The 120,415-nt window shown below is 50.0% G+C and overlaps 3 protein-coding genes, 1 long non-coding RNA gene and 2 pseudogenes across 6 annotated transcripts; 4 read left to right on the top strand and 2 right to left on the bottom strand.

Annotated features, from left to right (window-relative positions):
• The first annotated feature begins 460 nt into the window (after nucleotides 1-460).
• On the top strand, nucleotides 461-2,384 carry BMP15 (bone morphogenetic protein 15). The gene is made up of 2 exons (XM_005143580.3): nucleotides 461-1,060; nucleotides 1,486-2,384. The coding sequence occupies exons 1-2, from the start codon at nucleotides 745-747 to the stop codon at nucleotides 2,259-2,261; spliced, it is 1,092 nt and encodes a 363-aa protein (XP_005143637.2). The 5' UTR covers nucleotides 461-744; the 3' UTR covers nucleotides 2,262-2,384.
• A 3,866-nt stretch (nucleotides 2,385-6,250) lies between these two features.
• Nucleotides 6,251-26,756, top strand: PHKA1 (phosphorylase kinase regulatory subunit alpha 1). Its single transcript, XM_034064116.1, has 33 exons — nucleotides 6,251-6,538; nucleotides 6,707-6,865; nucleotides 7,407-7,454; nucleotides 7,994-8,162; nucleotides 8,540-8,622; nucleotides 9,108-9,188; nucleotides 9,623-9,721; nucleotides 9,837-9,983; nucleotides 10,297-10,350; nucleotides 11,971-12,093; nucleotides 12,194-12,289; nucleotides 12,926-13,033; nucleotides 13,234-13,312; nucleotides 13,734-13,868; nucleotides 14,886-14,995; nucleotides 15,622-15,766; nucleotides 15,968-16,046; nucleotides 16,460-16,539; nucleotides 18,490-18,666; nucleotides 19,007-19,101; nucleotides 19,306-19,445; nucleotides 19,579-19,735; nucleotides 19,902-19,981; nucleotides 20,172-20,250; nucleotides 20,338-20,467; nucleotides 20,828-20,929; nucleotides 21,147-21,262; nucleotides 21,597-21,635; nucleotides 22,740-22,784; nucleotides 22,997-23,167; nucleotides 23,690-23,743; nucleotides 23,923-24,123; nucleotides 24,349-26,756. Exons 1-33 carry the CDS (start codon nucleotides 6,461-6,463, stop codon nucleotides 24,520-24,522), a joined length of 3,633 nt encoding a protein of 1,210 aa, XP_033920007.1. The 5' UTR covers nucleotides 6,251-6,460; the 3' UTR covers nucleotides 24,523-26,756.
• A 2,031-nt stretch (nucleotides 26,757-28,787) lies between these two features.
• Nucleotides 28,788-44,239, top strand: HDAC8 (histone deacetylase 8). 3 transcript variants are annotated; one of them, XM_034064113.1, is made up of 11 exons: nucleotides 28,788-28,923; nucleotides 29,364-29,416; nucleotides 30,449-30,579; nucleotides 32,537-32,678; nucleotides 35,456-35,568; nucleotides 36,619-36,696; nucleotides 37,152-37,260; nucleotides 38,953-39,125; nucleotides 40,181-40,275; nucleotides 41,938-42,043; nucleotides 43,298-44,239. In XM_034064113.1, the coding sequence occupies exons 1-11, from the start codon at nucleotides 28,846-28,848 to the stop codon at nucleotides 43,318-43,320; spliced, it is 1,101 nt and encodes a 366-aa protein (XP_033920004.1). In that variant the 5' UTR covers nucleotides 28,788-28,845; the 3' UTR covers nucleotides 43,321-44,239. The 3 variants fall into 3 exon arrangements, with proteins under 3 accessions (XP_033920004.1, XP_033920005.1, XP_033920006.1); XM_034064114.1 differs by having other exon boundaries at nucleotides 28,802-28,880; XM_034064115.1 differs by having other exon boundaries at nucleotides 28,820-28,862.
• A 1,357-nt stretch (nucleotides 44,240-45,596) lies between these two features.
• On the top strand, nucleotides 45,597-52,253 carry LOC115945577 (uncharacterized). Its single transcript, XR_004549734.1, has 4 exons — nucleotides 45,597-45,723; nucleotides 49,392-49,517; nucleotides 49,823-49,966; nucleotides 51,170-52,253. It is a non-coding gene; the product is annotated as an uncharacterized lncRNA (long non-coding RNA).
• Nucleotides 52,254-80,343: 28,090 nt separating this feature from the next.
• Nucleotides 80,344-80,462, bottom strand: LOC115945578 (uncharacterized; annotated as a pseudogene).
• A 12,560-nt stretch (nucleotides 80,463-93,022) lies between these two features.
• On the bottom strand, nucleotides 93,023-95,326 carry LOC117436267 (G-protein coupled receptor 35-like; annotated as a pseudogene).
• Between the last annotated feature and the right edge of the window lie 25,089 nt (nucleotides 95,327-120,415).

The raw sequence follows: 120,415 nt of genomic DNA, 5'->3' as shown, positions 1-120,415 counted from the left end.
CCTGGCTGCACTCATCACTGCTGGGCCCTGGGTCACTCTGCCCACCTATGTGGGAGATAGGCTCGATGTCCATCTCTCAGCTGTGGAAAGTGAGGCACTGGGCATCCTGGCTGTGCCATGGGGCCTGCCTAAGCACAGGTACCCAGGCTCTGTGCCTGCTCTGGGCAGTGTCTCCCAGCTTGCAGCAACTGGCACAAAGATGCTGAGCCCACTGCCAGAGTTGGCATGGGTCAGGAGGAAGCCGAGGGGGCTCTCACCTTAGCATATTATCCCACCAGGCTTCAGCCCCACTCCCCTGGGAATTTGGATGCTCCTGGCCCTTTAAACCTTGATTGGGACTGTGCCTTTAAAATGGGCCCCTGGGGCAAGAGTTCTCACCCTGCAGGAGGAGGCTGGCCAGAATCAGGTGGGCTGAGCAAGCTGGTCTTCCCCACTCCACCCCACCCCCTGCCCCAGCACCTTTACAGCCCTAAGGCCAGGTGCTTGTCCGGTTGGTTTTGCCCTGGTCGGGGTTTTAGTCTGGAATTTGCACCCTTTTTTGCATCCGTGTGTTGTCCCTGTCTCTCCCTCCCTCTTCTGTTTCTGAACAACAGAAGCAGCTGGTAGCACCCTGGGGTCCTTTTTCTGGTGCCAGCGACCAGCTCTGCGTCTCTACATGGGAGAAGCATAACTGCAGTCTCTCCCTAATCCTGTTGCCGGCCAGCCTCACCTTGCCCTGCTCACCCACCTCCCCCTACACCGATCATGGCTTTGCTCCATCACATCAGCCTCCTCCTTCTTTTCACTGTGCCCCTTTCCCGGGCTGCAAGCCAGTCCCCACTGTCCCCCAGCGCCCCGCCTGCCGTCCCTGCTCTGCCCCTCCTGCAGGCCCTGCAAACGCGGGCACCGGGCAGCCGGGGCTGGCGAATGGGGCCAGTGGGGGGGCAACACCTGCACTACATGCTGAGCCTGTACCGGCGCGCTGCTGACCGCGAAGGACGACCCCGCCACAGCCGCAGCCTGGGCACCAACACCATCCGCCTGGTCCGGACCAGTCCCCATGGGGGCCAGCCCTGGGCAGGTAAGGAGCAGGCAGGCACCAAGGGCAGTGTGGGAGCTTAGCAGAGGTGGTGAAGTGGATTTGAGCCCTGGGGTGTCTCTGCCTGCCTCCTTCCCCCTCTTCACAGTGTTCCAGGCAGGGCTGGCACGTCCACTATGGGGTCCCCCTTGGCAGGGTCCGCAGCCTGTCCCTGCCCTAGGGGTGAGATGGGCAAGGGCACTACCAGCCCTGCATGTTCCTCTCACCTTCCCATCCTGGGCAGTGGTGATGGTGCAGAGGGTGGGAATTGCCCGGGGCGCTCTCTGCCCTTCACCCAGCAGGGGAGCTGTGGCACACAGCTGGTGTTCGCTGCGGTCTCCGTGCAGCCCCGTGGCAGCAGCCCCCCTCCTGGCTGCAGCACCTCCTCCTGGGGGGGGGACACGACTCTGACTGCTGCTTCTCCGCAGGTCGCTGGTACGTCCAGCCCCTCACTTACCGCCTGGAGGGCCAGTCTGAGGCCGAGCACCTCCTCCGAGCCACTGTAGTCTACCTGCCGAGCCTACCGCTAGCCCGTGGTCGCCTCCTCTGTGCCCTAGAGCTGTCAGACACCAGCAACGGACCCGGGGCGCTGCTCAGCCCTGTCGCCCGCCCGCGCCGCGGCTGGGCAGAAGCGGATGTCACCCCTTACCTGGTGCCAGGGAACGGCAGCGCAGAGAGCCTGGCACTGCGGCACGTCTGTGTACGTGCCGGCCGGGCCAGTGGCCGTGATGCCCCAGTAATACCCAGCCACCCCTTCCTCCTCCTTTACCTCAATGACACCCAGGCTGGACTTGCATCTCTGGCGGCAGAGCCCCATCGGCACCGGCGTGACACGGGGATACTGGCCCACGACCTGCCGAGCTACTTACAGGAGCAGGAAGGGGAGAAGAGTGACTGCTCCCTGCGCCCCTTCCCCGTCAGCTTTGCTCAGCTGGGCTGGGACCACTGGATCATCGCTCCCCATCGCTACAACCCGCGCTACTGCAAGGGTGCCTGTCCCCGCCTGCTCCGCCACGACTACCACTCACCCAACCACGCTGTGGTGCAAAGCTTTGTCCATCAGCTGGTGGATGCCAATGTGCCCTGGCCCTCCTGCGTCCCCTACCGCTACAGCCCCATCAGCGTTCTCATGATTGAGCGTGATGGCAGCATCCTCTACAAGGAGTATGAGAACATGATAGCAGAGTCCTGCACCTGCCGGTAATGCTGCCTGGGCACATTGCCCCAGGCTCTGCTCGACCCTGCCACATCGAACTCCAGGGACTGTCTTGCTCTGCCTGGGGTGATTCATCTCCCTTCCCTGCGTGGCCGCTCTTCTACAGGAAGGTTTTACCATGGCAGTTTTATGTAAATTGTAATTTTTTAAAGGCAGGCACCTGTGAGGGGGTGGTTGCCCTGTGGCATCTGTCCTTCCTGCAGCCCCAAGGCTGCTGCCCGCTCTTGGGGGGCGGGAGGGCTTGGCTTGATGCTCCCAGAAGAGAACTGTGTCCCTGAACTGGAGCATGAAGCTCCTAAGATGTGGCTGGGGATCTTCTGGTGGAGCCAGGGCAGGGAGGGTGAGCAGTCCAGATGTCGCTGTGCTTGGCACCAAGCTGGTGTTGTCAGTATCTGATGCAGTCTTGGCTGTGGGATTCCTTCCCACCTCGTGTGGACTTAATCGTGTCTAGTCCTAGCTGCAGCTGCATCTCACTGGGCTGGGAATTGGGCTTGGTGGGGAGGGGGACCTATCTCCTGCCCAGTGGCTCTGCTCTGGGAGGCTGTAGAAACTGGAAGGACCCAAGCTGCCTGCTCTGTTCCCAGTGCTGGGGTCAGGCAGCTGCCTGTGCAGGCTCTGCCTGTGGCTTCCTCTGTCACCCCTATCCTGTCCTTCACCTCTTTGGCTTGCCCTCTAGCAGGGCTCAAGTCTCACCCTATCCCAGGGGTTGTGCTCCCAGTTGTAGTGTTCCTCTGCCTTCTTGCACTTTTGTTTCATGGGGCTTGGCCTCCCAGCCCATGCCTGTTCCTGGAGGGATTGGTTGCACTTCCAGCACTCCAGCCACCTGACTTTCCTCTATTTATTGCTGACCATGTAAATAAATAAGCTGATGGATTTTGCTAAAGACCATCTTGGCCTGTTCTTGCTCTGTCTTGGGGGTGCAGTGGGTTGCCCCCCGGCTGGGCTGGTGCAGACTGTGTTGCTGTGCAGCCACCCTTGAGCTTGCATCGGAGAGGGTGGGTGCTGATCACTGCTGTGTGCGAGACTTAAAGCCCAGCTGGTTCAAGCAGAAGAAGGGGCTGCTTTGGACCATAGTCCTGTTCTGGGTCAGGGAGGACCAGATCTGGCTGCAGGCAGCTGCACTGGTGCAGGTGGAGATAAGAGATCTTCTCGTACCTCTACATGGGGCAGGTCCTGGGGGACCAATATGCTGCATCTCTCTGGGCTGTCTGACACCATGGGCAAGGCATTTGGTTGCCAGGGTTATTTTGGGAAGGTGTCTGCAGGCAAACCTGCCTGTTCCAGGGCACAACACCCCATGTTTGCAAAGCTGGGGCAAGGTTCCCCTTCTTTGAGCAGTGAGGCATGGGTGGCAGCAGTAATCCTTGTCCCCAGTGCTTGATGGCACTGCCAGCTGGGTACTGTCTCTGCATCCTTGTCTTGTGGCTCTTGGCCTCTAGCCCCATCTGTTATTTCTGTCCCAATCTCTGTGGGGATGTTTCAGCACTTCTTCCCTCTGGGGGGTGTTTGCTATGGGGAAAGATGCTGTTCAGTCTCCTACCCTACCTGCCAGCTCCAGAGTTTCTTCCCCATCTTGACAGACTGAGAAGCTTCAGAGCCTTGTGATCCTCTCCTGCCTCTGGGCACACATCCTGCCAGGAGGCTTGGGGAGGGAAACCACTTTTGCTTTGTTGGATGCTCCTGGACCTGACCCCAGAGGGAAGATTTTCCCCTGTCAATCACCAGCAGTGTGGTTTCCTCTGCACTTATAGTGAGGCTTGTTCTGCCAAAGGGATGGAGGAGCAGCAGTTCACAGAAAGAGCCACTGTCCCTGGCTGACCATGGCATGGTGCCCATACCAGCACCAGGGCTGTCAGGGCAGCCATGCAGAGGGTGCAGAGCTCCCGGCTGTGTGCCCTGGGGTGCCTCTGGGGAATGGCTTTTCCTGTGGATCCCACAGCCATGCGAAGGGTGTTAAAGGGCCATCCTGCCATCTGTGGCAACTCAAACATTTGTGCAGGGCAGTGACCTGAGAGGAGCAGTGCCCAGCGGCAGCACTGATGGTCAGAGCTAGAAGCACCATGGCAGCCTCAGCCCCTGCCGTGCTGTGCACCAGCCAAGGTAGCAGAGCCAGGGGGGCTTCCTCTGCTCCCCTGGGCACAACCACCAGTCTGGTGCTGCTTCTCTCCCTCACTGCTCCTCTCCCTCCTCTTGCTTCTCCCCAGCCCTCTCCAGGTGAATCTGGGCATGGAGGGTGGGCAACAGGGGCTCGGGGCCTTAGCACCCCTTTTTCTGCCCCATCTGCCCCTCTGGGTGCTGCAGGAGCCCTAGGTGGAGACAGGGGGCAAGCACCCACCCGGTTGCCCCTCATGACACCCATCTGGAGGACAGTGGGCAGCAGACCCCTTGGTGCCCACTGCCACCACAGCCTTGAGTGTGTCACCAGGGCCTGCAGGTGAGCAGGGACCCCTGCTTGTCCCCTGTATGACCCAGTGCCCAGCCTCGCCTGTACCCCTGGGACCACACATATCTCTGTCACTACATTGTGTCCAGCACTGGCACCCACCCATGTACCCCAGTGTTCCCATCCCTGGGGCATCACAAGTACCCTAATCCCATCAGCCTCCTCAGCTTCATGAGTTCTCCACCCTGGGACATGACCTCACTCCCTGGTCTTCTCAGTCCAGGGACCTTACAGGCACCCCATTCCCAGTGTGTCCCGTCCCAGTGACCCAGCCAGTGCAGCCCCATGGCCAAACCTCAGCAGAGCCCAGCTTTGTCCCCAGCCCAGAGATGCCTCCTCCCTGGGACTCACGGCCACTCTGCCCCACAGAGCCGGGTGCTGTGCACCACCGCAGTATGAGTGCTGACAGCTACCAGCAACCCCAGGAGTTTCCACCCTGCACTGGGGGCACCAGAGACCAGAGTGCACAGTGTATTCACTGCCAGGACAGGACTCCTCAGCAGCCACATGTACCCTGGCAACCCTGGGGAAGGACTGTGCCAACAAGCCCCTGGGGCACTGCTGTGGCTCAGCCACTCCGGATGCTCCATGTAGGTAATAAACCCGCTGCTCCCTGCCTGCATCTAGCAGCTTCCTGCCCTGCCTGTGCAAAGATGAACAGGTTACACAGGGGTTACCCTATGCCCCAGGGTGGCATAGGGTGGCACATGGGCTCCTGCCTCTCACCCAATGGGTGCTGGGTCCATCATAGTCCCCACTTGGCCCCCACCTGCCCCGATGGGGAGAGGGACGCTGGGAACCCCCAGGAACCCACCACACCTGCACGTTGCCAATATGCTTGTGTGCACGTGAGCATATTTGTGCAATGCACATGTGTGCTTGTGCCTATACATGTAGGTGTATATATATGTGCCTGTGCCTATGTCTGTGCATGTGCATGCATATGATTATGTATGTGCATGGGAAATGTATGTGCACTTGTGTGTATGTATGTCTATGCATGTATATGTATGTCTATGCATGTGTGTGTATACGTGGGTATGTATATGTGTGTACACATGTGGATGTACATATGTGTGTATGTGCATGTATTTCTGTCTCTGTATATGTATATGTGTGGAGGCCTGTATGTGTCACGTGTGTATGTGCTGTGTACTCATGGAAGTGCACGAGTAAGTATATATGCACAGGTGTGTACAGATGTGTGTGCATGGATGTGCGTGCACACATGGGTGTGCCTGTGCACGTGCCTACGCCGGTAGGTGTATGTGCAGGTGTGCATGTCCATGCCGCTGTGTGTATCCACACTGACACACACATCCCTGTCTCTGTCCGTACGCAGGTCTGTGTGTCTGTGCACCCCCCCCGGCACGCGTGTCCCTGTGTCCGTACAGTCCCGGCGTCCGCCCACAGCGCAGCGCGCCCTCCTCTCACCAGGGGGCGCCGCCGCCTCCCCCCGTCCCCCGCGCCCTCCACCGCATGCCCGCCGGGGCCCCCGCAGTTGGGTCCTGCCCGCTCCGCAGTGAGCACCGGCCGTACAGGGACCGCCGCCCCCGGCGGGAAGCGCTGAGCAGCGCGGACGGGGAGGCCGCTCCTGAGGAGCCGCGATGTCCGGGGCAGAGCTGCGGGCGGCAGCGAGCAGGCGGTGCCGGGGGGCGGGGCGCTGCCAGGACCCTGAGCAACACGGGCCGGCCCCCCAGTGCCGCTGTCCGTCGCGCCCGGTGGTGCAGCCGCCGCCGCCGCCATGCGCAGCCGGAGCAATTCGGGCGTGCGGCTGGACGGGTACGCGCGCCTGGTGCAGCAGACTATCCTCCGGCACCAGGTGTGGGACCGTGTCCGGGGAGGGGAGGGGGTCGGAGCGGGGCGGAACCTGCCCCACTGCGGGACCCGCCGGCCCTGGGCCTGAGGCGCAGCTGCCTGACTGCTGGCGGCGTCGGCCGTGGTTAACGGGGAAACGGGCCACGGCCCCTCGGTGTTGCCCCCTCTGCAGGACGCGGTGACCGGCCTGCTCCCCGCCAGCGCCGACCACCGGGATGCCTGGGTGCGGGATAACGTCTACAGTATCCTGGCCGTCTGGGGGCTGGGCCTGGCCTACCGCAAGAATGCCGACCGCGATGAGGACAAGGCCAAGGCCTACGAGCTGGAGCAGGTAGAAGGGAGCCGGCGGGAGGGAGGGCCCGTGGCGGCCGCCCAGTCTGACCGGTGGTACCCGGACACAGTTTCACCTCCCGGCTGGATTGCTTTTGGCACAGCCAGGCTCTGGGACCAAAGGGCCATGCGAGGCTATGCAGTGAGGATGGGGACAGCGCTGGCCTTAGGCGCAGGGAAGGACACACAATAGAAAAGGACTTCAGAGCCTGCTCTTCCCAGAGCACGGTGGAGCCCATCTAGAGGGTCCAGCTCTCTGGCTCTAGGGTGATCTTGGGATGCAGTCCTTCTCCCAGAGGCTAGCAAGCTGCATCCTGCAGCCATGCCCTCCGTTCCCCTGTACGGTAGCTTGGCTTTGCTGGCAGACCAAGAAATCATGCTTCCCTGTGCTGTTGCCTGGGGCGAAGGGGCCCTGGAAATGTGAGCAGGGGCTCCAGTTACAGACTCCAGAGCTCCACAAAGGTCAGCAGCCAGCTGATCCTGAGTCAGGGCTTCTGCCTGCCACATGGGGATTTACAAGGCTGCTTTCCTTGTTCCTGCAGAGTGTGGTGAAGCTGATGCGGGGGCTGCTCCAGTGCATGATGAGACAGGTAGGGGACTGGGTAGTGCCTCCAAGGGTCAAGTGGTCCCCTCAAAGCCTAGCTCTGCTACAAAGACTGTCAGTCCCAACTGAGCCATCTCTCCCCAGCCTTCCTTGGTGAGAGGAGGGGAGGCCTCCTTCCAGCAAGTCTCGAAATAAAGTCTGAGTTGGCATCTGTCCCTGGTGTGATGGAAGTCCCAGTGCTATGGGCTGGTGGCCAGCAAAGCCTTTGCCACCTGCTCCCTTCTTTTGTGGCGTGGCTGGTGCTGGGACTCTGCAGCTCTTCTCCTTGAGAGCATTTGGGGCCCTTTTTGCTGCACTCAGTGCAGCCATGTCTGCAGGCCTTCCATGGCTGCAGCCCTGCACTAGGGTGGTACATGACCCTTGATGTGTGGAGGGGCTCAGTCTGGGGGCTGTAGGATTTCTGCTCTGCCAGATGTGGCACTGCATGCTGGGCTGATGGCATGGGTCAGCGCTTGTCTCCAGGGCTGCCAGACCTCTCTGGAGACAGGGTTTCAGGAATGCCTGCATCTCTTTGCCCTTCTCAAGGTGGATAAGGTGGAAGCGTTCAAGTACAGCCAGAGCACCAAGGACTGCCTGCATGCCAAGTACAACACCCATACCTGTGCCACTGTGGTGGGGGACAATGAGTGGGGTCACCTACAGATGGATGCCACCTCTCTCTACCTGCTCATGCTGGCGCAGATGACAGCCTCAGGTGATGCCACTGGGGGATGCCATTGCTGCTTTGAGCATGCTTATCTCCCAGACTTTTCCACATTCTTAGTTTGGGTGCAACTTCTTGCATGCCAAGTTGCTGCAGTGGCCTCCATGACTTCCCTCTTTTCTTACACTTGCAGCACCCAGTGTGGATTTGGGCCCCTTGGTGTCTGTCTGTCTAAGAGCCCCTGTTTGCCTGAATCCTCAAAGCTTCCATAGCAGGGTGGGAGTAAGGATGAGAGCCAGTTGGGATGTGGCTCCCCTGGGGCAGGCATGCTGTGAGGGGCACAGGGACCAGCTTGGGTCACAGCATTCCCTTCCTAGGGTTGCCTGTGGGCTTGGGGTGACTAATGTGAATTGCTCCCCCTGCTTCAGGCCTCCACATCATCCACAGCCTGGATGAAGTCAACTTTATCCAGAACCTCGTGTTCTACATTGAAGCAGCCTACAAAACTGCGGTGGGTAGCCTGTGCTGGGGAAAGAGGGTGCAGGTGGTGGGCTGGTGCCCAGGGGCAGCTGTAGGTCACTCCTGGGCTCCAGTGGGCAGAGTCCCACTGTGCCTGCTGGGAGCGACGCGGACTGGTCCCCCAGTGCCGCTGTCCGTTGCACCCGGTGTTGCCACCGTAGCCACTGCCATGCGCAGCCGGAGCAATTCGGGCCTGCGGCTGGATGGGTACATACACCTGGTGCAGCAGACCATCCTTCGGCACCAGGTGTGGGACTGTGTCCGGGAGGGGGTTGAAGCAGGGTGGATCCTCCCCCACTGCGGGGCCCCCCAGGCCTGAGGTGCTGCTGCCCAGCCCTGCTGGCGGCGTCGGCCGTGGTTAACTGGGAAATGGGCCATGGCCTCTCGGTGTTGCCCCCTTTGCAGGGTGGCATTTGAAGTCTTTCTGGGCATGCTGTAAGCTATTGCTCACTCCAACGTGCCACTGCCTCTGCACAGGACTTTGGGATATGGGAGCGTGGAGACAAGACAAACCAGGGTATCACCGAGCTGAATGCTAGCTCTGTCGGCATGGCCAAGGTAAGCTGGGGGGAGAGGTGCTGGTGCCAGAGAGCACCAGTGACCCCATGCTGCTTTTTTGTAGAGAAGGCTGGGCATGTTGAACTACTGAATCTCAGCTCCCCAAGCAGTGATAGTTCCTGGGGAGGAAGGCTTTTCACTTTGTATGCTGGGATAAAACTGCTCCTCTTGCCCAAGTTGTGCCTGAACCAGGAGTGAGAAGTTAATTGGGGTGTGTGGCAGAAATGCCCAAGGGCCTGTGAGATGTAGTGGCAGAAATGCCCAAGGGCCTGTGAGATGTAGTTAAGTTCTTATCGGGGTGCTCTGCAGCCAAGCAGGGTTTGCGTTTAAGTTTCGGAAATGTGGCACACACAGGGGCTGGCACAGGGTGAGGGTGCTTTCAGGTGAGCAGCGTGGTGCAGGACTTGCTGCTTTGGGTCTCACCCTGCTTGCAGGCTGCCCTGGAGGCACTGGATGAGTTGGATCTCTTTGGAGCAAAGGGAGGCCCACAGTCTGTGATAAGGGTGCTGTCGGATGAGGTCCAGCATTGCCAGGTGAGACCTGCATGGGCTTTACACCATCGCAAGATGACCTGTGATCTGCTGGTGTTGCAGTGTGGATGATGCCTGGCCTTAGAACCTAAGCACCCCTACTTTCCCCTCCAACCAGTCCATCCTCCACTCGATGCTGCCCAGGGCCTCCACATCCAAGGAAGTTGATGCCAGCGTGCTCTCTGTCATCTCCTACCCAGCATTTGCTGTGGAGGACAGTGAGCTGGTGGAGATCACCAAGCAAGAGATCATCATGAAACTGCAGGTGAGTGACTCTGCCCTTGTCTTGCCCTCCCCAGGAGGTAGCTGCAGTCCCAACTGCTGTAGCCCTTTTCTCCCCAAGAACATGCTCAGGGATGAGGTGCTGGGCTGTCTTCTCCCAGTCTCCATGACTCCTGGCCAGGATGTGCCAAGTGAGTCCTGTGTGCTGTGGCCCTAGGCTGATCATAGTGCCTAAGCTCTGGGTGAGCAAGTGAGACGGTATTTTGCTGAAGGAGGACCACACCTGCTTCTGCACTGAAGGTATGAGGTATCTCACACTGTTCCTCCTGCTAAGCACTACTCTCCCTCTTTCCCAGGGGCGCTACGGCTGCTGCCGCTTCCTGCGGGATGGATACAGGACTCCCAAAGAGGTGAGTGTGTGCAGCCCTGCTGCCTCCCCCCATGCCCGAACAGCAGTGCCAAGCATCAGCAGTGTGAGCTGCATTTGCAGCTCCCCCGGTGCAGTGTCAAGGCTATGGTGAGGAGCACGGGGAAGATGAGAGCCCTGAAGCAGCCCCAGGCTGTGTCATGGGTCTGGGCAAGGCTTCCCAAAATGCCAGAGCCCACTGCAGAGGTGGTACGTCCTGTCAGTGCCCGTGGCAGATGGGCAGAGGCTGGCTCTGCATCTTGGGACCTGGCGGTATGTGTCTATTAGCTTTGGGGAAAATGGGACAATGCCCCATCAGGGAGCCCTGCCATTGTGGGCTCTTTCCCCAGTTCTTTCCAGGCTGCACAAGTCCTGAGTGAGGGCTGGAGGCCTGTGGAGGTGACTGCAGCATTCCTCCCTCAACACTGTACAGTCACTGTCACTGCACAGGCACAGTGCACATCTTGGGGCCTGGCTCTGCAGCAGTACTGGAGGTCACAACCCTGCTTCTGCCTCTCCTGGGACAGAAGGCAGCTTGTGTGCTGCCACACTTGGCTCTCAGCAGAGCGAGTGGAGCCTTTCTCCTGCTGCTGTGGGGCAGGAAACCAGGAAAATTTTATAAGCAATGTCCTGATTTTATAACCACAGAATGAGGAAATGGTACTTGGAGGGTCTTAAATTATCACCCATTGGGCCCATTATTTGCTGGGGTTCCTCTGGGCGTGTGTGTCTCTAAATGCTTTTCCTCTGCTGTGCCTCTTCAGACCTGACCATAATAGGCAGCGTATGTGGCAGCATCTCTCCAGAGCCAGGGAAGAGCAGCAGCATCTCCAGTCTGACTTTTCCACTGCTCAAGCTTTGCCAGAGTGCAAAGCTATGGATTGCTTTTGGGGAGCTGTGAGGGGCAGGAAAGGCAGTGCTGCCTGCAGAGGCACTGCAGCTTTGTGGATTCAAACGAGTTTGGGAGCTTGTGGCCATTGTGCAGGCACTATAGAACACACACGTTCCCTGTGTGCTCTCTGCCTGACAGTCTGCTAAGGCCACCCGTCTCCCTTCTTTGCAGCAGAGTTAAAGCAGGCAGCAGGAAAGGTTGATGGTCATAAGTTCCCTGGAGCACTACAGCACACACATCTGGGGTGGGAGGATTTGTCACAGGCAGGCCTCCATCCTGACCCCTTCCCTTGTGCCAGGCTTGCAGTTCTACCCACTGGCAGAAGGGCCCCTGCTTGTGCCCCTGCTCTCTAGCCCAAGCCCTGATGATGCTGGAAGAGGCAGGGGCTGAGGGGCTAGGGGACAGTAGGCAAGGTGAAGGGGATGCAGGTGTCCCCAGGGCAGCAAGGGAGATGTGCTGTTGTACAGGACTCTGAGGTGCTCTCCTGGGGACAGGGTAGGTTCCCTTTGCTCAGATGGGGTGAGTCCCTGTAGCATTAGTGCAGGGATCTGGGAGAGAATGCCTGATGGCAAGAACACAGCTTGGAGGTGAAGCTGCTTTTTGGCTCTCTCAGCCATCATCTGCAGAAGAGCACTGGGAGGACATTCTGAGACTGGGGCCTCAGGGGAGTAGCAGTCCTGTTTGAAGGGATCCTGCCACCCACCACCCTCACTGCTGTCACCCTCCCTGCAGGACCCCAACCGCTCCTACTATGAGCCTGCAGAGCTGAAGCTGTTTGAAAACATCGAGTGTGAGTGGCCCCTCTTCTGGGCATACCTGATCATTGATGGGATTTTCAGTGGAAACATGGAGCAGGTAAAGGAGGCAGGACCTGCCATGCTGCTGGAAGAAGTCCCTGGCAAAGGAGGCGTGCAGGGAGCCATGCCCAGGGCAGACTCCTTTCCTCTGTCCTCAGGTGCAGGAGTACCGGGAAGCCCTCGAGGGGGTTCTCATCAAGGGGAAGAATGGGGTACGCCTAGTACCGGAGCTGTACAGCGTTCCACCAGATAAGGTGGGTGGTCCTGAGCTACAGGGGGAGTGGAAATATCATCAGATAATTACGATCAGATTTTAACAGTTCGTTAACTCACACATGGTGGCTTCCATGCACATGGAAACCCCGTGAGAAAAACAACCAACCAACCAAAACCTAACCTGCTATTCCACTCCCCCGCCTGAAAAAAACCCCAAAACAAAGCATTCTTGCCCCCCTACACAAGTTGCTGTGCTGACAGGGTGCAACCTGGAGTTCAGTCCTCTTGAGAGCTCAGGACACACAGACTGGGGCTGAGAAGGTGCTGAGGATGTGTGAGCCTGGGCTGAGAGAGATGGCCTCCTGGTGCCCGGGTGCTGTAGCATCTGGAGCATTGCCCCAGTGCTCCTGGGGAATGTCAGCTATTCCAGGGGATATCTCAGCATCTTGGGAACCAAAACACTGAGCAGCTGGTGTGGTGTCTGGCACGGGTGTCTAGGGCAATCACAAGAAGTTGTGAAGAACATAGCTGGGAGGTTTTGGGCCCTCTGTGGCAAATGCTTTCCCAGGTTCTTATTTTAAGCCTGGAACTGCTGGACTTTGAAATGCAATGATGATGATTCACAGCATCCTGTGCGTGTGGATCCCTCCCTGACCTCCTGGCTTGCCTTCCAGGTGGATGAGGAGTACAGGAACCCTCACACTGTGGACAGGATACCCATGGGCAAGCTGCCACTCATGTGGGGACAGTCCCTCTACATCCTGGGCTGCTTGATGGCAGAGGTATGGTCATTCATAGTGCTAGGAGGGGCTGTGGGGTGAGGCTCTGAGCTCTGAAAGGGCAAATATTGCCACCCTGTGCCACCTACCATGGGGAACCTGTCACTTCCACCTTGCAGGACCTCTTAAAGGTGGGTGGTCTGTAGGCATCACCCACTTTAGCCTGCACATGAAATGTTGATCTCATACCTTTTTTTCCTCAGGGGTTTCTAGCTCCTGGTGAAATAGATCCCCTCAACCGCCGGTTTGCGACTGTCCCTAAGCCTGATGTGGTGATCCAAGGTGAGAGAAAGGACCCAGTTCCAAACTCCTGTGCCTCGCAGGCCTGGGGACTCTGCGTGTGTGGAGTTCATGGGGGTGGCTCTGCTGGCTGGGTGGCTGCCAGTGCAGCAGGTCTCAGCCCTGGCAAGGTGGGTGTAAGATGGGGTGTAAGTCCTTCTGCTCCACCCTGCATTGCCCCAGGGGAACACCACCGGCTACAGCCTCCTCTGCAGACAGGTTGAAAAGCCACTCAGGACGGAAGGCTTGGTGGGGAGAGTGTCAGGGGGAGCAAGGCAGACCTCTGCAGTGGGAAGTGGTTCCCAAAGAGACCCCCGATAGCCGCCTTTATGTGACATAGCACCTGTGTGTCCCCAGAGGTGCAGACCAGCACTCCTCACTCTGGTGCCCCTGCCACACTGAGCCTGTCCTCCTCCCTCTGCAGTGTGCATTCTGGCAGAAACAGAGGGGATCAAGGCTGCCCTGAGGAAGGAGGACATCGATGTGGAGACTGTGGCAGATGTCTACCCCATTCAAGTGCAGCCTGCTCGCATCCTTAGCCACATCTACGCCCGGCTGGGTAAGCTGGGCTCCCTGCACCTGCAGAAAAAGGGGTGCAGAAGAGTCTGTCCCTTACCCTGGCATTGCTGCTCATCCATACCTAGCTAGTGGAGGCTCTTCTACCCTTTCCTTGGCCTGGTAAAGGTGAACTTGGGCCCAAGGGGAACCGGCATGGCAGACGGTGCTGTGCAGTGTAATTCTAAAACAGGTAAAGCTTTGGCATTGCAGTTGCACAGTCACCCCAGGTACAGGCAGGGGTTATAGGATGCACTTGGTGTGGACAGGAACCAGCTTTTGTTCATGTGTCCCAGATGTTAATGGGGGAGGCAAGCCAGACTCCAGAGAAGGTCCCCTGGCAGTTCCTGGCTTGCTGAGAGAGCCTGTAGCTGAGGTGAGGTGGCCGCTGTTGGAGGGTTGGCAGGGCTGTTCCCTGATGCAGCGGCCCTTTGGGCACAGGGCTTGTGTGAAGCTGGAGAGCTGGCCTGGGCCAGAGGAGGAACCTGACCCACTGCAGGCTGCATGTGCTGGCTAATTTAAGCCACCAAAATGCCAAGTGTAACATGGGCAAAGGGAGCAGGGGAACAGCTCAGCAGCTGCCAGGGCTGACGTGAGCGAGGGGTGATGCTGCTGCTGCACCATCCTGGGCTCTGGGAGTAATTCTAGGAGCAATGGGAATGTTTACAGAGCTCTTGGCTTTGGGAGACCAGCCCTGTGCAGGGGGGAACCCCTGGTCTTGCCCCGGCTTCCAATGTACCCCAAAACCCAGAGGTGTGGCATATTCTGGAAGCCAGGACAGGCTGTTCCTGTTTCAGTAAGTGTTCCTGGGGAGGGCCTGGTATCTCTAGCCACTGGGCAGGGCTGTGGGGTAGAGCATCACTGTGCTTTCGTGCCATGCCAGCACGACACAAGGTCCTGGGGTATCCCAAGCACAAACCAGCTGTTCCCTCCTGGCTGGGAGTGCAGAAGCCTGACTCTGCTTGCTGCATCCCTTTCATGAGGAGGCTTTCACTAAAAACTCCTCCTCCTGGACCCCTAGGCCGCAACAAGAAGATGGGCCTGACAGGACGGCCCTATCGGCACATGGGTGTCCTTGGGACCTCCAAGCTCTACAAGATCAGGAAGAACATCTTTACGTTCACCCCACAGGTGGGTGCTATTCCCTGCTGCCAGGAGATCTGGAACTAAGCAGGAGGGTTCCCCACTGGCTGAGTGCTCGGGGGGTGCCCAGCACTCTCTGAACAGCCTGAAGCAGCCCCAGCTCTGTGGGGTGGAGCAGCAGTTGGTGGTCCTGGCTACATGCATGCTGGGAGAAGATGGTTTCAGCGTTCCAGTGATCAGTGTTGGGTGGAAATCTCTGCTTACCCTGACAAGAGCACTAGGAAAAGGCTGATGGCAGGACAGGGATCCCTTTGTGCCCTGTGTCCAGCATGGTGCAGGGATGAATAGGGTTGCAAGCCTGGCACTGTGGGAAGTGCATGTTTGCTTGGGATGGGCACAGCACAGACCGGTAGCTGTGTGGGGCTTGTGTGACACTGCTGCTGAGCTGTGGTCTTACCTTGCCGTAGTTGTTAGTGGCCAGTAGCTGCCCTGGGGACTGAGGGTGTCTTTTTAGGCTCTACTGATGCTTAGCAGGTGAAATGGGGCACGCTGCTGGTGCAGGGGATCACTGGGTCCACTGTGTGGCTGGCCTGGCTGATCGCCTGCGGGAAGATGTGAATGATGCTAAAGGTGGCTGTGGGAAGGGCTTCTCATGTCTCCTCCCATCCTCACAGTTCATAGACCAGCAGCAGTTCTACCTGGCTCTTGACAACAGGATGATTGTGGAGATGCTGAGGACAGACCTCTCGTACATCTGCAGCCGCTGGAGGATGACTGGACGGCCAACCATCACCTTCCTTGTCTCCCACACCATGCTCGGTATAGACCCTTCAACCTCACAAGGCGTTTGGCTAGAGCAGCTCTGGGAATCAGCCCATGCAGGAAGAAGTGGGTGGGCAGTTGTGTCAGTAATGCTGGGGCTGGAGGAGCCAGAAGCATCCTGTGAAGAGCTTGCTGCTCAAAGGAGCTGCACTGGGTTAGCAGAGGGAGAGCCTGACTGCCTCTGTCTGTCCCCAACAGATGAATCTGGCAAAAGTGTGCATCCCACAGTGCTGGTGATGCTGCGGAAACTGCAGGATGGGTATTTTGGTGGTGCAAGGTGAGTGCAGCTTCCTGGAGAGGGCTGGTGGCCCCCAAGAGCCTGTTTATGAGGGTACCTGCTGGGCCTGAGCATCAGCTCTTGGGGAGCAAGCTGTGGAGAATACCTTGGGGTGTGTTAGGCTGTAAGTGCACCCTGGGCTACAGTCCCAGCAGAAGAGATGTGAGAAAGTTCATAGCTCTTTATGCCACTAAATCCATGGCTGCAGGATCCCTCTATCACCTTTTGGGCAGCCCTTTTATGCCTGCCTGTGGCTGGAGGAGTTGCAGGTAGCTAAAGCAGTCATGGGGGCATAGTATGCTCCTGGGCAAGTACATCTCTCCCTGCCAAAAAGCCTGTCCTGTATCCAGAAGGCAAAGCCAAGGTACTGCTCCCCCCCTCCTCTCTGTGTGACGTCCCCTCCTCTTGCCCAGGATCCAGACGGGTAAGTTGTCGGAGCTCCTGACAACGTCATGCCGAACGCACCTCAGCTTTATGGACCCTGGGCCAGAGGGTAAGGTCTTTGCCAAAAGTTACGAGCTCAGCATTGGCAGCTCTGAGGAGCTAGACGCAGAGGAGTGGCTGCATGGCTTGCAGGTAGCAGAGGATGGTAAGGGGGAACAGGCCAGTTGCTGCTGTAGCGTAGCAAATGCCAAACTCACCCGTAAACCCGTAACACCCAACTACCCCACCAGCACCTGCCATCATGTTCTTCATACACTTGGGTGTTCACCATGTTTCTGTTCTCATCTGACCCTCCATCAATAACCTTGTCTGGGTGACACTCAGGGTGACACCAGTGGGGTGGGACCAGGTGAATTCATGCAGCCTCACCAAGGGGTTTCCCAGCCAGCTATTGCTGAACTGTTGTGGACATGGAGAGCATGGAGGATGCTCTGGAATCAGCCAATCTGGCTATTGTTTAGGGAAGAGACACAGGTTTGGCAACCTGCCTCTGCTTGAGAGATTGGGCTGAGGATCTTTGGAACACCAGTGACAGTGCAGAAAGTGATGGGACTGTGCCCAAGATGGTGGGGAAAACTCACCATGTCTCTAAGCAATCCAAGTGTTGTTTTCCCAAAGCCTTTGATCCTCTCTAGGCAGGGCTGCTCCAGTGGGTGCCAAATTGAGGTCTTGCTGCTGTGGATATGGTGCCTCAAAGAGCCTTGGCCCACCACAGTGTGATGGACACATCTTGTCCTGAGACCATGTGGGGTGCAAGGTTTGCAGTTTCTTTTGCAAACATGCCTGGGTGCATCCTCCTGTGTGACCTGGTGCTGATCATCTTCCCAGCCTTCCCATCAGTCTGCTCTGCTTCTGCTGCTTCTGCAGCCAGTGTCTGCACTGCTGTGACTCTGAATACTCATTTCTCTTGCCCTCCTTTCGCTTTGCCTGAAGTGTCCTTGTAGGCTGCACCTGGGCTTCTCCAAGGTGTCTCCTTCTTTGCAGCCCCAAGGGGAGATGGGGCCTGCCTAGCCTCTCTACAGCACTTATAAAATGCTTAATTTTCAGTGTTCCCTCTGGTCAGATGCTGCAGCCAGACAGGGTGATGTTCTCGAGCCTGAAGTCTGGAGGACTCTTCCTTCAGGCACTGTCATAAGGCATCCCTGCCAGATATGGAAAGGGAATGCTGTGATGTGGGCCTCTGATGCTGTCTGCGTCTCATCTCCTGAGGAAGGACATACCACGAAGCTCATCTGCCAGCTGGAGAGCAGCATGGCTTTGCCCTGGCCCACTGGCTGGAAGTGCTCAACAGCTCTTAGTTGTGTTGCATTGCTTTGGCATGGGGCATCTCCCCCTTGGGATATGCCTATCACTGTTATTTCCTGGCTGAGGAGAGAGGTGGCTTCTGAGCACCCTCGTCCATGATGCAGGAAACGAGCAGTGGGCCCTTGTGCTCCTGTTGTGGCACTGGGAGTGATGGCAGCTGTTGTAGGTTGGGCAAAGCAGGAGCTGTAGCTTCTTCTCTAACTTCTAATCAGAAATAACTGGTAATTTCTAATTAGAAACAACTGTTGTAAAACCCACTCTGCCTTGCTCCCATGCTGGAGTCCTGCTTGGATGAGGCCTTGCTGTGCTGGGGTGCTCCCAAGCACCCCATATGGACAGGCTGCCCCTGGTTGTGCCTCCCCCTATCATCCCTGGAGGGAACGAGCACGAGGATTTCACTGTGGCGTTGGGGCAGGCTTTGCCATCCTTGTGCAGGCTCAGACCCAGCACATCCTGCATCCCCATCACTTCTTTCATCTGGGTGGGACCCCGAGGGAGGCCGGCTGGCAGCCAGTGTCCCAGGCAGTGGAGCAGAGTGGGAACAGGGGTCTCATCGCTGTGGGACTTCAGGCACCAGACCCATGTTGTCATTTTGTTCAGCCAGCAAAGCTTCACCCTTGCTGAGGTGCGTGCGGGAGATTTCTTCTGCCTGGGGCACAAAGCAGCTGAGCCCCCTCTTGTGCCTCCCCTTCAGCAGACACATACGACGAGGTTGCTCAGTATCTGGACCACTTGCTGCAGCATACAGCTCCGCAGGCGAACCTGCCTCCCACTGCACAGCGGGGAGGCCTGAGCCGCTTCCGTGCTGCTGTCCACACCACCCGTGACCTCATGTCCTTGGCATCCAAGGCCAGGGACCTTCACATCCAGAGTGAGTAACTCCAGCACCCTCTCTGCCTTTGGTCAAGCCCAGGGGTAAGGCTGAGGTGCTCTGGGACCTTTCCAAGCTGTGCAATGCCTGGGCCTCATAGACTGAAAAGAAGCCCACACTGGGGCCATTGAAGTACCTTGGGGTTGGTGTGTGTGCATTCCTTATGGAAAATTCTGAATGACAAGCAATGACAGCTCCCTGTGGTGTTCCTCTAGCATGGTGGGGTGGCCTGCTTCTCCCATGGGCCACTTCTCTGCAGGGGCTGACAGGGGAGCAGTGTGTCAAATGTGAGGTGGGTTGGGGTTGGGAAGTATCTGCACCAACCTTGGTTTTCTTTTAGATGTTGGCATGTATGTCCCCAGCAAGATCATCCAGGCATCCCAGCAGTCTGTCAAACTGCTGGGTTCACCCCACCAGCATGATGTGGATGGCAAGGTGAGCCCTGTCCCTCTCAGGCTGGCCAAGCAGTGCCATCATTTCAGCTAGAGCCAGAGGGTCCCTGTGGGGCTGCATGGGGAAGGGTTAGTGTTTGGTGAGGGAGAGTGTCTACAGATGAATGTCCTCAGCTCCACAACCAGACTGCTCTTGGTGTGGGGTGCTCATAGTGCTAACCAGGAGCACGGGTCTCTCTTCCTTCAGAGCAGCACACTCTATGCGGATATGAACCTGCCCCGCGATGAGGATGGCAATGTGGACTGCAGGGCACTGGTGGACCAGCTGCGTGTCTGCCCCACGCTGCAGGAGCAAGCGGACATCCTCTACATGCTCCATATCCTCAAGTATGGCAAGCTCCAGGTGCTGCAGGCTCACTGAACAGAGCACAGCACAGCTGTGCAGTCATCCCCACCTGCAGAGCACAGGGCTGCTTCAGGGCAAGCTGCTGGCTGTAACCCAGGATCTCCTTCAATGCAGAGGACCTGAGTGGCACACGGGGCTTGACGGTGAGCCTGGCCCCACAGTGAAGGAGCTCCTCACTGAGCTGTACACACGGGTCGGGGACACTCGCCAGTGGGCCCTGATCCGCTACATCTCTGGCATCCTCAAGAAGAAGGTGGAAGCTCTGGATGAGGTAACAACCGTACATTTGGCCTTCAGCTGGCTGAGGTCTGCCGGGCAGGAGGCTGCAGAGTGGGCAGACAAACTGCACCTGCATCTGCTCTGTCTCGCCCTGCCTTGGGCCGAGGCCCAGTGTCTGAGCTGTTGGTGATGTCTGGGGTGACCCTTACTGTCCCCAGGCCTGTACTGACCTCCTGTCTCACCAGAAGCATTTGACAGTGGGGCTGCCCCCGGAGCCGCGTGAGAAGACGATCTCCACGTGAGTGTGGCCTCTCTCCCTCCTGGCGCATGCTGGCCTGGGGATGGATGCGGACCCGCTGCCCTCGAAGCCTCTGGGAGGAGCGGCTCTGGGTGGCCATCCCCAGCCTGCGTCTCTCCACTCTGGGCAGTGTGAACCAGAAGGGATGCAGGGTTCACTCTGCTGCGTCTCACCTCTGCTCCCTCCATAGCCCGATCCCCTATGAAGAGCTTGTTCGCCTTATTGATGAAGCCAGTGAGAAGAACCTCAGTGTGTCCATCCTCACCCAGGTGATGGGCCAGGGTGACAGAGGCCCCTGGCCTAGGGTTGTCTGCCCTGGTGAACAGCAGTGGAGTGACCTGCCCCTTCCCCTCTAGGAGATCATGGTATACTTGGCCATGTACATCCGCACGCAGCCCGTGCTCTTCGCTGAGATGTTCCGCATTCGTATTGGACTCATCATTCAGGTGATGGCAACGGAGCTGGCGCACTCTCTACGCTGCTCAGGTACGTGCAGTGGGGACAGCACCTGGTTGGGTGTGCTGCTGCAACTGGGATCCCATCAGCAGGGAAGAGAAGTACTGTTAAAAGTGGCCAGCTCAGCTCCAGGGCAAGACCCTGCACTGAAAGTGCTAGGGACTGTTCTCAGGCACAGCAGGGTGATTTCACTTCAGTCTGTACTCAGTCGTGTGTTGGGCTGACATGGGGAAGAGTTCCTGTTGTAGGCAAAACCTGGAGTTAGTGTACGCCCCTGGAGGATGAGCTCCTGTACCAGTGCTTCCCCTGCTGACAGAATGGTGTGCAGGCTAGAAATGTCCCAGGAGGGCTGTGAAGTGGGGTACAACATCTCAGCTCTGATCTCTCCAGCTGGAGAAGCCACTGAGAACCTGATGAATCTCAGCCCATCAGACATGAAGAGCCTTCTCTACCACATCCTGTCTGGCAAGGAGTTTGGGGTGGAAAGGAGCGGTGAGTCTCTCAGCAGGGTTGAGAAAGCACCTCTGGGCAAAGCTGGGTGCTGGTGCAGAGCGTGGCCTGAACTGAAGCAGTTGCATGCTGTGCTCAGGGATCTCTGGTGCTGGCTGGGATAGAGGGCGAGGGTGTGTAGAGGTACCAGTGCCCAGGCAGAGGCAAGGAATGTGTGTGCCCTGAGCCACAGTACCCACTCCAGGCCTCTCTTTTCCAGTGCGATCAGTTGATTCATCAGTCACCACTGCTATCTCCATCTGTGAGGTGGGAGCCATTGGGGCCACCAAGCACGAGCGTTCCGGCATCGTCAGGCTGAAAAGTGAAATCAAGCAGGTGAGGGCAGGTGGTGCAGGCTGCTCCTGCCAGGAACAGCTACAGGACAAGCAGGATTGATGGGGAAGCAGGAGGGAGCTTGCTCCTGGGCTTCAGAGAGCTTACAGCTGCTTCCAGGATCTGCTTTTAGCTCCAGTCCTGCCCTGTTGGGAGAACTGGAGCAAATCTGTTAATGGGACTTGGGATTTCTTTGGCAGAGCAAGCAGTACAGGGGGAACACAGGAGTGCTTGGGAAGTGAAGGGGTGGGAAGGACCACGCAGCATCCCAGGCGTTGCTGGTGTCCTGGTGGGCCTCTTCCAGCAGCAGCAATGTCATTTCCTTCTTCTCTTGCAGCAGCTGGATAAGCGTAGGCAGTCTCTGCCTGGAAGTAAGGTGATGCCCCCTGATCCTCCTGCACCCTCAGCTTTTGTCCCTTACACCACACACCAGGACAGCTTTCGAGCATGCATGAGTTAGCGAGCTTTCCTAAGCAAACCTGAGTGAGCTGCTGCAGCAGTGAGCTGGCTGCCCCTCTGAAGGTGTAGGGTTGCTGTGTTCAGGACTGGAAGGGAGGCTGGCTCGCTGGGGAAAGGTTGCCATTGCTCACCATGCTGTGGAGCCCAGGGCTGGCACTGTCCCACAGCCTTTGTGTGAGACCTGCCATATTTGGTCTGGCAGGGAGGAAGCCTTCTTTAGGTTGTGTTGTCATTAGAACCTGCTGGGATCTGTGCTCCATAGCTGCTGTGGCCTAATAGACTCCATTATACCCATGAAAACTTGCTGAGCATGATGGGGTGATATTATTCTAGTGCAGTGACCATCAGTGGCCCTGTCTAGTAGCTCACTGGTGGTTGCAGCATCCTCCCTGTAGTCTCCTCAGGGAGAGGATCTCTCAGCTGTCTCCTCAGCTGTTTCTTCTCTGGGGGAAGAAGCTCCTGCCCAGCTGCAAGTATTTCCTCTGTAGCCTAGCATGTGTCCAGGACAAGTCCTGACTTCTAGTCCCGAAAAGACAGGGCCTGCAGGGCCCAGGCTGTTGCAGCAGGTTTATGTCTGGTCTGCAGCAACAGGAAACCTGTCATTACAAGATGGACCATGTACATGATGAGGAGGGTCATCCATGGGCAGTAGCAACCTTGCTACTGCCTGGTCTTGCTACTGGCCCCCTGGTCTGCCTGAGACCAAACCCCACCTATGCCAGCAGCCAGCAGAGCAGTAGCAGCCCTGCTCCCATGTGCCCACCAGCAAGAGCTCACTGCCACTGCAGCACCAGTGTGCAGAGGCCTTGCAGCCACCCTGCAAGGTGCAGCCATTCCCCTCTGGTGCTAACATGCAACTTCCCACAGGTTTGCCCTTTAAAACTGCCTCTCCAGCTAAGCATAGCCCCTGGGATAACTGCTCTGTGACCTGAGCTTGGTCTGTGCTGCTGCTGCTCTGCTTGCTGTTGTGGCTTGCTTGCGCCAGTACAGTCTGATTTTGGTCTCTCCCTTTCTCCTCCAGCCCCTTGATTTGCAGTCCGGGGACGCTGAGCTCAAGTCCTCTCTGGTAACTGGTGTTTGTTGGCATCATGTGTGGGTCTGACCTGCTTATGGCTGCACAAAGGAGCTGTGTGCTGGGGGTGCTGCAGGGTGGCTTTGCTGTGAAGGGGGATGAAAGCCAGGCTGGAGGAGCATGAACTCTTGGGCAGCAGCAGGGTGTGTTCTTGTGGGTATTTACTCTACAGCAGTCTCTGTGATCCTTGTCTTGTGTCGGCTTAGTCTCCTGGGCATGCGGAGCTGCTGGGCCAGGTTTCCTTTTCAAGCATGCTGGAAGACCAGGGCAGCAAGGACAGCCGCCAGGGCCAGTGGCAGCGGAGACGGCGGCTGGATGGGGCCCTCAACCGCGTCCCTGTGGGCTTCTATCAGAAGGTCTGGAAGGTCCTGCAGAAGGTGAGCTGGGTGCCTGGCTGGCTCCTCCATGCACGTGAGCCTGTGGGTCCCATGCACCAGCCTTGCTAGGGCAGCTTGCCAGGTGCCTGAGGATAGTTCCTAATGTCCTGTAGATAAATGCTTCCTGGACTGGCTGGCCTGGAAAGCTGCCTTATAGGCACACGGAACCTACCTTATACTGTGCTGAGCCTTGCACAGTAATGGATAATGGGTTTACCCATTAGCCAGGCAGGGGCAGGCTGGAGCCGCAGCTGAAGCAGCTCTGGGCACTGCTTGTCCATGGTGAGCCAGGGAGCAGAGCCCCATGCTGAGTGTGCGACTGGGGGGTGTGGTGTGCGTGCTCTGGCTGATGCCAAACCGGTGGGGAAGGAGCGATGCTGTGCAGGGAGTTAGGAGGTGAAGCTAGGGTGTGTGGGCAGTGTGCATCAGTGCACAAGGGGGAGTGAGCTGGTGGACTGGTCCTATGTGTTCTAGCATAGGTGCTTCTCAACGCCATAACCATGGTCTCTCCTCGTCCTGCAGTGCCATGGCCTTTCTGTGGAGGGCTTTGTTCTCCCCTCTTCAACAACCAGAGAGGTAGGAGGTTTATGTGAGGGGGCAGCAGGGTAGGTGGGTTTATGTGAGGGGGGTTTGTGTGAGGGGGAAGCAGGGTAGGTGGGTTGATGCTGGGTTGCCCTGTGCAAGCACTCAGCATTGCTCAGGACTTCTGCTGGCAGTAGGGTGCTGCAGGTGCCTTTCTTTCTCCCTCCTCACAGATGACCCCTGGGGAAATAAAGTTTGCTGTGCATGTGGAGTCGGTCCTCAACCGTGTGCCCCAGCCAGAGTACAGGCAGCTGCTGGTGGAGGCTATCTTAGTGCTCACTATGCTGGTGGACATGGAGGTGCACACCATTGGTGGCATCATAGCTGTGGAAAGGATCTTGCATATGGCCAACGACCTCTTCTACGAGGAGCAGGTAAGGGCCAGGCCTCACACAGGAGCCACAGGTTGCACCCAGGGCCACTGGCTGCGTTCCCTACAGCCAAGCAGCAGTCACGCATGCAGACAGTCCTGCCTGTTGCCCTCATTGTGTTCATGGGGCACAGCAAATACGTAGCGTACTCCTCGCGTTGTTCACCATCAGTGTGTCACACTGCCTTATTCCTGATGCTTCCTTTCTCCTTCCCTGTCCGACATCCAGAAAGCCCTGGGCGCTGATGAGCACATGCTGGAGAGGGATCCCACGACAGGCATCTGCAGCCTGCTGTATGATAGTGCACCAAGTGGGCGGTTCGGCACCATGACCTACCTGTCCAAGTCGGTGGCCATGTACGTGTACGACTTCCTGCCTGCCGATGGCTGCTCCATGCAGTAGCTCTCACAACTCCTCACTCTAGGGTGCAGATGCTGCAGAAGGGTTGTTTCATATAGCTTATAAAAATGGGCATTAGGTAGCTTGCAGGAAGCCTGTGTGGCCATCTTCCCTCTTAGTCATGCCCTCTTGGTGTCTGAGCAGCTCTCCTGAAGAGCTCTGTGGGAAGTTTGCGTTGTCCTAAGCTGTGTGCAGCCTGGGCTGGCAGGGAAAGGCTGAGCTTTGAAGCCTGCTTCTTTTAGAAGTGTCTGCCTGCACAGCTCCTCCTGGGCCATCACCCCCAAAGGTATGTGTGTTTGAGGGAGGTGGAAAGGGCCCCCTTCACCAGGTGTGTGTGCAGCACTGCAGTGTGCCCTGCAGATGCCTCCAGCAGATTTTATGGTTTTAACCTGTTCTGTGCTGCTTTTTATTCCAAATGTGCAGGGTTTACACTAATGTAGGCTGGAACTCTTGCTCTCCCTGCTGCTGGTGGAAAAGCTTAATTAGAGGAATACAGGGTGCCCCTGAACCTGTCCCCCAGCACACCCAAAAGCAAAATGGTCCCACCCAGCCACAGCTCTGCTGCTTGGAAGTAGGCAGCCCATCTCACTGAAGATGGGGTCAGGGGTCCTGTATACAGAGCTGGGGAGGCTGTGGAAGCCAGGAGCATCCCAAGGTGGTAACAGATCCCAGTTACCACCGAGCTGCGAGGACAGGGCTTCTGGCTGGTGGTTGTTGGTGGCAGCCCCTCTGTGCCATCTCTGCTTCTGGCAGTGTCACTAATGGCCAAGTCACAGGCTCCCGAGCTCATACACGTCCTGTAAAGTAGCTTTGAGCTGGCTGCTCAGTTTGGTGTTAGCTGTGCCGTGACAAATGTGCTGTGAATACTCAGCTCTGCCCTCTGCCCCCATCTTCCGCAGCCTTTCACTGGAGAGGGGTTGTGACTTTAAGAGTGGTTCCCAGTTCTACTGTATCCTACAGGTCAAACCCCGCACAGGATAGTGTAGTCAGACTGATGGGGAACAGGCACACACACTCCAGAGTGGCGGGGTGGGTGAGGTTATAAAATCATAAATAGTTTGGGTTGGAAAGGACCTTTCCAGGTCGTCTAGTCCAATGCCCCTGCAATGAGCAGGAGCATCTTCAACTGTATCAGACTGCTCAGAACCACAATCAGCCCAGCCTTGAATGTTTCCAGGGATGGGGCATCTACCACATCTCTGGGCAACTTGTGCTGGTGTTTTTCACCACCATCATCTTAAAACCTTTCTTCCTTAGACCACACATAAACCCTCTTTTAATTTTAAAGAAGAGAGATTGCCAGTGAAGACTGAGCAAAAACATTGTTGAGTACCTCAGCATTCTCCTCACCCTGTGTTACTGGTTTACCAGTCTTACTCATCAAGAGGGTTTTGCTTTCTTTGACCCTCCTTTTCTGGCTGATATACCTGTAGAAGACCTTTTATCATTCTTTTTGTCCCTTGCCAAGTTCATCTCCAGCTGTACCATGGCCTTCCTGACCCCAATCCAACACAGTCAGGCAGTGTCCCTGTACCATTCCCAGGATACCTCTCTCTGCTTCCACTGCCTGTGCATTTCCTTCTTGCACTTTAGTTTGACCAGGTCTCAACTCTTGCCTTCCTTTCCTGATTTCTCGCACATGGGGATTGAGAGCTCTTGTGCTCTATGGAAAACATCCTTAAAGACTTGCCAGCTGTCTGCTTCCTTGTCCTTGAGGGCAGCGTTTCAGGGGTCACACAGCTCAATCCCTTGAGCAGCTGGCAGTTGCTTTCCTAAAATTCAGGGTCCTGACTTTTACTCTTTGCCTTACCTGTATCCCTCAGGACTGCAAACTCCACCAGTGCATGAGCATTGCAGCCCAGGCTGCTCCAGTCTCAATGTCACCAGCTGGCTCACTTGAGTGGGTAACCATCAGATCCAGTATTGCTTCCCCTCAGGTATAGGGCTGCCTATTATGTGGTATAAGAAGTTACACTCCATGCATGCCAGGAGTCTCCTGGATTGCTGTGCTGAGTTGATCCTGGCTGGGTGCCCACTGCCCACCAGAGTTGTTCTGTCTCTCCTCAGCTGGATAGGGGAAAGAAAATACAATGAGAGGCTCCTGGGTTAGGATAAGGACAGGGAGATCATTCACCAGTTGTCATGGGCAATGCAGACTGACTTGGGGAAATGAGTTTAATTTATTACCAATCAAATCACAGTAGGATAATGAGAAATAAAACCTAAATCTTAAAGCACCTCCCTCCCCTCCTGTTCTGGGCTCAGTTTTACTCCTATTTTCTCTACGTCCTTCCCCACATTGCCACAGGGGGATGGGGAATGGGGGTTGTGGCCAGTTCACACCTCTGGCATCCCGCCCTCTGCAGGAGGAGGACTCCTCACGCTCTTCCCCTGCTCTGACATGGGCTCCATCCCATAGGAAACAGTCCTCCACAAACTCCAACATGAGGAGCTGGCATTGGCTCTCCCAAACATGGGGGAGCCTTCTGGCAGCTTCTTACAGAATCCACCCTGTAACCCCCAACCCCACTACCAGGCCCTTGCCACACAGACTCCATACAGTTGTCTGCAACTTCTTCAGCAGCTCTTGGCTGAGGTCCTCTGAGAAGATGAAAGGCTGTGAGTGCAATGCCTCCTGTACCTGGAGTCAGAAGGCTTTGTCCACAGGCTCCCCTTGACAACATGGCCTGCAAAACCACAAGGTTCCCTTTGTTGCCTTTGTCTCCAGTTCTTACTGAGAAGCTTTCAACCTGCTCATGGCTGTTTTTCTGAGACAGCTTCTCACAATCTATCCATTTCTAGATGCAGAGGGCAACAGTGTTGCCCCTCCTTCCTCACCTGTCCCTCTTGACCAGCTTGTAGCCATTGACAACCATTGCACTTCACTGGTGAGGTTCATCCCACCAAGTTTCAGTAAGGGCAACCAGGTTGTAGCTTTCTCGCAGCAGTCACTTCCAGCTCCTCCTGTTTGTTGCCCATGACACGTGTTGGTGTAGAGGCACTTCAGCTGGGTTGTTGGTCATGTCACCTTCCTTTGCCTGGTATTTCCCTCTTGGCTCCTATTACTTCAGCATATGTGTAAGACTTAAAGTGTGCTGCAGTGTACCCAGCACGTCTGAGAGCAACAGGCTGAGGGTCCTTGCCAGCCCCCTAGCTTTGGCATGTCATCAGACAGCTTGTCTGGTATTATCCCACTCCTTTAAGTCTAGTATAAAGCTCTATCAGTCAGCCCCACTAGCTTGTAAACAAAGACCCCTTCCCCCTCTGAGAAAGGTGAATCCCATGTTATGCCAGCAGGCCTGGTGCTGTGTAGGCCATCCCATTATTGAATACTCCAAGCTGTGGCAGTGATACCAGCCACAGAGCTAGGTATTAATAGACTGTGTCTGTTACTTCTGGACACACTGCCTACAACTAGAACGATGGAGTTACACATAACTTGTGTTCCAGATTACCAACAGTGCCAAGGCCCTGAAGTCTCTTGATTGTCCTTGGATTATGTGTTGTGGCTTCATCACCACTCACTTGGAAGAGCAGTAATGGGGTAATAGCCCAAGGGTCATACCAGGCTAGGAAGTTTCCTAGTGATATCCTTAACACAGGCCCCGTGGAGGCAGCAGGCTTCTCTAAGAGGGTCTGTCCAACATACTGGACCTTCTGTTGCCCTCAAAAGAGAATCACCTGACCCTGTAACCCATTTCTTCCTCATGGAGGTGGTCCTGACACAGGGGTTAGGCCTTTCTGACCTTGGCAATGCCTCTGGAGTAGGTGGAACGTTATCTGTACCATCCACCGACTTGCCTTCCACCATCCAGAACATCGTACCTGTCGTACAGAGGCACCTGGGAAGGTAGGGTGGGCAAGGAGGGGTTTCGTCTGCTGTACCCAGCATTGACCTGCCCCCATTCACTCCTTTAAGTTGCCACCTTTAGCCTGGTGGGGAAGAGAGTGGGGGACGGACAACCCGCAGCCCGGCGTCTATGCCTGTCCCAGTAAAATCAGGAGGATACGCAGGGAGCCGGCGGGGGTGTGGACAGCGCCAGCAGGGAACGGCAGGCGTCCCCCGGCCGTGCTCCTGTAATGACGGCGTTGCGTTTGTAAGGAACGGCCACCGCGAGCTGAGGACACTCCGGTAAAACACCTCCGACGGGAGCGGGCGGCTGCTCCCTGCACCCTGCCGCTCTGGGCACCGCGGGCCGAGCGCTGCCGGCACCGGGCTCAGGCCGAAGCAGGGACCGCAGCTCCCGGCGTGCTCTGGGGCCGGAAGTGCCGGTCTCGGCGTGTTCCGGCGGGCGGGTGTCCGCGCGGCGCTGCGCGGCAGCCCGGATGGCGGCGGTGCCGGTGTACGTGTACAGCCCGGAGTACGTGGCCCTCTGCGACTCCCTCTGCAAAGTGCCCAAGCGGGTCAGCGCCGCGCCGGGGGGCGAGAACGCGGCCCTGGGGGGCTCCGGCGAGGGGGGTGTTGGGAGCGCAGGGGTGAGGCCTGGGGTCGGAGGGCACCCCTGGAGTCCCGGCGAGAGGCCCGGGGGTGTTGGGGAGGCTGCCGGAGACAGCGGGAGCGTGCGGGGAGGGTGCAGCGCCGGCTCCGGGCAGCGGCGGTGCGAGGACCGGGAGAGCCGGGCTCAACCCTTGCACCGCCTGAGGCCGGGACACAGAGGAAGCACTTCCGAGGTGCCACCCGCACGCCGAAGAGCTGCAGAGCCGGGCTCAGGCTGGCGTCATGTGAGCCGTGCTGCTCCTGGGAGAAGTCCCGGTTGCGCTTTCGCTGCGGGTGGATCCGCGTTGGGTGCTGCTGCCGTCGCCTGCTCGGAGCTGCTCACGGCCTTACTGTTTCTTTTCTTCAGGCCAGTATGGTGCATTCGTTGATTGAAGCGTATGCCCTACTTGACCAGATGAAGTAAGTACTCTCCTTTTGTGTTAAGAGAATGTTTTCTTCTCTGCTAAGGCGTGGAAGGTACTGGGTGGCTCGAGGGCTGCCCCTACTGGCAGAATGATTCCAGGAGCCTGGCAGTGTGTATTTCTAGGATATAAGGGAAGCCTGAGTTGTGCTAAATGGACAAGATTGTGGTAATTATGCAAAATTGGACAAAAAAATGGAGAAAGTCCCACAGGTCAGTTCAGCAGCACCACAGGTGCCTGTTGAAACTTTTTAAGGATTTTTTTTTCTTTCTGGTCACTTTGGCAACGTGTACTTTGGAAACATCTGTAGGTACCATTGCAGAGGTGGACCCAAAGGGCTGTTTGCCCTGACACAGGGTTAGAAGCGCTCACCACTGTGCTAACCTGAGGCTGGGAGTGTCTTGTGTTCTTCCCATAGCAACTGTGTTGCCTGCACCTGCCCCCCAGGGCCGGAGGCTTGGAGGGGGCTTGTACGTGTCACAGGATTTATTTGGGCAGATTGCAAAGCACCACAACTCAGGTGATGTGTGAACTGCTGAGGACAGAGACGGCCTTTGCTTTGAATGCAGGCAGAGTTAAGAGCATGTGACAGGGGCTGCTCAGCCTCCTGACCCAGCAGGCTGGTGTCTTGCTGCAGCACTTGGCTGGGCCTGGCTGTTGTCACTCTGTTCTTTCCTCTGTGTGTAACCAGAGTGTTGGATGTGCTGGGCACACTTAAACTGGGAGAATATGCAGAAAAGAAAAGAAAAACTTCAAGCAAAGTGGCAAGGTTAATGTAGGCAGCACCTGCAGGTGTTCCTCACTGGGACAGGCACAGCAGGTAGTGCCATGCTGGGGGAAAGACCCACTCAGCTGATCAGCTTTTTCACTCCAAGTGACAGTCTGGTGTGAGAGGAGGTGGGAGTTTTGTTTGTTTTGTCAACAGCAGCTGCCAAAAGAAGGCTTCTTGTTTGAGGAGGTTAAAGTTAGGCTTTCTGGACAAACCTTGGAGTGTCTTCCTGAATGTGCTCCCTTCCTCCTCTTTGCCTAGGATAGTCAAGCCAAAAGTGGCCTCCATGGAGGAGATGGCCAGCTTCCACACAGATGCCTACCTGCAGCACCTACAGAAGGTCAGTGAGGAGGGAGACGATGACCATCCGGAGTCTGTGGAATATGGACTGGGTAAGGATATGTATCTTCAGTGAGAGATTAACTGAGTATTAGGACCAGGATGCTTTCTGCTGGCGCTGAGGTTAGACAGAGGGGTGAGCTCAGGTGGGCTGTTTATGGGGGGAAACACTGATAGGGTGCTGCTGAGCCCTATCAGACTGGCGTTTTCAACTGTTGCCAGCAGAGGGTACTGTCGGCCTCACACTGTCCCTTGCGTACTGGGAACCAGTCCCTTTTTCTGCTGCTTTTAGGATCTCACGTGGGACGGAAGGCCTTGACTTGCTGACCTTGGCTTCCACAAGTCTGCTGTGGTGAAGAGCACATGTATGGTTGAGGGTGCAGCCAGGCACCAGAGTCGTCTGAGTGTTTTCTGGGTGACTTTGCTTACCTCCTGAATGAGGGCTGCCAGTTGCCTGCACTTAAGACAGTCTGAGCTGCAGTAGTTAGAGCAGGCAAGATGGCTCTGCATACTCTTTAGTGTCAGGAACAGGAGTGACCCAGCATTGAGGCAGTGGTACACATTCTGCGCTGATCTCATAGGTCTCCCCTAGGTCTCCCCTTTCTGTCCCTGAAGCTGATCTGTCTGGAAGCAGAGGAGCAGTCCGGGAGTTTTGCCTTGCTGTGGAGCAGCTTCAGGGAGGCTGCTGTTGGAGTACATGAAGATCATAATCTAGCTGTAGACCTGCAGTCTACTTAGGCCTGTCTCCTTTGTGGATGTCTTATTTTTATGGGGGACATACATCAGTGACTGTGCCACGGCTTTTCTTGTAGGGTAGCCAGAGAACTGAGAGTGTTGTTGTAAGATGTATGTGAGGGGCCAGTAGGTCAGGCTAGCTAGGCACACACATCACAAGTTGGATCGAGACCCACCTCTGAATGATCTGAGTGCAAGGAAATGTTTTGATTGTTGGTATCTGTGGTGAGTTAACCTTGGCTGGCTGCCAGGTGCCCACCAAGGTGCTTCTCTCCTCCTCCTCAATAGGATAGGGGAGAAAATACAATGGAATAGAACATGGGTCACAATAGGTGAGATGTTTCCCTAGTTGCCATCATGGGCAGAACAGACTCAGTTTAGGGAAATCAGTTTGTTGCCAATTAATAACAAAGGAAGACAGTGAGAAAACAAAACCGAATAACAAAGGAATAACAAATAAACTGAATAATAAAGGAAGACAGAGGAAAACAAAACTAAAATTACAGTCCCCCTCATCCACCCTTCTTCCTAGGCTCAACTTCAATCACAGCTTTTTTGCCTTCTTAAGCAGTGCAAGGGGACAGGGAATGGGGGTTGTGGTCAGTTCATCACCCGTTGTCTAGAGCAACAACACAAAGGGATGTGGAGCTGTTGGAATGAATCCAGAGGAGGCCACAGAGATGCTGCAAGGGCTGGAGCAGCTCTGCTCTGGAGCCAGGCTGAGAGAGCTGGGCTGGGGCAGCCTGGAGAAGAGAAGGTTCATTAAGGGGAGACCTTGTAAAAGTCTTCCAATACCTAAAGGGGGCCTACAGAAAATCTAGAGGTGGGACTTTTTACAAGGGTCTTTTTACAAGACAATGGGAAATGGTTTTAAAGTGGAACGGGGTAAATTTAGGTTAGACATTATGAAAAAATTCTTTATTATCTGGGTGGTGAGGTGCTGGTACAGGGTGCCCAGAGAAGCTGTGGCTGCCCCATCCCTGGCAGTGTTCAAAGCCAGGTTGGACACAGGGGCTTGGAGCAACCTGCTCTAGTGGAAGGTGTCCCTGCCTGTGGCAGGGGGATTGGATGATCTTTAAGGTCCCTTCCAACCCAAGCCAGTCTGTGATTCTATGATCTGCTCCTTGGGCTGCAGGAGTTTGTGCTGCGCCTTCTGCATTATCCCTGGTACAGAAAGTTAGAGCAGTGGTTAAAGACAGAGCTCAAAACAAATTGAATGTGCTTCCTGCAGAGGAAAAGGCCTGTTGTGTCTGACACACGGACTCCTGCCCACAGGTTATGACTGTCCAGCTACTGAAGGGATCTTTGAGTATGCGGCAGCTGTGGGAGGAGCCACCATCACTGCAGCGCAGTGCCTGCTGGATGGCAAGTGCAAAGTAGCCATTAACTGGCCTGGAGGGTGGCATCATGCAAAGAAGTAAGAAAACAATCCCTTCCCTTGTGTTTTCTCAGCCAGTGTGTGAACCCTGCTCCTAGTTCCCAGCTTCCCTTTGAACCCTCAGGATGCAGCCATCCAGCTGGAAGAGAAAGCAGGATGTGAGAGGGGTGAGGGAAGAAGGTCAGGAGGTAGCCTTCTGCCCTATACTCTGTAGGAAGAAGCAGAGTGTAGGGCAGAGGCCTGAGAGTAGGCATGTTACTGCCCAGTCCTTATACTATCATGAGCTACAGTGCAGGTCTGGGACAGATAGATTCAAAGGTGTCCTGACATCTGTGGATACATGGTTATCTCTTGGAGGTCAAGTGAGAACTGATTTTGCAAACTCCACAGAGAAGGGCTGTGGAGAGGGAAATGCTTGTTGTCACTCCTAACTTGGAAGAGAATGGGAACGCATTGTCCAAATTGGTCTGTGTAGCCTTTTGCGTTCTTACATAAGAGGTCTGAAGCAGTGCAGGACTGACCACTGTTCTCTCCATGCTCTGTGGGTGGCTTTTTGTTCTGATTTCTGATGTTAATAACGATATTCAGAACAATAGGAGAGGAAGTAAAAATTTCATGCCTGGATTGTGTGGTTCTCTAGTGGTAAAATAATTTTTCCATGGCCTCTGTTTTGTATGTATTAACTCGTGTCCCCCATCTCCCAAAATACGAGGCCTGTCTGCAAATGCAGACAGGATGGCACCCTTCCTTGACCCCAGCAATCTGGCCTTTGCAATGCTGTTCTCTTTCCCTGTGGAGCCCCAGAAATCAGCAGGAATCACATGTCTTACCCTAAAGACTTGCATGTAGGTGTGCAGATTTCTCTTGCTCCAGTGACTCTTCTGACTTGGCAGAGAAAGCAGAGGTGTAGCAGTGGCTGCAACCACCAGCGATGCTGGCATTGCACCGAGGCCTTCTTTGTGGTCAGTACTTTGCTGGTGGGTTTGGCTGCTGCTTGCTCAGGAAGGAGAGGGTCCAGCCTGGCCGAGCTGAAGCTCTTCACAGGAGGGATGGCTTTTAAAAATCTTCTATCTTGATTGCACGGTTCATAAAATGCCTGTAGCAGAAGAAACCTTTGCGGTGTTGCTGCCACCAAGCTGTGCTGTTACCCCTATTGTGGGATGCAAACAGTGTTTTAAAAAGGCACTGGATACCTGCTGATCTCAAAGGAACCTTTCCAGTCACTCCAGTGAGGTGGTGTGGGATGCTCAGGGCAGGGAGCAGCTTTGGTAGGTGCCAGTCCAGTGTGAAGGTTCAGCAAGACTGATGCTGAGCTGCAGGTATCTGGTGCTAGGACCTGTGTTCTAGCAAAATATGTGTCCTTTTGTCAAAACAGACTTTCTGTCTGGTGCCTTAATTGTTTACCTGAAGGTAGGAGTGGTGACTGCTGTCGCCATGCTCAGTTCCCTGGAGTGCCTTTGAGGTAGAGGGCAAGATGCGGAGTTGGTGCCTTTTATTGACCTCTGCCTGAGCTCTGCTATGTGGATTTGGGGTGGGGAAATCCCAAGTGCTTTCCTTGAGCTGCAGCTCTGACGCTGGTCAGCCTCTGAGCTGGTGTCAAGCTCTGTTTGGCCTCAAGGTTGAAAGAGTGAGTATGTTATGTCATGAAGAGAGTGCCTGAGACATGATGTAGTTCACTTTGCTTTCTTGCAGGCTGGGAAGGCAGGGAGGAGTGTTGTTTGTAATCACAGTTAAGGAAGATTCCCAGGATACTTGCTAGCATCCCAGTTCTCAGCATCACTGTAAATGAAGAGAGTCAACGGGAAGCATTTGTGCTCTGTGACATTTGCAGGGAGTGAGAGCAAGTGCAGTTATGCTACCTCAGACCTGCTCCTCAATGTTTCCAGCTGTTTGCTGAGCAGGGGAGTGTCAGGAAATGAGCGGAATGCTGTGGCTGAAAGTCAGGAAGTGTTTCCAAGAGGTACATCTCAGAGCTTGGAGTCTTTGAGCCTGGGGAATGGGGGTTTGGACACTCCTGTTGCAAAGTGTAAAGCTTTGGTTTAAATCAGCTCTCCAGGACTGACTAGGAGTGCAATGGGCTACTGCCAAGCAGTGCTGGGGACTTAACTTAGAAAAGTTTGGAGTGGGGATTAATAAACTTTTTCCTGTGATACCAGCGGTATGGAAGCTGCCCCCTGATGTATGTTAGGGATGAATAAATCTTTCCATGCAATGTCTGTCCTCTTTTTAGCTGTTGGGGCTGTCGTCTGGCTGAGCCCAGGAGTTGCACTGTGAGGGACTGCCTTTGTGGGGTATCCTGTTTGTGTTTTCCTGGGGAGGAAGGGAGAAAGTTGCTTTGGGAAGAGGCTTAACCTCCATACCCTAAGGGCCAAGCAGGACTGTCCAGGGGCCTGTTCTCTTGCTGCAGAGGGAGAGGAGGTAACAGTGGAGAGTCTGTTTGGGTCGGGTGGCTCTGAACTTACTTAAAATACCTCAGCTGCAGAACGCAAAAATTGTATTTGTGCAACAGCGAGATGGTCAAGCCCAAGCCCTCCATGGCTCAGGCCTCTCTGCGGCAGAGCTAGATGATGCTTTACCAGCTGCTAGCAAGCCCAGGGTTGCGAAGCCATTGGCACAGAAGTCATGTTCTCTGTGCTCCCCAGCCATGCTTTGAGCTGTTTCTGACCCATCCTTTGGTTTGTGCTGGGCCTTGGCTGGGCTCTTCATGGTCCTCTCTGCACTCACAGGGTGGAGACTTGCAAAATAAAGGAGATAATGCCAAGATCAGATTAGTGGTGTGCTGGCGATACGCAAACTCATGGATGTTGTTTCCACAGAGATGAAGCTTCTGGCTTCTGTTACCTGAATGACGCCGTCTTGGGCATCCTGCGACTGCGCCAGAAATTTGACCGTGTCCTTTATATCGACTTGGATTTGCATCATGGGGATGGTAAGGACCAGTGCAGACTGCAGACAGCACAGCAGCAGTGCTAGGTCGGAGAGGGAGTGGGGGAAATCAAGGCATGTCAGTGCAGTGGGGCTGTACCTGCTGCAGCAGCTGTGGCTTTGCCTCCTATCAGTGCAGTTGAGTTCCCTCAATCCATTTCTGCCTTGTCCTGCTTCATGGACTTGCCCTGTGCTACTCATCACACCTCTCTTGAGATTCTGGGCAGCAGTCTTGTACCTAAAGCAGCAAACAGCATGTTCCTGTCCCAGTAATCCCCTGTGCTAGTGGCTCCCAGCAAGAACTTCCCCCAGTGCCTTGTCTCCCCCTCTGGCAGAGCAGCTGCTGACAGTGTTTGATTGATTGATAACACCAGTGCAAGAGGGAAGCAATAGTAAATGGTGCTTTTAAAAGTTTTTGATGCTATAAAATGAAAGGTAGCGCTGGCCACGCTGGAATCACTCTCTCCTTCAGAAGTGTTATTTCAACACCATTTAACGTTTCCTGCTCTTGTGAATTTTATGGTGTGTTTCATTTTGCTCTGTTGCTCCCCTACATTTGTTTTTTGTTAGGTTTCCTGTTACTTCTTTTTCCCTTCCCACCCCAGCTGTTTTAACGTGTCTTTAAAGAAAAGAAAATGTATACTTAATCACAGCAGTGCTGAGGAAAAGCCAGAGAGCCTGGGTGCTCTGTTTCTAATCACAGCCACGCTCTGGCCAAGGCATCCCTGCTCGGCTCCCTCCCCCAGTCTGGCAGGCCCAGCAGTGCAGACCCTGAGTACTGCTAATGTAGGCACTGATCTGAGGCATTGAGACACATTCAGTACTGATTAGCATGAGACCTGCCAAATTCTTTTCAGTTGTGACCTTTGCTGCAGTCAAATTCAGATCTCCGTTGGTTAAGGATGGAGTTACTGAGCCACATCTGGGTTTTTGCTTTCTTTGTTCTGTTCTTGCTCTGTTTGCAGCCACATGTTTATCAAGTGGCTCATTTATCCAGTGGCTGTCATTTATGTGGACGATGCATGAAAGCTTTTTTCTCTTCGTTTTCTGACAGGAGTTGAAGATGCCTTTAGCTTCACCTCAAAAGTGATGACTGTTTCTCTGCATAAGTTTTCACCAGGATTTTTCCCAGGCAAGTTGAACACTAGGAGGTTTATGCTAATTCAGTTCACATGTAGAATTGTAGAATGGTCAGGTTTGGAAAGGACCTTAAGATCATCACTGACAAGGCCCCAGCAAAGACAGGTCCCATCTCTTCTGTCTAATGGAGGCATCTCACTGCCTCTGCTATTGACCCAGAAGAAGGAAAGAAGGGGAACTATATGTTTGACATTTCCCTCTTTGTGGTTGTAACTGAGCTTGGCAGAGCCACTGCTGGATGGCCATCTGCACACGTGTGAAAGTGGCACAACAGAGTTGGGCAGGGGGTGAGAACCAGGTCCACCCAGCCCCTCCTTTTATTAGTGGTGGCTGGTGGACCTTTCTATGAGCATGCCAAAGGTCTGAGCTCTCTGCTCTCATCTGAGACATTTCTCCTGCTCCTGATCTGCTTCCCTTAATTCACTATGGAGTGTTTCTGTTTTTCAGGCACTGGGGATGTGACAGATGTTGGCCTGGGGAAAGGTCGCTATTACAGCGTGAATGTACCCATTCAAGATGGCATTCAGGATGAGAGATATTACCAGATCTGTGAAACGTAAGCCCTCTTGCTTTGATCTGGTTTATTTGGATGGCATTTTATAGAACATAGACTGTACAGATTCTTTTATTTACTATGGTAATTATGGTCCTTTCTTAAGGAGGGACCTTCCCCTGTCAGAGATTTTGGTTACAGCGAACACTGATCTTAAGGGGTCTCAGAGGTCTTGTGTGATTCCTTAAGCAAACTGAACATACAGAGGCATTTGTGGACATCTGGAGGGTCTCTTTGCCATGGGTCAGCCTTGTATGTTTAAGGAGAGACTGAGAAGGACTGTCATGGTTTAAGCCCAGCCAGCAGCCGCTGGCTCGTTCTGCCCCACTCGCCAGTGGGATGGGGAGGAAAATCAGCAAAAATGTAAAAACCTGTGAGATGAGGTAAGAACAGTTTAGTAATGTAAATAAAACTAAATTCTTATAAAAAATAATGCTAGTTAAAAGGGGGAATGGAGAGAGAGGAAGAAATAAACCCCACACCCTGCTGAGAGAAGAACAAGTGATGCCCAATATCATTGTTCAGCACCCGCTGACCAGCTCAACCCAAGCAGCTACCCATCTCTTTTGGGTAACTCCCCCCAGTTTCTAGACTGAGCAAGACGTGCTGTGGTATGCATGGAATACGCCTTTGGCTAGCTCAGATCTGGTGTCCTGTCTCTGCTTCCTCATGGCTTCTTGTGCCCCTCCTTGCTGGCAAAGCACAAGGGACTGAAAAGTCCTTGATCAGGGTAAGCACGACCAAGCAACAACTGAAACATCAGTGCATTACCAGCATTATTCTCAGAGTAAAGGTGAAGCTCAGTGCTGCACCAGATCCTAGGAAGAGAATTAACTGTGCTACAGCTGAAATCAGGGCAAGTACCTTTTAGCTGTGGTAGCTGAACCCTGACCATCTGTGGGAGATCTGCTTGGGCCTGAGCTGAAAGTGTTTTCCAAGCAGCTTTTGTTTTCACATCTGTTTCTACTTTAGCAAGATAAAAACACTGTTGTGGAAAGACCATGTTTTTCTCCATTATTTTTCCTTGTGTTTTGGGCTTTGGAGCACAGTGCTGCAAACAGGATTATTATCTCTGTGGTGTTCATAATACTAAAAACCTGGAGCAAAGCCAAGTGTCTGACATGCCCAACTTCCTTCTGCAAGACAGAATACTGCTCATGAACTGTCTCCAGGCACCCGAGCATCCACTAGAGCCACAGAAAATATATTTCTGACTTGAGCCATGTGGGAGAGAGGAGAGTGGGAACTTAAACAGAGCCTTCCTTTCTTCATCTTGCCCTAGTGAGAGGTGTCTGAGTTTAGGATTGCTATTTCTCTAGACCTGTTTTTTCACTGTGACTTTTGTAGGGGAGAAAAGTCCCTGGGTTTGGCTTGCAGCCTTTCCACTCGGGGCAGCTGATGTAAACGTGTGGTTTGATGCTACCACTAAGGTGATCAGGTCTAGATCCTCCTTCCCTCTCAGTAATGCTTTTGCCTTCATCAGCCTTGTGATGAGTGCTTTGAGAGCAAAACTTTCTGCAGAATAGTAGCAGAGGCAGAAGGCTGACTGGGAGCAGAGGGAGCATAACTTGTATGAGGGGGTGGGAGAATGCAGAAACCTTGAGAAGCATAAGTTGATCTGAGGGACCAGGACCATACCACCAGCACCCTCTAAGCCGTGTCTGCGGTAACCCCTGCTGCTGCTTCTCTTCGCAGTGTGCTAAAGGAGGTGTACGCTGTGTTCAACCCGGATGCAGTTGTGCTGCAGCTGGGAGCAGACACCATTGCTGGGGATCCCATGTGCTCTTTCAACATGACACCTGAGGGCCTGGGCAAGTGCCTGAAGTACGTCCTGCAGTGGCAGCTGGCGACGCTCATCCTGGGAGGAGGTGAGTGTGCCAGTCCTGCTGTTTGGTCATGAGGAAGATGGGTTTGTCCCATGGCCTGTCCTCAAGCAGGTGTCCTGAGCTCAGCTCTGGCTGGAGTTCAGGAGGGTGGCTACAGGCAGCACCAGGAGAGTGCACTGTGCCGTGGTGCTGTCTTCACACAGACCTGAAATCCTTGATGCTCGCTAGGGCAAGTCTCAATCCTGACCTTCAGATCTGGAGTTAAAGGGTCTTTGGCCCCTCTGGAGATGAGCAGAGGCTGTTAACCCTGATGAACTGACATTGGCTTCTCAATGGCACCTCTGATTCCCATCTCTGCTCATCAGCCCTTCAGTGCTTCTTGAAAGCGAGCACTGTGTTCCCAAATTTACCTTGGGCATCTGGCGATGAATGATTTACTCAAGCAGGAACTTGGGAAACGAGTTGGCTGCCTGAATGATGCAGCAGGGCTCTGAAGGCTAAAAATGACTTAGCTCTGTCATACTGCATCACTAGCTGCTTATCCAGCAGGACAAGCTTTATACAACAGCATTTGAGATCAGCAAAACTCACTGAGTGCCAGGTTGTACCAATGAGCTTCACACTGGTCCTTTCAAACATGACACGGCTGAAGAGCTCACCAGCGAATGGCCTGACATGTATATCATGCTTTATGGGTTGCAGTCTGGCATTATAAAGCAAGGATCTCCCATATTCACTGCTACCCTTGCACTTCCTTCTCTGCTACCTTTGATCCCCCCTCCTTGTTGCCAGGAGAGAGCCCAACACATGGAACTGGAAGCTCCTGCTGGGTTTGAGATGATGACTGGAGGACCCAGGCCTGTGCCGTGCTGGGTGTAACTGGGGTTCAGTTTGTGAGGTCTGCCCTTGCATACAGTGTCATTCCAACTTGGCCTTGTGTAGCCACCAGTTGCAACATGCAGGGCACAGCCTGAGTGGATGGAGCAAGCTGAATTCATGTAAACTCTGTGTGTTGCCTCCATGATTTGTTCCTTTCATTAAAATCTCCCTCTTCTCCCACTCTCCCTCTACAAAATCACAAATCTTGCTGGAGACAGGAGGCTACAACCTTGCCAACACAGCTCGATGCTGGACATACTTGACTGGGGTCATCCTTGGGAGAACACTGTCTTCTGAGATCCCTGATCACGAGGTAAAGCTTTGACAAACCCTCCCTTCTCCATGCACAAGAGCTGAGTTGTTCTCCCTAATCCAAGTGGCTTCCTTGCTGCTCAATACTGGTCTGTTGAGACATTCCTGTAACAATAATGTGCTGTCCTAGCAATGTAGGGGGTGCTTGGTCCCAGGCCCTGGGGCTGGTCTGCACCTTTTCACAAGGAATCACGGTTGCCAGTAACTTCTAGTCAGTGATAATGATGGAAAAGATGGGGAAAGGAAGTCACCTGTATGCTCAGAGAGCTACTCTGGAAATGCATGTGCTTTTTGTGCCAGGCCTGTATGAAGGCTTTACTTTTTAGTCCTGCTTTCATAAACTTACAGGAAGTACCAAGAGTAGCTTTGGAGCTTTTCTGACCATCAGTGCTGCAGTGGGCACTGCAGTGGGCTGTGGGGCCTGGTACTGGTCACGACTGCACACGAGCTGCATCAGTTCCCACCTTGCGTGGTGCTGGGCAGCTGGTTGGAGAGGCACAATCTAAAAATCTGGATGGAATAGCTACAGGTTCATAATAGGTCTCAAAATGCAGATCAAAGTTATTGACCGTGTAGAAGCAAACCTGAACGTGCAAAGCAGTTCCAGCCTACAGTGACTCAGAGGAGAATTATGGGTTTGCCTTTGTCTAAGGATCTCATGGATCTACAGTATGCCTGAGGAACTAAGTCATTTTTGTGCATTGAAACTGGAAATTCATCATTATATAAACTGGTTATTACAGCTACAAGATGCTTTTTTGAGAGGTGTGCTTAAATAACTTAATTTTCCTTGTCAGTACTGGCATGTTGAGGTCTGCTTGGAGAAGCCAGTGCTAATGCAGAGATGTCAGTCTTGGGTTGCCAGATCTGCCACCTCCAATCTCACTCTAAAAGGAAACCTCAGCCCTGTGTGTCATTAATCACCTGCGAGACTGTGGTTCTGTGAATGTCCCTGTCTGGTGCAATAGCTCAAAGGCCGAACTAGCTCTCCATGCAGTGAAACTCCAGGGGTAGCAACAGGACCTACTGCAACTTCAGCACTGAATTTTTAACCCTAGTGTGTCGCCATCTTTGGACAGTGATGTGTGCTTGTGAAATGAACCTGCTGGCAGTGATTTGGGATTCTGCATTACCATGGAGAGTCCATGTGCTGCAGATTTTCTCATTCAGGCTCACCTCTACACTATGGGAAAGACACATTATTAACCTTAAAGAACTCTTGATTTTTCTCTTTCCAAGTGTTTGACAGTCATGTCAATGCAGCACTCTGCAAGGTGGGGTGGACATCTGAAAGGATAGGCTGATAGGCAGCACTTGAATTTTGTTGATAGAAAAAGAAACCCCAAACAAACGGGTTTGCAGGGAACCATGAGTAAAACGAGTGTCACCAGCTTTGCCTAATAAAGCACTGGGAAAGACATCTGGCTGCTTTTGGCAGCACCACAGAGTTCTGCTTCCCAGGCCTTTCAATTGATAGTGGCTGCAGACTTCCAGTGGGCACAGACACAGCAGAAGCACCTCTTTGACACAGTTAAGATACATGTGCACCTCAGGTGGAGAAAATGCTCTTCTCTTTTTACAATTGGGTCCCCATGGGGAACCCTCTCACAGCCACAGCCCACCAGAGACCTCTGCACTCACTCTGCTCTCCTCTTCCTTGCAGTTCTTCACAGAATATGGTCCGGATTATGTGCTGGAGGTCACACCGAGCTGCAGACCAGACCGCAATGAGCCACAGAGAATTGAAGAAATCATTAACTCAATCAAAGGTGAGTTGTCCAAGCAACGCTCCTGCTCCAGGCTGACAGGTCATCTTAGAGAGGACTGGCAGGAAAGCCCTTTGGAGGCTTTTCCACAGACTAGAAAGATGAACCACATTCACTTGACTGGGCACAGAGGTGAGGCTGACTTGCCAGTGTTTCCCTGTCCAGTCACTGGGGACTTCGCCTGGTTGTCACAATTTTTCAAATAGGATGATGATTATATTTTTCAAGTATGGTCTTTCACTGTGACTGGGAGTGTCACCAGTTCTTCACAAACCTGACCTTACTTTTAAACCAACCCCCCTTAATAAGGTGACAGAACCCTTTGGTGCACCAAGCTGCTGCAGAACTGAGGACTGGATGCCAAGTGCTTTGCCCAGGGTCCCACAAAGCCCCAGCTATTATTTTTTTTTTTATTTCAGGCCTAATGAGAGCCCCTGGTCTGCCTTTGGCAGGAGTATGTGTAGTGTCCTTGGGGCCACCTTCTGCAGCATCCTTCCACTGGGCCTTGGGGCAGAGCCAGAGCTGCCTTGCTCTTCTCAGAGCTTCCTGCAGGGCTGGGCCTTGCCTGAGGGCAAAGATGGTTCCCCACCTGATCTCCATGCAACTCCTAGCCAGGCAGGAGATAGAAAGCCGTTGGGAGTCGAGGGTAGGCAGCTGGGTGAGCCCAGCAAGCTCCTGCCAGCCTTGTTTGATGCCCTTGCCCATCTGTCTTGCCCCTTCCCCAGGAGGAGCTGGAGGTAGTGAGACAGGTCTCTGCAGCACTTTCCACTCTCTGGATGTTGTGATGTATTGGTATTTGAAGCAGAGCAGGAGGTGGGTAGGAGATACAGTGGCTGTGGATGACTTGAGTTGTACATTTCCAAGCACAGGCCAATCCTATGGAGGGGACATCCCCCCCTCACCTGTCCAGGAGAGGAGGAACAGCATTGCTGCAGAGTTGGGAGGGATCTGTGCTGCATGCTTCTGGCAGTGCATCTGGCACAGAGGAAGGACAGGGCAGCCTGGAGTGTGTGCCCCTCCAGTGCTGGCCCATGAATCCAGCCAGTTGCAGGTTGTAGTGGGCAGTGGTGGCAGCATCTCCCTTTGGTAGTTGCCCGAGTGACTGGGAGAAGGGCAGCAGCCTCTGCAAAGTGAGAGAGGGGTGAGCAGGGGCTGCGCTGAGGCTGTCCAGGCTGTCAGGCATAGGGGTGGCACCACTGCCCCTGGCAGGCTGAACCATCAGTGGAAATCCTGTTTTCTTCCTCATTTTATTTGCAGGGAACCTGAAGCACGTTGTTTAGCAGAAAAAGAAGGTTCAGGTTTCTGCAAGAGCATTTCCTGTGGGGAACATGGTGTGTTTATGTGAGCAGCTGGTGAAATTAGTGGCTGTCGGGGAAGTCTGGAAGAAATTGCTGGTGGTCAGTGTCGTTTTTCTCTTCAAAGAAGAAAAGCTGCTGTGCACCATGGGCACTGTGACTCTTCCCAGGCAGAAGTCTGGACCCTGGAGCCACAGGTTTCCAGTGTCTGCAGAGCCTCCCTTGCTCCTTCCTCTTTCCTTCTTCAACACCACAGAGTTTATTCTCACAACTAGTTTTAAATGTTTTTAAGAGAGCTGTGACCCAGGTCCAGCACTGCATTGCCCTGGGGGTGGGAGCACTGCCTCTACACTACCCTGCTGGAGACAGGCCTAGGTCCTGCTAGGGCATGGGGCACAGCCTGTGTCTCTGCCCAGGGAGGGGCACAGCCAGGCTGCTTTTAACTGGGACTTGTTTTTTTAATAAAGTATTTGAAATCCTCCTCAGCCCTTCCCTTTCCTCCTGCGCCGCATTGTCCTGCTAGTGCTCTTTTTCCACAGCACTTCATGCATTCGGTGCTTAAGGCAGCACGGACACCCCTGCCCTGGGCCATGGTGTTTTCCAGGGATGCTCTGCAGAGCATCAAGGGATATGCGTGGCAGCTCTTCTCCTGGGAGATCTCGCATGAACACCCCAGCACCCTAGGAGAGCTGCTGCTTGCATCTCAGCAAGGGGAGAGTTACACATGTCTATGGGGCCTTGGGCTGTGAAACCTGCCTCTGCTGCTGCTCTCCCCTCCTTCAATGGGCCTGCAGAGCATTTTATATGTGGTGTTTCTTGTTAAAGATATTTGGTCACTGTGGGAAAAGTATATTTCCTGTGGCTTTAACTAGAATATGCTGGAATAAATAGGAAGACAAAGGGACTTGCAGCCTGGGTTTGTTTTGATCTCTTGTTTTTCACCCAAACACCACACTTGGGTTAAGTAAAGCCCCGGACTCTGTAAAGTGGTGGTAGGGGAATCCACAGAATTACTGGGGGAAAAAAAAAGCTGTGTGGGGTTTTTGTGGTGGTGCTGCTGTCCTGTGTCCAAAACTGTACTGCAGATAGTGGTGGTGATGGGGGGGGGCAAACTATGGCCATTCAGTTGTGATCCACGGCATATGACACTCTTAACACTTAACACAAGACCTTTGAAATCTTATCCCACCCCTTGACATTTTGACCTTTACCTCTGATCCCTGACATATATCCCCCACCCTTTGAAGTGTATCCCTAGCTATTATATATAGAGGGTTGGAACTAGATAACCTTACAGGGACCCTAACTATTCTATGAGTCTATGAAACTGCATAAAACCCCACCCCTATTGCTGTACATCAGCTCAAATGACCCCTGAAGCAGCTTTAACCATCCTAAACCAGTCCCCAGATAGCCCCAAACTTCCCCAAATGCCCCACAAGTCCCCACAGCAGCTCAAAATTCATGCAGAATGCCCCCAAACAGCTGGAATTACCCCAGATTAGGCACAAACAGCCCAAATTGCTCCCACCCAGTTCAAAACCACCTAGAAATGCTCCCAAACCACCTTCAAATGTTGCGAATTACACTCAAACCACCAGATCCGAAGTGCAAACATCCAGCCCTGCTCCTAAGCCTGCGGTGCCGGCAGGACAGAAAGCTGCTGCTGGGCATCACCTACACACGGTGTCCTCGGGAACCAGCGTGCCAATCCACCCTTGTTTAGCCACGTGAAGGTCCATCTGTGCCAAGCCTCTCTGGGCAGCACCCTCAGCTAACCCAGAAACCAGCTCCCCAAGTGCGAACGTCCAGCCCCTGCTGCTAAGCCTAAGGTGCCAGGACAGAAAGCTGGTGCTTGACGATGATTCGGCAGAGGAGCAGGTGAGTAGAGAATGGGGGTGACCTCTGAAGAAAGGGGGGTAACAGTTTGATTCGAGGTTGGTGCCCCCAAAGACCTTTCCGTGACGGGCTGTGCTTGTTGAGCCGGAGCCGCTGTGGTGGCCCCACAATACTCCAAAGCTCCTGATTCTGGGTCTGCAAGGGTTGGGGAAGGGGGGGATGGTGGAGGGGACCCCCCCACAAGACTCGGTACGGCAGGTGTGGGAGGCGCTCTGCTCGCTGCTGCCATCTGTGTGCAGAGCTCGGTACTGCAGGCCGGGCTCCGCGCATGAGCCGTGGAGCCCCCTTTGTGCCTGCTGCTGTCCCGGAAGTGGCCGGTGTCACGTGGTGGGCGCTGGCTGCCGGTGAGCAGTGGGTGCTGTCGCTCCGCGCTCGGGTGTTCGCGCACCAGTTCTAGTCCCTCCGGGCGCCGTTTTGGTGTGCGCATGCGCAGCGCCGGGAGCAGCGTGATGGCGAATAGGGTCAGGGTCCCGGCAGCGGCGGCAGCAGGTTAGATCCGAGCCCACCGGGTGTATCGGGGAGGCGAGCTCGTCAGTCCGTCCGTCCGTCCGTCCGTCCGTCCGTCCGTCAGGCGGCCGCAGAGGCGAGTCTCCTGCCCGCTCGGCGCGGGAAGCTTCACAGCGCCCGGTGCGGCAGGGTTGCGGTCTGCCGGAGGCGAGACGGGTACGGAGCCCCCAGTGCCCTAGATTCTCCCTTGATGAATCTCAGGCGCCTCGGAGTCTCCTGGCCCGGCATCCTGCGCCCTGCCACTGTGCTTGTCTCTCTGCCCCGGTTTCAGCCGTAGCGGAGTTAATTCTCTTCCTAGGATCTGGTGCAGAGCTGAGTTTCGCCTTTACTCTAGGAATAGCGCTGGTAACGCACCGATGTTACAACTGTTGCTCGGTCGCGCTTACCCCGGTCAAGGAGTTTTGGGTCCCTCGTGTTTTGTCAGTGAGGGGGGGAGCAAGGAGGCGAGAGGAAGCAGAGACAGGACACCAGATCTGAGCTAGCCAAAAGCGTATTCCATGCATACCACAGCACTTCGTGCTCGGTATCAGGGGGAGTAAACAAAGCGGGGGGAGTTACTCGGAGGGCCCTTAATTCACACTGTATCTTCATGGATAGGGAAAGGGACGAAGATGGAAATACCCTTTTAGAAATCAGCCAAGAAGTTCCCTGTTCCTCGCTTCCATTCTAAGATTGCAGTTATTTTGGAAATGAGGCTGTTCACCGTAGCTTTAAGATGCTAAAAGATCTGGAGACTGAAATTCGTTCTCCATGAAAGCAGTGAGGTCTGCAGCTAGGCAGGGCTAATTGCCCTCATTTTGTTCAAATAGACCTTGCTGTGTTGTGCCCCGAGTGAGCCCACCCAGCTAATCACAGCTTTTCTGTTGAGACTGTCAAGCGAGGATTTCAGGTGCTGCTGCTCTCCTGGTTTCCCCCGGTTTGGACACCTGCCTTGCTCCAATAAATTCATTAGGTTTCTTCTTAAATGCTTCCTATTCTAGATGCAGAGACAACGTTGTGAGGGAGCTGATCCAGATCTCGATCGGTGTTGCCGGGTGCTTGTGGCAGGAGATGCATCGAGTTACCCAACTGGGTGACTTTAGGGCTTCCCTGTTTATGCTGAATGATTTCAAGTCTCAGCCTGTTGAGAACAGGCAGAATCTTTATTTGCTCTGCTGCTGATTTGCCCTGGCCATCGAGCTGAAAGCCTTAGATGTGGGAGCAGTTGGTCTAAGGTCTGCTCACGGAATTTTCTGACATCTAAAAATGATGCCATCTAAAGATTAAATAGAGTTTCTCTCATTAAAGCTTTACAAATGCCCTTTAAATCCTATTGCTTTTAATGTATAGAGACAGCTGTGGATGCCCAGTGCGCAGCCTGTGCGTCCAGCACCGTACAGGACAGAATAAGTCTGACCTGACCGGTCACTGTGTGCGGCTGAAAAGGAGTGTAGTGTCACAGGAGGTTATTTGAAAATGTTCCAGGACTTGTTTCTGGGGAAGTCTCTTGTTTCTAGACTGTCCTGGTGCTCTGTGGACAGGCTCCTGGCTGTGTGTTGTCTGTGCAGGTGTCCAGCAGGCCCCTTCCTCTTCCTTCTTTATGTCCTTTTAGGGTTCGATTTCAGAACCCTCTGGCAGACGTGGTACCCCAATTTACCGTTTAACTACAACAGCAGTTTGCAGCAGCTTAGTTTTGTAGGTTGTACAAAGATAGCATTCTTCTGAGCCACAGAGCATGTCTGTCTCCCAAAGGTGACTTTGTCTTTAAGCACGGTGTGCCTGTTAAAGTCATGATATTTCAAATCCTTCTTTTCTTGCAGCTTTGTGTCTCAAAGTGCCCAGGCAGGTTTTGACCTACATTGATGTTCAGGCTTCCTACAGATACAAACCCATTCAGTGGAATTACTTTAAGCAGTTCTGTGAGCCCGGTGTTAACAGTCCTCACAAGGTCTGTATGTATCAGAAGGTGGTAGAATACTTCCACGTGGTTGTGGTACTGTGGTGAGTATCCTTTAGTACTTAATACTCCGCAGCAGTTGAGTGGAGTGTCTCAAACCAGTTCTTAAGGCTCCTGAATTATGTAGAGCTCCTCAGTAATTCAGCTGGGAAAAGAAGCCTGTGTTTCACGGAAGTGATTTTGGACTCAAACGTACTGTGTTATTTCTCCCATCTCTAAACCACCTTGCAATTCAGGTTGTTAGTTGTGTTAAATTCTTACTTTAAGAGAAGTAAGGGGGAGGCAAGGAACTATCGCCCAGTCATTACTGCAGTACCTGCCGATCCAAAGTGAACAGATCTTTTCTTTTTTGTCACTAGAAAAGTAAAGAATAGTCTTTTCCCAGATCACATTGAGAGGTTGGATTCTCTCATCATGAATGTGTCTTGCAGCTCCACCAGTCAAGGTTGGGGAGGAGGCTACAAAGTCCAGTTTGGGGCATTTTCTCAGAGTGAGGGAGAAACAAAACCCACATAGTTATTCTGCTGTGTATTCAGCATTCCGATTTTCCCCTTTCTTGTCTGTTGCTCAAGTCCTATGTGATGAAGATTGTCCTTCGATGATCATTCCAAGCCGGCCTTGTGCATGGATCTATTTCTTACACACATCTTAGCAGATTATAAGTGTTCACATGAAATCACAGCTCCAGTCTGAAAAGTGTTTTGTGGCAAAATCACAAGGAGCTGGCAGTTACCTGGCTGTGGTGTCCCTTCAGTTTTAAATAGTTTGAAAGGATAAAGATTGATCATTATTTTTTTTCTAGAGAGCCATCCATGGACACTCGGTGTGTGATTGAGTCAGTCTGAGCTCTTTCTTGCTCTTAAATCATCACTGATCAGAAATGCTTCACAGTGCAAACTGTGCCTTCCAAAACGTGAGCACCCAACCCAACCCAAGCCAACCTGTTGGTATGAAGGAAATGCCACAACTGTAGGAAGGCTCATCTGAGCAGCTGTTGAAGTTCAGGTGGTACTTGAGCTCAGTTACAGCTTAGCTTGCTTTTCAGTGCTGCACATAGTGCTGCCTATGCAGGGAGGCAGAGGAATTAAGGGGACAGAAATGGTTTTGTCACTATGGTCAGCGGGTGTTTCTGAGTAGACAAGCACAGGTCTCAGAGCTCAGGAATACCTGTCGCTGACCTAGAAGCTCATGCAAATATGGAATTGCTGTTTATTTTTCCATGCTTTAAAATAGAGATTGTGTAAACCAGGCACAGGCTGTCAAAAAGAGAAAATAATGGATTAAATTATAAAAAATTAAAAATCTGTATGAAAAATTATGTACTGACCCAAAAGACAGAAAATCATTTACAAAGATGCTGTTATCTTCTTTTAGACTCAATCAGAGGTGAAGATTAGAGAAGGAGGAAAAGAGACATGTTAGTTAATTATTTCCTGAGAATAACTGAGGGGTAGGTATTCCAGGCTGAATATTGAGCCCAGGCATAGCTGCTTATTGGGACCTGATATGGAAAGTGCAGAACCAGTAGATAAAGGTGAAGTACAGCTGTGTAGGAAGACTGACCTGTTCTTCCCTTTGGGATGAAAACAAGGACCTGGTGCAGCAAAGAGCAGGGCAACATAAATGAGTATGTGAACATCTGTCTTTGTCTCTTATAATTTCTTCCTCCCTCTGTCTAACCAATTGTTTCTTTTTTCCGTTGCTTCCTCTCCAGGAATGTTTAGTGATGGTGGTTGGTGCTGGAGCTCACCTGGCATGCAAGGAACTGAGACGGATTGGATGCTAATACTCTTTGTGAAGAAGCTGCAGTTTCTGCAGTCTGCCCAGATACTGACAGAGAGTAAGTTCTGCATTTATTACAAATTCTTGAACTGCTACAGATACTATTGTTGTTATTCAGGAGCACCTAGAATCTCCAGTTGAAAGCAGTGATCTCACTGTGCCTGAGCTGGGACAAAAAGATCCTAATTTTGAATAGAATGGCTCTTGCAAGAGTTCTCAAAGTCAACATTCCATTAGATAATCAGCTGAAAAGCAGTTGACCTTCACTCTGAAATTGTTTAAACATGTCACAAAAGACAAGTGACAAAAGTGGAGCTTGACGTGAGGTGTAACATTTCTGCTTTCTTTTGGTATTTTGAATAGTTCTTAAGAGATGCTTTCCGGACTCATTCCACGAAGAATGGTGTGCTAACCGAAGAATGGTGTGCTAACCGTGGCAAATCAGACTACATTCAAAGATGGAAGAGGCAAAACAAGAAATGTAACCGATCTCAGGGAAGCTGCAGAGTAGGTTTTACCCTTCATAAGTGCTTGCATGTTGGATTCTGAGACTGTGAAATAATTTAGGAACTGAAAAAAAAGGTCAGAATCTGTTGCAGCAAATGGCTGAGGGTACCTAGACAAGACTTGCTAGTAGATGGTTTCTGTGCCTGAGCACTTGCGAAGCACCAGTAGGGAAGACCAGCACTGTGATACGCAGAAGCGATCAAGGAGCCAAAAGCTTTTGTGTGCCCCAGAATGACTGTCAGTTTTTGAAACATTCCACTTGCTTTTCCTACCAAAAATTAGTACCAAGGAAAGTTAAAGGAGATTCAAATTGAAGTCCTCATGTAGCAGGACTCAGGCCAGCCAGTGATGGCCTCAGCTCTTCATTCCTACAGCAGCCTTTCTGCTACTGTGGACTGTCCTAGTACTTTGGCATCTCACCTCCTCAGCATGCTCCTGTTTTAAGCACATGTCTAAAGGTAAAAAGACAGCATCTTGGGCTCTGATGCCATATAGCACCTCCCTTGCAGATGGACAGCAAGCATCTCCAATCCTGGGTATCAACCAGGATGAGAAAAAATAACTGCAGTAGCCTCCCTTTTCCAGCTGCTCTCCATCCTCAGCCTGTCTGGAGCACAGGGGTACCTTTTCTTACCTCTTGATCTGAGGCTACCACATTCTAGCATCTTACGAGCAGTGCTAACACTTGCACCTTAGGAATTTTCCTTCTTCTGGCATCTGCAACTACATTGTTTGTCCTTTGATAAGAAGAGTCTTCATTTCTTCTTAGAAAAACATTAATATGGGCAAGCACTTTGCAGGACAGGAAAATAACTCCAAGAAGTCCTCCTTTGCTTCACTGAGCTGTTTTCTGCTTCTCTGCTATTAGCAATTCAGGAGTGACAACTGTTTGGCTCTTGGTGTACTGCAGATCTGAATAGTATACGCTTGCGACATAATGGTCAATTTTGTCTGGCAAGAGTAAATACTCATGAAGCTCTTTAAATAAAGCTTTTCTTCAGGAGCCATATGGACATTTTTACAGTTGTTTTGATTTGGGATAACGGTGGTTGATGTTGGCTTGGTCATGGAACTGGAGTTGGAGGATAGTAATATACTCACCACTAGCAAAGATATTTCAGATTCCTTCACTGTGCCTATTTGTTTAAATACATTTTGCTTTTCTATCTAAAGCAACCTTTGTTCTGGTTTGTCTTTTCTCAGCAGCATCAATAATGTCCTGGATACAAGATAAGTTGGAGTAAGAAGTTTTGAAGACTGCCATTTCTTGGTACTGGATTTTAATGTAAGATTCTAATGGGTATTTTTATGTTTTCCCAAACTCACTTTGGAGTGTGTAGGGAATTGAAAAATAGATCGCATATGTGTTTGTTACCAAACCTACTTTTAAACTCTGCTGTAATGTTGTTATGGATCTGTGCATGAGGTAAGGATAGCGCAGCATACATGCGTACAGTATGGTCTGGAGTAGCTTTTTAATATCCTACCAGGCAGGACCCATCAGCGTGGTAATTCCAAAACTAAAAAAATCTTAATTAAGAGACTTTGAAACCAATTACAGTTGCTAGATGTCATTAGTATCTGTATAAAACACATCCCAATTTCCAAATTGATACTAGCAAGATGTAGTTAAAGTCATTATAACACATATATCCAATCTAACTCCATAAATCCAGTGTAGCAGGCAAAGGAGCTTAAAGAACAAAAGCTACTGAAGAGTTAGCTTTATCTTGCAATTATTACTCAATAATGAGCAATTAGTAAAAATGCAGCACCAAAACAAAAGAAGTAGCTATTTTGCTGAAACAAGCATGTAAGTATATGTGCATAAACGGCTGTTCTCTCTAGATCCCTTACTGAAATCAGGCTTATAGTGCAGACTCTTTCAAAGGAGATACTGCTCAATAGATGGGCTGGAGAGAGAGCTGACCATTTTGTGAAGAGAGTTTCTCAATACTGAAGCCAGTTTCCACATTTCAAAGAGGATACTTTCATAAGGAATTGTTGTTACTTTTAAAGTAGGTGGATAGAATTTTCCTCACACTTTTTCACCAAATGACAGCATGCATCCAATGATTTCTGGGCAAACATATTAAAGTGCCAGAATTTGGGTGATGACAGTGAAGGCCTGATGGTGAAAGGAGGAGGGATTAAAAATGAGATGTGGAATTTCTCTCTTCTTTTTATCTTACTCCCTGCCAGAACAGGGGAGACTGAGATGAGCTCTTAGGCAGAAGCTCTTCCCTGTGAGGGTGCTGAGGCGCTGGCACAGGGTGCCCAGAGAAGCTGTGGCTGCCCCATCCCTGGCAGTGTTCAAGGCCAGGTTGGACACAGGGGCTTGGAGCAAGCTGCTCCAGTGGAAGGTGTCCCTGCCTGTGGCAGGGGTTGGAGCTGGAGGAGCTTTAAGGCCCCTCCCACCCCAAACCAGTCTGGTTTGATTTTGTTCAGTACCTTTAGCACTGGATGTAATTCTTAAATGATGGGCAAAATGAACTATAGATTCCTTCAAGTGCCATATATGTTAGTAAGGGTAAGACTGGAAAAGTACATTGTTTTTTATTTTCCAGTGTCAGGAAACATTACCAAATTCAGGCTAGGTATCAGTTGGTGGGTGGTGAGCGGTTGTATTCTCTTCCCTTGTTCTTTTCTTTATCATTATTATTATTGGTGGCAGCAGTGGTGGTTTGTATTATACCTTAGTTACTGCACTGTTCTTATCTCAACCCGTGGGAGTTAAATTCTTTAGATTCTCCTCCCCATCCCTCCGGGAGAGGGGGGAGGGAAGAAGGCAGTGAGTGAGAGAGAGACGTGGTGGCTGATTTATGGCTGAGCTTCAACCATGACAGTACCAAAGGTGACTTGGGCACCACTGGGTGGACAAGAGGCAGGAACGTGGGGTTTGGCCTGGGGTTGTTGCTTTTGCAGCTGGAGCTGCATTAGCAAGTAGCCTTCCACCAGCACCTCCAGCCCCACATCAGAAGGCACAGTCACCACTGCCTGCAGGAAGACATGGAATAACTGGATTGGAAAAGAGTGGGACAGTCACTGCCCTGGCCCTGCTGCCACACTGGTGATTGGACAGGCCAGGATGATGGTGTGGCTTCATGGTGCCTGGGCACAAACTGCTTATGTTCAGGTGGGGAGTGGGGGCTCAGGGTTCCTACCCCACAGCCCCTCAAACCCACCTCTTTGTAGATGAGCTCTAAGGCAGCAGTAGAGCAGGCAGGGTTCTCCTTGTGGTCCAGGGCCACATGCAGTGTGTCACACTGAACGGTGGCGCAGAGCCATCGGGTCACTGCTGAGCAGAGCTCCAAGGGTGGAACAGTGTTGATCTCCAGCAGCCAGGGCTGACAATACTCCCCAGACATGAAGTCTGCTCTGTAGAACTCAAAGCTGCCCTTGCATGGCTCCACCAGCTCCTGGGTGCTGTGCAGGGCAGCCACCACTGCCTTGTTCATGTCGGGGATGATGAGCTTGTCCGAGGCCTCCAAGTGCCCCACTTGCTGAAGGTACAGCTGGAACTGCTGGCTGGACTAGATCAGGTTGTGGGGCAGTTTGGGGTGCTGGCCCCAAGCCAGCCTCCACGGCTTCTAGTTGATGATGTTGAAGAAGTGTCGGCAGCTGGCGTGGGGAGAGGAGGGATGGGTCAGTTGGGTGCTGGGTATGCAGTGCTGGGGTGGGGGGGCACTCACTGGTGCAGATGGTGGAGGGAGAGGGGCCAGGAGCAGAAGCCCATGTAGCTGTCACGGTAGAACGAGATGGTCAGTGGGTTCCAGTTGCTCAGCGGGAACCATTGCCGCAGGTTGAACTTGGTGCAGCTGCACGTATTTCTGCACCACTCATTGTCCTGCCTGCCCCAAAGGCACTGTGCATTTCCCCACCAGTTCCAGCACCTCCTCTAGCAGCACCAAGCAGATGATGCCTGCGAGAGGAAACACATGGTGCCGATGAGCCCCCTCTTGCCAACAGGGGAACCTGTGCCCAAACCCCCTTTTGGCTTCACCTTTACTGCGGCACTGGGCTCGAGGCCTGATGATCAAAAGGTTGTGAATGCCCTCAGTGTGGAGCTGGGGCAGCAAGCCAGGTTGGAGTGGCTGCAGTGTCAGTTGCTGTGGCTGCAGTGCCTATTGCTGGGGTTGGAGAGGTTGCAGTGCCTGTTGCTGAGGTTGGAGTGGGTGCAGTGCCTGTTGCTGGGGTTGGAGTGGGTGCAGTGCCTGTTGCTGGGGTTGGAGTGTCTGTTCCTATGGTTGCAATGCCTGCAGTGCATATTGCTGTGATTGCACAGTTGCTGTGGTTGCAGTAACTGCAGTGCCTTGCCCTGCCTAGCCTTGCCCTTCCCAGGCTTGACTTGCTTTGAACTGCCTTGCCCTGCCGTGCCCTGCCTTGCCTTGCCCTTTCTTGCCTTGCCTTGCCCTGCCTTGTCCTACTATACCCTACCTTGCCTTGCCTTGCCTTGCCCTGCCATGCCTTGCCTTGCCCTTCTTTGCCATGCCTTTCCCTCCCCTTCCTTGCTTTGCCTTTCCCTGTCTTGCCTTACCCTGCCTTGCCTTGCCTTGCCCTGCCTTGCCTTGCCCTTCCTTGCCTTGCCTTGACCTGCCTTGGTCTGCTGTACTCTCTCTTGCCTTGCCCTGCCTTGCCTTGCCCTGCCCTGACTTGCCCTGCTGTGCCATGCCTTGCCCTGCCCTGCCTTGACTTGCCATGCACTGACATGCCCTGCCTTGTCTTGCCTTGGCTTGCTTTGACCTGCCTTGCCCTGACTTGCGTTTCCCTGCCTTGCCTTGCACTGCCTTGTCTTTCCCTGCCTTGCCCTGCATTGCCTTGCCTTGTCTTGCCTTGCCTTGCATTTCCCTGCGTTGCCCTGCCCTCCCCTGCATTACCTTGCCTTGCCTTGTCTTCCCTTGCCCTGCCTTACCTTCTCCTGAATGGCCTTGCCCTGCCTTGCCCATCCCTGTGGTCCTCCAGCACTCTGGATGTCCAGCCTTCTGGACCTCCATTCCTCCACCCCTCTGGTCCTCCATCCCTCTAGGATTCTGGATCTCCATGCTTTCAGGCCTCTGGACCTCCTTTCCTCCAGCCCTCTGGACCTCCAGTCCACCAGCCCTCTGAAACAAAAGCCCTTTGGTCCTTTAGCCCTCTGGGCCTCTATCCCTCTGGACCTCTGTCCCTCTGGACCTCTGTCCCTCTGGACCTCCAGTCCTCTGGTCCTCCAGGCTACTGGACCTCCATTCCTCCAGCCCTCTGCTCCTCCAGCCCTCCAGGCTTCTGGTACAGCAGCTGTCTGGATCTCCAGACCTCTACTCCTCTGGACATCCAGCCCTCTGATCCTCTAGACCTCTGGACCTCCAGTCCTCCAGCCCTGTGGTCCTCCAATTCTCTGGTCCTTCAGGCCTCTGCTCCTTCAGCTTTCCTGTCCGCTGGTCCTCCATTCCTCCAGCCCTCTGGTACAGCAGCCTTCTGAGCCCAATTAGAATAAAACAATATCCCTTAAAATCAGAAGATCAAAGGGAATCAAAGAAATCTTTGTTAAATTTTAAAATATAGATTATTAAATGAATGTGAATTGGAGTATAATACTCCTATCTTTCCAGTAAAGAAATATGACTGGAAAAGTTGTGGATTGGTTCAAGGTCTGAGATCTACCAACAAAATTGCAGAGGATATTCATCCAGTAGTATCTAATAAGTTTATTTATTGACTAAATTGAATAAAAATCTGTGGATGGATTTTTAGCAAAGAATTGCCACATTCCCAAGTCAGCAAGTGCCTATGTGGAGCTCGACATGAACCAAGGGTGAAGAAAGCTGTGGGTAAAGAAGCAAAAGTAGCAGTGCAAGCAAGATGAGAAGAAACTGGAATGTGCTAAGAGACAATAGTGACCTGTTAGCAAGTCTTAAACGCTAGGTTCCCATACGCTTAATGTAGCCAATTGTATACTAGTTGCTGTGTGCTACATTGTATATGTATCCGCTAATACAGCAAGCTATTGAATATGTATGCAGTCTTAATACAGCCAGTTATTGTCTTAACATGACAAGTTATTGTGTACGTATCCAATTATAATACACCAAAGCAGATGCAGACAACAGTATAAAAAGGATAGATGCTTTGTAATAAATGGCTTTTGTCTGATCACATTGATCTCTGCCTGACTCCATTTTTCTGTGGCAAAAATCAGAGATGGTTTACCGTCTTGGATTTAAAGGACACTTTCTTTTACTTACCATTGGCCAAAGACAGCCAAAATTTATTTGCTTTTGAATGGGAAAATCCTGACACGGGAAGGAAAACCCAATTAACTTGGATGTTTTTACCTCAGGGGTTTAAAAACAGTCCAGCAGTTTTTGGAAATCACTTAACATGAGAACTAGAATCATGGAAGCCACTCACTGAGACAGGGACTCTGTTACATTATGTAGATGACCTGTTAATTGCCACAGGAAGAAAGGAAGAATGTGTCCAGTGGATAGTGGGATTATTTAATTTCCTGGGACTGAATCATTGGGTATCCAAACAAAAGGCCCAACTAATTCAAACCCAAGTCTCCCACTTAGGATATGAAGTAACAGTAGGACAGAGAGAATTTGGAGCTGCTAGAAAAAAAGCCATTTGCAAACCTCCATGACCATTGACCTTCAAGGAGCTCCAGATGTTCCTGGGAATGACTGTATGGCGCGGACTTTAGATTCATGATTATGGAGTTCTGGTGAGACCACTATATGAACTCTTAAAAGGAAATAATCCCTCTTTGGAATGGACTTATTCAGCAGAGGGGGATTTTAGAAATTCAAAAACAGCTAATGAGAACTGCAGTTCTGTGACTTCCAGATGTGAATAAACCCTTTTGGCTATATTCTTATGAAAAACAAGGAATAGCCTTGGGGGTCCTTGCTCAGAAATTAGGACTCTATTAAGAGGGCAGTGGGGTATTTTTCAAAACAGCTGAATGAAGTAAGCAAAGGATGGCCCAGATGCCTAAGAGCTGTGGCTGCAGTTGTCATGAATATTGAGGAGGCTTGCAAATTCACCTTGGGACAAAAATTACTGTACTAGTGTCCCATTTGTATCAGCAGTCCTGGAACAGAAAAGAGCCCACTGGTTATCTCCTTCATGTTTCTCTAAAATACCAGGCCACCCTTGTGCAACACAATGATACAGAAATTGTGGTCACTAATGTTGTCAATCCAGCACCCTTTTTGCAGGAACAATCGGCAGAACCACTAACACACGACTGCTTGGCCGCTACAGATACTGTATATTCAAGCTGACCAGATCTGAAAGAAAAACCTTTGGAAGATGCTGATTCTTGGTTTACTGATTGTAGTAGCTTCATGAAAAATGGTGAATGAAAGGCAGGATATGCTGTTACCACCACTTCACAGGTAGTAGAAGCTCAGCCTTCACCCGGGAACACCTCTGCCCAAAAGGCAGAAATAATAGCATTAATGAGAACCCTGGAACTATTCAAAGACAGAAGGATAAATATTTGGACTGATTCTAAATATGCATTTGGTGTGGTCCATGAATATATTGCCATCTGGAAAGAGCGAGTACTTTTGGACACACAAGGGCAACAGATTAAACATGCTACAGAAATTACTGTTCAGCTACCTGAGGAAGTAGCTATTATGTATTGTAGAGGGCATCAACAAGGTGACTCTGATCAGAAAATTAGAAATAACTTGGCTGATTTCAAAGCCAAATGAGCAGCTGAACAATATGAAAACACGTCCTTAACCTTGGAATAGTTAGGGTTGGAAAGGACCTTAAGATCATCTAGTTCCAACCCCCCTGCCATGGGCAGGGACACCTCACACTAAACCATGTCACCCAAGGCTTCATCCAACCTGGCCTTGAACACTGCCAGGGGTGGAGCATTCACAACCTCCCTGGGCAACCCATTCCAGTACCTCACCACCCTAACAGTAAAGAATTTCTTCCTTATATCCAATCTAAACTTCCCCTGTTTAAGTTTCAACCCGTTACCCCTTGTCCTGTCACTACAGTCACTCATGAAGAGTCCCTCCCCAGCATCCCTGTAGGCCCCCTTCAGATACTGGAAGGCTGCTATGAGGTCTCCACGCAGCCTTCTCTTCTCCAGACTGAACAGCCCCAACTTTCTCAGCCTGTCTTCATATGGGAGGTGCTCCAGTCCCCTGATCATCCTTGTGGCCTCCTCTGGACTTGTTCCAACACTTTCATGTCCTTTTTATGTTGTGGGCACCAGAACTGCACACAATACTCTGAGCAAGGTCTCACGAGAGCAGAGTAGAGGGGCAGGATCACCTCCTTTGATCTGCTGGTCACACTCCTTTTGATGCAGCCCAGAATACGGTTGGCTTTCTGGGCTGTAAGCGCACACTGCAGCTGGCTCATGTTCATTTTCTCATTGACCAACACCCCCAAGTCCTTCTCTGTAGGGCTGCTCTGAATTTCCTTTTTGCCCAACCTGTAGCTGTGCCTGGGATTGCTCCGACCCAGGTGTAGGACCTTGCACTTGGCATGGTTAAACTTCATGAGGTTGGCATCAGCCCACCTCACAAGTGTGTCAAGGTCCCTCTGGATGGCATTCTTTCCCTCTAGCGTATCAACAGAACCACACAGCTTGGTGTCATTGGCAAACTTGCTGAGGGCACACTCAATCCCACTGTCCCTGTCACTGACAAAGATGTTGAACAAGACCGGTCCCAACACTGATCCCTGAGGGACACCACTCGTTACTGGTCTCCAGCCAGACATTGAGCTGTTGACCACAACTCTTTGAGTGCAACCATCCAGCCAGTTCTGTATCCACTGAGTGCTCCACCTATCAAAGTAATGTCTCTCCAATTTAGAGACAAGGATGTTGTGTGGGACAGTGTCGAACGCTTTGCACAAGTCCAGGTAGATGACGTCAGCTGCTCCACCCCTGTCCATCACTTTTGTAGCCCCGTCACAGAAGGCCACCAAATTGGTCAGGCAGGATTTCCCCCTAGTAAAGCCATGCTGGCTGTCACCAAGCACCTTGTTGTTTTTGGTTGTTTTTCATGTGCCCTAGCATGCCTTCCAGGAGAATCTGCTCCCAGATTTTGCCAGGCACAGAGGTGAGACTGACTGCTCTGTAATTCCCTGGGTCATCCATTTTCCCCTTCTTGAAAATGGGGGTTATATTTCTCTTTTCCCAGTCATCAGGAACTTCACCTGTCTGCCATGATTTTTCAAATATGATGGCCAGTGGCTTTGCAACTTCATTCGCCAGCTCCTTCAGGACCCGCGGATGGATTTCTTCAGGTCCCATGGTCTTGTGTACGTTCAGGTTCTTAAGATGGTCTTGAACCAGATCTCCATTCTGAGACTAAGACTACCATTCTACGACTAACAACACCCTTCTACCACCAAGAGCAGCATTCTAAGAATAAAATCTGCATTCTAAGACCAACACCAGCATTCTGAGACTAAGACCAGCATTCTGAGACTAAGACCAGCATTCTGGGACTAAGACCACCATTCTAAGCCTAAAATCACCCTTTTACCACCAAGAGCAGTATTCTAAGACTAAGACAAGCATTCTAAGACCAACACAAGCATTCTAAGACTAAGACCAGCATCCTCAAACTGAGACCAGCATTCTAAGGCAAAACCCAACATTCTAAATCTAACAGAATCCTTCTAAAAGCAAGACCAACATTATAAGACTGGGACCAGCATTCTCAGACTAAAACCAGCATTCTGAGACTAGGACCAGCATTCTAAGTCAAAGACCAGCATTCTAAGACTAACACAAGCCTTCTAACACCAAACCAGCATTCTCATACTAAAAGCAGCAGTCTGAGACTAAGGCAGGATTCTGAATCTAAGACCAGAATTCCAACACTAAGACCACCATTATGAGACTAGAGACCAGCATTCTGAGACAAAGACCAGTGTTCTGAGTTAAAGACCAGAATTCTGAGACTATAATCCACATTCTAAGATTAAGGCCAGACTTCTAACACCAAGAATAGCATGCTAAATCAAAAACGAGCATTCTGAGAGTAAAAACAGAATTCTGAGAGAAAAACAAGTAATCTGAGACTAAACCCAGCATTCTGAGACTAACACCAGCATTCTAATTCTAAAACCAGAATTATGAGACCAAGACCAGCATTCTTAGACTAACACCAGACTTCTAACACCAAGACCACCATTCTGAGACTCGGACCAGCATTCTGAGACTAAGACCAGCCTTCTAAAACCAAGACCAGCCTTCTAAAACCAAGACCAGCATTCTGAGACTACTTGGGCATGGAAAAGCAACCTTGTTTACTGGACCAACGTCTACAATGATAAGGGGCCTTTTTGTGCTGCCAGGACTTTTAAAACCACATTGCAGAAACAAAAAAGGGGGAGTTCAGGGTTAAACCCACAAGAATGCATAGCAGAAGTTTGTTATATTTTGAACTTTTTAATTTGCTGGATGGAGGATGGAGCTCCTATACAGTGCCATTTCAGGAGTTCTAAGAATTTTGAACAGGGGAAAGCTCATGTTAAAGTATGTAATCTTGAAACTCACAAATGGGAAGGCCCTTTCCCTTTAATAACCTGGGATGAGGGTCTGCTTTTGTTTCCACAGATAAAGGACCTCGTTGGGTCCCTGCACGATGGGGTGTCCGGCTTTGTCTTCTATCTCTTCATCACAAGAGGACTGACACTACCCTGGCTTCTCCCCCAGCCAAAAGAGAACATCTGGGTATCATTAGCCAATGCAACAGGACGAGACACCCTGTGCCTGTCCATTGCCACACCTACGAGTCCTTTCAGACTGCTGTTGGACAACTGGATGGTGTCTGTCATTCCCTCAGCAGCCCAGGCAATGGCAGCCTCAAATCCTGTGGATACATGGGATGGCTGGGTGGTATAACAACCAGTAGCTTTTTGCAGCCACAAGAAATTGATTTGTTAAGATCTGTAAAAATTGATTTGTATCTGTATTTTCATTATATAGCTCGAAAACAATCATTAGTGCAGAATGCTAACTGTTCTTTAGCTGTTTATTTGCTAGGCTAGGCACATGAGTGAAAAAATTGATTGTATTAGGAGGTTTTGTTTTGTTAGTTTTTATTAGCTTCTGCAGTTTCTTATTAATTGAGAATTAAGCAGATGTTGGTAGTGGATATATAAAACAAAGAAGGGGGAGGTGTGGGGAGTGAAGGCAATAAGCTTTGCATGAAAAAGAGTGTGAATGAGCTCTGAGGCCTTGATACTTGACAAGCCCTGGGGAGATAAGTTGGAATGCTGAAAGACAAGAAAGGTCAAAAAACAAGCCTTGGAGGGATGGGCAGAGGAGAAAGGCAGACATCAACAAGGCTGAGATGAGGAGAGCTCTGGGTCATTCCAGAGGCAGGGAACAGAGGGGAGCTGGGCAGGGAGGCATGCAGGGCTCTTTCTAAAGGCATGGCTGCTGGAACAGCCTTGCATGTGTGTAGAAGGTGCTGGGCTGGAGGAAGAACCTTCCAGCTCCCCTGTGCTGCAGAGTTCCATGAGGAAACCCCCATGTTCTGAGTCTCTGTCTCTTTGTCACCAGATCTGTGCCAAGAAACATGCCAAGGATTCCCAAAGCAGCAGCAGAAAGTGCCTGCAGTGTAACTCCTGCCCTGACCCAACATGCTCTGCTCCAGCGGCGCCCAGCCCTGCCCAGAGCCCCCCCAACTCCTCCAGCACTGGAGGAGTTCATCCTTCACTTCTCATCCTTCTGCTCCTGCCTGTTTCCAGGTGCTTTCAGAAGCTGCGGCCCAAGTGGTGGAGCAGGAGCAAGGATACTGACTGGGTGGAGGATGAGGTAAGGGCAGGAGCAGACGCCAGCTCTGTCCCTCTACCAGTTTCCTGCCCCATGCCTGCTTCTCACCTCTCCAATCCCTGCCCTGCAGGAGGTGGCCCTAAGTCCAGCACTCGGGAGGAGTCAGGCTTGTACAAGGTGGTCGTCAACTAATAGTAAGTGTGATGGCAGTGATGCCGGCCCTGTGTTCAGCTCATGCAGTTCCAACCTCCTCCCCAGTTGCTGTAATGCCATTGCTGTTATGTCTTTGCTGTCATTTCAGTGGTGCCAGATCCGAGTCAAGCTTTTCCAGTGAGGATGCATCATTATGGGACGAGCTGCTTTCCCTTGCCTTCAGAGAGCACTGTGCCCCAGGCCCTCACTGACTGTGACACCCAATGGCGAACATCATGGAGTTCAACAAGACCAAGTGCTCCAGCCTGGAGAAGAGAAGGCTCCAGAGAGACCTTTGAGCTGCTTCCAATGCCTGAAGAGATCTGGAGAGGGACTTTATACAGGGGCCTCTAGTGATAGGATAAGGGGGAGTAGTTTAAACATGATTCATTTGTTTTAACCTGAGTTTTGATTTGACATTAGGTTTAGATTCAACTTTAGGTGTAGATTAGACATGAAGAAGAGTCGACATTAGGTTTAGATTGGACATTAGCTTCAGATTAGACAAGAAGAAGATTCAACATTAGGTTTAGATTAGACACAAAGAAGATTTGACTTTAGGCTTAGATTAGACAATATGTTTTTAGACATTATAGACCCATAAAGCTGCTGTGTTGTTCATTCACTTTGTGTACTGTGAGTTGATTGGACCTCTGCCTTTTGGAGTCCTGCCCTGTTCTTCAGAGCAAAACCAAGCCATGCCTGGAGGTCCTATGAGCAAAGCACGGGGGTGCCAGTGAGATGTGGGTGCATGGCTGCATCCCTGCTCAAATACAGCGTGTTCTGGTGCTGAACAGGGTTCAAGAGGTGCTCTGGCACCCTGCATTTTTCTGAAGGTATGAGAGGTTGGAGAAGGAGTTTACTCCCTTGAGTTGGAAGCCTTTGCCATGCAAAGGGAGGAGGGGATTGGCCAGCAGTTCACCGCATGGTTTGGCTGTGACATGGACACTTATGAGTGACGCTTGGAAGAGACACTTCTGTTTCCAAGCCACCACATCAGGCCTGAAGCTTTCTGCACACATGTACACACATGTATAAAAGTGTACACACAGGCACACACACGTACACACACAGGGCAACACTCACGCACACATGCATGCACACACGTGTGGCAGACACACACAGACTGCACAAGCATGTACTGAATGCACATGTGCTGCACGCGTTTATTGCACACAGGTTTTCCTGCTGTAGATGTGCCAGTCTGTAACATGCCACAGGTGGGGCAGAGCAGCCAGCTCCAATGGCAGGGGCTTGTCCCATGTCACAATGGGGACGCATGCTCACAGGGCCGGCCAATGCAATTCTTGCTGCGCTGCTCCACTGTGAGGTGTCCCATGCTGTATCTAGCCAGCAGGGCCAGCACAGACCCAGGTCCACTGCTGGTCGCAGACGAGAGCTCCTGGTTTGGAGCCTCGTGTGGTACCAAAGGCGCTCAGGACCTGCATCGCTATGGCACCACTGCTGCTGGTGCTACTGCTGCTGGGCCTTGTCCCCGGCCTGGACTGGCCTCTGGAGCCCTGCCCGGGGCCCTGCTGCTGCCGCGGGAGCTGGCTGGACTGCAGCAGCGCTGCCCTGACCCGCGTGCCCCTGGCCAACCAGCAACAGCCCTTCTCCGTGTTGTGAGTGCCCTGCAGCTCCAGGCGCTGCTTGTGACACCCCAAGAGCGGCTCCAGGGACACACTATGTGTAGGGGGCTGATGGGCAGTGCCGAGGGGGCAGTTCCAGGCCAGCCCTGCAGCCACCCCATGGCCCTGGGGCAGGGGAAGGGGGTGCTGGGAGTGACGCTGCCAATGGCTTCTCCACAGGGATTTCAGTGGGAACCCACTCGCCTTCATTCACCCACAGGCATGGAAGGGATACCTGTGGGCTGAGAAGCTGTGAGTATCCACCAGCGTTGGACATGACGCAGGGGTTTCGGGGTCACCATCTCTCTGCCAGACTGTTGGGCCGAGGCTGTGCCGAGCACCGCACCAGTGTTTGCCACGTGCAGCCAAGGCCGAGCTGCTAGGCAAGGAGGGGTGTGAATCCCCAGAGCTGCTCCATGGTGAGCAGTGCCCGGGGCTGTGTCCCTCCTGCCCCCCGGGGCCATCCGTGGGCCTGTGGAACCCGTGCTCTGGCTGCAGTCAGGGTCAGCAGGCCGGGAGCAAGCGCCTGCTCCTGCCATGAGGGTGATGAGCCCTGGCAGGACCCGCAGAGATGCTGCAGTGATGCTGCTGCAGGGTTGCTTCCCCGACAGCTCCTTTGCCCCTGAGAGCCGCGGGTGCCACTGCTTGTGTTTGTCTGTCTCTTGCAGGGTCCTTCAGCACAACAGTCTGCGGGCAGTGAAGAGGCGTTTGCTGGAGGGGCTGCTCCTGCTGAGGCACTTGTAGGTACCCCCCTGCCCATGGCTGTGGGCAGGGCCTCCTCCTGCCCTGGCCCTGCTGCCCAGCCCACCCCAGGAAGGGCTTTATTCCTGCGGGTATCCTGGCTGCAGGCAGAGCAGAGCAGGGTCTTGGTGCAGGGGAAGGCTCCGCAGGGACGCACCGCATTCCCATTGCCCCACGTCCAAGCAGGCGCAGGCGGCTGTTGCCCTTTCCCTGCACAGACCTGCACAAGGCCACCTCCTCCAGGGCAAACCTCGTGCATTCGTCTCCCCTCAGCTCAGGTCCCCTCAGCTCAGGTGCCCCAGAGCTGCCTGGGACTGAGCTCATGGTGCAGCTTCTCTCCATCGCCCATGGAGAGGAGCAGGCACTTCCTTTTCGGCCACACGGTGGGGCTGGGGATTCTGGCTGAGCCGGCCATGAGACTCTCCCCACAGAGGTTCCTCTCTCCTTGTCTGCAGCAGAACAAGCCCAGGCAGCGAGTTCAGGCTGGGACAAGGAACCTTTTGGTTTCTAGAGGCAGGCCAGAGGACCCCTGCACACATCAGAGCAGGGCTGTGCAGGGAGGTGACATACAGCCGGTCCCTGAAGCCTCACACAAGAGGTGCTTGGGGTGTGCATAAAGAACCTGCTCTGTTACCAGAGACGAAAATCAGCCCTGAAATACCTGGTGGGATCAGAGCTGGGAGAACCTCTCTGAGCTGCATCCACCCCGGTCAGGAGCGTGAGCCCCAGTTACACACCACTGCAAGCCAGTGCCAGAGAGAAACCCCACGTGAAATGAGAGCTGTGGCACGTCTGTGCTGCCAGTGCACGAGCACCTGAGAGGAACCAGCATAGTGTAAATGGCACCAACATTTTGTGTTCTCCTGTTAACAGGGATTTATCTTACAACAAAATTCAGACGATCGAGGCGCGTGCTTTTGAGAACCTTCCTTTCCTCGAGACCCTGTGAGTTATGGGCGTTTTTTTCCTGGTGTGTTTGGTGAAGCCCATTTGCATTTAGAACCTGCTGCTGTTGGAAACAGCTCCAGTTAGTTTTAGAACAAGGGCTCCAATTTCTGCTGCTGAAGGAGCAGCCGGGCTCAGGAGCTCAGGGCATGGCTGGTGGCCACAACACGATGGGGGCCATGGCTTGTGCAAACGCACATGAGGATGGAAGGCACGGACCCAGAGGTTGAGTACCAGCTGGATCATGTATTACAAGGATTACATGATATTTATATGCTTCCAAGCAATGAGCCAAGCACATCTGTGTTTGCCTTGCAGTTACATCAGGTGAAAGGTCTATTTGATGTTCTTATTGACATCCTCTTTCCAGTTCCAACGTTCTTGTTCCTTGCCAGTTCCACCATCTTCCAAGTACCAGTCAGGGATGGGTCACTCCTAATTGCCTGCGGTAGTTCCTCCTTCCCATGGTCTCTGACAGTTTTGATGCATTCCAACCCCCACAAATACAGCCAGAACAGGAGCCAAGTCTTGAGGCTTGCTGGGTCCTGGAGCAGGCAGAGATGCAGCACACGTGCCCTTCATCTCTCCTGGACAGGTTCACAAACAGCAGGAGAGAAAATGGCAGCTTCCTCCCAGCTCACCTTGGATGGGGCTGTTTCCTACAGATCAGTGCTGCTTCACTCCAGCCTCCTGTGGGTCAGACCCAATTCATTTCTGTGCTCTCCTGTTTCCCCAGAAACCTGGAGGGAAATCTCATCACCGAGATCCGGAGCGGCACCTTCCGGGCATGGCATGGGATGCAGTTCCTCCAGACACTGTGAGTGTTCCAAGGGCTAAGGGTAGCTCAGAGCAGTGGCACTTGTCACAGTGTTCTGCTCACCTCATACCCCAAAGAGGCAGCAGCAGCAGTGCTGAATGACAGCTCTGTCAGGCCAGGGCTTTGCCTGGCTGGGTGCAGGAACAGAGACAAAGCTCATGGGCAGTGAGAATATGAGAAAACAGGTGAAGTCCAAGTGGAGGGAAGCCACCAGAAGGTGTGAGAGGAGGAGGAAAGAGATGATGTGTTTTCCAGAAGCAGCACTTCTGGGCTTTTGCTCTCTGGGCTGGAGATAGTCAGGACCTGATATATGTTGTGCATCTGCCCATCAGCATCTGCCCCAGCCTGGAATCTTCACCCCAGCCCCTTCCTCACACACATAGCACTGAGCCCCTGCCACAGCTCCTATCCTGCACCCCCGGCTCACTTGGTTGTTTGATCATTTCAGCGTCCTGAGCCATAACCCCCTGTCTGTTATCGAGGACACGTGGTTCTTCAAGCTGCCTTCAGTCACTCAACTGTAAGTATGCACTCCTTGTTAGCAGCTTAACATGGATCTTTCTTTGCGTCTCTGGGTGCCCCGTGACCAGGAAAGCAGAGGTCCAGCAGCAAATCCCATCCTTCTCCCACCCTTCTCCTGCTGGAGGCAGCGGTAGAGCCAGGCAAAGGATGAGCAGTTCTGCTGTGTCCCGGCAGCAAAGCCAGCAAGGAGCTGGGACACGGACTTGAACTTGTCTGCATCCGTCTCCCGTGGGATCTGCAGGATCCCTCCTGGTTCAGAGCCATGGGTGGGAGCAGGGCACAGCAGGAGGGAGAGAGGGTTTTCCATCATTTCTCCTGGATGAGGTAGCAGCAGATCCCCCTGCAACCAGCACCACAAGCAGCAGGGACTGGGCTTGTTCCTGGAGCAGAGGCTGGTGCTGCTACGTCAAATGTAATGTGTTTACTGATGCAGGGACCTGAGTGCCACACAAGTGACTTGGCAGACGCTGCTCATGCTGCTCCTGAGAACATCCGGCTTGAAAACACTGTGAGTGTGCAGGGGCTGACTCCCACCTCCAGCAGATCCCAGCTGCTGGGACAAGAGGTCTGCGTGGGGAGCGAACCCACCACCACAAAGCTGTCCACTGGGACAGCGGGGGTGAGGGGAGGTTTCCCAGAGCCACAGCAGAGTCAGAAGCAGACCCCTGATGTGTTTCTGTGCTATGCCTGGTTTGGAATTGCTGCCCTGGGTGGCGATGCTGAATGTTTGTGCACAACTTCTGTTCTTTAGCAAGCTGTCCAGCGACACAGCCTCCTGCCTCTGCCAGTACAAGCCCAGCACCGAGACCCTGTGCAGGACCCTCAGATTTGACTGCGCGAGCGTGTGCAGCACCAGTGCTCCCCGCTGCGGTAACTGCCCCACAGCCCTACTCATGCCCCCAGCTATAGCGAACCCTCTGAGCCTGAGTCTACCAGGAAGCTTCTTGTCCCTGATGTGCTCTTGGTGTGTTACAGCTCCCGTGGCAGAGACACCAGGGCCCCTGATGGGAGCCGTGCCATGCAGGAAGGGGAAGAGCAGCCCCATGCTGAAGATCCAGCCCAAGGAGCCCTCGCTAAGGGAGCAGAAAACTGTCACGCTCACGGTTGTCCTGAGCCTGAGCAGCCCCGATGTGTCGGCACCTTCCCCTCAGCAGCTCTTGAGGCAGGAGGGCAACACCACCAAGGAGCTGGTGCGGATGCCGCAGAGCACTCAGCACAGGGGCTGGAGCACCTCTGTTGTCACCAGGAATTCCTCTTTTCTGGCAGAGGGGCTCGTGGCACAGCTCAAGACCAAACCGCAAAAGGTCATGAGCATCCTGACTCTGAAAAGCCCCAGCACAGCCCAACCAGAGCAGAGTGACAAGGGGCAGAAGGTGCCAGCAGGGCAGGGAGGAAGAGCCACAGGCTGGGAACAGCACGAGCCTGACTCGAACTTGACCCAGACAGAATCCACCCTCTGGGAGGCAGCCCAGAGGCTGAATGTCAGTGACATCCCGCCTGTCTCTGGCCACCATCAAGCACCTCGTGCAGTACAGCTCCCTACAACAAACCCAACAGAGGCCCTGCATCTGGCCCAGTCTGATTGGAGTCACAGTCACTCCAATGCCCTCCAACAAACCAACACAGCTGATGGGATAGAGGATGAGGAGGGGGCAGAAGTCCAGGAGGAAGCACCAGCTCCACCTCCGGACTCTGCTGGGACCAGCAAGGAGCCAAAGCTGCAGGACAGTGAAAGGACAGTGGGCAGCAAGGGTGCAGAGAAAGAGCTCCCAGCAGCAGAGAGTGGAGCAGAGCAGAGACTGAGCGCCATTCAGCGTTTCTTCTATGCTCTGCTGGCTGACAACGGCCCCCCTGCTGCCAGCAGTGCTCCAGAGGCCACGGCTGCAGCAGAGCATTCCTCTTGGGGTGGGAGCCCACCCAGCACCCCTGCAAGTACCATCACGTTTGGGCAGCACAAGGAGCAGGAACCACCTGTCCTGAGAGCACTGGGCAGCTCCAGTGCCCTGGGCAGCATGGCCATGCAAGGAGCCCCCTTTGACTCCCTGCTCAGCCACCACCTGCACTCACTGGTGGCAGACCGAGCCCCGCACAGATTCATGGCACGTGTGGCTCGAGCTATGCGTGAAGACTGCGGCCTGCCCCAGCTCCAGCCAGCCTGCGCCAGCATGGTCTTGAGGACAGGGCTGCTCCTGAAGCTGCTGAGCAAGAGGCAGCGTGACCCGGAGCCCTCTGAGCTCATGGAGCAGTATGTGTGGGAGGAGGATGCCAGCACCCTGCATCCCTGTGCCCAGGCCAAGGACATGGACAGGGAATCTGCAGAGATGGTACGAGACAGTGGGGCACTGCTCTGTGTGTGTGTATGTGTGTGGACAGTGGGAATGGAAGGGGCCTCCTTTTCCTCTCCTCTCCACCCTAATGCGCTCTCCTTTTCTCCCAGGAGGTGGCCAAGCACACCTCTGGCCACAGGCTGCTGCTGGTGCTCTTGCTGTCCGCCTTCATCACCCTCATCACATCTATTGCAATTCTGGTGCTGTACTGCTTCAAGGTGAGCCAAGGACTTGTTTGGCAGAGCAGTGCCAGCCAAGCACTGTCTTCAATGTTAAGTTATGAATCTTATCTACTACAATTCTGCCTAGCAGCTGTAACTCCTACAATTCTGCTTCATCATTCTAGCAACTTTGACTCCTAGGGTTCTGCTCCACTAAGCACAATGACCGCTTAAGCAAACAGGCACAATGTTAACCCTTTCTTCCCTGGTATCGGCGTGGCTGTTGGCACAGCCTTGCACATGTGTAGAAGGTGCTGGGCTGGAGGAAGAACCTTCCAGCTCCCCCATGCTGCACAATTCCATGTGGAAACCCCCATGTTCTGAGTCTCTGTCTCTTTGTCAAAAGGTCTGTTCCAAGAAACATACCGAGGATCCCCAAGGCAGCAGCAGAAGGTGCCTGCAGCGTAACTCCTGCCCTGACCCAACATGCTCTGCTCCAGCAGCGCCCAGCCCTGCCCAGAGCCCCCCCAACTCCTCCAGCACTGGAGGAGTTCATCCTTCACTTCTCATCCTTCTGCTCCTGCCTGTTTCCAGGTGCTTTCAGAAGCTGTGGCCCAAGTGGTGCAGCAGGAGCAAGGATACTGACTGGGTCGAGGATGAGGTAAGGGCAGGAGCAGACGCCAGCTCTGTCCCTCTACCAGTTTCCTGCCCCATGCCTGCTTCTCACCTCTCCAATCCCTGCCCTACAGGAGGCGGCCCTGGCTCAGGTCATTGCTGGGAAGCACTCAAAGTTGGATGGGGTGATCTTTGACCTAATGTAAGTGTGATGGTTGCAATGCTGGTGCCGACTTCAGCTCTTGTTCCATGTATGAATTGCTGAGGGTTTCCTTGATGTTGCTTCCTTGGCTATATCCTTAGATGCTATTTCCTTGCTGTTATTTTCTCGGCTGTTATTTCCCAGCTCTTATTTCTTTGATGTTCATAGAAGCATAGACTCACCAAGTGGTTTGGGTTGGGAGGGAGCATAATGCTCACTCAGTTCCAACTCCCTCCCTAGTGGCTGTTGTGACATTGCTATTATGTCCTTGCTGTCACTTCAGTGATCCCAGAACCTGGCCAAGCTTTACCAGTGCTTGTGTGTCATCAGAGTAAAATCTGCTCTTCTTTGTCCCCCAAGTGCCCTGAGCCCCAGCGTGGTGGGCCTTACCCATGGAGCAGGATGCTGCAGGCACCTGGCTGCTTCTGACACCGAACGGTGAACATCATGGAGTTCAACAAGACCAAGTGCTCCAGCCTGAAGAAGCAAAAGCTCCGGAGAGACCTTAGAGCAGCTCCCACTGTCTGAAGGGACAGCAAGCGATCTGGAGAGGAGCTTTATACAGGGGCCTGTAGTGATAGGATAAGGGGGAGCAGTTTTAAGCTGACAGAGTTTAGATCTGACATTAGGTTTAGATTCAAGTTTGGGTTTAGATTAAACGTTAGGAAGAAGTTCTTTGAAGTCACCGGTGAAACTGTTGGGTTTTTCATTCTCCCCGTGTCCTGGGAGTTGATGGACGCATGCAAGCATGTGTCTGAGCCTGTGTGTGTGTGCACACACGTGTTGTAGCACTGGGAGGGCCATGAACAGCTGGAGCCGTTGAGGCTCTGCGCCCAGGTGTGTGTGCTTGCACACGTATGTGCCTGCCTGTGAGAACACGCATGCAGTACATGTGTGTGCCTGTGGGGGAGCGTGCCTGCTTGGGTCCCTTCGGGCAGCTACTCCCCCTTCGGCTGGCTTCAGCTCCCTTCGGCTCCCTTCGGTTCCGCTCGGCTCCCTTCGGGCGGCTCCGTCTTCTTTGGGAGGCTCCAGCGCCACTGGAGTCCCTTCAGTCGGCTCTGTTCCCTTTGGGAAGCTTCGCCTCCGCTTGGCTGTGTTCGGGCAAAAGCGGATATTCCCTCACTTTTGCCTTATAAATGTGAAAAAAAATATAGGTATTTGCTTTCGCAAATCATAGGTGTTGCTATGTGTATATAACTGTACGAATTCGCAAAGCTCGCTAAAGACACAAGATTAGACAGCAAGTTGAAAATGGTGAGAACTCATGAGCAAAACGGGGTCACATAGCAAAAGAATTTGTAAAGGTAAAAGAAAAGGGGGGGCAGATGCTGCAGAGGTTGAATTCGCATAGACTATGAGCTGGGAAAGTGAGGAGCAACAGCAATGCGAGTGGCACCGTTGCAAAGCTCACTGTCTGCAGAAGAGGCCCAGCACAAGCTTTCCCTGCTGGTTCTTCGGTTGTGGGACCGGAGGCCACATGTTTGTGCTCTACTCTCTGTGCTACTGGAGAGTAAAGAGCATGTGCTGCAGTGGTTAGATTCAAATGGACTTTAACCATGCCAAGTGTAATGTCCTACACCTGGGTCAGAGCAATCCCAGGCACAGCTACAGGTTGGGCAAAAAGGAAATTCAGAGCAGGCCTGCAGGGAAGGACTTGGGGATGTTGGTCAATGAGAAAATGAACATGAGCCGGCTGCAGTGTGCGCTTACAGCCCAGAAAGCCAACCGTATCCAGGGCTGCATCAAGAGGAGCGTGACCAGCAGGTCAAAGGAGGTGATCCTGCCCCTCTACTCTGCTCTCGTGAGACCTCACTTGGAGTATTGTGTGCAGTTCTGGTGTCCTCAACATAAAAAGGACATAGAACTGTTGGAACAAGTCCAGAGGAGGCCACAAGGATGATCAGGGGACTGGAGCACCTCCTGTATAAAGACAGGCTGAGAAAGTTGGGGCTGTTCAGCCTGGAGAAGAGAAGGCTGCATGGAGACCTCATAGCAGCCTTCCAGTATCTGAAGGGGACCTACAGGAATGCTGGGGAGGGACTATTCATTAGGGACTGTAGTGACAGGACAAGGGGTAACAGGCTGAAACTTAAACAGGGGAAGTTTAGATTGGATATAAGGAAGAAATTCTTTCCTGTTAGGGTGGTGAGGCACTGGAATGGGTTGCCCAGGGAGGTTGTGAATGCTCCATCCCTGGCAGTGTTCAAGGCTAGGTTGGACAGAGCCTTGGGTGATACGGTTTAGTGTGAGGTGTCCCTGCCCATGGCAGGGGGGTTGGAACTAGATGATCTTAAGGTCCTTTCCAACCCTAAGTATTCTATGATTCTATGAAATGGACTTTGAGGTGGGGAAAATGAGGAGCGACACCAATGCGGGTGGCATGGTTGCATAGCTCACTGTGTGGACAGCTTTCCATCCTGGCCCTTCAGCTGTGGGAGCAGAGGCCAAACGTTCGTGCTCTACTCACTCTGCTGCTGGGCAGCTGAGAGCTGGATCCGCAGAGGTTGGATTCAAATGGACTTTGTGGGTTGAAAGCAAGGAGTGACAGCAATGGGGGTGGCATTTATACAAAGCTCACTGCGCAGAAGAGGCCCAGCCCAGCTTTCTTTCCTGGCTCTTCACCTGTGGGAGCAGAGGCCAAATGTTCATGCTCCACTCACTCTGCGGCTAGGCAGCTGAGAGCCGGCCCCACAGAAGCTGGATTCAATTGGACTTTGAGGTGGGAAAGCGAGGAGCGACAGCAATGGGGGTGGCACCATTCCAAAGCTCACTGTCTGCAGATGAGACAAAGCACCAGCTTTGTCTCCTGGCTCTTCAGCTGTGGGAGCAGAGACCAAACATTCGTGTTCTAGTCACTCTGCTGCTATTAAGCTGAGAGCGAGTGCCGCAGAGGTTGGATTCAAATGGACTTTGAGGTGGGAAAGCAAGGAATGACAGCAATGCAGGTGGCACCATTGCAAAGCTCACCATGTACAGAAGAGGCCCAGCACCAGCTTTCAATCCTTGTTGCAGGTGACATAGTCCTCATCTCTAGGGAGCCGCCTAAAATTAGGGTTAGCATTCAGAGATCCAAAAGGACTACAGATGAACTGCCACTGGAGCTGTAAAAGGCATGCAAAGAGGAGCGTTCCACAGCACCAAGGATCGTCCAAATGGGAAAGGTGAGGGAGGAGTTACATTGGTGCTGTGCTATATTCCTCTTGGTGTGTCTTTTAGAGCAGTAGTACCCCTGGAGCTATAGTCGTTTCAGATCTCTGTATGCTAACTTTAACCCTAACCCTAACCCTAAGTTTAGCCGGCTCCCTAGAGATGAGGCCTACATCACCAGCAGCAAGGCTTGCCCAAAAGAGAATGGTTTGGAAAGAGTAATACTGGTCCTGTGCCACACACTTCTTGGCATGCCTTAAACAGCCCAGGGTTCCCTGGAGGTATAGGGTTTTTGGACCTCAGAATGCTAACCCTAATTCTAATTTGCATTGGTAACATAGAGGTGGGACCTACATCCCTTGCACCATGGCTGTCCCGTATAAGAATGCTTTGTAAGGAGTAACATTGGTGCTGTGCCATGCTCCTCTTGGCATGACTTTTCTAGCCCCAGTGTCCTGCAGCTATAGACTTTTTGGATCTCTGAATGCTAAGCCTAACCCTAATTTTAGGTGTCTCCCTTGAGATGATGCCTGCGTCACCAGCTCCAAGGCTCACCCAAATGGGAAAGGTGTGGAAGTGATATGTGGATAGACTCCACAACTCGTTAAAGTTGTAACGTAGGTATGCTTTATTCAGCGCTGAGGCGCGTGGGGGACAACTGCTCCAAAGGCATACATGGTGCCACCTCATCTCTCCCCTAATTTATTCTATAAAATTATACATATTCATTAGGTTACACAACATGCCTATACATATTCATGTCCTATCCCCGCTTCGTATTTTAATAAGCTAAAAGGTCTTTTGCATCTGCGCAGTAACTCCTGGTGATCGTGGGCAAGAGTCTCAAGATCAAGTAAATGAGTCTTCCTCAGCTTAAACTTTTTACCCTGAATAGTTGCGCATGCTCCCTGGTGACTTGTCATTGTCCAGACCACAAAGCTGGCTTTAGTCGGTTTCAGGGCCCAGAAAGCAGGAGCCAGGTTACTGTTCCTTCCTCTTATCAGTAGCCTTGTCCTCCCATCCTGTTCTAGCATGGCATAATGAGCATGATAGATGTCTGTTGAGTATGGGCAAGCAATAACATTGTTAAGCAAGTGGCTTAACCCTAACCCCCCCCTGTACATTGGTTAACTCTTTGCATCAGTCCCCCCTTTTCTATAAAATTAATAAATTCTGTTACGTAACATACAAGTTCTTTTGACCACTCCTGTGAAAGGTACCTTTCAGTGCTTTACCATGTGCATTTGATAGAGAGGTCAAAATCATTATGTGCTGTAACATCCTCCAATTCCAAACAAATAACCTAATAGCCAACACAAAGCTAATACTAACTAATATTAGAAGAACAACAACGGGGTGACACAATGTATTTAGATTGTCAGTTGCAGTGGGTTACCATCCAAAAAGCACATCCCACCAGTGCTGACTTGCACCTTGTCTTATCCATAGCAAGACTGCTTATTTCTTCCATGTTGTGATTAACGGTAATCAAAGTTTTCTTTCCATTTTCCTGTACTCCTTTAAAAATGTATGTTGGGTTTTAAGGTTTTATCAGTTGCCTTACTAATGTACGGTCCATCCTGATGGGAGTAGGTGATAACTTGTGGTACATTGTGTAATTAGGCTGGTGGGATACAACTGGCACTAAATACGTGAAGTCACATCTAATAATTCTAACAAAGTTACAAATGCAAATATTAGAATGATTCTTAACAGTTATGTTATCATTATCTATCCTTACAAAAGTACAAGCAGTTCTTAGGCATACACAGCCTTGGCCAATATATACAAGTACAGTTTTTTTGAGTATTGTCTGGATGGACTTCAAAATGACAGATGCCTTATTCTGTATCAAGGCATATGTCCTTAGCTTTGATTATGTTTCTTCTCAAGCTTTCACAGTTCTAGTTGGAAAGGCTTCTGGCCAACCTGAAAAGGTATCCGTTAATACCAACAAGTACCTATACCCCCCTTTTCTTGGAAGTTCCGTAAAGTCAATCTGCCACTGCTGTCCTGGTCCGTTACCTCTCCTAGTCTGGTCTACTTTGGGTTTAGGATTGTATTCAGAATTCATTTGAAGGCAGAGATCACATTGGTGGGTTACTTGTTGAATAGTAGCATACAAATTTCTAGCCATAATTTTGCTTATCAAATATTTATATAAGGCATCTATTCCCCAGAGTGTGTTTTGATGTTCATTCCTTACTAGTGACCGTAACAAAGAGGAGGGGACAATTATTGTTTTCTGTGCTGTGCTAGCCCACCCCTCTTCATTAAATGTTCCTCCTTGATCTGTGATTAGTTTTTGATCTTCTTTGTTGTAATTTGGCTTACCTTCCAGGGAAATGTTCCCATTAGGAATTAAAGTTTCTGTAATTGTTATCTTTTGCCATGGGTTTTTTTTTTTTTGCCTCTCTATCTTCCCATTCATTTCTTTTCTCTCATTCTGAGCTCAACTTCTGCTGTGCCTTGATGTGCATAATTGTTACCTACTCAGGCAGTTCCACCGCTTCCAACAGTCGCACTATTTCTTGTGCATGTTTGATGTTTTTCCCTTGTGAGTTCAATAGTCCTCTTTCTTTCCAAATGGCTCCATGTGCATGCACAACCCCAAATGCATATCTTGAGTTTGTATAGAGGTTTATATTTTTTCCTTTTGCTATTTCTAAGGCTCTGGTCAGAGCAATCAGTTCCACCTTTTGTGTAAAGGTGTTTATTGACAAAGGTCCACATTCTATTATCTCTTTGCAGGTGGTAACTGCATATCCAATATGTCATTTTCCATTGATGACATAGTTGCTCCCATGAGTAAACCAGCTTTCCATGTCATCCAAAAGGGTATCCTTCAGATCCAGATGACTGGAGTACGTGGTTTCCAGGCAGTCATGGTGTACAGGTTCTCCTTTATTCCCACTGAGGAAAGAGGCTAGGTTGATAACGTTAATTATCACTATCTCTACATCATCTCGTTCCACCATGATGGCTTGATATTTCAGAAACCTTTGTGGGGAAAGTCAATGCTCACCTTTCACCTCTAGTACTGCAGATACTGTTTGTGATACTAGTACAGTAATTTTCTGGCCCAAAGTGAATTTGCGTACTTCTTGGATATTTAGCATGACTGCTGTGACAGACATGAGGCATCCAGGCCATCCTTTGGCTGCAGAGTCCAATTGCTTAGAAAAATAAGCAACTGCTCACTGCTACTGGCCCAAGTTCTGTGCTAGTATTCCTAAGGCAATTCCTTGTCTCTCATGGGAGGGAAGAAAGAATGGTTTACTCACATCTGGGAGTCCCAAGGCTGGTGCCGACATCAAGGCATTTTTCAATTGGTGGAAGGCTTGAGTGGCTTCCTTTGTCCAATGAAGATTTTTGATGTCTTTTACAGTCAAGTGCATATAGAGGCTTAACAATTAGTCCGTAATTGTAGATCCACAATCTATATCATCCTGCCATACCTAAAAAGGTCTGTAATTCTTTCACTGTCTGGGGTTTTGGCATTTGACATATTGCCTCTTTTCAGTCTTGTCCCAGTGTTCACTGTCCAGCACTAATCTCATATCCTGGGTAAATTATTTTTGCTTTATTATCTAGGCTTTTTTCTTGGACGCTTGATATCCCTGTAGTCCTAGAAAGTTTAAGAAAGGGTTAAACCAGAAATGCTGTTGCACAGGGAGGCATATGTAGCTCCTGCAGAGTAGGGTGAGCAACTGAGGAACCCCCCCCCCCCCAAAAAAAAAACCAAAAAAGGAAAACCAAGGGGGAAAAGATGGGAGCTCACACAGCTCCTGTGTTAGAGCATGGGATGGGTGCTAGGGCAGGCAGACAAGTGGGAACAGACATGTTGACAGACGGGACTGAGGGGCTGTTGAATAAATGTGAACGGGAGTAAAGGAGGAATCATGGAGAGCATATAGGAATTGGGAACAGATAGAAAAACCTGTGTCGTGCTATAGCCACTGCTGCAGTGGTTGCTTTGAAACTGGTGGAGAAGGAATGTCGGGCAGAGGTGGGGGTGTAGGCTCTGCTTCTGTGGAACTGGATCGGTGTGCATGCTATAGGGAGTTTGGGTGCTGGAAATGAGACTGCCCTGGGGGCGGGGGGGTGTGTGTGGGGGAGGGGCGTGCCATGGGATGGCTCCGGTGACTGAATTGGAACTAGCCTGACAGGGATCAGCAGATTCTTCCCTAGCGGACCCACTGGTTATAATGAAACTAAGGGACAAAGAGAAGGAAGTAGAATTTTTAGTTGACACAGTCACGACATATTCAGTGTTGAACAAAGCTTTAATGCCTTTAGGGGATGACTATATTATGATAAAAGGGGCAACTGGCCAGAGTGAAAAGGCTTATTTTTGTAAACCATTAAAATATCAATTGAGAAAACAATGGGACATTCATAAGTTTTTGTATATGCCTAACTCCCCAAAGCACTTCTGGGAGGAAATTTGCTAGAACACCTGGAAGCAGTTATCACATTTAAGGAAGGTGAGATCACTTTGGAGGTGAATGATACATAGACATACTAAATCTAGTCCTAGTTACTAACCACATCGAGGAAGAAGTTACTGAGGAACTAATGAACCAGATGTTCCCTGGAGTGTGGGCCACTGGTGTGCCGGGAAGAGCAAAAAACGCACCTCCTATCCATGGGGGTGGGATGGGCAGTGGGGACCGATTTAAACAATAAATGTAATTTTTCAGTGGAATTCGCATTTAGCTGCAGAGGGATCTTAAGAACAATTCTCACAGACATGGAGATGCTGTGAGGGCTGGAGCAGCTCTGCCCTGGAGCCAGGCTGAGAGAGCTGGGCTGGGGCAGCCTGGGGAAGAGAAGGCTCCTGAAGGGGAGACCTGAGAGCAGCTCCAGTGCCTAAAGGAACTGCAAGAAATTTGGAGAGGGGCTGTAGGGACAGGACAAGAGGAATGGCTTTGAACTGACAGAGATCTGAGATCAGACTTGAACTGAGATCGAGATCAGACATTAGGAAGTTCTTCCCTGTGAGGGTGCTGAGGTCCTGGCACAAGGTGCCCAGAGAAGCTGTGGCTGCCCCATCCCTGGCAGTGTTCAAGGCCAGGGGCTTGGAGCAACCTGTTCTAGTGGAAGGTGTCCCTGCCTGTGGCAGGGGTTGGAACTGGAGGAGCTTGAAGGTCCTGTCGAACCCAAACCATTTCATATCATGACATTTTTCACCCCGGTGATAAGCAGGAAGGTACCAAGTCCCCAGCTCTCTATCCCTCTCTGGGAACGGGCTCACACTGCAGGGGCAGCTCTCCTCTTGCAGCACTCCAGCTCATAGGCAAGTCTCCTTCTAGAGATAGCTTCCTGAAAGGAGGCAGCCATTTCATCCTGTTTCAGGGCAACACCTCTCCATGTGCCATCATTGCAACTGGCCACACACTTCCCTTTTATCAGGGGAAGAGAAGGAAACCAAAGTGTTTGACTTCTGGAGAAGCCTTAGTCTGTGATGAGAAACATCCTGCACACATAAACAAGCCATTCAAGTAGTTTTAGGAAGGCCTGGCAAGCTGCTGTACCTTGAGAAGAGCCTTGCAGAAATAGTACTTTCCTGTTACTAACAGTCTCATGGGCTGGTGCAGGCTATTAGAGACTCCAGGAGTACTGGAGACACTGGAGATAACCACTCTGAAGGTAACATCTTAACCTGGCTGCTCTCCTCAGCTGACACCACTGCATCAAGCTGGGGTAATGTGTGGATTCACACACTGCCAGCACTAACACAGCCTCTGGTGCTGCACCTTTCTCTGCCCAGACACTCGCCCCAGCGCTAACCCTGGCTCCCACTCAATTTGCCATAGAGCTCTTGTGACTCTCACCACTCCCTCTTGTGGTCTGGGTCTGAGGGTGCAGTGAAGATGCTGCTCAAGGCCTAGAAACACCAGATGAAGGTGCAGCACTTACAAGGAGTCTTCTAATCACTATTCATTTACTTGCAATACACAAAGGAGCACGCTAGGGTGAGCTCTCGTCAGTAAATGTCAATGTGACAGAGCAGAATCTCACAGCGTTTGTCGTATGTGATTCTCTTTAACAGTAAAAATACGGTATTTCTTTTACTGTTAAGTAGCTATCTTGCTTGCATGGTTTTGCTAGATATTTTTTCATGTTAGATAAAATAAACTGTGTACAATTAGAAGAACAGTTAACAATTAGGAGTAAGCTTCAGGTTTGTCACCCACATCAGCTGCAGCTGGATGACATCTCTACCCTTTTGCTTATATAGAAGTAGTGATTTTGCCAGCAGAATGATGTATCTTAAAATATTTAGGCATTGTTTAATCAAATGAGACAACCTTAGGTACAATGATCTACCTTCGTTTACTAGACAAAGCTCTAGCATAATAGATATTTTGTAATAGCAGAATTAGCACTGAAACTCAAAATACCCTTTAGCCAGGTTCTGAAAGACTTAACATAAAATAAGGTATAACCCCTCTTACCTCAATTTCCAGACAATAACCCAGAAAGGACTGCTTCAGGGAAGCTTACTCTTGCCTACAGATGACAGATGGCAAAAAAGGATCTGGAAAAAAAGACATCATTTCCAAATACCTTATTCTGTTTTCACCCCCAACCCCCTTTTTTTGTAGCTTTCAGTTGCTGGGTTTCCCTTTATAGAGTGCAGTGATTTATAGGAGAACTCCTGACTTTCAACCAGCTTTAGCCACTGCTGAGATCAGGGAACAAATCTGGGCTAAATTGGGCAGAGAGTAAAGAAACCTGGTGATGACAGCACGTGGTGAAAGGGCTCCTGTCAACTTGCAGGACATAAGGAGGACTCACACCAAGGTGAGAGTTTGTGCCACTCCGGGATGACACTGGTTTGTCCTCAGGGTGTGCAGTCTGTTTGGCTCTTCTCTGCCCCCTGCAATGCTACCACACATGTAGCTGTCACATTATCTCTAATTCTCCTCAATTCATATGTGAAAGCAAAGGTTTGCAAAAAAAAGGGGCAGGAAGAGACCAACTAATAAAAGCTCAGGTATTCCCATATCATAACTAGTAAAATTCTGTCTAGCCTGCTTTTAACAACCCCTCTCAGCAAGGGGGTATTTCTAGGTCTTCAGCATTAGCAAGGTTTGTTTTAATCTCCAGCAGAGCACTTCCAACTGCAGCTTTAAATCACAGAATGAGAGAACAGCATGGATTGGAAGGGACCTTCAAAAGTCTTTTCGTTTAAACACATTATTTCCTGTCCCACCTGCCACGGATATAACAAACTATTTATTCCCTTTTCCTTCACAGGAAGACCCCAGAAAGAAAAAGGGCTCTGACATTGCTCGCAGGGTCCCCTACCGGCTGGCAAAAGCCTACATCAGCCAGGATTCCCAGGCGGTCTCCCATCCAAGTACTAACCAAGACCAACCCTGCTTAGCTTCCAAGATCAGATTAGATCAGGTGTTTTCAGGGTGGTGTGGCCGTAGGCGCTTTCTGCTTTGCCAGCACCACACTCGCCCATCCACACATGCTCCCAGCCCTCACTCAGCCCCAGTGCCCAGAGCCTCTGGCACCCATATGAAACACACCCATGTCAGCCCCACAAGCACAGATCCCAGCATGGCTCTGGGCCCGACGCCCCCCACAAACACACCCACACAAGCAACTCCACACTCCTTCCCTGACGTCCCCCACCAACACGGAACGGGGACCCCCATGGACCTACCCCTTTGCAACAACCCCTCTGAGAAAAAGGAGTCCCAAATTACCCCAGGGGCCTCTATGGCTTCAACATCCCAGCAAGAAAAAGGGGGCCACCATGGCTGGCAGCGGCCTCTATCACCTCAACATCCCAGCAAGGAAAACGGGGCTGGTGTTGCCCACAGGGTCCTTTATCACTGCTATTTTTCCTTTCTTTTCTTTCTAGAAAAAAGAAAAAATAAGAAGCCCGAAAGCACGCAAGCAAGCAAGCCAGATCGGAAAGGGGGGAAAGAAAGATTCTCACTTCCGAGCTTGCTTTCAGTGTGTTTTGCTTTCATGCTTTCCTTGGATTTTTTTCTTTCTTTCTTAAGAATGAAAAAACAAACCAGAAAGCATGCAAGGAGAAGAAAGAAAGAAATAAAAAAGGAAAGTAAGAAAAGTAAGAAGAGAACAGAAAGGAAGGAAGGAAAAGGAAGGGAGAAAGAATGAAAAGAAAGAAAGAAAGGAGGGAAAGAAAAGAATCTCATAAAAAAGTAAGGAGGGAAAGTATCTTATAAAAAAGTAAGGAAAGAAAGGGAAAGAAAGAGGAAAAGAAGGAAGGAAGGAAGGAAAGAAAGAAGAAAGAATGAAAAGAAAGAAGAAAGAAAAGAAAGAGAAAGAAAGGATGAAAAAGAAAAGAAAGAAAGGAAGAAAAATAAAAGAAAGAAAGGAAGAAAAAGGAAAGAAAGGAAGAAATAAAAGAAAGAAAGAAAGAAGAAAAGAAAGAGAAAGAAAGGAACAAAAAGAAAAGGAAGAAAGGAAGAAAAAGAAAAGAAAGAAAGGAAGAGAAAGAAGAAAGTAAGGAAAGAATGGTAAGAGTCTTAAGAAAAAAGAGAGAAATGGAAAGTAAAAAAGAAGGAAAGAAAAGATATATGAGGTGACAAAATTGTTAACAAGCTACCTTGTTGACTCAAAATGCTGTGATCTTGAAATTATTTTGCTCTGCATCTTCCTCAAAGCATGTGCAAAGCAGTCAGAAAATTAACAGTACAAGGAAGTTTTCTTTCTTTGCCTTTTCTGCTCTGTTCCTTTCACTCACTCCAAAACCCACTGCAGTTTTAAATGCCCCTCTAGGTAAATGTGCAGAGATGGCTGATTGCTGTCTTTTCATAACTTTATTTCAGCTGGAGTTTGTTTTTGGTTTCGTTGTTTTTTTTCTGGATGTGGGTAACAGATTTTATTGCCATCCTTTTCAAGTGATGCTAAATGTTGCTGAGATTTTAAGTGAAGGGTGTACTATGTGCTTTTGGGTCAATACCAGTCACAAGAGGAAATCCATTGTAAACCCCTGCTCAGACACAAAACACAATGCATTTATTCAGAATGGGAGAAGACATGAAAGAAAGCTAGAGATAGAGACAGTTATGGAAGTTATGGAAGATTAGTGTTCTATCAAGGAGAAGAAAATCCCTTTTGGAGGAATAAAATCAATAGATTAAGCACAAAGGTACCTGTTTCTGGTTGTGCATAGCAACAGTGTTAAGGTTCTGCTTAACAGGGAGTTATACAAAGAGACAGCTTACATGTTCTCAAGTCTTCCATATTGGCAGCATTGCAGCCTCAGCAGAACCCTGGCTATCTCTGGTCTGGGGGCTGCCTCATGCTAAATTTCTTGTTTCTTCAGTTCTAGGCTTATTATTATTATTATGTCAAAAGCTCATTTTTTTATCATCTTCCCACTGTTGCACTGTCTTGTTTGCCTTTTCTTCAAGAAGATGAATCTCAGTCCTGGCAGCACTGCTGCCTTTCCTGAGAACTACTCTGCACTTTGTTGTCTCACTGCACTTTCTGCTTCAGACCTGACCCCTAGCTGCAAGTGCAATACCCAGAGTTTCTGGTGGGGCTGTGATAAATTGTTAAAAAGGTAAGTTCACTTTGCTTGAGGTACACAGGAGGAGGTTAAGTTTTGTGTTGGCACAATCAGAAACTGGTGAAGTCCAGCTACATTAACACATAGCTCGATGGAAAAGTATCATATTATCAGTGTTAAGTGGCCCTATTTACAATGGCTGCTACTTTTCTGTAGTGGAAGTTGTCCTTTGGCCATCACCCGGATCCTGTAAAATCCCTGCTTTTAGAAAAGTACCAAAGTTCTAAGGTTTCTTATAAGAAAAAAAAAACCCACAACAGTTGAGTATTGTGTTGTTCCTCATGGCTCTGCTTATAACGTGGTAACAAAGAACTGAGAACTGAATCAAATTATATCCTGAATTTATGATTACACTGTTTTCTGTGTACCTGCCACACAACTCCTGGAAATCCATTGACACACATGTGATTGGAAAATGTATTGGCAAAGGAGATAAAGTAAGTGTGTAAAAAGGTTAGAAGGTACCTACTTTGGGTTACAATCAGGATTACAATCCTATTTTAACAGCCTAGACTTCACTGAAGAGGTTGTCAGGGTCTGGATGGAGTGGACGAATCATTACTACAATAACCTTGATTTGATAAGGTTGAGATTTATTTGTTATTATTTATGTAAGAAATAACTGGGGCTTTAGGAATGCTTCTAGCAGTTAGTTCTGAAGACAGCTAGAGTTACCTTCCTTGGACTGCTTGCTTCTCACTGTTAATTACAAGCAATTGTTTTCAGATGGGAAGAATGGAGAGAGACATGTAAAGCTAACTCAGAACTGATTTTGAGCATTTTGAGAAAAGAGGGATTCACTTTAAAAGTTCCCCCCACCTCCTTCCTCTGGCAGGATTAGAATGACAACTGGAATGTCAGCATAGTTAGTGAGGGAGGGGTAGCAAAAGCTTGCATGCTTGTGCGAAAGCTCTTGTTTATGTGGTGGGAGATGAGACAGTTTTCTAAACTTCTAAACAAGCTAAATGTGAATCTTACATATGGCACTGGTTCACTGTGCTTTTAACAGAAGGGAGGGGTACCCCCCAAGCAGAGCAGTAACTAGATTGTTACACTGGATAATCACTGTTGATCAACCACATGCTTTTAAGACACATGTGTCTTTCGGCTGTATTGGAATGTCATTAAACCTGTTTCATTGTCTTGAATCTAGAGACAGCTATTGGCTGAATTGTTATGGGGGGATGCGATATGCTTTCTAGACAAATACATGCAACCATGCTGTCGATCTGCCTATCTTTCAGTTCAGTAGCTTTGGAACTCACTGGACATCTCCAGCCAAATTTGATAGAGGGACATTAATTTCAAAGGTATTATGCATAGGTTAGGAGCTTCAAAGGTGCATATTGGTAGCTTTGAAGAGCCTAGAGCCCACGTCCCACCCTGAAGTAGAATGACTATAACCTGACATCTTAATCATTCCAGAAAGCAGCAGCCAGCTGGACAGTCACCACACATGTAGCTAAAGTCCTCTGGGAACTAAGAGAGAAAGTAGGAGTGGTATGAAAAGGGTGTGGAGGAGAGTAGGAGCTGTTCAAGAATGGAGGACATAAATGGGCAAGAAACTTGCTTTTCTTAGTTGTGGTACCCACAGGACAATTTACTTAGCTTTTTTACTTTCATTTGTTATAAAAGTGTGAAAAAATGCCGAGAACTAGAAAGGGTTTGGTGTGATTTAAGGAGAAAGTAGTGCAATGCAAATGTCCTTACCGGAGGGAGCATTTTCAGCAGCAAAGGTAGAGTTTGAATAGAATAAATTGCAGTAAAACCTGAAAGAAGGGATTAAAACAAGGCTTACAGTATATAATTGTGGTGAAACCAATATTCCCTCCTAAATTGGATAGAACAAGTGCGAAAACTACTTATGGGGCCATTGATGGGAGTGCTTAGCCTGCTGGAAATCAAGTGTACAACAGAACAATTTTCAGTACAATGGTGAATGGTTTCATTTGTGACAGGACACTTACTGTTTAAAGTCAAGTTGCCTTAATTACAGAATGCCCCGAAACCCGTAACTTTCCTTTTTATGTCAGTATTGAGGCTGGCAGATTTTATACAAAACCAAGTTTTTGCATGTTTGATTTAGTTCTTTGTGAAATGATAAACTGATGTCAAAGAGAGATGTCCAGAGAGGATGAAGTAGTATTCATCTAATCACAGGCTTTCTGGGAACCTGCAGCTGGGTTGCAGGATGCACGTTACAGGAAATTACTGTATTCACAGACCTGCTGAACTGGTAGTAACATCTCCTACAGTGACACAGACCATTTATTCTTCCTGCTCACAATGTAAGGGGTTTCTAAAGAAGTGCCCAATATGTTGCCCTCCTGTCCATCAAAAGTGGAAAAGCAGGAGGGTGATGGGGAAGGGTGCAAATTTCTCCTGCTTCTGTGCTGTCTGGTTTTGGAAGAGATAAGAGCCCTGGCTTGCAAAGGGGGCACTGAAATCTTGCCTCTACCACAGACCTTGTGGATACTTTGAGCAAGTTATACAGACTCTTTATGCCTCCTGTTAGTACAGCTCAGATTATGCCACTGCTTTAGCTCAGGAGTGTGGTGAGGGTAACTGCAATTGAGAGTTGCTGGATGCTCAGCTGTTCTGACAGTAAGAGACAATTAATAGGTTGGAAGATAGAACCTCTCAGCTGCTCCTGGGGAAAGTGAGGGGTGAAAGTTAGTTTTCAGGCTTTTATGGTTTCATAGGAGAATTTTCTTCCCCTGATAGCATGGATAATATCTTCTGCAAGAAAGGGTGAAGGAACTGGACTGCCATCTGGATTAACGATCCATTTAGTCATGATCACTGGCTCTGCAAATCAAAGACTGTATGCCCTGGATAAAGCTATACAGAGATATCAGGAAAAAAATCAATGTAATTTATTTCTGACTGAAACAATAGACATTTGCTGCAGGGAAAAAGTGTATGAAACAGAAAGAGAAAACTAGAAACATCTTTATTTAAGCTGTCATACTACCTTTATGCTTAAGAGAAATATCTGAAGTAGATTTTTGTTTGCTGGAGTTAGCCTTGTGGATATATAAAAGAGAGTGATGGCTGAAGCAACCCACTTGTTTCAAGCCTCCAAGCTGACATAAGAGAGTAGGGAATATAGTTCAAACAAAGACTCTACATGCCAGTTCTTTCATCTATATTATTAATGTGCTGTATTTGATCCCTGTGGAGAGCTTAAACAGAGACAGAGACAGGGTGTGCATCCAGTGAACATTTCCTGTGATATTATATTCATAAAGGTTTTTCCAATGGTCTTGAAAGTTAACTCCTCTCACCCCTTTATCTGTCTTCTCTTCCTGAGATACCCCAAATGTTTGATTTGCCTTGAATTGGTTCCAGCACCAGTCACCAAATATTTTACCTGTACTGAAAGAAGGAAGAGAAAAGCCAGGCTCAGGAGGAAAATGTGAGTTACTGGAGCTATTGCTGACTAAAGATTTGTGAATAGCCTGAGAGTTTGTTTCGAAGACAGAGAGGGAAAATGTAGGCTTAATGGACAGGGACTTGGAAGTGAGTCCTCTCAAATTCCCGGCTTGGTATTTTGTTTTGTAATCCAGTTTCCATTGCTACAACCCACCTTCAGTATTCAACAATTTTTGTTAGGATAAGCTTCTAATCTTTCCAGCTTTAAACTAATGTTTAAATGAACCGAGTGCTGACAAACCCAGGGTGCTGTCTTGCTTGGAGTAATAACATTGTTGGTGTTGTGACCCTTTGGAAATCTTGAGTGATCTGAGACACTGGCCACTTGACAAGTCGGTGTTGGATTCCAGATTCTGTAGATGCAGGGAAAGGTCAGCCCTACTCAACCCTACTCCAGCCAGGAAAGGTATCAAAGTGACAACTCTTTTCTTCTCTGGTTTGTCACAGCCCGTTAACACCAGAGCTAGAACATGAGGGATAATGTTCTTTCAGTGAGGCTGAATGCATTTTAGATGCTGAATGCATACCAGAACTGACTCTCATGGATCGCTCGCCTCATGCCTGGTTCTTTCCTCCTACCCTTTCATTTAACCCCAATTTAGGTTTACTTCCTCCTCCATCCCCGCTGTTTGGTTTCTAGATGAGCTGAGGTCCGGTTTCCTTCTAGTGATTCAACACTTTCTATGCAGCCCTGAAGCAGAGCAGACCTTGGGCCTTTTGGAGTTCCAGAGCAATCTCAACAGCAGGGGAAATACTTGGTCCTCTGTTTTGGGCCAGACTCAGATCAGGCAGCAGCAGGTATCCTGCAGCGAGGAGTTATGTGTGCTGTTACAATCACCAGATAATAGAAAAGGGATTCCTAAACCCAGCTCTTATCCCTTCCCTTTTTAGTGATGCTCAGGAGAAGCCACCTAGCATCCTTGCAGCTCAAAATGCTTTTGGAGATGTGCATCAAAAGGACAGCTGTCCTCTTCTTTATTCCTGAGCTGTCTCTGCATCATCTCTCATTAGTGATCAGAGCAATTATTAGTACAACTCTTAGTTTTAGCTGCCATCGAATGCTGTACTTGGTGGTAGCATTTAGTTTTCTGCAGAAAGAGCCAGGGTCAGGGGTCTGCATGAGGCCTTTCAAGGACAGTGAAAGCTGGTTTGCATCTCAGAAGTATTACATCTTCTGCCACAGTTCCAAGGCAAAAAGGCTCCCCAATGCCATGGCAAGAAATGTGATCAGCAGCCATGGGAAATAAAGGGACAAGCTGTATCTGGTCTAGTGGGTGATTTTATCACCTGGATGTAAGGTCAGTATTGCTGTTGCCCCCCTGTTTTGGAGGAGTTAATGCAGGAGTATATTCCAGGTGCAATTGTTCATGGACAGAAAAGACCTGGTAGGTCTGAGATGTCTCTGGATTTTCCTTGCAATGGGAGCATGGCTCCATGGGTGCAGGTTCCTGGGGCTCGAAAGCATCCTGAGCAAGCAAACCATAGGACAGTGCTGCAGCATCTATGTGCATCTGCAGCTCTTGGCTAGCTTTGAAAATGCTGCTGCTGGGGGAATCATGCCAGGAGACCTCTTCAGAGGTGAGGGAATGTGCTATAGCCAATAGCTGCAGCATCTCTGTGCTTTGGACACAAGGAGAAACTTAAGAACCCAGAAGATACAAGAATCGACTATAACAGACATCAGAAAGACCTAGCAAAGGCTGAGACAAGCCTTAACCATACAGACCATGTCTAATGTGTCCGGTATCAAAATGAGCCTTTGAAAATACACCAGCTCTAGGCCTCTCTCAGTTTCTTTATGACCATTTTGTGTCCCACCATGGCTGGGGAAAGGCAGTGCCTTGCAGAGCTCAAACAGTCAGCAAATAGCCAGGAGCAGTTACCTCCTCTCAGTCCTCTTGGCACGTGACTGGTGAGGTGTCCTGCAATGTCCATTTGCTGGTGGCTGTGAGAGCAGCGATGGTGGTCGAGGACGCATTCCTGCCCTTTCTTAATGCATTTCCCAAGGGTTGAGCTTCCTCTGCTACCAGTGGTGTGGTTCGTGGCACCCCCTTCTGACTGAGGAGCCTGCAATAGTGAGATGAGATGCTCATTTGCTGTGCAGCCCTACAGCAATTCCTCTGGCAGTGGAACAGCTTTGGGTTTCCAGTGCCTGATACCTCACTGTGCAATGCTTACTGACCTCCCTTGCCCAATAGGCTGTGCTCATTGCTTGGAGGGGACCTACTGGCCTGGAGCATCCTGAGGTCTTATCTCTGCCTTCTGCACCACTGCTTCTGCTGGAGCTGGTGTGGGGACTGCGAGCTGAATGGGCCCCCGGTCCTATTCACAGAGAGGTGAGTGCTGTGGTTTCCAGACAGTTTTGTGATTGTTATAACTGGTTTTCACTCTGAATCACAGCAATTCTCTCATGTTCCATAGTTCCGTTCCACCAGCAATGCTGAGAAAACACACCACTGTGACCCTGTAATCTGCTGACTCTGTGACTGCTCTGTGGTTGCAGTGCCCTGAGCTGCTGTCTTTGAGCAAGCACATTTCCCCTTCCCACTTTCCAGGTTCTCTTAAAGCAGCTTCAGGAGTATTTCTGCATTGTCTGTCTGTGCATTACAAACCAGCCTTTGAGATTAATTCCTTGGTATTCCTGTACAGTCAATATAGAGCTTGGTTTGAATACTTCTCCTGAGTTTCCAGGGACTGATTTTGCCTTTCTTATGTCTGCTTCTTGGGGGATGTTTGTAAATTAGTCACTGACTTATTAGTATGCCCAGCTCGTTGATCCCCAACCACCGTTGTTTTCATGTCATGGTCCTTGTTAGTACTTTAGCTTTCAAAGTCTCCCAGCTCCTGGGTTGTGATAGTTTCATCACTGTACAAAAACCACTTCACTTTACATCATCCTCAAATGTTGTTCACATATTCCTATTGTCTGTATCAAGGCAATCACTACCAGTATTAACCATGAGCAGTCAGAATCAAGCCTGAAGGAAGTTCAGCTCATAACATCTCTTTGGTGTGATGCTTCCCATCCACAGCTTAGTGCTGTGGTCACAAGATGAGGGCAGCTATGTCGCCCATCAGCCTGGGGAGGGACAAATCATGTTACCAGGCACAAAACAGCTGTCTGTGATCATCAGGCTCACCAGGATGTCTGAGCATCTCAACACGAGCTACCAGTAGGCAAAGCTATGACAAAGTTTTACCTGCAGAGGCCTTGTGTGTCTCCAGGTGTGGCTCTGGGGTCTCTCTCTGATTCCTGGACACCACTGGGTCAGGATCTGCATGCTTCTCTCCACCTTGGCTCCTTACCAGCTATCCTCTAGGCTCTCACAGTTGCTTATGGCCCCTTTCTTCAGCCAGTTACAGGTTTTATCACCTCTGCCTTGGACCAATGATGCTCACTCAGTGTTTTCCCTTGACCCTGCAGTTCTCAGCCTGTCTCAGCCCCGTGAGTGCTGTCACCGTGTGGCACAGTGCAGGGGGCACTTGTGCTGTTTTCTCACTTCCTTGCTGGCAGCTCTCCATCAGGGTAGTCTGGGGGCACTACAGGGAACCAGTGCCTGTATGAAGTGCGTTACCGCTTGCAACGTGCTCCAAAGGACCTTTTACTGACACCAGCACCTACCACACCTTGTCTGGAAAAGTGATTTCCTTAGTGCAAGAAGCCAGTGAAGCCAAACATTGCTGTAAGGTACAGCACCAGTTTTGCCCTTCTATTTGTTCCCTCCCATTTGATGTTATTCAGATGTGTTGTGAAACTTCACAGTTTTACTGTCTGAACATAGGAGAGCTATGGTTACTGGCCAGACCTTTCCCTCTCTTCCCTCATCCTGGAGAAGGGGCTCTGTTTGCTGGTCTCGGCCCCCTGACTCTATTTTGTCTTAATTAAAAGCCTTGTCACTGGTGTGAGATTTCATGTGCCAATTCCTTTAAAATTCTGGAGTTTCTGGGTTCTTTGTACTTACTGAAAGTTGTGATTCAGTAACTGGGGGAGTATTCAGGACATACCTGGCCGATTTTGTTGGTTTTGTCAGCAGCAGCACTTTGTGATCTCACTTTTTTGCTTGTAATTCGTAGGCAGCTTTTCATGTCTAAGGGCAGAATTTGCTAAGATCTCAGCAGCACACAGGAACTGAGCCACAGGTGATGCGCTTCCAGGGCACTCTAAAGCTGTCTCCATACTCCCACAGCATCAACACCATGAAATACTGCATCATGTTAGCCCCTGTCTTCCCTGCTTAGAAGAGCTAGATCCGCTAAATCTTGATGGCTGCTCACATAGAAGCAAGAATCTGGATTACTCTGTAGGCTTTTCCTTTCATGTTATTTTTGCTTTTTTGTTTGTGTCCCCTCTGCTCCCCACAGTCTAAATTTCTACTGCAGCATCAGTTTCCTCATTTAAAGTTTAACCCATTGCCAACATCTTTTCTTTTCAAGGGACAGAGAGATTATATCCTGCTGAGACATTAGCAGAATGCAGTGGTCCAGCCCTGCTTGTTGGAGCTGCTGATGGGCTGTGGCTGCTGCTCCCTGCTGTTGTCAGCCAGGCTCCTGGGCAAGGAAATCAGAAAAATTTATGGATAACAGTGTTTCTGTCCTCGTGGGTTGCTATTCTGGTGCTGTGCAATGACTGCTAGTTTGTTGTGACCCACATTTCATGGTTTGTTGTGGCCCAGGTGCTGTTCCCTTTCCTGGGAGCACTCATGGAGCTGAGGTTTAGCTCTGACTGAAGAAAGGGGTCAGAGACCCACCATTAACATCACTATAACTTGACATGTAAAGCAGATAATAATTCTTGTTCCTGGTATTATCTGCATCTTCAGGTAATTAGAAATTGCTCATCTTCGGGTTGCACTGTAAGTGTTCTGTTGTAAGGCAGATCTCACATCATGGCAGGTAAGTCTCTTTTCACAGTCCTGTGCCAGGGCCTCACCACCCTCACAGGGAAAAACTTCTGCCTAACATCTAATCTAAATCTCTCTTCTGCCAGGCTAAAGCCATTCCCCGCTTGTCCTGTCACTACAGGCCCGTGTCAAAAGCCCCTCTCCTGATTTCTTGTAGATCCTGGAAAGCTGCTCTAAGGTTTTCCTGGAGCCTTCTCTTCTCCAGGCTGATCTTCTCAGACTGTCTTCATAGGAGAAGTTTGTTTTCAGTAATCTTTGGTCTCATGCATGTATGTTAACAATCAGGCTAGTGCTTCTATTATGAGGTGAGAAAGCACACCCCAAAGTATGTATTGAGCAGAGCACACACCGGTGTGGGAAGAAGTAAAGCCATTACCTGCTGCTTGCAGGGCTGTCAGGGTGGTTTAATCCTCTGAAAGGTTGCAGCAAGGGTGCAGGAGTTGCGGCAGGAGAGAGGATGTCCCAGGGTCGTGGGTACCAGTGCACTATGCTACTCCATGCAGGGCACAGCTGCCTCAGAGCCTGCTGCCAGCAGCTGAAACACAGCAATGAGCTCTCGTTCCCTTAAAGTGTTTCATTTATCACCTACTTTTTGGGACAGTCGAGTCTCTGGTGCCCTCTGTTGTTCTGCTCTCATCAGCTGGATGCTTCACCATCATCCTTACCCACCCAGCCTGTGCTCCCCCACTCACCTCACGCAAACCCCAGCAATTAAAATTTAATGTTTTCAGTCATGGAAAAACAAATAATTTCTGAACTAAAACCCATAACGGTTGCAGATGGCCCTTCTGGCAGCAAAACGGGGCACAGCAGGGCTGGGCAGCCTCCGGTGTGTTTGCAGAGTGTGTGCAGTGGGGAGCTGACAGCCTTTCTGGGGGACACATCAGTGCTTGTGCACCCCGTGATAGTGAGCCCAGGGTGAGAGGTCCCAGCGTGCTTCTCTTCAGTGTCTTTACAAGAAGGGTGACAGACGTCATGGGTTGGGTCATCAGTCAGGTGTCTAACACTGCTCATCAGCACCACTGCAAATCCTAAGCTGGTAATGACAGTCACTGGTCAGAGATACTGGTGAGGCAGTGAGCGCGCTATTGGGACCTTTAGAAACTTGTTTAAGAGCATGCCCCAGTGGGACTTTGCAGTCATTTTGATGGGTTTGCTGTCTGTTGGCTGCAGCTGTTGCAGTCCTACCTGTGAGAGCCAGGTTCTAGCTTCCTCGGGATTTGTGTCATTAGTTTGTGTCTTCTGAACTCACAGTTCCATAGGTGACAACAGCAGATTGAGCAGCAGCCGTGGACCCCCTGAGGGTAGATGCAGATCACATGCATGGGTGTCAAAGGTCTAGACAGAGTTGAAAGGGCTTCCTCTGCGGTGTGAGCAGTAGGCCATTGGGGAGGTGTCTGTGCCAGGGCTCAGCCCTGATACCTCCTGGACTTCGTGCCTTTATGGCACTGGGTAAGTCCTGCTTTCATCCTTCACATCTATATGATACATTGACTTGAAGATGAAAGGCAGTCACCAGAGTCCAGGCTGTTTTGTAGGGCCGTGTACTTACTAATATGCTGTTACTGCCTGAACCCTTCCCACTGCCCTCCAAAGGAATATGAAAGAAATAAACTGTATTATTTTAATAATGCAAACAACCTGAAATACACAATGAGGTAAAACACAATACATATTCTTTTTGTATGTGTTGACAATAAAGATCAATAGACTTTAGTGGCAAAATGAACTAAAATGGGGAGACATACATGTGTCTCTTGTAAGAGTAACTTCTTGTTAGAAGTAAGAGTAACTCTTGTAAGAGTAACTAGAGGGTGGAATGGAGACATGTTAATGACCAGTGATTTCATGCACCCTTTTACAGGGCTCTGTGAAATTAAGAGAAACATAAGGTATAAATTGCAATTAGCTTAGAAATGTTAAACCTAAGAAAGATCTTGTGCTACCCCTGGAGACATTCAAGGCCAGGCTTCTGGGCCTTGAAATCTAGTTTAAGATTTCTCTTCTCATTGCAGGGGGGTTGGACTGGATGAGCTTTGAAGGTCCTTTCCAACCAAAACCATTCTATGACTGTATCATCTGTTCAGATAGAAAGAGCAATAGTTATGCTAGTAACACTGAAAAGGTTGCGGAGTGCTGTTTTTCATCCCTCTTGCCTCCCTCCTTCCACATTCCTCTTTCCTTTAGCAAGTGTGTGTCTGCAAGGGGTGGATTTGATCTGTTTTTTCACTGCTGGTTTTGGGTGGTAGAAGGACTTCATGGAACACCCTGGTCACAAAGTATTAGCAGACACTATCCAGGAGCAGTTAGATGTGGCAATACAGCTTGTCATGGAAGAGATGTTCTTCATAACCTGGAGCATGAAACAGGTAGCTTCAGTGCTACCCATTACAAACATGGCAAGTAACCCAAAGAAGGCTGGCAGAAAACATACTAGAAACACAATCAGGTTTGCATAAATAACGTGAATAACGTGAACAGCTTTCTGGATTGATTTCTCCTCTGGCGAACTGGTGTTCAGGCATCTCTTGAGGCTCCTGATCACTTCTGTGGAGTAAAAAGTCAAGATTGCTAATGGAAGAATAAAAATGAGCAACATGGAAATCAGGCTCAGAGCAGCAGGAACAGTGGTATCCTACTGAAAGCAGAGGGTGGATTGGCTCTGCCAAATTCATACAGTGGCACCAGTTATAATGGAGACCCACAGAAGCCCATAGAGAAGGGCTGCCTTTGATGGAGACCTGAAGGTCCTGGCTTTCAAGGAGTGCTTTATGGCAATGTATCAATCAATGGAGATAAATGAAATTATGTAGATGCTCACTAACATGTTGATGAAATAAATAGATTGTTTCTATAATCTGGCAGAGTTCACCTGGGGTTGACTTATTCCAGAGCAAATAAGCCATGAAAGACAAAGTGCAGATGACAAAACAGTCTGCAAAGACTAAGTTGATTACATACACCCTTGTTTCTGTCCACTTCTTTATCTTGCAGAAGAACACCCAGAGGGCAAGGGCATTAAACAGAGCTCCAAAAAATGAAATTAAGTTATAAGGAGCAAATTCAATGTGGTGGACATAGTGATAAAGTTCTAGACTTGTGATACTGCAATTGCTGGACACATTAATTGTCCTGTTGTGTAGATGTCGTGTGATGCTCTGAGACCTGAAATACAAAAAGACATGGTACCTCTTAAGAGATGCATGGACTATAAAAAAAGGGTGTTTAAGTAAATATTTACTTTGCCCATCACAAATGTGAATTTGAGTCTACAAAGCTGGCCTTCTCAGCCAGCCTGTAACTGGGATGCACCCTTTGTCAAGCTTACTCAGTTTAGGTGTAAATATCTCAAAGTACACTTCCAATAGGACATGGCAGACAGTCTTTTTTAAATAGTGGTATCTTGAATGGAGGGGTGGAATAGCACTGAGAAGAGACCCCATAGATAGTGAGGGCATCCTGTGACAATGTGACTAAGCCAGGCTGTGAAGATGAGGTAAGATTACCCTTAGCTTGCTTATGAGCTAGGTAGGGATTGCAGCAACCAAACATAAAGCCCCGTACAACCTGTGAGCAAAAGCTCTTATACCAGGTCTCCTGGCTTGGGAGACAGACGAGTGGTGTGAAGGCCTGCAAGGGCATAGCAGATGTCACTTGGGGGACATGTGTGTGCTCTGACTCTAACTGGGCAAGTTTCTGAGACTTTGAGCCTTGCAAACCTGGAGCTCCTGCTCAAAGCTGAGGAAAAGAGCTGAATCTGAGTTCCTGCATCCCAAAGGCAAGCTTTAAACCCTGAGTGGGTGAGGCATGGAGCTGTCCATCTCCTTGGAAGGGGAATTTGGGGTGGAAGGATTAACCTGATTTTAAGCCCATGCATTCCAGGAGAGAGTATGATTCTGTGGCTGTAAAACAGACAGACACACCTGGAAGAGAAAACACCAGTGCAAAACATTGGACTTGCCATTAAAGTCTGCATGAGATGGCTCCTCAAGGCAGGCATTCTGCCACACTGGAAAGTCCATGAGAGGTAAGTAGCAGTTACTGAGTCTGTGTCACACTGGATGTTCCGCAAGAAAATTGGTTATGTGAAGAGTGTGAGTTCATGGGCTGATAAAATCGGCCAGTTGGTGAGAGCACTACCTGCAAAATCAGACTTCGGTAACTGATAAACACAAAAATAACTCAATTGCTGGAGGATCTGTAAGCATCTTTGGCACTCACAGGCACTAACGTGACTCCTGCTCAGAGCTCTCCAGTTCTTGTGTGCTCAGGTCTGGGTTTCACAACAGAGGCTTGCCGCTTGCTGCCTGAGCCCTGGAAGGAAGCTGTCACCTGAGGATAACCTCTCTGAACTACAGTAAGTAGCAGTAGGGAAATACCTTACATCAAAGGCTGAAGCTGCCACATCCTTACGCTCTCTAACTGCATGAGGCAGATGTCTTTGCTTGCATGGCTGATGCCCAGGGTAACTTATATTCTCCTATATTTTCTTAGAGTTTCTTCCCTTTTCTTTCTTACATTCTCTCCTCTTCTCTTATATTCTCCTACATTCTCTTATATTTAGAGCCTCTTACCTTTTCTTCCTTTATATTCCCTTCCCTTCCCTTCTCTTACATTATCTTTTCCTCTCATTCAGTCTCTTCTCTTCTCTTACATTCTCTCCTCTTCTCTTATGTTCTCCTGTATTCTCTCATACTCTTAGTCTCTTAAAGTCTCTTACCTTTTCTTCTTTTATATTCTCTTCCCTTCTCTTACGTTCTCTTGTCCTCTCTTACATTATCTTCTCTTATATTTTCCTATATCCTCCTAGAGTCTTTTTTCTTAGTGTCTTCCCTTTTCTTCTCTTATATTCCCTTCCCTTCTATTGCATTCTCTTCTCTTACATTCTTTTCTCTTACGTTCTCTGCTCTACTATTATAATCTCTTAGATTCTCTTCTCTTTGATTCTTTGATATTCTCTTTCCCTATATTCTCTTCTCTTAGATTCTCTTCTCTAGTCTTATAACCTCTTACATTCTCTTTGATTCTTTTCTCTTATATTCTCCTACATTCTCTTCTCTTAGATTCTCTTAGAATTTCTTAGATTCTCTTAGAATCTCTTCTCTTGTGTTCTCTTAAATGCTCTTCTCTTAGAATCTCTTAGAATAGCTTAGAATGTCTCATAAACTCTTCCCTTCTCTTGTATTCTTCTTCTCTTCTCTCCTCTCCTTTCCTCTTTGATTCTCTTAGGTTCTCTTCTTTTAGAATCTCTTAGACTCTTTTATAATCTCTTCTCTTGCATTCTCTTATTTTAGATTCTCTTAAAATCTCTTGCAATCTCATGCAATCTCTTGCGATTTCTTCTCTCATATTCTCTGGTGGGCTTCCACCCTGCTGCAGCAAGAACAGCCTTCCAGATTTGTGGAGCAGTGCAAAGGCCCTGCCGATCCAACCTTCCCAGGGCTCAGATGCTGCAGACAGCAGCAGGGCCTGGGGCAGCACTTGGGCTGTTCTATGTTTCTGCTTCCTATTCAGTGTAACTACAACTGTATAGAACCTGGTGGGGAGGTGACCTGCACTGTGGGAGGCTGACTTCCATGCAGGACTCTCTTCCTCATGGCACACAGGAGAGATGGAGAGGTTGTGCACTTGCACTTTGTCTCTGGCCGCCTGCAAACAAGAGCTCTGTGCTGACAGGGGAGACCAGAGGCTCACAACAGTCACTGACACTGCGCAGCAGAGTTAGAGCTGTATCGCAGGAAGCAGCTCTGGTTACCAGCGACCGAAGGCAATTGTGTTCAGAGAGAATATGTTATGGGAATACAGCTCCTTCAGACACTTGAAAAGGCAGCTTAGCACAGAGGTTCATCACTGTACTGAGAGAGAAGAGAAACCATCCCAACCCTGATTCAAGTCTGGCAGTCCCATCTGGAGAATACTGGCTGAACCTTCTGCTTCATGCAGAACACCTTAGAGTCAACAGCTCAAGAAAACAGAGGCTACAGTTGAACTGAGTTCTTGAGCTTGCTACAAAAGCATACTGTTGTTTTAAGAGTCTGACTTACAAAGGTGGGGAGACAGACTGAAATGAGAGTTTCCTCATTAATCCAGGGTGTGCTACACAATCTGGTATGTGGGCTTGCCACATGACCAAGTCAGCCTGATTTTCTGTGCTCGGCTACATTCTGGAGAAGATCCATGTGATTAATCAGAAATGGGTCAGGCATGAAGGAATCAAAGCAAGCTTTTTTAAAGCAGTTTGTTTTAGTTCTCTTAAAGACCTAAAGCTGTTGTAGCTGTTATGAGAGCTGCTCTTGTGTATGCAATGCATGTATTGGAACAGCGTGGCAGTATGTGTATTCCAAATGTATTTCACTTTGATGTAATATGAGGAAGAGAAATGTTTCATTGCTCATGTTAACCTAATTATGTAAACCAAAGTTCTTGCCCCTGATGAATGTGAACTGTTTAAAATGTCCAAGTAACTGGTGGAGCTCATAGTCCTCTGACTTACATTTGACCTATGGGATTACATTTTAAAGTTTTTTAAAGAAATCTCTCTATTCCTCAATGTAGCATTTTAAATTCCTGTTTTATTTTGTGTCCGATGTTGTTTCACGTGTAATTTGTGGTCTGTTTTCTGAATGGAAGTTATGCACACCTCAGAACTGAAGGCTGGAGATCTGTTCTGTGCATTTTTGTAAATACATCACTTAGGGGATGCAGGGTGGTTTTGATTGTTACTGATTATAGTCATACCAGTACAACCCCTCGTGTGGACACAGTTAAATGAGTATGAAGTGCCTTGTGCTGCCATATCTTCATTCACATTGATAGGAATAAACTATACCGGTCTAAGCACTTTCACAGGAATAACTGTCTTCTCCAAGGGTTTGGTCTACAGAGACAGCTTCGTTGAACTAACAGCTCACTGCCACCAAAAAGGGCAGTTTTTTTCCTCCTCCCATGCTCCCTATTCCTACCCATATGTTCCAGCTGTTTCTCTTTTACCTTTACTGGTCTGGTGCTGGTCTGATCCCTCCACAGGATAAATACCTTGTGAATCCAGCAGAAAACTAAGCTGGTTTAAGAAAGGGACTCATTTTCTGCTTGATCAGCTCTCCAAAGTATCAGATGGACATGAGGCTGGGAGAAGCAAAGGAGCAGGACAAGGAGAAGGTGGGACAAGTCACTTTGGAGGTGCTGAGCTGCAAGGTCAGTCCCATCATCAATCCATGGGCTTGGACAGCTGTGCTGCTTTATCTTCTGCAGGGCTGGGCAGCGTGGCCTCTGTGGGCAGAGAGCCCTCAGACTTGCAGTGAATGATGAACTATCACATTACTGTTGATTGCTTCAACTCAATGAAACCAACTTAGGTAGCTGCACTGCTGACTTTTCTAAGCTTCTTCCTGTCTGGTCTGTGGGGTGTATTTTCCAAACCCATATTGCAGTGTTCTAGAGGTGTGTCAGCTCAGAGAAGATTGTTTCCTAACTCTGTATGACATCCAGGAAAACATGTACAAGTGCCGTTTTGCTCAGTGATTCATTTACTGCTCATATGTATATTCACATGAAACGCATGCTAGGCTTTTCTGTGACCTGTAGTATTTGACTTAGGGCATTTTGTGGATAATACTTTAGGCATGGTTTATATATAAACAGAGAGTTTATGTAATTACTTACATTAAGTAGGTGCCTAACAAATGCAATTCCAGGATATAAGCAAGGCATTTTACATAATTGCTCAAAAACAACAGAAATCTTCCTTGGTGATGGAAGCAGAGATGACAAAGAGTGCATCAAAAATAAGAAGACAACCTTAATAGCATATTAAGCCTGAAACTGCTTTGTGATCAAAATCTGGAGATAAGCATCTCCCCTTTTGCCAGAGTTAGGATGGGTATTTGTGCAACCAGCCAGCCCAACTAATGAAATTCTGATTGGAAAGACCCTGCTCCAAATCTCGTGTCACATTTCTAGCACTTCCAACAATTTATGTGCTTAAGTGGTGATGAATCTTGTAAGAATGCCAAGGAAAACCTTTGGAATTTGACCAAGCGAACAAACTCCTTAATTCTATTGCAAGACTCTTGATCTGATAGACCTGTGTAGTGTTACATTGCAATATACTACACCCAGAAGAAATGGAAATAAAAAGCTCTTTTGTAATAACGAACATTGTAAGCCTGCAGTGTGATTATTTGTTTGAGGAGTGTTTTGTTTCTGAGTTACCTGAAGATCAGACATAACCATCTTTTGGGGTTGATCCCTTGGGAGGGAAGTCAAGAAAATGTGCTTGAAACAAGATCCTGAGACTCGACAGAAGCTGCAGTCTCTCTTCCTGTGCTCCAGCAACTAGCAAAGAAGCTGTCCCAGTGGGAGCAGCTTCCCTGCTTTGATTCCTGTGCTGGGCTCGCGGGGGACGCCTTACCCTGCACTGCCAAGGGAACTGATGCTGTTAGCCCTTGCATCTGACGTAACCCGCTATAAACCTCCTGACCAAAGGCAATGCGCTTCTGCTGCCTGCATCTCGCACAATTGTTCCTTGTTTCTCTATATCTTTAAGTTGGAAGCTACCATATGTTTCAGTTTAGGGTTTTAATACCAAGAAAACGCTGTCCTGATGAGACAGAGCAATGCTCCTGTCTGGTCACTGTGTTCGCAAGGGGAGGAGGGGAGCAATAAGCACAGCAGCCTGAGGCAGCTTTGCCTCTGGATGAGCCCTGGCAGGGAGCTGGCACTAGGGACACGCTGCCCCTGGGCCGTGGCAGGCTTCAGGGAGGAGCAGCGGGAGCCGTGCTGACAGCTCCTGATTTTAGCCTTCAGGTTGCTCAGGGCGAAGATGCAGAGGGCTGGGAAAGCTGGGCCGCCCCTCGCAGCCCCGCTCCTTCACACCCGAGCCGCGGCAGATAGCTCGGGGATGGAGGCGCAGGCAACACTGCCGCGGGAATCCCGGGGCAATGAGAACACGGAGCTGGAGCAGATGTGTCCTGTTTATGGAGTGGAACAGATGCCAGAGAGGGACTCTTCATCAGGGACTGTAGTGATAGGACACAGGGTGATGGGTTCAAACTGAAACAGGGGAAGTTCAGATTAGATATAAGGAAGTTCTTCACTGTGAGGGTGCTGAGGCGCTGGCACAGGGTGCCCAGAGAAGCTGTGGCTGCCCCATCCCTGGCAGTGCTCAAGGCCAGGTTAGACAGAGCCTTTGGCAGCATGGTCTAGTGAGAGGTGTCCCTGCCCATAGCAGCAGGTTGGAACTGGATGGTCTTAAGGTCCTTTCCAACCCTAATCATTCTATGATTCTATGAGTGTGCTGGTGGCAGGAGGAGTTCATGGCCCCAGTAAACTGAGCTCCAATGAACCTGTCAGATTCTCAAATATGAGTGCTAGGGAGGAGGAGTTAACTGGAGCAGGTATCATATCCTGAGAAACCGCCACCCTGGGAGGTTCTGAGTTCCAGCAGCTGCATCATCTGCTTGCCAGTAAGCCAGGGCTAGGGCAAATTTGTCCTTCAAACAGCTACTGGGAATTCCCAATGACTGTGACGGCTTGCTTGTACGCTTCATTTATTGCATTTGATAGTGTGGGCAATGGGAAGACAATTGCATGTCTGCCCTCCTTTGGAATGAGGACACGAAGCTCTAAAGATTCAGATGAAGAAGAAGCAGTTTCTGTTTCTCTTCTTTTTCATGCCAAGGGTGCAGGTCTTCCCCACTGCTGCCTCCATCCCCTTGAGCCACATGGAAGCAATGGGCCACAGGCAAAGTCTTGTTCTGGCAGAGAAGCTGTGTTTTTATCACTGTCTGGATATGAACTAAGCTGTGTTATGACTGGGCTGTGGCTGGTAGCTTTGGCTCAGGCAGGTAAACATGGGCTGAAATGGGGCTGGTTTACAGAGCAGAGTTTCCTCCATGTGTCCCAGGCTGAGGAAGGACTGAGTGTGCCAGAGGCTGTTTCCAATGGGAAAACAAATATAAGGAGTGCAACCACTATGGCCAGTGGTGGCTTTTGGCCAGGGCCGGATTCCCAGCTCTGGCAAGGTGTGGGATCCCAGGGCATGGAGTGAAACACCTATGTTGCAGGCAAGCTCAAACCATCCTGTTATGAAGCACAATTTTATCAGCCCATTTTTTCCTCTGCTGCCAAACCTTATGAAGTTGCACTTAAACTGGGGGTAGCACATCCAGCAGCATCTTTGGTGTGGCAAAGTGGCAGTGGCATTGGGAATAGTAATGGCAAGATGGAGCTTCCTTCAAAACCGATGTCGACAGGCCAAACAGGACAAGGGTGGCCATGTCCCTTTACAGTGTGGCAAATAGCTTATGCTAAAGGTGAACCCTAAGCTACTTCAGGCAGCTGGAACCAGACAGAGCAGGCAAGGGAATGTAGGGCTGCCACATGCACTGAGCTGACTTACAGGGCTGACTTATCTGCTGAGCTTTTACACTGCTGGAGTAGAGGGCTGCTGAGCTGTCTGTCAGAGGTATTTTGTCACAAAAATTTTATGGACTGTGGTAAATAAGTGTTGATATTTTGCTGAATTAAAATGGGATTTAAGTGCCTTTTTGCCAGAGGGATCATGCGGAGACCGCTTGCAGATGTTTATTTAGTAACATGTTTTGCAAAGCATCCTGTTTCTTTACTGTAAGCAGAGAGAAGAGAGTACTTAGGGAAGCACAGAACTTCAGTGCGAGGTTACCCTTAGGAACAAGTGGTTGGCTACAGCTAGAACCTAAATGAGATCCTTACAAGTCCAGAACAGGGCAAAGCAGTCCCCCCTGCAAAGAGTAAGTTCAGGAAGCTGATGTGCCCGGAGCAGATGCAGGCAGGATCAATGCTGGTGGGATCTGCAACCTCATTTACTGCTGTTTGTCCCTCCCCTGATGCTCTGCAGTGCTGGGTGGTGCTTCAGACCCCCAACGGCATCCTGCATTAAACCATTGTATAAGAGATGTTCCCAATTTTAGGAGCCTTTGAAGTGAATTCCATAGATGCTGTGCTGCTACTGGTCCTGCAGCTCTCCCGCTGGGTTTTCATCCCATCTGCACATGTGCCTTGGATGCTTTGGTTGCCTTCCAACCACTGGGACTGATTCCCTGGGGTTGTTTTCAGGTCTGTGATGTATTACTTGTCATGGGTGCACAGATAACTCAATAGATGCCAGATTTATTACGCCTTGTGACTCTCTGCCATCTCCATCCCCACTTTTGACATAGGGGGGCATTTAAAGGAGTTTATCAAGCTGATGTACAACACTCCAAGATCCTCAGGTGAAGCCCACTGCTGGAATAGCCTGTTCTAGCTCTGTGTCTCAGCAGAGGTCCCTGAAAATCTCTCAGCTCCATGTGCAGTAACACAGACAGCAATACTGGTAACGGGGTCTTTCCACTTCCTACATGTGACAGATCCTGATCTGATCCAAGTGGTAGTTGCATATAAACCAGATAGTAACTAATCTGACACTCTGTGGTAGGAAACGTAGTTCCACCCCTGGTGTAAAAATGACCTCAGCTACTTCTCTACTCTTTGTACGTTAACAGCAGCACAGATGTGTTCACATTGTGGTGGCTTGTCTCAGTGATGGGAGACAGGCTCCCCTGGCTCTCCAGGCTGAGCACGACACTGAGTGGGTTCCTAGGCAGCAGATGTGTGGTTTCTGGTTGTTTCTGTTTATAGGGAGCACAATAATCCCAATGCCAGGGTGTGCATGGGGGAGGGCTACAGGGACCTGCCATAAACACCAGTGGTAACAGCCACGGTAGAAGAGGAAGGCGGTTTTCCTGCTATTCTGTTTCTGCACTTTGTTCATAGTTAAAATCTGACAGGTACCCAGGGGAAGCTCTTATCCTTGCCATCGTTCCTCTTAAATCCTTCTCTTTCTCCCCTCCATTTGGATGGAAAGAGTTTTTTATTCCCTTGCTTGTTCCCCAAAGTTTCTCCCTTTCTTCATCCTGTTGTCATGAGGGGAAAAAAGGCTAATTCCCCAAGCCACAAACTAAATAAATAACCCAGATGTACAGGAAAAGCTGGGCCAGTTTTGAACTTCTTCTCTCCAGCTTTATTTCTGGTTCCTTCAATGGCCACTGTCTTCTGCTATCCACCTCCAGGCTCGGGTGTATCCAGAGGCACATCTGAAGGGGTTAGGGTCAGGATTTGAGATAGGGTTATGGTGTCAAGGGTACCAGGGGCACCCTCGCCTTGCTGCCTCCTCCACTGGTCAAGCTGCTTCTCCCAGGAAATGGGGAAAGGGAGATTATTGCTGCTGTTACAAGGCAAAGACCAGGGAAACCTCATGTGAGCAGAGTACCTGAGCAGGAGCACAAAAGAAAGCCTCATGTGAGCAGAGTACAAGAGAAGTACATGAGCAGCAACCCAAACATTCAGCAAATCAGACACTACAAAACAATGTCATAGAAGCAGCCCAATATCACATCACGTTAACGCGTGTGCTGAATCCACAGGCTGATAAAAGTGAGCAGCTATCGTGTCAGATGAGGAAGTGCTGTATTTTCCTGGCTGTTCCTCAGTGCTTTTTCCTGCTTTCGGCTTCTTTTTCCTGCAAAACCAGTACTTTAGGCAGGATTATCATGGCTCACCCAGTAAATGCCTCACTCTGATTTGCTTCCTGCAGCTCTTCTGTGTTTGGGTCCACTGTTAATAAACAGTTGTTTCATTTTAGCTCCCTGAGGGACTATGAGAGAGCCTTGCAGGCAAAGGGGATTTGACAACATCATCTCCCTCCACCACTGAGCTGGAAAGAAGAGCTTCCTGCAAAGCCTGTGGTACACACTGCTTGTAGGAAACTCAGCTTGGATGAGGCTGGGGATAGCGCAGGGGTGAAACAATGCACAGAGGCACCAGGCATGCAGGTGGCAGCTGAAGGAGGGCTTGGCCATGAGGACCAAGGGAAGCTGGGGACATCTCATGCAAGCATCTCCCTTGGTGCACAGAGAGGAAGACATTTCTGTCAGCTGCCAGAGTCACACAGAAGGAAGAAGGGGAATCTAAATAGCAAACTACAAATCAGGACCAAAGGGTTGTGCCTTCTTCCTCCTTTATTACTCAGGAAGAGCATCGGAACTGAAAGGCAGCTCATTGGTGGTTTTTTTTGAAACAAATGGGAAATAACCAGAGAGCTCCAAGAGTCTGATCTATTTATAACACAACCAGTGGGAGGTTTCATTTGCTTATTTTCCTAACACTTAATAAAATATCTGGCAAACTGAAGTAATAAAACCACTTATGTCAAAAATTGTGTGTTTTCACTTCTTCAGCAAGCTTTTAACTGCAGGCTCTGCTCACCCTGGGGACCAGCAAGGGAGAGTTGAAAACATACAAACACAGCCTCTGTGAATAAATCTTTTCTGCCTCATTTCCTATCATTAAACCACAGCTGAGGGTACCCAAGAGGTCCAGCCATGCTGGTGGCCTGGCAGTGCAAAGCACAAAGGGCAGGGGTTTGGTTTGCAGGCAGCAGGTCAGCAGTGGGGTGGCTGCTATCACTTAATTGTCCTTCATCACCTCTGGGTTGCACAAAGGGACCTGTGCCCACCGGAGCACCTGCTGCAATGCACTCCTTAGGGAAAACCACCTGGGATAAAGACATGCATTTATTTATGTGCACATTTACTTGTATTTACATGTACATTCTGTGATTTACAATCACAGAATGGTTTGGGTCGGAAAGGACCTCCAGATCATCCAGTTCCAGCCCCCTGCCATGGGCAGGGATACCCCACACTAAACCATGTCACCCATGTCCATTCAACCTGGCCTTGAAATGTATATTGAAAACGTATATTAAAATGTAATATTTGAAATGTAAGCAGGACTTCAAGCCTTAGAAGCAAGGAAGAGGATGAGTAGGGTTTGAAGTTCTATATACTTCTACCATGCACATGAGTTTAGCACACATTTTCCTTCTCATATACTCCACAATAAGGCTTATAAGGAACTTTTGCACTAAAGGTGTTGGGGGCTGTGATGCTGCTTACAATGCACTAGAGCAAGCTATAGGACCAGCTGTGTTGGTGCAGGTTCAATCAGAAAGCCAAAGAGGCAGGTATAGGGCATTGGCTCCATATCACTGCTGTGTCAAATGGCTTCACTGAAGCTGGGTATCAAGCTCACTGCCCTGCAGGACATAGTGCAGTCCATGTACATGGTCCCTTAATGTCTGGTGAGTGTTTTTGTGGAGGTAGTTGTGCTGCCATGGTGAGATTTATGCCTCCATCCTCTTCTGGATCTCACATCCCTGCTGCTGGACACTCTCTTTCCCTGCCTGTGTATCTCTCCCCACACTCACAGGCTCTTTCCTATAGCCTTTTGTTGCTCTCTGCAGCCCCTGAGTCCCTGCCACTGGCTGCATTAGGTATAAGGGCTTTGACTTTGGTTTCTTATAGGGAGCCTGAGCAGAAAGCAGAAAGAAGAGTTATAAGCTTGTGGTGTTGTTGATGGAGAAAGTTAATGTCTCCTGGGCATGGTGTGCTTTGTGTGTGCTGCAGTGCTGAGAGGCACTAATGGATGAAGGTGTATGTAACTGAGATTGAGCCATGTCCTGGCTTCTCTCATCCACCTGATGTTTACCCACACACTCTATTGGCGTTGCAGTGGCTGAAAGAGGCATCTGATCCGTGTCAGCTTTTATTTGCCTTTTTCCTTCCTACTGTGCCTCATTACGTTTGTTCACTAATTGGATTCAGATCTGAAAAGAAATATATGAGAAATTAACTGGCAAGACATCAGCAGCTGCAGGAACTCTGTGGGAGAAGAAATCCATTTACTAATGGAGTTACTGGCAGTGTAAAACCTAGACATGACTGGGAATTACTTGGGCACATGTAAGTCTGGAAACAGAGAGAGGGTCCAAGGAAATGGATATCTGACTGTTGAGTTGCATTTTCCTTTATCATCTCGAGGATGTAGGTAGGCTGAGAACAGTGGTTGCAATAGTAATGCAACAGCAAAGCATGTCAGAGTCACTCATGGTGGTTTGGGAGCTGCCACTAGGACCCATGCATGGTGCTAGCAGTGTCCCTAATTCCTGGAAGCACCTGGGGCTGTATCCTGGGTGCCTGTGCCCCATCCGCCTGTGCTGTGGAGCAGGGATGTGGCTGTGAGAAGCCACATCATGATCCTCCTGGAAAGTCTGCAAGGCAGCTCTGATGCCTCCCACATGCTGGTCCACATCTGTTTTTTAAGGCTAGACATCCCTTTCCTAACTGCTTAGGGCAGTTCCTAAGGGCACTATGCCTACACAGGCCTGTGGTGCTCTCAGCTGGGACTCCCCAGCTGCCCTCAAGCCTGGAGGCATCCCACAAAGGGATGCCAGGCACAGCTCAAGTGACAGAAGCCAGCACACAGAAAGCATGTGACTTTATCAAGTGGTATGTGGCTTTATTTGGCTGCTCGAGGTTCCAGCTGCTGTGCTGCAGCTCTGCACATAGGGAAGAGTGTTTCAGCAGGGAGAAATGCTGCTCTTTTCTGATGAGGTTTGTGCTTGGTCAAAGTGACAAAAACAGGTACCTGCAGGCTATCAGGACACAATTACACTGCCCAGAACCATCCTTCCAGGTGCTGGCAGTGTGGGGTAAAGAGACTCCTTGAATATGGCTGAAAAGCAGCCTGGATGAGCAGTTCTCCAAGCAGCCCCACTGTAAGAATAGTCCTGCACATTGTTCTCTTTATATTGATGCTTATAAAAGCAACAGCCAAGTTGTCCTCTGTGGAGACAGTGTTCTCACAGGAGAATGGATATTTGGTACATGAGCTCTGAATAACTCCGAGGGATACAGCAAGGCCGTGGGAGGCCCGAGGAAGCTCAAGCAAGCAAGATAAGAAGAAGCTGTAATTCACTCCGTTATGAGAACTGTGGACTGTTGGCAAGATTTCGAGGTCACGTTCTCACACCTGTGCTTAACCAATTATATGTTAGTCACTAAGGGTCTTCAAGACAAGTATCCAATCATGATATGCCAAATTGCTGTAGGTGTGTGTAAGCAACAGTATATAAGAAGTTAATGCTTTGCAATAAATGGCTTTTTGTCTGATCATATTGATCCCAGACTGAGTCCTTTCCACGGCAGTCCTCCATGTACTGCGTTTGGTTATATCCTTAGAAGAAAAAGGATGGAGTGGTGCTGTGCTCTGGAGATAATGGGTTGTCCTTGGCTGCAGAATGAAATCCATTCTGTGTTCTTTCTGGCCCTTTTTCCAGGGCAATCACCCAGCTCAGCCATTGAGGCTCAGTGTGATGGGCTCCAGTGCTATGTATGAGAGGCCAGGAGGGGAGGCAGTGAGGGCTGAGCATGGGGAAACCTTCTTCCTGATCAGCTCTCCCTGGCTGGAACAGGAGTCCTAATGTGGTATGAGGATTACAGCTTCTGGAAACCCACAGCCCACAAGGCACACCCGTGGTGTGAGGCCCAGGCACAGTTCCCTCCCTTCCCTATGGTTTCATGGCAAGTCCACTGGGACAATGGCAAGTGCAGAGGCAGCCAGCGGCTGTGTTATTGACCCAAGTGTCCCAGGCAATCCCAGACCATGCCAGCTTCTTACACTGGGAACTGAAATACAGGAAGCTGCGGAGGTTTTTAGACCACCCTCAGCGTTCCCTCCATCCTGTGTGCTGGATTTGCTCTTGGTACAGCAAAGGGTGCCCAGGTTTCCCCTTGCCTTGATAGGCAATGTAGCATCAGGGTTGGCTTGGGGCCTGCTCAAGGACAAGCTGTTAACTCCAGAGCAACAGTTTTGGGATCTGGTAAAGACCCTTTGGAATGAGAAAGTTGTGGGACATCATGGGCTTTGGGCACCCAGTGAGGAAGCAAAGATGGTCAGGAATGAGCTGGACTCCTGCAGGCAGGAATGAAATAGGTGAGGTGGTGGGAGCCAGATCAAGTGATTGGAGTTGCTGTATTTATGGGTTTGTTTTCCTTTATGAAAGGCAAACATGGGTTTGGGTTTTTTCCCTTTGCTCTGTTGCTATTGGACACTGGGAATGACTTTCTTCAGGCCTGTTGAGATGCCTGGCTGTAAGGACAGCAAGCACAAAGAAGTCTTCCTGATGGAGTTTTCTGGGGCACTACAAGGGAAAAAGGCTAATGGGAATTGTCTGTAAATGGCAGGGAATGAGGTCTAGTGGACAGTTCCTTTTCAGCTGCATTACTACAAGCCTTTATTAGAAAAAGCATATGGAAAGGGGGTAGTTAGGATGGCAGCACAGTGCAGTTACCTACATCTATAAAGAAGGGTCAGATGTCTTTAATGCGATTAAAGAACAGAGAGGTCAGACCTGGTTTACAGTGATTTCAGACTATGCAAAGAGAGACTTGGACTCCAGGCATCAGTAAGAGGATACAGATAATGCAGCAGGAGTGAAAGAAAGATGTCCAGGAGTCTTTGAAGAATAGAAAAAGGAATTTAAAACAGACTCCTTGGAACGTAACATGGAAAACAGGCAAGTAGGAAAAAGGAACAGCAATGCAAATATTACCAGCTTCCCAGTTCTTTAAGAGTGATGCTTCAGGATGAGCAGCTACTTTCTCTGAAAAGCAGGGAAAGTACTAAATCAAAGGAAAAGGAGGATGTATGTACATATGTATGTGCTTTGAAAACCTCCTGCTGAATTATAAATACCTTCGAATCATAAAACCCAGAGCTCCTATCGAAGTTTGAACACGCATTTTCACTTGTTCACAGCACAGCCTGTGTGTGCCATCACATTAAAACTTGAGAGGAGGAGGAAAGACAGAAACATCCTGCAGGTAAAACCAACACAGCACAAACCTGACAGCCTGAGGAATTATTAAAGGGGATCTCAGCATGGGTAGGCATGTAGAGCAGACTCCTCGAGGAAATGGCTTTTATTATGCAGCACTCAATAGATGAATTGCGAGAGCTAAGGTTCTTCCTGCCCTTGGAAATGTAGGGAGGTTGAAGATGTGAAGACTTATCTACAACAGGGTAGATGTAAGCATGCAGCAGCTGTCCCAGTGCAGTATAGGTGCAGTATAGGTGCTGTGATGGGGCACTGGTGCTGTGCTGTGCTGGCAAAGGACAATCCTATGGACACTGCTGCTGGTAATGCTTGGGGTAGGGGCACCTGATCCTGAGGAACTGTGTGTTAGGGGGATAGCAAAGCACCCAGAAGCTGTGTGTTTGAGGTGGGTGGTGGGGCAGTGATGACTCTGGGTGCATCACCAACCTTGACACAAGCAGCAGGAGGGAGGGTGTAAAGAATCAGTATGTTACGTGGAATGTGTGTGAATGGATGAAATATGCTGGGTGGCTTTTCCCATCCACACACAGAACTCGTAGGCAACTGCTGTTCAGGGACCCAGGAGGATGTCAGGGCTGCTTTGCTGCCATGGTGGAGGATGCAGGATGGGAAGTGTTCCCACCCATCCACAAAGCCTTCACTTATGGTCACAGTGATTCCCGATGTCCTGGCCCAGTCCAGGAAGGTGACTGATGCCTCCTGGCCTGCCCAGCCCTGCTCCCTGGCTGGGGTGGTAGGACACATCCTGCTCACTGGGTCTTGCCCTGCCACCCCAGGAAGCTCCCATGGCTCCATGACCTGGAGGGCCAGGACACTGAGATGCTCTCCTGAACTGAAGGCAGCAAGGAAAAGCTTCGGGCAGGAGCTGTGTGGCTGAACCTCTGGTCATGGCTGCTGTATGTAATGCAGGGAGGAAAACCATGACAGGAGCTGAGAGAGGGTGCATGGAGCAGGAGGGATGTACTGAGTCTGCAGCCTGAGGAGCACAGAGGAAGGAAGAAAAGCTGTGAAGTGAAGGTGGAGGAAGAAGCAGCTGTGACCAAAACAGTGACCTGGGTTCTCAGATCACTGAATTGCAGGAAGACTTGGAGTGTGACTGAGCAGCCAGCATGGAACAGGAGGAATTCTACGGCAGCCTGATGGGAAACTGGAAGCATTTCACCAGCAGCAAAGCTTTCTGGAAGGAGAAAAAGGATGGCACTGTCTGAGAAAATGACTTTGCTCTTGCCCAGCTTGACCTCAGAGGCCTTCCAAAGCACTGAGAAGAATCTGGTTGAATCTGAGCCAGCATAAAGTCTCTCAGCTGGATAATGTACGGCAGCAGATCCATAGGGCAAGGTTCAACATGTGGCCAAGGCAGGCAGAGACAGTTATACTGCCCTGGAAGTGCAAGGGACAAAGCAGTTGTCCCCTAACTATGTGGATGCTCCTCCTATCTTACTAAGGCTGTGCAGCTTCAGTAAGTGGGAGCTCTGTCATTGCATAATTACATGTCATTATTACATACAATCATACGATATGGGCATCTTTTATTACATACAATTATATCATATGGGCATCTTCTATTGGTTTTCATTGCTGCTAAGAAGAAACTAGTGAGGTGAAACTGTTGATACAGCAGCAGTGCTTGGAAATCAGATTAGAGCTCTACAAAGGAAAAATCTGCTTGCTCTAGAGAGTGTGTGTGTGTTGGTGATGCCCAGGAAGGCCTGGAGACAAAGCATCTGAATGACTGGAAGTCCCACAGGAGGCTCATGCTGCAGCACTCCTTCAGAGCTCTACAGTTTACTGGTGCAAACCCTCATGGGGATGCACTTGCACCAGCTACAGAGATTCCCATCTATTTAGCTTGTCTTCGTGGATGTAAGGAGCAAGTTAAATCCAGTTAATGTTACCTGGATTCAATACACATCAGGTTCAGATTTAGCTGGCTTAAAGCAGTACCTTGAGGCCAGATTTCTTGTATCCCTGGTTAGCAGATTGTGCCGCTCAGAGAAAACGCCTTTGACAAAGCCATGCTGCCATCTGCCCCTTGCATGGGGAGCGGAGCTGACAAGCTGATGGGAATATGGGGGGATGTAGGGCTTGTTTCCCCAGGCTGGGTGCTGGAGAAAGTGAAGGGGCTCCTGGTTATGTGTGTCCAGTGGAGGCTGCTGGTGCTGCTCCTTTTACAGAAAGTACCTGATGATACTGATGCTGGGGCCTTATGCAACCCCAAGTAAGACACCCAGAAGTACAGGATATACTGTCACTGATGAACAGAAGACATAGCTGAGGTGGGTGACAGTCTAAGCAAGGCAATGCCCTTGGGGAGACCAGGCCAGCAGCACAGAGTGCTGTTAATAAACCACCAGGATAAAAAGCTGTAGGTAGGTAGTACTTCATCCCCAAATGCTCCTGTTAAGCAGATGAATGCTGCCTCTTGGATCCTTCACAGAGCACCAGAGCAGGTAACGCTGTTGAGTCACAGCAAACCTGCCTTTGATAGCACCCAGCTTTCACCTGGAGCTTGGGAAGGCAACCGTATTATGCTATAGAGAAAATACGGGATCCAGGAGCTGTAGCTCACTGGGAGAGCACCGCAGCCCCAGCAGTGTCTGGTGTCGCAGTGTCACCTGCTGTCGGGGACCGGCAGTGCCACCGCTCTGCTCGGCGCCTCCTTCGTAACCCCTTTGCACCGACAGGGACCGGTTTGGTTCGCTCTCCCTGCAGATACTGTAGGTTTCAGGCTGGGTTGCCAACCGACGTCCTTGGTTTCAGTGGAAATTTTGCCTGCCTGAGGATCTGAGCCATTAATTGAAGGGTCAAATGGATGCAGAAACACCTTCTTCCCACACATACTCAGTGGATGGCAACAGATCATTGGGATGCTTTGCATGAAGCCCTGACCCACATCAGAGAACAGTTGTAGCTTGAGAAGAGTTTTCTTTCCAAGGCATCTTTAAAGAATCTCTGCAGCGATAATCAAAGTAAACATTTTTCCTTTGCAGTTTTTACTTCCACAACATCAGAAGGACGTGGAGCTGATGGAACAAGTCCAGAGGAGGCCATGAGGATGATCAGGGACTGGAGCACCTCCTCTATGAAGACAGGCTGAGAAAGCTGGGGCTGTTCAGCCTCGAGAGGAGCGCCTGGAGACCTCGTAGCAGCTTTCAGTGTCTGATGGGGGCTACAAGGATGCTGGAGAGACACTCTTCATCAGGGACTGTAGCAACAGGACAAGGTTTAATGGGTTCAAACTTAAACAGGGGGGATTTAGGTTGGATATGAGAAAGAAGTTCTTTACTGTGAGGGTGGTGAAGCACCAGAACAGGTTGCCCAAAGAAGTGGTAAATGCTTCATCCCTGGCAGTGCTCAAGGCCAGGTTGGATGGGGCTTGGAGCAACTTAATCTAGTGTGAGGCATCCCTGCCCATGGCAGGGGGTTGGAACTGGATGATCTTAATGTCCTTTCCAACCCAAACCATTCTGTGATTCTGTTTATTCCAGTTCTGCTGGTAGAGTGGTCTTATGAAAAAAAAGAACACTTTCTTAGGGATAGGATAAAGCAGTGGTTTTATAATAACTATTGGAAGACACCAAAGGCTGCAGTTCTCTCTGACCTGTTTCAGAGCACAACAGAATGGCTCTTGACGGTTCTCTTTGCTCTTCCAGCAAAGTTTTCTATAACCCATCCGGAAGCCTGCTTAGTTCAGGCTTCTCCCTGTAACATTGGCCAGTCCCAGCTGTTGTATTGCCATGTGGCCATGACTGGGGTGTTCAACTTTGGTTTGTCTTTCTTTGCAGGGCTGTTAAAACCAGAACATGGTGTCAGGTGAGCAGGACAAAGCTGGGAATGCGACACGTGGCACAATCAAAACCCAACAAGCAAAGCAGGAGGGGCCTTGCTTATCCCTGTGCCCTGGGAACACCACTAACACAGGTAATGGATGGGGAGGGGGTGCTGAGGAGCCTGGGATGTGCTGAGGGTGCCAGGCTGGATGAGCTCCCTGCCTCCTGGGTGCTGTGAAGGAAGGTGGGGTGCTGGGTAGGGAAAAAACATATTAGTGGGCATCTTCCAAAGACCAAGTTAATTTTCCTTAAAGATCTGGTCTCCCTTTTCTGCTAAGGCATATGGAAATTGACTGCATTGTGTCCTGCAGCCATGTGGGTGTTGGTTTTGTTGATGTAACTAAGGATTTATTAGTGTGTAGCTCCTCGTAATGTGATCTGATAGGACATCTTCAATTTGCCAACGTGGACAAGTTTCTGTGATTGCTTTGTGCCTAGTGCAATTGGAAATGTATTCCTAACACAATGATGGGAAGAAAGGGAAGCCTACATTTCCCTTTGTCGTTCCCCATGTGATCTATCTGGATTGTGTACCCATGCAGGTTTCTGTGGTTCTTTTGTACTCAGCTACTCACTGAGTGAAGTAAGAGTCTCCTGCTTCCTTGACACAGAAGGAGCTATTCTTTCAGAGCACCAGGTTTTACAGGTTAGTAATAGAAGTATTGTTGTGTTTTTAAAGTAGAGCTTCTGCAAGTGCATTTCATTAAACGACATTGTTAAGGTCTGCTCCACTTCCACAGAGGTTGTGAAAGTCTTGCTGTTGACCTGTATCTTGCTGTTGACAATATCGTGCTTCACCTCCCGTCACTATCTCAGCAATGAAGTCTCTCATGGTCCTATGTCACATCTGCAGGCTCTTCTGGCTGTGGAACCCTGCCCTTTGTGAACCTCTGCCAGGCACTGCTTTATCAGAAAGGTGCAGTAAAATGCTGCCTCTTACCTTAAAATTCCTGAAGACTGAAAGCTAATTCATAAGCTTTGGTCTGCAGGTATCAGCACACAAATTTGCCTGTGTAGGTGGGAGAGCTCAGTCCACTCCATTGGCTGCATTCAGGGATTTCCAAGACCTGCATCAGCATTTTTTCAAGCCTGTACACACTCGAATGGGAACAGGAAGAGAACATCCATCAAACTCGGATGAAGGGACTGGGGAAAATATCTTGGAAGAGCAAAGTGGAGATCCAGGGAATGTGTCTGATCCATTCTGGCTTTTTCATGCACTACCAATCATGCTGTTTCGGAGCAGTCCTAAAACTGCATCAAGCAAAGACATGGCTGTGGTGTCCAAACCAGGTGATACCTGGTGAGTCGGCATTCTGGAAGTCCATGTACTGCTACACAAGCTGCACTTCAGCAGCACAGCTTGTATTTCAGACAAACTATAATCCAGCCACAGGCCTGCTCCTGAGAACATGAAGAGCTTCTCTATGGGTATGGTTGCTTGTAGCTCTTTTCCAAATGATCCAGCTTTGGGAAAGAAAAATGTAAGGGTTTCACACCAATGTGAGCTCAGGAATTTGGGGATTTTGCTGTACTTAATGGCTCTGCTAACTGAGTTGAGTGGAAAGACCATCACCCCTCTTCTTCTACTCCTCCTGTTCTCTCCAGGCCCAAAAGAAGGAGGTGAGGGTACAGCCCACCTCCTGTGTAAAGGCAAGCGAAAAAGGGAGGAGACCACTCTTCTGCTTATGTCTCACACTGTCATGGCACCAGCAGTGTGAAGCTCACCCTGTCTTTCCCCCTCCACAAACCCAGCAAATAAGCCAATATTTCTGAGCCACTTTCTGCTCAGTCAGATTTAGGAACGCCATACAATAGATAAAACAAAAAGGGTGAAACAGGGTTGAACTTAAGGGTTCTTCAGCTTTCCCCACTCCCAGGTTGCTCAAGTTGGGACTTCATCCCAGCTCATTCTATGCTTAGCCAGGCAGAGCAGAGATCAGCTCTTCCTTCCTGTTCAGGCAGCCCTGAGCAAACTGGTTGTACTTTGTTTGGAAGAATAAACAGCAACCAGCATCAAGGGCAGCTCGTTCCTACCATCATCACCCATCTCCATCTGTCAACTGCTTTTGCTGCCTCTTGCATGCTGGCAAAGACACTCAAGACAAAGGTCCTTTGGGAGGTGCAGAGACAATAGAAGGAAACATTTGCCTGATGTCCGATGTTACTGCAAAGGGCCAGCTAGTGCGCATAGAAATATTTGACTTAGGATGGAAAATAGTAGGGATTAGACCTGTGCTTTTAAGGACCTATCTACTCCTTTGGTGCATGCTCCAGTTCTGTTTGGAATCAGTCTTTCTGAGCAAATTCCCACCCCTAAAGCTGAAGGGTTTTGAGGCTCAGGTAGGGCAGGGTTCCAGCCACTGATGCAGTATATTTGAAGGTTACATCTCTGAAAAGTATTGTGATGGACCACAGTTAGTGCAGGAAGCCTACAGAATATCCCATGGTCAGTGGGTGTAAATTGGAAAAGTCAACCTGTTTTTAGTGCATTTACTGTAGATTTAGTAATTGTTATTTTATATGTATTCAGAGTTACCAGTCAGTCATCCAAGCAAAGGGGTTTGCGATGGTATCAGATGCAGATGGGGAGGACAAGCTATGAAAGGACCAGCCACAGCTTACATCCCAGCAGCAACAAGCACAGGTTTACACAAGTCAGAAGTGTGGGTACATGTCTCTAGTCCTCTGTTGCACTGAATTTGTTTTGCAGAGGAATGCATACAGGATAGGTATGTGTGGCTGGTTTCGAAGAGGAAAGACAGAAGAATTAGTTGATAGCATGATAACAAAGGCAAAAACATGCTAGAATGGGAGTGCAAGGACAGACTAAAGATGGGTTCAACAACAGGTGTTCAGATGTGATTCTGCAGTAAGCACAGCTGAGACAAGCTGTTCTATACAGGGGAGCTCAGAGTAAAAAAGGCAGCATAGAAAGAGGTATTTTTCCAGAGGTTTGGAACTAAAAGAGAAATATGATATAGGGAAATCCAGGACTATAGTGCTGCCAGTCTCTTCCATGCCAGGATCATCACATTTGGTATTTAGAAACTAGACAGATGTCAGTTGTATCCAGGATGCTGTTCAAATGGACAGTGAGGATACACAGCTGGAAACTTGGAGTTCACTTATGGGACAACACAGTATACAAAAAGCACCTAAAAGAACACTGCAAACAAGCTTAAGAAAGACTTGGTAATGTGCTGATCTTGGATCCAGAGATGCCACTATGAAATAATGAAGTGCCATCTCACTTCTGCTGACTTGAGAACACACATGCAAATTACTCCAGGCTGTATTAACAAGCACTTGTGGACCTGAGACTCCAACAATGCATAACACATGCCAAGCTAGCAGCCAAATGGGCTCAAGGGTGGCAGGGCTGGGGGAATACTCCAGGCCACATTCAGCTGTGAAACCTTCTTGTTGTAAAACAACATGAGCAAAATGGGGAAGCACAAGCAAAGTGTTAAGAGTTTTGTTGAGTTCTCAGATCTGAGGCTGCTAAATTAATGTTTTAAGTAGAATAGCAAGATTTTATAATATGTTTCCAACTAGTCATTTGTCAGCTTTCCACAGATGGTCTGAAGTATGTATGAAAATAGAACACAAGCAGAAAATTCCTGGTCTAACTTGGAGCATCCTTATGTGCTCTCTCACATGCACATCTTCTGCACGTTCCGCAGCAAGTCTAAATGTAATGATTTCTTCACCAGGGGTGGTGACACAAGGCTGGAGAAGTGGAAGAAGAAGAAGAAACCAAGCAAGAAAGAGTGGTGGTTCCAGTAAGAAGATGGAGTGTGGAAATACAAGGGACTTGCAATGAAAAGCAAGGGATCAGTGAAGGTGGTGGTAGCAGCACTCAGCGTATCTAGGAAGGGGTAGAGGTTGGCTGAGGTGCAAGATGAGGAGACAGCCATTGGGAGTGGGGACCAGCACAGCTATAAATGGTAGCTGAAGCCCTCTAGGCAGATGAGATGGTCTCCAGAAGGAGACCCAGGAGACATCTGTGCCCTTCACGTGGGAGAAAGGAATGGGAATGGGTGCTGGAGAATCCCAGGTTCACTGGGCAGGGAACAAAGAAATGTGCCTGGGGTGGGGATGGAGGGAAGACACTGGGGTCCTGATCCAGGCAGCTATGTGGAAAGGGAGAAGGTGTGTCCTGGGTTCAGCAGTAGCAGTCATTTTTTCTCTTCTTGGTAGCTGGTGCAGTGCTGTGTTTTGATTTTCAGACTGGGAACGGTGCTGATAGCACTGATGTTTTTAGTTACTGCTCAAATGTTTGGTCTTGCCAAGGACTTTCTGAGCCTCATGCTCTGCCAGGGAGGAGGGGAAGCCAGGAGGAAGCAGAGACAGGACACCTGACCCAAACTAGCCAAAGAGGTATTCCATACCACAGCACGTCATGCCCAGGATGTAACTGAGAGTTCCCAGAAGGGCTGGAGCTCTGGGGTAGGTATCGGTCAGTGCTTGGACAAGTGGGGTGAGTTATGGGTCGGTGGCTGGTGAGGTGTTGTATTCTCTTCACTTGTTATTTCCTTTATCATTATTATTAGTATAGCAGTAGCAGTAGTGATTTATGTTATACCTTAGTTATTAAATTGTTCTTATCTCAACCCGTGCAAGCTACATTCTTTGGATTCTCCTCCCCAACTCTCCGGGAGCTGGGGGAGGAAGGAGGGGAGTGAGTGAATGAGAAGCGTGGCTGAGTTTAAACCACAACAAGGTGGCAGAGACAAAAAGTAACTCCTAGAGAGGGAATAGGACTTCAAAGGGAATTTGCAGTCAATTGCATCCAAATTGGGAAGACAGCCAGGGGAATGGGAATGGAAGAGTGAGAGGCTGTGAAACCTGATGGCATGAGCACTGGAATAAAGGTGTAGTGCTAAGGTGAAGGTGCAGTTGGCTGTGGTGCTGGCTAGAATTTCCCATTCAGAAGACAAGGAAGAAGAAAGGTGGGTCAGGGAGGGATTTGGGGACAATTAGAGATTATAATGTGCTTACCTTGGAGGGCTTGATGAAGGACCCCCAAGGAAAGTGAGGATTCCAAGGGGTTAAGGGTGTAGTAACGCTAGAGGTACAAGCTATTAGGAAGTGAGAGGAGATTCTGTTTCTGGGGTATTGGATAGACAATAGCAGAGAATGAGATATGCTGTTGACTGTATAAGAACCAGAGAGAGTGCAGGAGAGGAGCAAGCCTGGCTCAGACTTCAGAGAAGCTGGCACAGGGGTAGAAGAAAGAAGAAGAATGTGTGAAGGAGTAGCCTGATGTAGTGGGCAGTGGGTCTAAGGGGAAAGAAGCTGGAGAAAGACTGAGAGAGAGAGTGGAGCACAGGAGATGTGAGGAGCAGGGAGATGAAGAGGAAGGAAAGGGTACAGCAGTGCAAACAAGGCTTTATGTGTCTGAGGAGTACAAAAGAAAAGGGGATGGGAGTCAGATAGCAGAGCTAGCATGAAGGTGGAAAAGGATGGAGACATGGAAATGTTCCAAAGTGGGAGGGAGGGGGAGAGACAAATGAATAGGCTAATTATAACTAATGCAATAATTAGCTGCTACAACAGTAATTTGATTGTCACCCAAACTGAGAGGATGAGGCGGGGAGCTGGTGACTGAGGAGGAGTAAGCAGAGATGGGTGAGCATGCTGGGCACAGGGGATGCTGGGGCTGCAGTTCCTATGGCAACATGTGCTAGTGAGTGTGAGCAACAAGTGTGCAAACGTGGTGGTGAGAGCAGGGCACAGCTTGGCACATTCCCATGTCATGGTCCTCTGGGTGGGAGCAGAGCCGGGTGCAATCCCTGGGTACCAGGATACTGCCACTGTGCAAATCAGCACAGGATACAGGCATGTTTTGAGACCAGTCCCCCTCACTGCTGAGAAATGAATTTCTTGTGTTCTTTATCCTCAATCCTGCCATCCAGAAGCCCAGCACAGTGAGAGCTTCTAAGCATCTTGCCAACAGTGTGTGTGTGCTGTACGGTGAGGAGGCAACTCTGCAGCTCAATACCCCTGGAGAGGGCAAGGGGCCAGCAAGCATCTCTCCCTCCAGCAGGTCCCTCATGCCCACGCACCATCTCCAGTGCCCTGCTGCAGTGGCACATACCTCCAGGCACCTATACTATGTAGCTGCCTTCCAGTGCAGTGCCATAGTGTGCTTACAGGAGGCAGAAATAGTACCCTGCTCCTGCCTAGGGCCTTATTCTTCACTCCTCAGCCATTTTTGTAGATTTTTCCCTTCTTCTCCCACTTTATCTCGTGTAACCAACCAGTGCTTTAGGTGTACAGCTACCCCTCAGCATTATGCTGATGCTCTACACTAAATAGCTGGAAGCAGAGCACAAAAGCCAGTTCTTCTGTGCAGAGAAGCAGTGTTTCCTGAAGCACCGACACTCCCAACAGAAATGATATCCCTATGGGGTGCTGAGCAAGAATGCTGTTCTTTTTGCCTTCAAGAGGCACCTTGGCCTTGCTCAGGCACCCCAGAGCAGCCCTACTCCTGCATGGGCTGCATCAGCTCTGCATCAAGCATCAATCACTCAAGCATCAAGAGATGCTTGGGGATTCCGCTGATTTAGAGAAGCGTTTCCAAGCGCAGCTGCATCCAGCAGCAGAGGGAGCTCTGGGAGATGAAGAGGAGCATAGGAAGCCCTGGGAAGGATGGAGGCAGGCAGGGGTTGGCAGGGCAACTACAGGCAGCTTTGCTGCGCCAGGTAGGGACCTTTTAAACAGTGTAAAGGAATGAGAAAAAAGGGGCCTGAGAGAGGGAGAAATGGTTGGAAAGCAACGACCATGGAAACAAAATGCCAGAAGGACTTTTTGTATAAAGACATGCAAGAGGCAAGCAAAATAAGTGTCTGGGTGCTCTTTCTCTTGCAAGATTTAAGACTTCTGCTAACTTCAGGGTATCTGGTGCTAAATAGCTATAAGGGGGAGGAGGGTATCTTGGTTAACTCAGGAAGTGTTTTCTCTGTATTTGAATGTTGAAAAGGTCCGGCTACACTTACAGGGTTTTTCCTGATGAGACTACTCTTGTTCTCAGGTCACAGCAATTTTAACAAGTTTCAGTGGTTTTGAGAAGTTACTGTGCCATCGATTCACATCAGGATCAAAGCCCAGGGGTGAATATCCCTTTGTGGCTATGTAATTGCAGCCATTAGAAGATGATGGCCATTTCTGCCACATGTGGAATGACAGCAATGCCAACCAGCCACACCACAGTGCCTACAAAGCCAGAGCTTGACTATGACACTCTAGCCACAGACATCTGAGCAGGAAAATAAAGGTCCTGGTCTTCCCATCCCTCATTCCTCGTGGTCCGAGGTGGAGCACAAGAGCAGGCATGATTCATTCTACAGTCTCTGTGCAACCCAAGGGGAAACTGGCTGCTAATTTCAGTTCCTGATGTCAGAACGTATAATTAACCTGACAGAGAAAAACGTTATTTTGGGCTAAGGCATGATCAGACCTTCCTTCTCCTGCTGCCTGTTTCCATGTAGCAATAAGTTGGAGGTGTTTGGGAGAGCTGGGGGAGGTATAGGTTTAGTTGTGTCTATACAGTGTTGGCAGTGAATTCACTGCTGTATAATACATAAAAATAGCTCCAGTGCTTTCTCCAGTTAATTTCCATTTGAGGTAAGCACAGAGAAAATGGAATGATTTGGAGATTGCTTCCCTGCTGCCGCACATATGCGCAATACTCTTCCCTTGTATATCTCTGGAGCAGGAGTTGAAGCAGGTTTCAAGTGAGCATGCTGGCTGTGGATAGGGATCACAGGGATACTTGGGATCTTTAAGGTGTGTCATGCTAAGCAGAGTGGGTAGTGTGATGCTAAACTGATGGTAGATGTCTAACAGTAGAAGCTTGAGGGAATGGAATGCTTTGGTTTATTGTTATTGTATTTGAAAAAG

Source organism: Melopsittacus undulatus, chromosome 6 (assembly GCF_012275295.1).
Source record: "Melopsittacus undulatus isolate bMelUnd1 chromosome 6, bMelUnd1.mat.Z, whole genome shotgun sequence".
In the NCBI taxonomy this organism is placed as follows: Eukaryota; Metazoa; Chordata; class Aves; order Psittaciformes; family Psittaculidae; genus Melopsittacus; species Melopsittacus undulatus.
This window is presented reverse-complemented; position numbering and strand designations above follow the sequence as displayed.

What these genes read in the sequence shown, in the direction of transcription:
- HDAC8 (XM_034064113.1), top strand. Translation starts at nt 28,846, where the DNA reads ATGGCGGCGGTGCCGGTGTACGTGTACAGCCCGGAGTACGTGGCCCTC. An exon ending in TCTGCAAAGTGCCCAAGCGG is followed by an intron (nt 28,924 to 29,363) that starts GTCAGCGCCGCG and finishes TCTTTTCTTCAG; the next exon opens with GCCAGTATGGTGCATTCGTT. An exon ending in GACGCTCATCCTGGGAGGAG is followed by an intron (nt 39,126 to 40,180) that starts GTGAGTGTGCCA and finishes TGCTGGAGACAG; the next exon opens with GAGGCTACAACCTTGCCAAC.
- BMP15 (XM_005143580.3), top strand. Translation starts at nt 745, where the DNA reads ATGGCTTTGCTCCATCACATCAGCCTCCTCCTTCTTTTCACTGTGCCC. An exon ending in TGGGGGCCAGCCCTGGGCAG is followed by an intron (nt 1,061 to 1,485) that starts GTAAGGAGCAGG and finishes GCTTCTCCGCAG; the next exon opens with GTCGCTGGTACGTCCAGCCC.
- PHKA1 (XM_034064116.1), top strand. Translation starts at nt 6,461, where the DNA reads ATGCGCAGCCGGAGCAATTCGGGCGTGCGGCTGGACGGGTACGCGCGC. An exon ending in CCACATCTACGCCCGGCTGG is followed by an intron (nt 13,869 to 14,885) that starts GTAAGCTGGGCT and finishes CTGGACCCCTAG; the next exon opens with GCCGCAACAAGAAGATGGGC. An exon ending in GTGTGTCCATCCTCACCCAG is followed by an intron (nt 20,251 to 20,337) that starts GTGATGGGCCAG and finishes CTTCCCCTCTAG; the next exon opens with GAGATCATGGTATACTTGGC.